Source organism: Haliotis rufescens, unplaced genomic scaffold (assembly GCF_023055435.1).
Source record: "Haliotis rufescens isolate VD_foot unplaced genomic scaffold, xgHalRufe1.0.p SCAF_4, whole genome shotgun sequence".
Classification (NCBI taxonomy): domain Eukaryota; kingdom Metazoa; phylum Mollusca; class Gastropoda; order Lepetellida; family Haliotidae; genus Haliotis; species Haliotis rufescens.
In genome coordinates, this window is record NW_025964112.1 from 9,282,827 (window position 1) to 9,427,005 (window position 144,179).

At 39.9% G+C, this 144,179-nt stretch overlaps 4 protein-coding genes across 56 annotated transcripts; 3 read left to right on the forward strand and 1 right to left on the reverse strand.

Moving 5' to 3' along the window:
• The first annotated feature begins 6,192 nt into the window (after nucleotides 1-6,192).
• On the forward strand, nucleotides 6,193-32,171 carry LOC124135816 (collagen alpha-1(I) chain-like). Of its 50 annotated transcripts, none has more exons than XM_048382226.1 (53): nucleotides 6,193-6,455; nucleotides 8,873-9,076; nucleotides 10,246-10,268; nucleotides 11,541-12,219; nucleotides 12,337-13,104; nucleotides 13,150-13,188; nucleotides 13,309-13,365; nucleotides 13,501-13,955; nucleotides 14,985-15,047; nucleotides 15,423-15,467; nucleotides 15,682-15,735; nucleotides 16,079-16,132; nucleotides 16,422-16,475; nucleotides 16,895-16,948; nucleotides 17,125-17,178; nucleotides 17,381-17,479; nucleotides 17,634-17,732; nucleotides 17,968-18,111; nucleotides 18,302-18,400; nucleotides 18,569-18,676; nucleotides 19,299-19,352; nucleotides 19,630-19,737; nucleotides 20,332-20,376; nucleotides 20,889-20,942; nucleotides 21,216-21,314; nucleotides 21,561-21,668; nucleotides 21,845-21,997; nucleotides 22,483-22,581; nucleotides 22,993-23,046; nucleotides 23,235-23,288; nucleotides 23,507-23,722; nucleotides 24,159-24,212; nucleotides 24,410-24,463; nucleotides 24,803-24,964; nucleotides 25,146-25,253; nucleotides 25,436-25,543; nucleotides 25,705-25,812; nucleotides 26,333-26,440; nucleotides 26,597-26,650; nucleotides 26,851-26,904; nucleotides 27,254-27,307; nucleotides 27,583-27,636; nucleotides 27,900-27,953; nucleotides 28,405-28,476; nucleotides 28,753-28,788; nucleotides 28,972-29,016; nucleotides 29,538-29,597; nucleotides 29,842-29,856; nucleotides 30,155-30,293; nucleotides 30,509-30,612; nucleotides 30,800-30,877; nucleotides 31,101-31,304; nucleotides 31,564-32,171. In XM_048382226.1, the coding sequence occupies exons 1-53, from the start codon at nucleotides 6,398-6,400 to the stop codon at nucleotides 31,714-31,716; spliced, it is 6,132 nt and encodes a 2,043-aa protein (XP_048238183.1). In that variant the 5' UTR covers nucleotides 6,193-6,397; the 3' UTR covers nucleotides 31,717-32,171. The 50 variants fall into 50 exon arrangements, with proteins under 50 accessions (XP_048238183.1, XP_048238184.1, XP_048238188.1 ...); XM_048382227.1 differs by having other exon boundaries at nucleotides 12,337-13,095; nucleotides 13,132-13,188; nucleotides 13,309-13,356; XM_048382231.1 differs by having other exon boundaries at nucleotides 12,337-13,095; nucleotides 13,141-13,188; nucleotides 13,309-13,356.
• Nucleotides 32,172-39,470: 7,299 nt separating this feature from the next.
• On the forward strand, nucleotides 39,471-64,425 carry LOC124135819 (cysteine sulfinic acid decarboxylase-like). 4 transcript variants are annotated; one of them, XM_046501416.2, is made up of 16 exons: nucleotides 39,471-39,625; nucleotides 43,398-43,513; nucleotides 45,225-45,355; nucleotides 50,490-50,583; nucleotides 53,906-53,996; nucleotides 56,400-56,506; nucleotides 56,595-56,710; nucleotides 57,294-57,428; nucleotides 57,943-58,059; nucleotides 59,113-59,177; nucleotides 60,377-60,455; nucleotides 60,949-61,030; nucleotides 61,418-61,535; nucleotides 62,861-62,915; nucleotides 63,249-63,338; nucleotides 64,026-64,425. In XM_046501416.2, exons 2-16 carry the CDS (start codon nucleotides 43,399-43,401, stop codon nucleotides 64,203-64,205), a joined length of 1,575 nt encoding a protein of 524 aa, XP_046357372.2. In that variant the 5' UTR covers nucleotides 39,471-39,625; nucleotide 43,398; the 3' UTR covers nucleotides 64,206-64,425. The 4 variants fall into 4 exon arrangements, with proteins under 4 accessions (XP_046357372.2, XP_046357371.2, XP_046357373.2 ...); XM_046501415.2 differs by having other exon boundaries at nucleotides 39,508-39,710; XM_046501417.2 differs by lacking the exon at nucleotides 39,471-39,625 and adding an exon at nucleotides 40,422-40,568.
• Nucleotides 64,426-69,688: 5,263 nt separating this feature from the next.
• Nucleotides 69,689-94,629, reverse strand: LOC124135818 (fibril-forming collagen alpha chain-like). The gene is made up of 52 exons (XM_046501414.2): nucleotides 94,240-94,629; nucleotides 90,312-90,443; nucleotides 89,651-89,673; nucleotides 89,376-89,405; nucleotides 89,139-89,192; nucleotides 88,691-88,759; nucleotides 88,073-88,171; nucleotides 87,560-87,604; nucleotides 87,049-87,102; nucleotides 86,582-86,635; nucleotides 86,380-86,433; nucleotides 86,050-86,103; nucleotides 85,568-85,621; nucleotides 84,929-85,126; nucleotides 84,399-84,542; nucleotides 84,035-84,133; nucleotides 83,748-83,855; nucleotides 83,486-83,539; nucleotides 82,162-82,269; nucleotides 81,511-81,555; nucleotides 81,224-81,277; nucleotides 80,922-81,020; nucleotides 80,490-80,597; nucleotides 80,077-80,130; nucleotides 79,571-79,669; nucleotides 79,205-79,303; nucleotides 78,909-78,962; nucleotides 78,688-78,741; nucleotides 78,286-78,501; nucleotides 77,983-78,036; nucleotides 77,741-77,794; nucleotides 77,420-77,581; nucleotides 77,095-77,202; nucleotides 76,775-76,882; nucleotides 76,479-76,586; nucleotides 76,250-76,357; nucleotides 75,900-75,953; nucleotides 75,514-75,567; nucleotides 75,148-75,201; nucleotides 74,790-74,843; nucleotides 74,541-74,594; nucleotides 74,143-74,214; nucleotides 73,682-73,717; nucleotides 73,331-73,366; nucleotides 73,004-73,078; nucleotides 72,555-72,572; nucleotides 72,311-72,328; nucleotides 71,977-72,109; nucleotides 71,518-71,627; nucleotides 71,251-71,334; nucleotides 70,542-70,763; nucleotides 69,689-70,268 (listed from the first exon to the last, which is right to left on the reverse strand). The coding sequence occupies exons 1-52, from the start codon at nucleotides 94,313-94,315 to the stop codon at nucleotides 70,116-70,118; spliced, it is 4,320 nt and encodes a 1,439-aa protein (XP_046357370.1). The 5' UTR covers nucleotides 94,316-94,629; the 3' UTR covers nucleotides 69,689-70,115.
• A 17,584-nt stretch (nucleotides 94,630-112,213) lies between these two features.
• On the forward strand, nucleotides 112,214-118,534 carry LOC124135820 (echinoidin-like). Its single transcript, XM_046501420.2, has 5 exons — nucleotides 112,214-112,298; nucleotides 113,948-114,036; nucleotides 117,077-117,167; nucleotides 117,915-118,137; nucleotides 118,440-118,534. Exons 1-5 carry the CDS (start codon nucleotides 112,235-112,237, stop codon nucleotides 118,474-118,476), a joined length of 504 nt encoding a protein of 167 aa, XP_046357376.1. The 5' UTR covers nucleotides 112,214-112,234; the 3' UTR covers nucleotides 118,477-118,534.
• Nucleotides 118,535-144,179: the final 25,645 nt, after the last annotated feature.

Sequence of the window (144,179 nt, forward strand, 5' to 3'; positions counted from 1 at the left end):
ATGAGGAGGTAACAACGTGTTACCCGGGTGATCATGTGTCACCTTTCCCACACTGAGTGGTTCATTGCTCGTGCTGTCGATCACTGGTTTGTGTGGCCAAGTTTCAATCTTTTACCGGCATTACCATTCGCGGCGTAGCCGTTATTTCTCATAAACTGTCTCTTTATAATATCATTTTAAATATGAAAAAAGCGCAACTAATAAGAACTTGTTTCTACGCATTAAGGACATTATCGAAATCATTTTCGGCATCCATGACCATAACCATTATATTAGAAGTGTGAACCTTCCCATCACTGTCTGGCATTCAAGTAACGTTAAGGTTTCACAGATGCATTTGTGTACTCGTTGGTATTTGTAAATGTTAAACAACGACGTTTTCCCTGTCACGTTGAAGGCGGTAAGTCCTTCTCAGAAGCTGTACAAGTGTGAAAAGGTGTGAATTGGTGGGATATTCTCTTTGTGGATTATTCCATGTAGTTTTTCACCCTGGGTCCCTAATGCAGATATTCTGATAACATATTTGAAAGGCGATCGACCATTCAAATAGGCAGTTATTGATAATAGAAGAGAAATTTGAAACACGAAGGTTACGAAGACACAGTACAGTTCCCACGATGCTCTGTCAGTTTTTGGAAATGCGTGCCCTCTCTGTACGTCATGGAATAACTTCGTGACTCGTTCATTGGGGTTTCCTGCGGTCTCAGCCTGCTCCACGACATGCAGAAACTTTTTATGGGGTTCTGGAACTGAAACTTCGGCATTGTTTGACAGTTACACTCCAGTCAAAACAGTCGTGTGATGCCACACAAAAGTTTAATTACCCAATGGAACGACAGATTCTTTTCAAGGTCTCCAAAAAGGCATGATGGAGCGACATTTTCATTTTTTGGGTAGCAGTTTTATTCAATACTTTTATTTTTACATTTACATGCATATTGGTGTTTGATGAACATTTGTGCTGCCAGCTGGAAAAATATTCATAATATAAAATTATACGTGCTTTGGTTAAATATTATTCCGTTTACGATCTGCTTTGTTTATTGATGGAATGCAATTCCTCGGAGAAATACTTTATTGGATGTTTTGTTCTTTAACGCCGTAGCTATATGACGGCGGTCTGTAAATAATCGAGTATGGACCAGACAATCCAGTGATTGACATGAGCACCAATCCTAGCAATTGGGATGCGCTGACATGCATCAACCAAGTCAGCGAGCCTGACCACCCGGAATTACTTTATTAAATCCATATGACATTTCAAGGTCCCTTCTTGTACAATTAATCAAAGACGTATATAGACACATATACATTATCAGTATAATTCATTCTGATATTTTAACACACCACAATAGCTGTATCACAGCAGCTGGTTCATTGGTCTAGGTTTGTCAGCATGTTACCCATAACTAGTAAACGGATGTGACCTGCATCACTTTTTGCTTTCCTCCCACATCAAGCTAGCCCGCCGTGATAACTAGTGAGTGAGTTAAGTTTTAAGTCACATCGGCAATATTTCAGCCATATCGTCACTATCAATGGGTAAATATATGATACATATATTGAAGCTTATATAAAAACCTGCCAACGAGGGACAGTAAAATAACTAGACTTATCACAGAAATAAATTTAAAACTAGTATTTAATCATAAAATCAATAGCACTATACATAACATTACATTATAAAAACAGGCTATAGATCGCCAGCAACTGAAGGTAGACCACCATACTGGGGACCATGGGGACTTACAGTACCTTTGCTACCTGCATGGACCCCAGCAGGATTTACATCATCCCTTCAGCAACTGGCGACTGTATGCAAAGTTAGCCACAAGTAAAAATACAAATATTCTACGTTTAAAAGAGTAGTAGGCAGACATATTCGATATAACTAAAGTTCTGTTCAAAGCGGCGTTAAATCAGACTGGCTTACTCACTATTTCGATAATAGGCAACATCAGTTCACTGAAATCTGACTACATGTGGATAAGATAGTGTTGATACGGACATGATAGTTGTGTTTACATCCTTGCACAAAGCACTATGCAGCATTTGATCAAGGTTATGATATTATCAGTGAATATAAAATAACTGATAGGAATATGTATCTAATCTGCACGCAAATGGTGGTCCGCCACCAACATCCGGTTGGGAGACTGTAAATGGTGAACTCAGATGTCTGGTATACTTGTGGTCAAGTGTTTATTGCTGGGGCGAAATCATGTTTACACTGACTAATCGCCTGACCATTGCCATGGATGCGGAACCGTTCTCTGGTCAAAGTTCAGAGGGGCATGTATAATTAACCTTGCTGACTCATCACAGCAGCTGCTTCCATCAATGCTCCTCACAGTAATCTTTCTTTGGCAAAACTCCACAAAAGTGGAACAATTGGAATTGGTAAAAAGTAGCCACCGTCCATCAAGCTGAATATTTACTGCAGGGGATGAACATAATTGAATAGACGTTCATGCTGTGTTATTCATTGTTTATGTTATGTCTCTCGGGTCAGGCGGTCGCCATTGAACTAAATGCCTCTGCCTCGTGTATAAATAAATAACCAACAGTTACAGGAGAAACCTAGGGTAAGGGGCATTTACGCTAGAAATACGTTTACTGAAACCTACGTTATCAACACACCACAAAACTAAAATAGTTATAGCCTTTATTCCCGTAATACAACGTCACCAGAAAGTCTATAAACTATACACTATATAATCAAAAGAAATAGAAGAAAATGCACCAACAGGAAGTGACGTCAGTAGAAGAAACGTATTTCTTCTGCTGATAATTATTATTTTGTGGTGTGTACTAATTACTGCTTTATATTGACTTCATGAACAAACATGTCAACAGATCTATATGAATAACCTTTTAATATTAACTACTATTTAGTCATGCCGGCACAATAACTGTCTAGGTGAGTGTGTGAGTGAGTGAGTTGGGTTTACCACCGCTTTCAACAGTATTCCACTGATATCACGGCGTGGTTTGAGTTCTGTTACTCTTCTTCAGCATACCTGATTTCTTATGATTATGGAAATTGTTTGTCGCTTGTATTTGTCGCTTTGCCATTTCTGTATGTATGGTATGTACTATTGTTTTCCTTTCATACATGTCGCATCTGTACTAATGTTAATGCAATAAGCACGCCAGTAGAATACATCTTTCCCTATCAAATACCTTGATTAACGACATTTGTCCAGTCACCGAGCTTCCTATCATGAATGTTTTTATTTTTTTTAGAGTAAGAAAACACGCGCATAATCTAAACTTTTCACTTGAAAATTGGATTTGACCAAAACCTTACGAACGTCATCAAAACATTTCCAGTCTGAGAGGAGTATTGTAAACTAACATCACCATCGTATAACTATTTTTTGTTTGTTTCAGTTTTAGCCACTATCAAACATAAGTGCATACTTTCATTTCCCCGCACTTTATGCTAAAGTAAATAAGTAGATAAACGTTTGCTATATATATCCTTGATATAATTATTCAGAAACGAAAATACTTTTTATGTTTTTAAATAACTCATCTGACTTTAACACTGTCCCTGTCGGACAGATAGAGAAGATTGATGGAATGGTCCTATCAAAGACCGATTATACTTGGTCACTGGGTCAGGCGAGGTACCTGACCAGTTGTACCCACTATCATGGGTCTTTGTTCCTCTGACTGTGCTAGAATTCCTCAAGTGATTTGTGTCTTGAACACGATAACAAGTGTCGCTGCAGGGCCTTCGAAACGTCCATCTTGGCACCGTCCCGCGCCTGGGAACAGCTCGCTAAAACATATTGGATCCAGCTGCCGACTTTCTACGGCAGACCAACTGGGCCATATTCGCTCCTCCGTAGCGGGTCCCGCGACGGCAGATCTTACTTTCAGAAGTTTTAGGAAAGTTTGAAATTGATAGAGGATTGTATTTTAAGCAACCAAAATAGAACAATGAATATGATTATGTCCTCTAATAATCACTTTAAGTACAAACGTGATGTGTTGCAAGTGTGACGTGTGATGTAATTTACATATTTCCCTCCAATTCAAATAAACATAACACATTAAATATAATAAAACTCACACATGCAATATATTCCACATATACGTATATTATAAATATCTATCTATTTCCACTCGCCCCCCCCCCCCCCTCTCTCTCTCTCTCTCTCTCTCTCTCTCTCTCTCTCTCTCTCTATATATATATATATATATGTGTCTTGTATGTATGTATGTTTGTATGTATGTATGTATGTATGTATGTATGTATGTATGTATGTATGTATGTATGTATGTATGTATGTATGTATGTATGTATGTATGTATGTAACTTGGATGGATTTTTTTTATTTAGCATCACACATGTCATGCTTGCAACACACCCACTTTGTACTGACATATTACAAGACATAACACACCATTAAACAAAGTATGTAAATACAATACTGATGTAAATACTATCCTAAAGTAAACTGCTTTCAAACTGTGAATAATGTCCGCTTCAAATACATCTGACATTATATGTCATGTTTTATGCAAACTATAAAATAATACATTAAACTTTTAATGATAAACGTTATCTGCTGACATTGTTTCTCTATATCTGGGGCAGTTGGGTCAAGTAATTAGCCTAAGATGACCTAATTAGCTGTAACCTAAGCTTGGAAGGAGAACAGGCCATATAGAATATGCAGGTCTTGCAGTTTCTACAAGTCTTGCAAAAATCACTTCAAGGCACAAATTGTGTTATCAGCCAGACAGTCATTGACTGTCGGGTCACTGACCGGAATTTTTAAAATAAAAAAATAATCAATTTGCAAAATTTCAACCATTATGACTGCTCTCCCACATAATTATCAGTAGGTCCCATTGTGCAGCAACATAGTGCCAAAACGTGTGTTCGTATATAACACACAATTATTAAACCCTCTTGAACAATTAGGTTCAAATGATTCAATGAGTTGACGGCCATGACTCGAATGTTGCGCTCTTGTGTGTGATTTTATATTCACTTGTAGCCTCACACTTTCTGTTTCATTAACCTAATCCTTGTTTGCAAACATTTAATTATGCAATGTTTGATGGTTATTAGCGTCAATGAACATTTAGTAAACAGCCAAGTATAAAGCATGCTTCACAACTATTGTTTTTTCTTCCCATAAAAGTTACATGAGACTAATACGTGCATATTTTTTGTTACTTGGTGTTCAAGTTAATGCACTTTTGGAAATCACATATCAAATTTACATAAAAAAGTATTTGAAAAACAACAACATTCTGTCACAATTAGCATTACACGACACAGAATTGAATGTGTATTGCTTACTCAGCGAAAATTAAATGGAATTGTTTGTCAGGAGATACAAATGTTAACGTGCTGGAATTAAGTCCTTCGATGACAAGATGGTGTGATAGTAGGACCGTGTCATGTGTCGTATTACGGATAATTATAGAAACACTTTATGGTCGCAGGGGAGGGCTGTAGGCTTCTCAGGTCACCGCGATAGATTTTCGTGATCTTAACATACGTGACCCAGATTTTGTTTCAGGTCAAAGCAAGACATTACTACTCGATAAAAGTTAAACACTTCAGAAAACTCGTTTATGCCACTTTAATAATGAAATGAATGAAATTTTAAGAGTGTAATTAAAACTATCTTAACATATCGAATACATTAGTTATTGTTATTCTGTTTAATAAATATATTTTCTCTATTTTCACGTTGGTATTGAGGTTTTTGGAGCATTTGTAGAGTAAAGCTCAAATAGTTATGTGAATAAGGGTGATTCTGGCAATACCAAATGAATTAAATATTGGACACGATGTTGCAGTTACAAAATTTATAAATAACTAAGAAGTATATTTAATATTTTAATAAAGAACACCTAAATCATATACTACTAAATATATATAAAGTAGCAATTCGTATCAGAAGTTTTCATGTTTCAAACAGATTGTGCAACCATTCTTATTCTTATTCTTATTATTCTGTTATTAAAAGTAAATTATCGTCAAAAGTTGAAAGATGCTGAGGCGAGAACAATCCATTGTTTAGGTATCGGGTTACATTTAGGCAGAGCTGCGGAGTGTGGAGCTGTGTGGAGGTTGGAGTTTCCAGGCTCGCACAGAGAGAGGGTCATATCTCGCCTTCCCGATTGGTCCATTTTTTATGCACGCCATATAAAATCCCTGGTCTAGCAGACCGGGTTTGTTGGCAGCTTTCACAAGCCTGCCAGACAATATTGTACCCAAACTTCCTAGGAATCCGTTGTTGAGCTCTCAGGAGTTCAGGCTCGGCTCTTCCTAGTAGTAGAAGCCATTTTCTGGCTTCTAAAACAATCTTGTAATTTTAAAGTTTGTCTGTGAATGTCTTGACGTTTTGTCGGACTACACATCAGGATGTGGAGAGAGGCTTTGATAGCCCTTTTGGCTCTTGCAGCCGTGATACACGCTCAAGGTGGGTTAATTTCAATTTCTGCACGTTTTAACAAGTTTTATTCATAGACAGGTCTTTAAAGTAACTGTACACATAGCATAGTGACACATACGGCAAACGTGTTTTGTCTGCGTGTCAGTTTTCATTCAAAAGTTTAATGTACATAAATGTAGTCGTTGAAAAACGTCACCTCTTCGGGTAGATATTGTTATTTATTATTTTTGCATTGCTTTTTATATTCTAAATCATTTAGCAGCTTGTAAAATTATTCTGTGTTAATTATTCAATTGTTGCTTAATAACATCAAAGAAACTTTTGGACAGAATAATTAATAGATTGACAAAAATTGTAGGTATACATTTTTTCATATGTATGTTGGCATGGCTTAGTTATTTTATTGAATCGCGCTGTTACTCCTTAAGGAAACCGAAGCGCGTTTTTTAACGTAACACGTTTAAATCAGGATATGTGATTACACACTTGCCTTTTGTGTATGTACTTTCTTAACTGATGGAAAGAAGCTGCGGATGCTTCTATGCATATATGAATATTCATTTCACAGAAATATCCTTGGTTAAGCGAACGGTTTCAATGCAACAAGTTGTCAGTTTGAAATATTGACAATAGTTCACGCAAGGCAGATCACACTGGACTGCAGTAGACCAATGAGATTTCCTGACCTAGAAAATTAGCATAATGCTGAGCTGAAGGTCATGACACGTTGCAGAACGACACGTTCACTGTATGAGATTTCTTACTGCTAAGCTGTCCTTGCTTGCAAGGAAAGGTGGTCGGTAGTTTTGTATTTTGTGATCGGTCGTTACAAATGATTAAATGACGCCGCACTCCTACTTTGATTTATTGTACTTTAATTGACTTAGAGCTTGGAATGAAAGCTAGTTTTAACATTAAAACAAAAGAACTGCTCAGTCAACAACACCTCATTGAAATTTAATTTCAACATAAGGCACACTGTACCTTAAAGTTAGACCCGCCTTAAGTCGGCATCGTTAGTGAACGTTCATCACCCCGATGAAGCATGTAATGAAGTATCTTTAAGTTACAGACTATGCCAGTTAGCATAGGAGTCGGGTAATCATTTAAGACAAACAATTACATAAAGTTACTGGTATTCAGAGAATTTGTAGAAAATGTTATTATTGACTCTTATTCTTAACCTGTCGCATATAATACATACTACGTGCAAATATCTTACCTTAATTACACACTTTGTTTAAATCAATACTCAAACTTGTTCACATTTCTATTTATTCGATTCGATTACTGAATGTATGTATGTTGTATTGTTGAACGGGTTCTGTCTTTGCAATTGCTTCATCTGATCAACCATCTCTATTATTGATAATACTTGTATAGCATTTGCGAGGTTCCTAACGAAACACAAGCTACCATGTGAAGCAATTATGGTTTCACGTTTAAGGGGAAGTGTTTCAAAAACACCGTTCACCTGACTTTCAATGAAATATCGGAGGTAAATGGAACTGTCCGAACTTTCAAAAAGTGTAGAGTCATTTTAATAATGTTTGCCTGCCACCAGAGTACATGAAACAGGCACATGTGAAATGTCTGATCAGCGAACGTTGTATCCAACAATGGATTTGTTATCCTTTGTTCTTCTCTTGTTAAATAGGGTGATGGTGCTCTTATTGCGTTACCTGTTTCAATACCCTTGAACAGCAGCAACTGATACGCTTATGCAACAAGATGTCCCACTGCAAACTGCATTCATTCGCCAATTTCATATTGTTGTTTCAATATAACCTTCATACTTTGCAACGGACTTGGACACCCTGCGTCTAAGAAAGTCTTTGTATTATTTCATTTGTGAAAAAATATAATGACCATCGTATTAAAGAAAGCCCTTTACAGGAAAACAATTACATTTTATATACACTCCCTTTTCGGCATGCGAATGGTTGAGTTCTGTTGGCATGATCCGGTATGACATATTACAACGCTGCGGATATAAACTTATTTGAGATATTGTTACCTAAACTATTACTCGTATGGCTTTGTCTGAAACTTTTTGAAGCTGTCAACTCGAAAGTCGAATACTATATAAACCAGCGCTAATTAGAATTATAACATAAGTTCAAAACAGGTCATATTTTCACAAAGCAGTGGTATGTGTTGATGTTTAATGCTCAGTACATAACCGGAATTAGAGCCCTTTCTTGGTTCAACGTTAAACGGTAGCCTAGTGGTTAAAGCGTTCGCTCGTGACGCCGTTCACACAGGTTCGATTCCCCACATGGGTCCAATGTGTCAAGCCCATTTTCCGGTGCCACCCCATCGTGATATTGCTGGAATATTTCTTAAGGCGGCGTAAAACCATACTCACTCACTCACTCACTCACTCAAACTGCCTACTCCGTTCCTTTGTAAAACATATTTCTGAGATTATGTATTTATTCCAGTTGAGAGCGAATGCTATAATGAAGATGGTGACGAAGTTGCCGACGGCGATAGTTGGATTCCGGACAGAACTGACCCATGCTATGTTTGCACGTGCAGGCGCACAAAAGCTATCTGCAAGGACACCGCGTCCTCCTGTCAGTCTATCGACTGTGGTGATGATGAGCCTGTGAAGCCAGTTGGTGTATGCTGTGCCTCGTGTCCAGGTGAGCGAACATTAGACATTGATACAAACACAAAGTGTTAAGAAGCCTGCACCTCCATCACAAATATGTAGAGAGTATATGTGGTTACATTTTCTAAACAAAAACACTCCAGCTGGCTTGGTCGAATTGTTAACGTGTTCTTCAACTCTCGTATGAAGACACATTTGTTCTTTCCGAAACCAGAAACAAATAAAAGTGATGTTTTCGGAACAAATTATGTTATACATAATTTGTTGAAAACAATAAATGATCATCTATTCGGTAAAACGATATTAATTCATCCATTGCACGTTGTATATAACCTGTTCCATGCTCCGTTTGACCTGATATCATTGAACCCTTATGGACATCATCAGATCATAAGACCACGTATAAGTATCACAGGATGTTATATCAGACACAGTGTCACCATGGGCGGTCACCATGGGCGGTCACCATGGAGATACGATGTAAAAAAGTATAATGCGTGGAGGGGGTAACGACTTGTCGGGACTCATTCACGTTGTCCAGACTTATTTAAGTCTCCTCCAGAACATGCACATCACCGTTTGACCGACGGAGCTATTTGCTATTCGACCTAGCAGTGGTATTTGAAATGTCTACCAAATGCTGATGGCGACACAATACTGCGTTCTAAGACGGGACACATTTGTAAGCTGGGCGGTATCCTGTAGGCAGCTGTTCCGTGTTGAAAACATATGGCATGTCGTTAACTCGGCCAAATAGTGCCTAGCCAGTAAACTAAATTCGGCCAAATACATCTCAGCAAGTAAAGTCTTAAGTGTGGCTACATGTGGAATGATGTAAAGTTACTTTTTCTGCTCTTAAAAATGTGGATGAAGTTATCGCTGTTATTCTTTATTTATTATGTCATGCCTAGCTTAAAATCAGGCCTAGTCCAGACTACATGCCTTTCTAAGCTTGATTCATAGTATGCGGGAAATTGTGATGACAATTGGAAAAAAACAGCAATTTAGACAACATAAATGCTGAATCTTTTACGTCTAGTCCCGGAAAGCAATAGATTGTTGGAATGTGATTCAGTTGGCTACCCACTCGCCGTCTGTGGAGCATAGAGACCTAAGATATAACATGATATATCACATATCCACCCACTGCAACTATCAATCTAATTCCATATTTAATCTTCAAATATATTTCCATTTCAGAGAAAGCATCCAACACAGAGCAGGTAGGTGTATCCGCGTTACCTAGACGCACGTGCACCAGGCGGCGACTGTTTAGCTTAGTTCATAGTATGCACGTGCATGTTCCTTCATGTCTGTGTATTCACTCTGAGAAGGCATAGAGTTCAACATCAAGGTGTTACACAGGTCGATGATAGCATACACAATATTGACTTCGAGACTTTAAACCTTGGCCCAAACACACTGGCGTGCATATATCTCATCCAGTAAATTCTGTATCGTGTTCGAAAATGGAAGTGCAATGGCCATGTCTATATACATATATATTTATTATTCAGTGAACAAATATTTTTTGAATATTTCAACTGTCTGCTTTGTCTATTTGAAGCATGGGACGATCGGTGTTATAGAGAAAGAACGTAACATGTACAAAAAACGGTACATGATGCCCTTTTAGCAAGGTTGCAGGCACAAATATGGTCACTTTTGTTTGAAAAGAAGAGGTAGCTGTTCTTAGTTACAGAAACTCGGGGATTATATGCTTCAGCTTTGTAGCAAATTGCTCATTGAATATACATATGCAGTGGATTGCAAGTATGTTTCGATTTTTCAGAGCTTTCGAGACCCTTACTGATTAGCGCACGCGAGAATGGGAGTGACATGTGATGGCATACGAAGATTACGCCTCTATGTCAATTTCATCTCTGCGCATGTGCATCAGGGACTTGAACGCTGAAAAATCCAAATTTCCCGTGATCCACTGTATGTAAATGATTTATTTCTTTATACCTAGTATACGTCTCAAAATTGAATTGCACCCTTGTGTGCTCAGACACATGATGGCACATTATTATAAATGATGGCCCATTGACGATGTTTTGAAATGTATTTAAAAATTCAAATTATATGAATGGATATTCATGCTTTCTTTAATAAATATTACATCATTAACGTCGGCATGATGATATAAGTTCGATATTTTATTATGGCCATATTAAACATGCACCACATAAATAGGGGGGATAACTCCTGCATTAGTCCCCATGTGTCTTGTTTTGGTTTGACATTTCAAGACAAGACGATCTTTGAAATTGATGCGAGCAAAGTTTAAAGTCTCTCTCAGAAACTCTGACAAACGACAACCCATCTTTTGAACTCTCAGCCGCTCAGAAAGTTCCAACCGTCAGAGCTTACGTCACTTCCTTTCAGAGATAACCCTCGTCATTTAACTCTTCGATGCACGAGTTATCTCCCCTAACATATGCACATAGTATGTATTTATACTTACTTGGTATTTGTTGATATCTTGTCTGCAGGAAATGCTCAGTGATGAAGCATCAGAGGGGGGATCTGATATAGCTAAGTCACGTAAGCGTAGACAGGTCGGAGGCACTCGACGTCGTACTAGTACCAGAAGACCTGCCAGTAGACGTACTGGTAACTTTAGAACTAGAGGCGGAAGTAGCACTGGTGGCGCTGGTGGTAAACCTGGCAGTAGCTTCAGTTTTAGTTCAGGTGGTGGTGCCGGTGGTGGTGCCGGTGGTGGTGCCGGTGGTGGTGCCGGAGGTAAACGAAGGGGTGGTGGGACAGGAAGTAGTTTTAGTTCAGGTGGTGGTGCCGGTGGTGGTGCCGGTGGTGGTGCCGGTGGTGGTGCCGGTGGTAAACGTAGAGGTGGTGGGACAGGAAGTAGTTTTAGTTTCGGAACTGGTGGCGGTGCTGGTGGCGGTGCTGGTGGCGGTGCTGGTGGCGGTGCTGGTGCCGGTGCTGGTGCCGGTGGTAAACGTAGAGGTGGTGGGACAGGAAGTAGTTTCAGTTTCGGAACTGGTGGCGGTGCTGGTGGCGGTGCTGGTGGCGGTGGCGGTGCCGGTGGCGGTGCCGGTGGTAAACGTAGAGGTGGTGGGACAGGAAGTAGTTTTAGTTTCGGAACTGGTGGCGGTGCTGGTGGCGGTGCTGGTGGCGGTGGCGGTGCCGGTGGTGGTGCCGGTGGTGGTGCCGGTGGCGGTGCCGGTGCCGGTGGTAAACGTAGAGGTGGTGGGACAGGAAGTAGTTTTAGTTTCGGAACTGGTGGCGGTGCTGGTGGCGGTGCTGGTGGCGGTGCTGGTGGCGGTGCTGGTGGCGGTGCCGGTGGTGGTGCCGGTGGTGGTGCCGGTGGTAAACGTAGAGGTGGTGGGACAGGAAGTAGTTTTAGTTTCGGAACTGGTGGCGGTGCTGGTGGCGGTGCTGGTGGCGGTGCTGGTGGCGGTGCTGGTGGCGGTGGCGGTGCCGGTGGTGGTGCCGGTGGTAAACGTAGAGGTGGTGGGACAGGAAGTAGTTTTAGTTTCGGAACTGGTGGCGGTGCTGGTGGCGGTGCTGGTGGCGGTGGCGGTGCCGGTGGTGGTGCTGGAGGGAAACGTACTGGTGGTACAGGCGGTACAGGCGGTACAAGAGGGACCGGGGGCAAAACAGGAAGCAGTTTCAGTTTTGGTACAGGGGGTGGAACCGGTGGTACACGTGGTACAGGTGGTACAGGTGGTACAGGTGGAACAGGTGGAAAAACAGGAAGCAGTTTCAGTTTTGGTACAGGGGGTGGAACCGGAGGTACACGTGGTACAGGTGGAACAGGTGGTACAGGTGGTACAGGCGGAAAAACAGGAAGCAGTTTCAGTTTTGGTACAGGGGGTGGAACCGGTGGTACAGGTGGTACAGGTGGTACAGGTGGTACAGGCGGAAAAACAGGAAGCAGTTTCAGTTTTGGTACAGGGGGTGGAACCGGTGGTACAGGTGGAACAGGTGGAACAGGTGGTACAGGTGGTACAGGTGGAAAAACAGGAAGCAGTTTCAGTTTTGGTACAGGGGGTGGAACCGGTGGTACACGTGGTACAGGTGGAACAGGTGGTACACGTGGTACAGGTGGAACAGGTGGAACAGGTGGAACAGGTGGTACAGGTGGAAAAACAGGAAGCAGTTTCAGTTTTGGTACAGGGGGTGGAACCGGTGGTACACGTGGAACAGGTGGTACAGGTGGTACAGGTGGTACAGGTGGAAAAACAGGAAGCAGTTTCAGTTTTGGTACAGGGGGTGGAACCGGTGGTACACGTGGTACAGGTGGAACCGGTGGTACACGTGGTACAGGTGGAACAGGTGGTACAGGTGGTACAGGTGGTACACGTGGTACAGGTGGCACTGGTGGTACAAGTGGTACACGTGGTACAGGTGGTACAGGTGGCACTGGTGGTTCTAGTTTCAGTTTTGGGTCAGGCAGTGGTAGCGGAACAGGTGGAACGGGTAGTACAGGAGGAAAAACAGGAGGGGGCTTCACATTTGGTTCTGGGAGTGGGACAGGTGGCTCTAGTGGAACAAGAACTGGTGGCTCAAGAACTAGTGGCTCAAGCTCAGGTTCTAGTGTTTCCGATAAAGCTTTGAATATTGGTTCAAGATCCGGCACGGGAGGTACAGGTAGTAGTTCAAGGGGTGGCTCTTCTGGCAGGCGTGGTTCATCAGGGTCTGGCGGTAGTGGGGCTAGTGGTACAGGTGGTGGCGCTAGTGGTACTAGAGGTACAGCAGGCTCGTCCGGTAGCAGGTCTAGTGGATCTAGTGGATCACGGTCATATAGCACATCTGGAGCGTCAGGTAGTCGGACTCGTTCCAGTTCCAGTTCCAGTAGGTCGTCTTCCTCTAGAGGCAGCAGCCGCTCCTACAGTACTTCCAGTGGTCGTTCTAGAAGTAGTGGTGGTGGCGGCAGACGCCGCACTGTGAGTTCTACTCCACACTCTTTCATCCGTGTCACTAGAACAGTCAACATCGAAACGTGGCCCAAAGAGCCATGGTCAGACGTGGTCACTCGCATCTTACTTGACCAATATGCCCACCACATGCCTGCTTTTTCTGTTTAGTTTAGTTGTGGTAGACGCATTGATCCGGCAAGAAAACAGTTACCATTAACCCGCTCCTTGGATCACGTTTTGTGAACATTATTTCTCTGACTGTAACGCACGGTATTTGTACACATAAGTTCTAGTGACACGAATTACCTTTAAAGAAACCTACGTGTCTCTTCTATGAATAAAAAGATGTTCAGTGGTTTGCATATTTCCAAAGTCCTGTAATGCTATCTTTTATCCAAGAACAAACACGTAGGTATCATAACTGCACATGCATCCATCACACATTGTATGTCAGTAAATCATATTGATGTAGATAAAACTACACATCTATCCATCCCATTGTATGTCAGTTCAACATAACGATGTAGATTATGTAATGTATTCGTAATGTACTGCACATTCGTAATGTCTTTGCTTTTGTGTTGTTCTCCCGCAAACGAAACCCTGTAAATCATAATCTGTTATCTGCTTATTTGTATTGCTTCATGAATGATCGTGAGTTCCTTAGAACTCTGTTGAGTTCTGTAGATGCCGTATTAACTTGGTGAACAAAACACCGAGTGACATAATGAGTAAAACTGATATAGTGTAGATATAGCTCAACGTAACGGCGATGTTTTAACGTTACCACTAATGCATGATGTCGTCAGACGATAGTATTCATTAGGAAGCTAATTTAGTAGGATTGATAAACGAACGTTGATACTTTGAGATAATAAGATGGAATAAGATGTTCTTTAGCTGATATTTGATTGATATGGACACAATCCATAAATATGTGCAAAACGAAATTTTAACAATGTAACATAGTTTACTGTTTCTTACAGTGTTACCGCCGTTAGAGGCTGATGTGATACAATTGTTATCAACGTGTTTATTTTCACTACAATATTACAGGCCCAGAACACACAAGGCAATGTCAAGGCCGGACCCGCCTACTCTCCACAGTACTACTCACCAGTAAGTGAAGCATGCTAGAAATCATTACACGGAAGCCCTTTCAACTGACGAAGCCATTTCCATACTCATAAGCAATTTCCATTGTCCAAGAGTCCATTGTACGACTCAGCCTGACAAACATGTGTTTCTGTGTATTAAATAGTAATGAAACCGGGTGTCTTAATGATGTCGTACGTTAAGAATACGATATTACTGCATCAGCGATATTAGTACGAAGACAGATAGAAGCGAGGCTGTGTTTGAAATACACAAAATCTACAATAAGCATGTTTCTATTTTGTACGAGAATGAGGTTGGTTGTTATGGCTTCGTTGTCCTATTTGTAAACTAGCATTTGGTGTTCATGAACATAACTGTGGTAACTCTCCATTTCAGGGTGCTCCAGGCCCACGGGGACCCCCCGGACCCCCCGGTCAATCTGTAAGCAGCTTTAGATGACTCGTCACTTCAGTCTATATACATTCTCACACTTCACACATGAAAAGAGGATCAAGCTTTTATGTAGAATTTGCAATAAATTATGTCAATATAAAATGACTAAAAGTCTGTAAAAGACTATAATAAATCATTCTGAATAAATACTTATTGTTTGTGATGAAAGTAAAGATAGTGACTGCTCTGTTTTCTGCTTCAGGGACCCCAGGGATTCCAAGGAATGCGCGGAGAGTCTGGCGACCCAGGCCCACCCGTAAGTAGTCTAGTGATGCTGATGCAACTTTTATTTAACACGCGAATCCTGGATCAATGTAGGTCTCGAATACTACAAGTCTGTTCTAAAATGAAGATCAGGTGGCCACAGTAGGACCTGTCTGATTGGATGTCACCGTAGTCCAGCGGCACAGATCAACTGTCATATAACATCTCCATGCAATTCATACCCACCGTTAAAGCAACTATGTATATCATATATGTAGTAGCTATTAAATCATAAGGTCAAATAACACAAGGATTTCATGATCTATCAGTTAAACTATCCTGTGTGATGTCTGAGTACGACAATTGTTTATTGATTACGATTTGTCACATTTCAGGGTTCCACTGGTCAACGTGGTTTCGCTGGACCCCCCGGCTCCGCTGGTCTTGATGTGAGTGGCTTCCCGACATGTCACCCTCTCATAACTGGAGATAACCAGAACCACCATGATAACGACGCGAACGAAACCGTGACGTTATAACAGATAATAAACCAAATGTTTATACCTCACTCAACACAAGTTTTAACATTATATGATCTATCTCAAACACTGTTAATATGAATGTCAAATCATATATTTCGTACATTTGTGTCTATCTACTCGTTTGTGATACGTACTCGTTGTTGCGTTTTCCTGTATTTCATGCTGCCAATTTATACATTGTTTCTCTCTGAATCAGGGCGAGGAGGGTATGCCTGGAGACCCAGGTCCCTCAGGACCCCTTGGATCACCTGTAAGTGTTGATTGATGAAACTAATATAGGATTTTTCTGTAAGCTTGACGACTTTACCTTACGAACACATGATTAACTGAACTATTATGCGAGCTACCCGACCCCCATTTATACTAGATGACAACTAATAGCTTTCTTATATAAAAAAGCGCATATGATCATTGCAACGTATTTATATAATTTACCTGATACCAATTTGCGTTAGATTTTACCAAGTACAACAAAATCTTTTCTTTTATAAGAGAAGCACATATGATCATTGCAACGTATTAATATGATTTACATTATACCAAATTACGCTAGATTTACCCAGTAAACAAACCCATTTTGTTGTTCATGACACAAAGTAATCCAATATGGTTGATATTAAAGATGTTATTTTCATTTCATGACCTTCTCATGCATCCTCTCTACTGTAGGGATCATCTGGACGCCCAGGAATGCCAGGAATGCCTGGGCCCAAAGGACACAGGGTGGGTTGATATATGGATGTGATGTAACATCAACTACAGCTATTGTACACTTGACAGTAATTACAATACTCTTTTTGAAGATGATTAGAAAATGTATGTGTTTCTACTTCAGTTATTAACGCCGCCGTGCAAAGTATCACTAATACATTTACTAACTTGTGTGGTGTGTGTTTCAGGGACCTTCTGGTCGCCCCGGTCGTGACGGAGAGGCTGGAAAGCAAGGAGACAAAGTACGTATTCAACTTCATTGTTCATGTGTAGATATGTAGACATGTAGATATTCCTGGTCTATTCCGTTTAAGTCCAAAGAAACATTATCACATATGTATGACATACAGTGTACCGTTTGCTGTGCCACGTAAATTGAAATGAATAGAGAAGATCATTTTATTGTTTTTTCCATACACTAACGTTTGTATTTCTTGTTATCAGGGTATAACCGGTGCAGGTGGACCCCCAGGATCTTCTGGACCCCAGGGACCCCGTGGTTCCCCCGGAGAGAGAGGTCGTGATGGAAGCCCCGGATCCCCCGTAAGTACCTTCTCGTTTTATAAACATCATAATTTTAGTATAAAAACTCTAATCAGCATGATTAGCCTTTGAATATTTTATGGTGTTTTCCCGTTTTTGGCCATGATTGATACAAGAATACCAAATGGCTGACGACTGCGTATTTGTTCTGCAGGGTATCCGTGGAGAGGACGGTATGGCTGGTAACTCTGGATCTGCAGGACCTATTGGACCCCCCGGACCTCCTGGATTCCCTGGATCATCTGGAGCTAAGGTAAAATATATTTCCTGAAAAAATAAGTTTAAGGCAGACATAAGGATCAATTCGGTCGTTCCGTTGAAATTTTGTGAAGGTTTTTCAAAATTAACTTGAATAACGGAATAACGTGTATTGAGAGCTGTATACATTAACGTTATTGGTATAAGGTAAGGGGCCTATGAGACAGACATCTTGTCATGACAATGTGACGATGCATCCAACAAAATAACTGACGTGCTGTGCTTTGTAGGGAGATGCTGGTCAGTCTGGAGATCGTGGCCCAATGGGATCATCCGGTGCCCCAGGAAACAATGGCGCCGCCGGTCAACCTGGTCAGCCTGGAAGGCCTGGCTCTTCTGGTGATGACGGCAACCCTGGTACTAAGGGTGAGATGGTGAGTTGGGAAAATCACTTATGATATGTCTTTTTAGAAAGGGAAAATGTTCAATAGTTTTCTCTTTGCTTGTAAACTGACAATTACACTGAAGATTGTGACTCGAATTTGTTTTACAAATCTTTGTTATTTTGAATATTTTTTTCTGGTCGGATCAGCCTATCGTACATACATTTTTTATTACCTGCAGGGACCCGCTGGTGGCCCCGGTTCTCCTGGCTTCCCTGGCCCCCAGGGACCCCCCGGAGCCGCTGGAGCCCAAGGAGCTGCTGGAAACAAAGGAGATCAGGTCTGTGTTTTGAGTTCTTCGTTACAATCTCAACACCAGTTAATTCGATGTGTACAATATGCATTTAAACAACCGTGGATTGATTTATTGTCAAACTTATTTGGTGTTCAACTGAATACCCTGTCGTTTTACAACCATCATGTACATCTTTGGTATCTATCTCAATAGGGACGTGACGGAAGCCCCGGTAGCCAGGGAGAGGTTGGAGCTGCTGGTCAATCCGGTGCACAAGGAGAGAGAGGTCTGCCTGGACTTCCTGGTCAGGAGGGAAAGAGGGTAAGAAGTCCAAGCCAAACACAATTTACTTGTGTGAAGGCCTTTTGTCCATACACAAGTTATACAATGCCAATAATACAAATCATTTAAGTGGAGTTTACAACGTCATGTTTTTTGTATGCATAGTATACAGAATGTTGCAGGCGTTTTATAAATCATCCTCAGTTTTTCACAACAAAAGTTTGAATTTATAAAAAAGTTGGGAATTTCAAATGCAATTCAGGTAAAAAAACTTTAGAAACCCTCACCTACCGCCACAGACAGTATATATCACTTTCATCTGAGCAGTCACTGACAAAGGGGTGAAACCTAAGGTGAATAATGCAGTCTTGGTCGTCTGTCTTTTAATTACGTCACTACATAGTAATGTACTTAAATTATAGTTTGCACATAAGGGAACAATGTGAGACAGATAATTGGTTGGTATGTTTATATGTCATGTATTACTATATACTGAAAGGAATTTAAAAAATAGAGCTTGAGAGGAGTGAAACCTACAGTTGAATAATGCAGTCTTGGTCGTCTGTCTTTTAATTACGTCACTTAATGACATAAAGCCACGCATTTCCTTAATACATTATTCCGTGCTTTTAACAATTTATGACATGTTTCTCTCCTGCAGGGACCCCTAGGAGCAGGAGGACCACCCGGACCACCCGGACCTAACGGTGAAAGGGTGAGCACTTGTTCCATTACACCTGCTCAGGGTTTACTATTGTAATTTGTAATATCGTTATGTTATTGATGTCCGTAATTGGTATTTTTACCCTTCACTTCACCATTGTCACCTGGTGTTCATAATTATCTATTGATTATTATGATTATCACGCTTTAAATATATATACATGATTAAAACCTCCTCAAATAGTTGTTACAATGTAAGTGGTTTTGCTAAAAGTCAAATTTATTTTGAGGATTTTCAGCTCATAAATGTTGATTGGTGACCTTTTTAGGGACTTCCCGGAACTCCCGGAATGTCTGGACGCCCCGGTTCTGCAGGAGTAGCTGGAAAGGATGGAGCACGTGGTCTTCAGGGAGAACGCGGAGAGGCTGGACAACAAGTAAGTATTACATAATATACCATCTTGTATCCCATAACATGGTACACTCTACAGCCACATATAAACTATCATAGACACCCTTTGACACTAATCACAGAAACTCATTGACATTATCATAGAGGTGGGCACGGGTGGCCCAGTCGTCCAAGGCGCCGCAATTCGCTCTGCCGTGTTGCGTCCCTTGAGCACGAAAGAAACCCATGATTGTGGGTTCGAATCCCGGTTCACCCCGATTATGTTTCTAGGTTTGACAGCACCATTACCGTGGTCGTGGGTCTGACCGAAGTGGTAAACGTCTAAGACCTGCATCACATCGGGCTTTCCTTCCACACACGCCTTGATAACTGGATGCTGTTAAAAGCTGGATTAAACCCAACTCACTCCCTTATTATCATAGACACTTCCTTTCTCGATGGTATGTCCACTGCAATGTTTTTGTCATAGCTACAGCTACAGTTTCGAATTACATTACATATAATGTAATAGTTACCAAACCCTCTAATTGATCCCTGAAACATAGCATGTTGTGGTATGAACAGCTACACAAGGGACCACGTGTTTGTAAGAATGTGACGATGTTTCTGCCTATTGCAGGGTGTCGCTGGAGCCCCCGGAAGCGCTGGACAGACCGGAGCTCGTGTGAGTAACATTCCGTTTAAACAACTTTTCCTATGAGGGTAACGCTGCATGGTATCACGCCATTATGACAAGAGATAAAAGTTTAGTGAAAGATCACGGATCATTTAGGGTATGTATTTCCTATAGTAAATCGTACTGAATACTGAAGACTTACGTATTCACTAGACTGTTTCCTTTAAGGAGTAATGCATCCTAGACTAAAATTTAATTCCAGAAATAAAGTTATTTTGTTAAAAATACATAACTTCAAATTGTAAAATTAAATCCAAATGGAGCTCAGAACAATGCTTAATTCCTAGAGCTGAGACAATCTAGATTTGCCAAATCATTCCAGACTTGAGTTGAATTCATTTCTTAATTTATTCTCCAGTATCTTGGAGATCGACTACCGCTACGGGTACGCGCCATTTACGCTGTGCAGCGCGTACCAAAGTTAGCTACTGATTAAAACATATAAAGGATCACATTCTTGCATTATCTTGTATTGATTTACGATGTTATCTTCCATACAGGGTGCCCCAGGATTCCCTGGTGCCGACGGTGCCCCTGGTGAGCGTGGACCCGCTGTGAGTACAACTGTCATTGGCTACATGGGTCAAAACGCTCAAAATAAACGCCATTGGAATTTGGAAATAACATTTATCACCGCAAAAAAGCTCAACTACCGTAATGATAGGAGTAACGTTAAGTCTGTGTAGATGGTAAATGTTCAATAATGCTGTCTACTATTTTTATTACTATTTTGTCTTCATTACATTAAAAATGACAGTTGACTTTTCTCAATCAGTGCCATTAAAATATCTGAAAGAGTGATTTGCATATGAACTTACTTGCTTCAGGGCAACCCCGGAGTTGATGGTAACCCAGGAGAACAGGGACCCCAGGGCATCCAGGGACCACCAGGTCTTCAGGGCCCATCTGGAAATAAGGGAGATACTGTACGTATTCTTTACAAGTTGACGTACGTCCTTAAGATGATGTAAATGCATTATTTATCTGATGGAACTGACAGTTTTGCTCTCATTATAAACTGAGGGAAGTAATATTGTGTTTGAATCCGAATGGTAGTACTGAGCTCGCTGCCTTAGGGTTGAAACAAGTACTATGAGTTTGATGAGTCAAGCTGATGTTGTACGATTTATCCATGGTGACAGTGTAGTTTACGTTATTTTCATGCTTACCAGGGTCCTTCAGGAAAGGATGGCGATGTTGGCCGACCCGGAGCAGTAGGACCCCGTGGAGAGAGAGGACCCGCCGGAGAAGCTGGCCTTGAGGGACCCCCAGGATCACCCGTACGTTCTTCCTCGAACTGATTTCGTTGATTGTTGTTAAATACAAATAATCTTATGAAGATGTATATGCGCAATTATTAGTAATCAGTTATCACATACAAAAGTTGTATTTATATGTACGAATGGTGTGATATTCCACAATGGATCATTTCACAATGCGTGAATATATATGCCAGGGCGCTGAAGGAGAGATTGGAGCAGCCGGTCGTCCTGGTGAGCAAGGATTCCAGGGTCTCCCCGGCCCCGCCGGACCCCCCGGTGAAGCTGGACGCCCAGGACCTATTGGTGAGAGTGGAATCCCCGGAGAGCCTGGCGCAAGCGGAGAGAGAGTAAGCAACATTCTCAACTGTATACCATGAGGGGAAAGCATGATATGATACGGCACCATTCTTGAGAGAACATCAGGATAATGCAATGATGTGTGGAGCCTTATGAACACTCGGACAGAAAATGATACGACGTAACAGTAAATCTCTTGAGAAGGTTCATCTGAAGTCCTGTTCAATTTTATTGATTCGTGATATTTTTATAGAGAGTGACAAAATACCAGGACATACATTTACATATCATTGTCACTTCACACAAGCGATTATTAATACATATACAGTAAACTACGGTTATAACGAACACGCTTATAACGAACTGACGGATATAACGAACTTACTTTTTGGCCCCGACTACTTGCTGTAGTCATGCTGTATATTTACTTATAACTAACTACGGTTATAACGAACTAAAATTAGTAGTCCCTTTGAGTTCGTTATAACCGTAATTTACTGTACACATATTTGAGGTCGCTGTTTCTTTTTCCCAGGGTGAGCGCGGTGCCCCCGGAGAGGTTGGCGTTTCTGGATCACGTGGTGCCCCAGGAGAGAGAGGACCAGGTGGACCATCTGGAGAAGTCGGACAAGCTGTAAGTAATCCACAGTGAATGACGTTTTTCACCCTTTTAAAACCATTTCAATTATGGATACGTGAACAATGTATATATATAGTTCTTGCTGTTCGTTGCAATTTTCATTTGAATAATATATCACGATACAGTGTGTGCTGAGACTATGTTGTCATAATCAGTGATAATTGTATGGCGCTTAATCCGCACAACACATGCCCATAGCACGAAGACGGGTTCGAATTCCATCATGGATACAATGTGTGAAGTCGGTCCTGATATGGCTGGGATATTCCTAAAAGCAGGATAGAACCCTACTCACGAACTTACCCACTCTTCTATCTCGATCGCCTATGGCTGACATGAAATAACATTATAGAATTATAATTGTATGTAAGTCATGTAGGCTAATTCCGATTGCTTTTGTTTCAGGGACCACCCGGACCCGCCGGAGCAAGAGGAGATGCTGGCGCACAGGGACTTATCGTGAGTGGACTTTGTTTTTTCAAAATTGCATCCATGTGTTTTCTCATTATGAAACCAAATATCAGACACCATCCTTTCACTCTTTCTCTTAAGAAAAGATTGATATAGAGGTGACCTTATTGTAAGTTTAACGTTGATGATCGTACTGCTGGTGGCTATGAATCTCATCATCTCGTGGTCTGTTTCAGGGTATGCCTGGCGAGAGAGGCCCACTAGGACGCCCCGGAGCTCAAGGAAACAGGGTTTGTTTTTAACACATCCAAGTTAAGAGTGTGTGAATTATATCATATTTAACGTCACATTGACAATCATATGGCAACGAAAATAATTTATAACATTTGTGTACCAAACATCAATAATTAGAAGACATAGAAATAATGTACTATGATGCTACAAGAAGATGTCAGAATTGATCTCCCTAATAGAGTCCAGGAGTTACATTGATTTCTTCCCTGGGTAGGGTCTGACTGGTGAGCGTGGACAGGATGGAGAGGCTGGACGCCCCGGCGAGGCTGGAGCCCCAGGATCCCCCGGTCAACCCGGACCTTCAGGACTTGTCTCTGCCAAGGGAGACCGCGGAGAATCTGGACCCGCTGGTGAGCCCGGTCCACCAGGTTCATCTGGACAGAGAGGACCCTCAGGAGCCCAGGGACCACAGGGACCAACTGGTCTTTCAGTGAGTGATGATCTAGTGGACCCTCCTTAAACCACCGTATCTGTAATGTGTTATCTACATTTGAATTAAATCTAATTATCTTCAGAATGTTTCATTTCGTCAGATTGTTTGCTATCATTTGTTTATAAAGATTGAATGCACCATATCTGTAGTATGTAATTAATAGTCATATAACTCTTCAGTATCATTATGCATTTTTGATATCGTTGATTTAAATATCTGATGTTGATTTTGTTTATCTAGGAATTAAACCATAATCGATGTGATATGTAATTTATGCTTGATGAATTCGTAGTACAAATAATAGCATTAATGTTATCATTGAGTACTCTGACCTAGTATTTAGTAATTATGGCATTATTTGGTATGTTTGTGACAGTACAGCTAGATCCAGTTACATACACATAAATATCACGATTCACTTATTCTTATTCAGGGACCTACAGGAGAGATGGGTCAAACAGGATCCGATGGAAATGATGGTGCTAAGGTGAGAGGTCAAAAAATATCTACATGCATATTATAAGGACAATATTGCATAGTGGTCACACAGCTTACAGGTGTTTTTTCACTCATTTGCACAGATGTTTGTTTGGTTATTGATAGAGTAATCTGGAAAGGGGAATAACAATAAAACCACTATCTATTTCAGTAAAACTAAACCGTAATACATGTTCTTGATTTAAGGGCGACACCGGAGCACGTGGATATCCAGGCGAGGCTGGACCAATCGGAGCACCAGTACGTTCACTTGTGTTTATTTTTATTGAGATTCTCCGTTCGATGTTGGTAAAAGTAGCTGTTACTGTTGCTCATGATTTATTAACTAAACCTGCTGAGTAGGTTTACACATGTACCACATCGTGGTGCCTTTCCAGCTGCTAAACATCTCATAAGTTGATTTGGAAAAAAAGTATTATAGATAAAGGTACTAACTTCACAATGCAAAAGTGCATATTTCTAAATGTTCGGACATCTGACCTAGCTCATGTGGCAGGACTTCGAAGCTACATCCTTCTCGTTGCATCGGAATTTTCAGCCTAGGAATTGTAACTTTACAATGATGTTCATAATTTCCAGGGAAACGAAGGACGCGAGGGCAGGAAGGGCGGCCGTGGATCTGGTGGTATTCCCGGCAACTCTGGTACCCCAGGAGACCCAGGACGTGCTGGACCCCCTGGCTCCCCTGGCGCTCAAGGACCCCCCGGACCCTCAGGAGCTACTGGACTGTCCGGAGACGGAGTATGTGTTTTCCTTTGGAAATGAATCGTGTTTGATACTTGTTTCCACAATGCTGAAATTTAATAAGACCACTATTGAAATCGCAAAAGCTGAAACTAGCTGAAAGCTGAAAATGTTTGCATTAAAAATTACCTTATGGTGAGATGTATTTTGTTCACTGGAACCGTTCTCTACTATCCAGGGAGAGCGTGGTGAGACTGGACCCCCCGGACGTTCCGGTGAGCCTGGCGCTCCTGGAATGCCTGGTCTGGATGGTGCCCAAGGAGAGAGAGGATCTTCAGGACTCAACGTAAGAATACTACCTTCGATGTTCGATAACCACATGTCAGGGCGATGGGCCTCATATATTTGTACATTAATTGTCCAATTGTACCATATGACAAATTTCTTTGTTGAAATTGAACAGCTTTAAACAAAAGTTTTGATTGACTGGTATGCCATATATTGAATGGGCGTATTGATTTGATACAGGGTCCATCTGGACCTCCCGGACCAGTAGGACCCCAAGGAGAACGCGGTGCCAACGGATTCCCAGGTTCTCAGGGAGAGGCTGGTGCTGCTGGACCCCCAGGATCTGCTGTGAGTTCTTTGTCATTTAATCTACAATGTACAGTAATATGGTATTTACTTAATGACCTTTTAATTGTCATTATCATGAATGTTTTACCCAAAGTGAACTTAATTACAAGACATCATAAATATATTTCGCATTCACAAGGACTCACTAAAACCTTTTGCAGGGAGAGCCCGGACTTCGTGGAGACAATGGAAATGACGGTGCCCCAGGACAAGCCGGACCTCCAGGACCTACCGGACCTGCTGGCTACCCAGGAGAGACTGGACAACCCGTAAGGATTATATCATTGTACCCTGATATTTACCTTCAATACATAAAGTGACATATCAAATTGGTTTTAATGCTAAAATATCTCCTGAATATATGGACCACCTCGGTAGTCTAGTGGTAGAGCGTCCGCCCGGAGAGCAGAAAGTCGGGGGTTCGATCCCCGGCCCCGTTATACCAAAAGGCATTAAAATATTGTATTTCTTGTTACTCTGCCTGAAGCACGGCATTTTGGGGCTCAAACAAGAACTGGTCACCTCGGAGAGAGTATACTGTGTCTGAGTGGGGTATTCATGCGTCATGGTATCTCAGTTGGCTAGCACTATTTCACCTCACCTCACCTGAATATAGTGTTACGTTTTAAACAGGGAATACGGTACCTACATCATGCTTGTTTCCATACAGTTGACACCAATTGTTCATCTTCATTCTGATCGGTATTGTGAATCTAATTATTATCATGTAATAAAAGTCTTTGTAATTTAAACAACCTGCCCTAAATGAATCACGATCCTCTATCGCAGGGATCCCCAGGCAAGGATGGACCACTTGGACCTGTTGGACGCTCAGGATCAAAGGGAGGTCGTGGACCTGCTGGAGCCAGTGGACCACCAGGCCTCAATGGACCCGTTGTGAGTTGCAGCAATATGCCACGTGTGATCTTGTATTGACAAAACAATTATCCTGTCTCAAAAGCGAAAGGTTAAAAAATAATACATTAATTTGTCAAATGATGATGTGTTTCAAATATTTGATGACCCTATTATATTAGACTGTTTGAATTCTAGGGCGCACCAGGAAACTCAGGACCCCCCGGACCTTCTGGAGAACGCGGCGAGAGGGTGAGTTTTATATGCTGAATGTTTGTACCTTCTAAAGTACATAAAATCCTGATGTACAAAATCCCTCATGGTTTTGTTTCGAGACATATAGTTTCACTGATCGTTTTGCATAGTTTAACACATATAACTGATCAAATCCGTCCTTTTCAAGAGTAGACATAAAATATACAATCCATTTTATGCATAATATTTGTTTTCAGGGAGAGCTTGGCCCCAGTGGACCTTCTGGTTTAACCGGACAACGTGGACCTGCTGTAAGTATCTGGCATATGCATGCTATCGCATCCTTTCAAAAGAACTCTTAAATAACATGGCAATGAGGTGTGTTAATCAGTTCAAATAGCACACTACTGATAATACATATTTTTTTATACTGCATATATTTATATTATCATTTGGTTGTGTTCATATATTTTGATACACAGAATTGCATATGGAACATAATGGAATTTGTGGCTAATCCAAATTGTTTTACCGATTTGCCGTGTAATTCCGGCACATATTTTAATCAACATGATGTTTGTCGGTGTGTTAAAGTGAATTACTGTATTTAACTATTTGCCATTCTTCAATACTCTGCAATGGCCTATTACATCCTTACAGGGTGCCCGTGGTGCTGCTGGAGATAAGGGAGAGTCTGGATGGGATGGAGCTAAGGTAATGTGATGGCATTTATGGCAGGGAATCATGTAAAGTAATGTAAAGTAATGTAAAGTAATGTAAAGTAATGTCAGGGAATCATGAGCCTGATATTTTGTCACACACGTTGTACCACAAAGTGATTCTTTCTGCATTTCCAAAAATGTTCATATATTGTCACATGATTTTAATATGTTAATTTATATTAGCCACTGCAGTGTATCCTCATGCACTATTAATAATGTCGAATGTCGACAAGAATGTTACGCTCAAACTTCCATTGTACCTTACAGGGAGACAAGGGCTGGCCAGGTATGCCTGGACCCCAAGGACCTCCCGGACCTCTTGTGAGTAGACACTACTGTTGAAAGTAAAGGCTAATCAGCTGATTATGATATGTAATCATAAGTCACAAAACCATTTCCACAATCAATGCTTTACCAAGTATAACTTTGAATTAATTCTAACGTTTTTCAACATCAGCCAAATTACATGTTATTAATGCATGATCTCTTTGGGATACACATATCATTTTTTTCATTGTTTTATGTTTGCATAAAAACTCATAATTTTAACTTTATATTTTGATGCTTTAAATGTCTTATTTTAGGGAAGCAATGGAGACCCCGGCCCACCCGGACCTCCCGGAGTTGCTGGTCAAAATGTAAGTAACATGCCTCGTGTACCGCACGGCGTATACATTACACTGTGAATACGTCTTCCCTCTAAAACAGCAACCATTACTGAAGGAAAGATATTTTACAGTGATAGATCTTTGAATTGGTAAGCATAAAACATACAGCATTCGCCACGTATAGTCAATGCAGATTGAGTGAAACACAAGGAATAAAAAAGAAATGTATGTTATGAGATTCATATGGAATATTTAGAAAATCGTTTCATTTGTCTTATCGCTGGTCACTGATTTTCAGTCATCCATTTTTTAATTTTTCATCACTTTTTTTACTTTAACGCCCAGTGGGGTCGGTTTCGTCAGATATCGCGACGTTTTAAGTTATTATCTAACAGCTGTTACAGTGGAAAGAAGATGGATATTGTAAGTTCTGTCTGTTATTCTCGATTACAAGATGTTGATGATGTTGATGCTGTTTCAGGGAAAGTCTGGAAGCCGCGGACGTCCAGGACGTAGTGGAAGCCCAGGACAACAAGGACCTGCCGGACCTTCTGTGAGTACAATACGTACCAACCCGGAAATTCATGACAACATGGCTTTTTTCATCACTAGACTCTTTGTGACTGCCAGCGTTTATCCCGAACACCTTCCCACGTTATGGTTCTGTCACAGGATTGGAGTTTCAGATGAATCATTCTGAAACTATAGAACCTTTAAAATAATGATTTTGATAGAAAACGTAAATCCATTTCCTAATGTTATGAAACTAAATGGTGTCCAACCTTTTCTTCTACATTGTTCTTTATATGTGTCCTTCGTCTGATTTCAGGGTGCCCGTGGACCTTCTGGTGATGACGGACTCAGTGTAAGTTGACAACGCGTTAACGAGATGAGACTCATGCGATCATATTCAACTATAAGCATGTACCCTGTAGTAGAAAACTAAGTACAAGATTTAATCTATTGATATAACTGAAATGCTAATGTTATGCATTGGAACTAATGATAATTGGATTTAGTATTTTCAACGTAAACTGTAATATTACAGGGACCATCCGGACCTTCTGGACCCCCTGGACCTCCTGGACCCCCCGTGAGTACACATATAATGTAGATTTACATTCTGTAAGAAGCTACGACGGGTAGCCTATTGGTTAAAGCTAACGCTCGTACCGCCTAATACCCGGTCGGGTTCGATTCCCTCGTGTATAAAATGTGTTAACGTGATATGCTTACGCTTTTCGTGAACACCTTGAGTCATCACTGATTTTCAGTGATCAATTCATATATTAACGCAAAGTGGAATCTGTTTCTCGGATAACCGTGACTGATTATTCTCTTGAGTTTACATATTATATATTCATTGTAGGAATATTGTAAAAAGGTAGCTTAAGGTAGCTAACCCAATATTACTCTAGTAACCCGTGAAACTTGTCTTAAACGAGACAAACGTTTTGCTTTCTTGTTGCATATAGTATTATAATGAATTTGATTTGTAATTGGAATAGTTTTCTTTCGAATGTGTACTCTTAAGCGTTAAATCTTTTTCCCCACCCCCATATTACGTATCCTGACAGAGCGAATCATAACTGTTACATACTTGCATAATTCCAGGGCTACGGACCAGTATATTCACCTCAGCCAAGCTGGAACAAGGGACCAGACCCATACCAAGTGAGTCATCGTTAGCGCTGTTACAATAGAGATCGGTGCGATTAAAGGGTAGTTTTTAATAAGATCTCCGTAAACAAATTATGATCTTTATAATTATTAGCACATTGATTTCACTATGATGCGTTTCAGCCATGTGGCGTTGGAAGGAGATAATTCCAAAAGCTGTGTAAAACCGTTATAAGTATTTATAAAAATAAATATGATGAATGTCAATATCTAATACAATCCTGTCTTTTCTTTTCAGTATGATGAGCCAGAGGTAAGTTTTTCACAATAAGTGATGAATATACTACAGCCTCCAGAACATATAATAACTGAACAAACGCGTTATCGAAACCTTGACAGGGAAAGTAAACCAAACGGCTTTACAAATAACTCATTTATGTAAATAAAACGATGCTTAAAAAACACCGTGGTTTAAATGGATCTATACTGACTGCAGTTTAAAAGACTCTCTCACTAAACTATGTACATGTTATACCTGAAATGTTGTTGCGACCTACATCATGACAATATGAAGTTTCCCGGTTCCATCACTGTCACTGTGTGTCCTGCAGGGCGGTATGGCCGTGTACGAGAACCTCAACAGAGTCAGGGAGGCCATCGTCCGTGTAGGACACTCCAGACTCGGCAGCCGTACTTCACCAGGCAAGAACTGCAGGGACATCAAGCTCAGCAACCCCGACTTCAAGGATGGTCAGTTAAATACATTGCAGTCATGTGTAAAGTTTAGTTGTGGAGACGAGATTTCTTTGTTTACTTGTATCATTCCAACATTCAAATATCGAGTGCATTTATTTTGACATAAACATAATTAATTAAGTTAAGAAAATACTGACTGTTGCTGTTAGTAGTTTTAGCAACATGACAAGATGTCAACGTACTTTTAATCAGTGTATTTCTTCATGTAGGCGAGTACTGGATCGATCCTAATGGCGACTCTGCTCTTGACGCCCTGAGGGTATTCTGTAGAATGGAGACCCTTGAGACTTGCATCAAGCCCAAGATAACTGAGGTAGGTAAAGGCCACAAGAACTTGTCAGTTCAAATTTCGCAAAACCATTTGAAGGTATTTTCTGAAATAGCTTGATGTGTAAGTTTAGTAGTCATGAGTACAATGTGTTACTGCCCTAAATTTAGAAGACGCTATACCAGACATTGAAATCTGTTCTTGAGAGTCATTTGTTATGTTCCTATTTCAGTACCGTCGTGATCGCTGGACAAAGGACAGCACCAGTGGCCAATACTTCATGTCCGATGTCTTCGGCAAGATGAAGGAGGTACGTCGCACCTGCTTCTAATCTATAACAGAGAAACAGTTAATGTACTCTCAAAGTAGTCTTCTTTGTTCAGTTGTACCATCGTATCCCTATAGCGTGGACCCTGTTGTCGATATGTCTTCCTTTTTTCCTATGACATGTTGTATTGCTTATAATGAATCTGGTCGGAAACTACAAATGTATTGATCATTGGCTACAGTGTTAAATCCTTATTCGCCCACAGTTCAAGTACGACATCGACGTCAAGCAGATGAAGGTTCTCCAGTTCGACTCCCAGAGCGCCCGCCAGGGAGTAACATACCACTGCCTCAACTCCCACAGCTACGGCACCCGCTTCATCACCGATGCCGGCGACGAGCTTGACTCAGCTGAGGGTAGATTCAAGAGGACAACATACATCGACATCGTAGAGGGAGACTGTGAAACTGTAAGTTGACATTTTAAGATTAAAATCAGTAATTCATTAACGAGGGGAACCGCAGATTGACGGTCGCAATGTTTAAAATAATAATTACATGGGTGTGGCCTTTTAAAGAAAGAGGCCTCGTGCATTCTGCTCTCGATAGATACGTGGGGCTTTGTAACAAGTGTAATCTCTTTACAATAAAGAAAGATGTTATATTGGTGCAAGTAATACTGTACTCTTTGACTACACGTTTATTAACACTCACCTTTTTTTCTTTCAGGTATCATCTAAAGATAACCAATGGCATAGAAACAGATATGAAGTTAGGACCAACAAATCAGAACTATTGCCTTTAGTCGATGTCTTGCTATTCGATATTGGTGGAGAAAACCAACAATTTGGCATCGACGTAGGAGAGGTGTGCTTCAGCTAAACCGACAAGATACATAGCTAATTTGCATAATTTAATTTTTTTGGTGCTATGGGGCCAAACGTTTTCAAGGAGAATCATCCATGTTAGTGGTCTGTATTTTCTATGCCCAAATCAAATTCCGTCCACATGTTGTATGCTAGTATTATTAAAGATCACGTGAATGTAGGACCTCGTTCTGACTTTGATGACCTCATTGTTACCAAGGCAACTGTGATGCAATCCACCAATGACATTTGGCGGGGAAACAACACTCAACTGTGATGTAAATATTGTGATACAACAACTCTAACACTGCCACGATTGACTCACACCTCGCCAAAAATCTGGGATGAACCTCAAGGAAAACTTATCATTTTATCCAAGAAATATTATCATTCGATTACTCCATGTCCATTTACAATAACATCTTTCATTGTCGGTGCGAAGCTGAAAGGGGAAATAAAATTAAAAAATTATTTTTTATAATGTTGTTTTGTTTCTTTTGAATAATTCAATCAAGTTGGCAAACAAGGAAACGTTCTATGCACAGCTTGGTCACAGGTTCGAATATCAGATTCGTCCAGATTATGGTCCCTTTGGGCGCACACCTACACAAGCACACGCACACGCCGTGATAATATACCTGGTTTGGTTTGGTTTGGTTTGGTTTGGTTTGGTGTTTTACGCCGCACCCAGCAATATTCCAGCCACATGACGGCGGTCTGTAAATAATCGAGTCTGGACCAGACAATCCAGTGAGCTACATCATGAACATCGATCCACGCAATTGGGATCGATGACATGCATCAACCAAGTCAGCGAGCCTGACCACCCGATCCCGTTAGTCGCCTTTTACGACAAGCATAGGAATACTGGTTAAAGCGGCGTTTAACTCGAGCATAACTCAACGCGGGGTCTGAAACGTGATGGTCTCATCATACATATTGTATTTGTCCCTGCCAGTGGGGCAGTGGAACAGTACCGGTACATCGAGTCATTTTGTTCAACTGTTGCATTAGCTGTCTCATTTCAAACACAAATCCGTGAAAGACACCTACCAGAAGGCATTTTGCTTGCTCTTGCTCAAAATATAAAAATGTATTCCGTATCCCGCTTGCTCCGTCAACTGGATGAAAATGTATTCTCTTGTCACTAAGTGATGTGTTATACAACAATATCTGTCTCGTACACAAGTTGTAATTTTGACTGGTCATTCTCTGGTGTTGACGTTATATATATGTGAGTGAGTGAGTTTGGTTTAACGCCGCTTTTAACAGCATTCCAGTTATATCGCGGTGTGCCTGCTTAATGTGGGAGCAAAGTCCGAAGTGATGCAGGTCTCGGAAGTTTACCACCTCGGTGAAACCCGAGAGCACGGATATGGTGCTGACAAACCTAGAAACATAATCGGGGCAAACCGGGATTCGAACTCACGATTATAGGTTTTTGGCGTGCCCAAAGGACGCAACTCTGCACAGCAAATTGCGGCGCCTTACACAACTGGGCCACCCGTGCCCCCGTTTTATATTTGTTATGGATTGGAGATGATTAGAAAAAATGGGGTGTGCTGCAAAGTTACCTCCTCCGCAGTTTTATTTTAGGTCAGCAATAGTCAAAGGCTCAGATGCTTAGACTGTAAACGCGAAAGCGTCGACTCGTTATTTTTCCGGATATAGTTTTTGGACAAAAAACCGACAGAAATTTACTTAAATTGGATAAATTGGTGCTCGCCTAAAAGCGTCGTTATTTTTAAGGATATAGTTTTTGGACGAAAAACCGACTTAAATTTGATAAATTGGCGCTCGCCTAAAAGCGTCGTTATTTTTCCGGATATAGTTTTTGGACGAAAATCCGACAGAAATGTACTTAAATTGGATAAATTGGTGCTCGCCTAAAGAGCGTCGAAAAATCGTCGTTGATTTCAAGTCCTTATGTCCAGCTGTCCTTAACTGTATCAATTAGAAGTATAGCCTTACGATAAAAGCACGAGGAGCAAGTCACTCAAGTAAATGAAGCCAACATCCCAGCGATGCCATCGTTTCAGAGCGTGAAAAGTGCACTTTACAGGTAAAAATCATACCGTATTTTTGACTTGGTTAGAATTTACTTCTTCTTTTTTTTAGGTCCCACATAACTTGTTTCGCTCTTAAACATTTCAAGTTAATGAAATCATTATCAATATTTCATGTAACATATGTGTAACTGTTCCTTTGCTCTTGTTCAGGCGTTACATTCCAGCGTTACCCAGGTCGCGGTCAACAGTAGACATTGAAGACAAATGGTCAGAGACAACAGATTGACGTCCCTTTCTACGGCGCCGATGACAAGATCCTGGCTTTCTCCACTGCAGAACAGATACAAGCCCTCCAGGAAGCTGACACCCTTTACATGGATGGTACCTTCACAGCATGTCCAGGTTTATGGGATCAAGTATACATCATTCATGCCAGAGTTGGTCCCAACACCTTTCCTCTATAGTTCGCCCTTTTGCCAGATCGCCAAGCAACAACCTATGGCTGGCTTTTTCGACAACTGAAGACAGAAGTTCAAGAGCGACTCAACAGACCTCTGTCACCTAGCACACTTGCTTCGTCTGGGATAAATAAACTGTAAAAGTTATTAAATGTAAAGTGTACATTACGAAAAACTGTCACAAAGTGTTGTTACAAACTGTATAAAATTTATCAAATGTAAAGTGTCATTAAATGTTAAGTATAATATTAAAGTATCTATTTAAAGCTGCTTTGCTTTGTTTGTCAGATCTTATCTGGACTATTCCATTTTAAAGTCTGAGGTAACAAGCATAAGGATTAGTGTGCACTCAACCGTTTAAAGTGTTGTTATAAGCTGTCTAACTATTGGGACGTCTAACTAATGGGAGGACACCAGTTGATAGCCATGGACAACTGAAAGATAGGACTATCACTGGTTGGTAATAGACAATGGACAATGGGCAAACGGGGTAATTAACACTGATAGGTGATAGAGTGGAAATGGCAATGGACAAATGGAAGCCAGCTAGATAATTGGCACCGACAATGAGACTTGAAACATTGTAATAAGTCTTTGAATGGCATTTAGAAGTGATACACATAAGAAAGAGAATTTATGGACTGGGACTTATTGCTTTGATTATTGTCTGTGCTAATTATCCAGCAGGATTCTATTTGTCCATTGCCATTTCACACACACACGCACGCATGCACGCACGCACGCACGCACACACATAAACACACATATATTATGAGGGACACAACGTTTCGGAGTATATACTTACTCATTCATCAGGTGAATAAATGATATGAAGCCGAGAACATATATATCGTTGTGTTCCTCATAAAGATTTTTACATCCATAACTTCCCTTCCCTAATATTGTAATAGGGGACTAATATAGTGTTATCAGTGTTGCAAAATTGCTCTTACATGTTACCAGATTCTCTCAGGCGATTTATAAAATGTGTCATTTTGACTGAAAAATCTGTCCATTTCTTTAACAGATTGACCAAAATTGATTAAGACGATCAATAGGGCCTAAAAACATCACAACAGATTATTATGTAGGATTAGAAGCCAAACAATATAGAAATGTACTTTTCATCGTAACATTTTCAGTCTCTTGGTGATGATATTAAACATAAAAATGTTTGGAATTCGTTGTCATAATAATACAGATGGACATATTTGTCAGTCAATTTGTAAAATAACTGAATATTCAGGCGTTTAATAAATTTCCTAATTTCCTAATATAAACACGATAAAATAAGCAATGCTCAGGAGAAATATTTACTTTGTGTTGCAAGTCAAAATAGTGTAAACGAAAACCGCAGAATTACCAAGCAAGTGACTTATCAAAACTTCGTCACCATTACCGATGTTCTCACAAACTGTTTTTCATTTTGTTGATCAATGTGACCATATACCCTATTACTATCAATAAAAGTGACAAATGCGCTTACGAATTGCGCAGCACAGGTTGCGAACTAGTCTAGGTTTATGCTTTATCATCCAGGTACTCACGGGAAAAAAACAATAACAAAGGTAACAACCAGTCCCGGGGAATTGCCTTAAATCATTGATAGTGTCTTAGCTGAAGTTGACCGTCACTGATACAGCCTGATTGCTATGACCAATTTCTTGACGTGCCAAAATCTTGCGACCAATGGTTTATCGGAAATCGAACTGAGAAAGTCAAAAGATCCACTGTCCTGAAAAGTACGTAAAGCAGTGCAACTCTAGACAAATAACTTTACGGGATACACACCTTGTCCACAAGTTGAATGACAACAATGTTCCACCAAATTATGTGAATACTTTCTGTCACATAAATCCTGATCAGCACAAACAAATATTATAAAAAAAATAATTTCAGGGAGCATTCGATGAAACACATTGAACACGGTAACATCCCACGTTGATTTGTTCCAGTGTCGTGGTCCATGCATGCGTGATGTTCCAATCACCAGGTGGCAACTGTCAGCAATCTCAAATTATCCATTTTTCGGTCATATCCCATTTGTCAGACATCTGTTAGACAGTGGAATGGAGATGGCTTGTCAAAACATATGAGATTTGCCAGTTGTTAAAATGGACCAGTCCTAATAGTGAATGAAGTCCTTTGGAGTTTATGTTTATAATTGATCTACTCAGATACAATAGGATGATACACCGTATTATTTTCTACCGGTATAGTTTTAACTAAAGAACAATTTGATCATGAAACCAAATATTCCAGCTATATGACGGCGGTCTGTAAATAATCGATTCTGGACCAGACAATCCAGTGATATCATGAGCATCGATTCACGCAATTAGGATCAATGACATGCATCAACCAAGTCAGAGAGCCTGACCACCCGATCCCGTTAGTCGCCTCTTACGACAAGCATAGTCGCCATTAACGGCAAGCGTGGGTTGCTGAAGACCTATTCTACTCCGGATTGATAATACAATAAGAACACTCAACGTTCTATAATATCAATACATATTAAAAATAGTGGTTACAAATATTTGCAGATACAAACATATCACAAACATATCACATATCACAGCAACCTTATTAATTCAATTCAACTAAGGAACTAATGAGAGGGATAACATTTCCTCCTCTTTAACATAGCGTTCACCACATCGGCAAGGACTAACAATGACTCACCACACTGCATTAAAAGGGCGAATTGATCAACTGGAGCCATGTCAACCACAATGAATTAACTAGAGAGGCTTGATGAAATAAATCCGATCTTACATCAGAATAGAATTGAAAGGTAGCTAAAATGAGATTCATCTTCAACACTGCGGAGGCTACAGAATATACAAATACGTTCAGAAAGAAGGGTTTTAAGAACCCCAGCTACAGTTCAAAAGGAAGCCTACCAATACACATCTACACTTCCTACAGTATGACACGTTTTTTTAATCGCATTGTTCCTTGCTTCGCAATTGGTTTGGATCGCAGCCTATATCTACAAAGAATACGGACATTCAGTTCTGACTAAGTACTCTGAAACATAGATTATGGGTGCCACCCTACACCTCCTCCTGATCCCGAATTCCATCTATTTTTCACTCTGGGTCTCATTTGCTCAGCCCTGAATCCTAAATACTACTTACCACAAATCTCAAAAGCATATTTGAGAATTCTCTCTACAAAGACAGAATATCCATACTCGGCAGCAATGGTTTTCTTGAGATGGGAGAGAAGGGTATTCATTGAGTAGACTGAAAACAAGGCTTCTCTGCTTTGGTCCTCATATGGAAGGAATGGCGTAACCCTGAAATGTTTAGTTGTGGACATTAGAAGATGTCATAGAGGTATAGCCACAAAAAAAATCGTAAGTTGATCAAATTGTATCGTTGTGACAAGTCTGTAAAATTAGCAATGGTCTGTGACCTTTGGAAAATGGACAATCTTGAGGAACGCGCAGTGATCAAGTAGATTAATATTTGGACTTGACTGGAACTTATCGGTCAATCCTCGAATATACGGAGACAATCCACTTTTCTATAAATTGTTCTTTAACAATGATGCTTAACTATAGCTTTATTAGCATATTAATGGGTGACTTTGTGTGGATGGATTCTTAGTATTACGATGAGGACAATGTTATGTAAAATCTATTAAAAATATTTACTTGCTATTATATATTCGGGAGTTTATCTGGTTCTATAAGTTACCCTACAAATTTTAAAACAGACACCTCTGTGTTGTGGCAGATCCGTCACATACCTTTAGTATACCAACACAAGCTATTTGAAAAACATGATTCCTCAATAAACATTCACAACTATATAACGGTTGGTATACCACAAGACATAAAAGCACAGATATTCAAACAATTATGTAAAATTTGTGAAAGACACCTCTCGCTCTAACATACATTACAATGAAAGGATGCTGTCGCATAAATATCAGTATTAAATATATACTTACAGAAAGTGTTAATGCAAAAAAAATATGTAAAAAATATTAGAGGTTTTAAACAACTTAATGGGTCACGTACATATATTCTGGCTTATTTAACCTGTAGTTCAGGGACTATGTTATTCCTGCACTATTTATTGAGTGAAATAGCAACTATACCAAAGCTGTTGTATTTGATATTCAGTATATAGTTTGTATTCAGCTGCATGTCTTTACTTGAGTACATAATAGAAAGGGGGCACGGGTGGCCAAGTCGTCTAAGGCGCCTCGATTCGCTGTGCAGAGTTGCGTCCCTTTGGCACGCCAGAAACCTGTGATTGTGGGTTCGAATCCCGGTTCGCCCCGATTATGTTTCTAGGTTTGTCAGCACCATACCCGTGGGTTTCACAGAAGTGGTAAACGTCTGAGACCTGCATCATTTCAGGCTTTCCTCCCACATTAAGCTGACACGTCGTGATATAACTGGAATAATGTTAAAAGCGGCGTTAAACCAAACTCACTCTCACATAATAGAATCCCATTTTCAGTTGCGATGTGTTAGATCCAAAACGGGCTAGAATTAATCCGTGCATGCGTAGAAAGACAAAAATTGAAGAAAGAAAACGAGTTTTGACAAATTTCACTGCACTAACTCATGGTAACTCGGCCGACCAGCAGCTTTTGTAGTGTGCAGTGATCAGTGTAGAGTAACATTTAATCCAAGAAATATAAGGGATCATATTTAATTATATATATCTACAAAAAATAAAATAATATCCAAATGGAACCCAAAACTATGCTGAATGAGAGCTAGCTGAGGCAATCGTGCTTTGCAAATGTTATGAGTGTTTATATATTTGCATCCGACCAAACCGTAGCTTTATCAATGATGAGACTCAAGCGGTTTATTCCTTTTAATATACCTTTTGCTGTGCAGTCGTTTATGGCTGCCTTAGTTGAATTTAAGTATCATCCTACGCACCTACCGTTAACTTTTACAAGTGCACATAATCTGCGGAAATAATCTCCAGTTACGCGTATATATTTCTTATACATCCTTACGAAGGGATAATGAGATTTCACTGTATGACATAAACGCTTGCCACCAGGAACCCATGCTTGTGGAGTGGTCAGGCTAGCTGACTCGGTTGATGCATGCCATTATATCTCAACTGCGTAGATGGATGCTCCTGATGTTAATCATAAGATTGCCTAGTCCAGACTCGATTATTTACAGACCAGAAGTGTGAAAACCGACAATTACAGCGGGGTAGTAAGGTTCACGTTACGTGGTGAGGAGATAAATCTGATATGTCATAGTGTGGGGATTATTTTGCGCGGTTCTGTATTCACATATCGTTTTTGATAAGACTGTATTTGCACAAGTTTGTAGACAACCCGCCTGCTTATCCTGACCCAGTTTCCCTGTTTTAAAGGCCATCCATACATAATCAAAGCGGAATATCACTGTCCTGTACCTGGCTCAAAGTTCACGCTAGCGTTATTCAGCAGGAGTGACTTATTCCAGGTAAGAACGCGACTGTCACGTAAACACACGTAGCCTACAGTCACATACTACCTGGCGCTGCATGAGGAACAACACACTGGTGTCGGTAAGCATATGCTACACAAATATTTTCTGTACTACAGCTTGTTCTTGGTCGTTAGTTTCCCGATAGAATTCCCGGTCATGTAACAATTCATTCACTTTAGTTTCATGGAGAATCCCAAGACAACAGCTCCACCTTTATCAGCCACTTTGATTACATTAGAATGATCATTTTATAAACATCTAATGTTCTCCAGTCATCATATAATTTTATTGTATAGTTTCAATGTATTGTAGAATGTACTGTATGATTTCACCGAAGACCGCACCAATCCGATCGCGAGTGCATGCGCACTCGGTTTGTCGCTTTCTGCGTGACTCACTGTGTTTAGTTCCATTGTAATCAATACGATACAAACTTTTGGGGGATTGCGTCTTGTTTGTAATTTGTGTGACTATTTCTATTTAAAGCGTTTACATAGTCCATAGTTTGGTTGTTCTCTGCTGGCTTTCTTTGGTAGGCATGTCATTGTAAAAACGTAGTAATGTATTTCTAAATTTGTCTTAAACACACGATTATCCAAATAATGGATTCATAGTTACGTAAGCATTTGAATTGATGAGACGACGCGTGTTGATGAACTGCGGATAACCGCGGCGTTAAACAAACATGATATGCCTATCTTTACAGTGAACAGTGTACGTTTCTGAAACGTTATCGCTTCACTAGTTGACGTTATAAAGCTTACTCTCGTCTCCTTTACAATCTGGTTCACAGATAGCTTATCTAATCGTTATAGTAAGTAGGCGTGTGAGACTGTGAATTGTGTAAAAGCTTAAGCTTGTCCTTGGGATATTATCCATAGCGTTGGACATTTATTAGCATGCGGACGGTAGTGGATGCCACATGGCTGAAAGGATGGTAGGTGGTTTTATATCGATACACGACTTTTTTCCACACAGTGCAATCCTAAATAGTTCTCCGTTCATATAGGACTCATATACACATTATTTAGCTTCGCGGGCATATGATCGTTTGACTTTATGCGACTTTATTTGCAACATAACTGCTTGCCTTGCGAGGTCAACCCGTGTGGATGTAGGTCACGCGACCACATCTGTTGTGTAACGAGTCTCTAACATAGGAGATAAATCTCTAACACATCGACGATATGCTGAGGTTTTGGTTTAGTTAACTCAATTATAATGCAGTTGATGCCGTGTTTAATGCATTAATGTGTGAAGTTCACCAACCAGTGTGGTGTGCATAAACACTCTCAGTCTCGCTCTTGAATTGAAAGGCTGTCATTGTCTGTCTCGAGTTTCAACATACCGTACACACTAACCTCTCACTAGGCTGTTGGGGGAGAGGTTCGATTCGGGGGAGGGGTTGTTTGTTGTGCATATGTGCGTGTGTGTGTGTGTGTGTGTGTGTGTGTGTGTGTGTGTGTGTGTGTGTGTGTGTGCGTGTGTGTGTGTGTGTGTGTGTGTGTGTGTGTGTGTGTGTGCGTGTGCGCGTATGTGTGTGTGTGCGTGTGTGTGTTGTAAAAGGAACATATTTCTCAACATTTTACTTTACTAATAGTGAGTGAGTGAGTATGGTTTTAAGCCGCTTTTAGCAATATTCCATCATTATCACGGCGGGGGACACCAGAAATGGTCTTCACACATTGTACCCATGTCGGGAATTGAACCCGGGTCTTCGGCGTGGCGAGCGAACGCTTTAACCACTAGGCTACCCGACCGCCCCTACTTTACTAATAAGCGTCAGAATCACTGCACTTTCACAAAGCTGATGTAATTCAAATTTTAAATATAACCCCCATGACGATTCCTGGATAGAATTGATCTTCAGCAACCCTTGTCGTAAGAGTGTGGTCAGGCTCGCTGACTTGGTTGATGCACGTCATCGTATCCCACTTGCGTAGACCAATGCTCATGATCTCAATCACTGGATTATTTTAACCATTTACAGATCGCCGTCACGTGGCTTGTATATTGCTTCGTGCGGCGTCAAACAACAAACAAACAAAACATGCCGCCGTCGCATGACAGAAGTACTGATGCTATGTGGTTTCAGGCAACAAACGCATACTTATGCATGTTCACCGTGAGAGTGGCGGCTGCTTCCGGTAGAGTGAGTGAGTTATGGTTTCACGCCGCTTTTAGCAATATTCCAGCAATATCACGGCGGGGGACACCAGAAATGGGCTTCACACATTGTACCCATGTCGGGAATCGAACCCGGGTCTTCGACGTAACAAGCGAACGCTGCAACCACTAGGCTACCCGACCGCCCCCTGCTACCTGTAGAGTAGGACATACATACCCTTTTCACGACACCTTGTGTCATCACTGATTTTTATAGTGATCCATTCGTGTTATTTTCACCACGGTTTTGCCTTTTACACCAAACTGAATCTGTTTCGTCGGATAATCGAGACTGGTTATTCAATGGCGTTGGCGTTTTACTTATTATGAAATATAATACATATAGAATTAATCTTGAATGTGTTGTTTTTTTAAATATGGAAAATGAAACCGAGCCTTCGTTAAACGGTAATTGTTGAGGCTTCGGTAACGCAACGGGACGAAATTATGAAGGCCCTATTGTTTCATATATTGCAAAGCTCAATTCGTAATTGAGCTTGGTGCACGCGCGTCATGATCAGAGAACCCATTTCACATTCATCTCACAAAGGTGACTCAGAAAGTACTTATGCAGACAGCAAAGAGTACAGGTTTATGTTACAAATATTTACCGGAAGGATGTCATGTCAGAGTGTGAGGGGAAATGGATCTGTGACAAAATTAAAATATGCCACATTCTTCTTTTATACTTCAAAACTGCAGTTTGCAGTATGTAGACTGCTTTTATGCAATATGGTATATTACATATGTCATTGACCTACATTCGAAACAAACCCATGCTTGCCGTAAAAAGGCGACTACACTTGTCGTAAGAGGCCACAAACGGGATCGGGTGGTCAGGCTCGCTGACTTGGTTGTTGTTTAACGCCGCAATATTCCAGCTATATGACGGCGGTCTGTAAATAATCGATTCTGGACCAGACAATCCGGTGATTGACACCATGAGCATCTATCCACGCAATTGGGATCGATGACATGCATCAACTAAGTCAGCGAGCCTGACCACCCGACCCCTTTAGTCGCCTCTTACAAGCAAAGTCGCCTTTTACGGCAAGCATGGGTTGCTGAAGATCTATTCTACCCCAAATCTTCACGTGTCACACCCATATGTCGATTGTATATCACTTGCTTGGTCAATGTCAGTTTAGGAAAATCCTCCTGGCTATTATTGCCTTTGGGTGACGAGTGTCAACATACAAGTATGCCGCTGTACAATACGACTACGAGAACAACCATTGCATAAGTAGGACAAAGAATGTGGCATATCCCCGTACCTATGTCATCTGGCCCTCGTCTCCCGCTCCCTGTCGTCTGTTGATCTGCTGATGTTCCACTTATCAGTTGCCGTCACTGGCCATGGAGCAACACATGTCAAGTAAACAGCCTATCTAAGATAATATGATGTGTTAAATAACATTGTTACCTGCCCGTTTGGACAATCAAGGTGAGTATCCTATATCCTTAGTCCAGCAATCTCGCCTTGGTATATGTGATGTTGTTACGGGAGATGTGTTATTGACTGAACGGCCATGTTAAACATGAAACTAAATGTATACGGTACAAAAAATACATGTATGTTCAGTATTATGTTTCTTTACAGAATGTATAGTCAGTTTGTGCGGTCTTGTCGTGGAGTCAGTGCAGTGATAGAGAACACCGGTCACCGTGCCTTTGTGCTTAAGAGATTAAAGGCAACAGCAGCTACAAGCATGTCAGGTAGATGGAGTTGCAGTAATCATCGTCTTTATCTACAAAATGTCATTTCTTCGTGACATGATATAATTGAAATATTTATTCAAAGTGACGTCAAATCCAACCAACCCACCTACTCACCGCCTTAGATGTTAATGAACACGTTTTGAGTTTGTAAAGGCAGACCTGGAATTATCCACCCTCGAGATATATGTAATGTTATTGCAAAGAATTATGGTATGTTGTTTGTAGAGCTGTTATTATGCAATCCCCATCCCTTCAGAGAAATGTTCTAAAGGAAATGGGATTTTATTTACAAATACCAATACATTTTCCTGCATAAAAGCCTACAAAATAAGAAATATATGTGTTAATATATTTGTGGTAGCAATGTGTTCGCACAATAGTATTTTGATTTAACTTATTAATCTTTAATATGTATGTATATATGCTTTTGCTGTGTTCGTAATTTACAATGTATTGATAAATAATGAACGTATCGCCGTAGAGAGATATGTTCTTTAATATTTGGTATATATATAGATATACTAGTAGATGATTGCTTTTAATATTTATTATATTCGATTTTATCAACGAGTATCATTAAAAACCAGTGGTGTGGGTTCTAACAGTTGCGCAAATGCCGATGTGTTGATCTGTGTAGATACTAGGCCTATAAACCGCAAACATATATATATGGTAAATGTTTCATTATTTACACGATATATCGTGCATATTATGGTTAAAGTTCTGTTATTTACACGATGTCGTGCATATTGTGATAAATTGTCTGCTATTTACACGATATCGCGCATATTGTGATAAATTGTCTGTTATTTACACGATATCGTGTACATTGAGGAATATGTACTCTTTATGTACACGATATCGTGCGAGTAGACACAGCCATAAACCGAGAAGCGAGCTGGGAGAGGATGCAAGGCGGTTGTTCATTGGACAGTTTCGCGACCTCGTCCCATCCCTGGATCTGCCAGTGATGAAGTATTTCCAGGTCTGGGTGTTCCGATAAGCAATGTCGATGTTCAGTGCAATCTTTGTTGGAGTGCCCACTTCCGTTTCCATACGATTGTGTGACTCGAAAGTATTGCCTAATAAGGTTGCCATTACTACTATATAAGAGTAATAGACCTTCCCGTGACCTTGTATTTGATACTTAACAATGGCAGACGTCTTTTGCACGTTTATCTTATCTCTATGTGACGTCACCGAATCTCACCGAAAAGAAGGAAGAAAGGACTCTTACCATGCTCACAGCTCAAATATGTCATGGCTATATTCAGCAAATTATTTCAAGCGTCATCTCGCTATTACGCGGACTCAACATGCTTGCATAGAACATGATAATATCTTAGAATTATCGTACAATATTGAATTATTCTAATCTTCCAAGTATATAAATCTCAGGTTCGGTCCGATTACGTAGCTCGGTCTGCCATCACCGTGTGAACTGAAGTACTGATCAAAAGAGCACTTTACCCATCTAACTCATTCCCTCAACTCCATTCTCATTCAAAAGTGAGAAGTAACATCCACTCCACAAAATCGACATCCTGTTAATCGTCAATATATACAACAACAAAAATTAAAAGTTTACAGTAGTATAAGCTTCAGGTAGGGTGCATGTGCCTTGTCAAAAGAATTCAAAGTATACAATGTAAACATGTAGTGCACAGATAAGCATGCCATCTTCACCTTCCTGTTCTCCTTCTTTCAGTCAACCCTTACTCCGATCCTGAGATAAAAGATTTTTTATCCAAAGTGCAAGAAATCATTGTGAATGATGTCCTCAGAGATGGCATCGATGGCGATAAAGTAATCGACTTCCAGCAACCTGCTAAACTTCAGGTAAGAGCAATCTAGCCCATAAGTCAGGCCTAGTAATCGTCATATCTTATACCTAGTGAGTAGGTGAGCGAGTATGGTTTTACGCCGCTTTTAGCAATATTCCACCAATATCACGGCGGGGGACACCAGAAATTGGCTTCACACATTGTACCCATGTCGGGAATCGAACCCGGGTCTTCGGCGTGACGAGCGAACGCTTTAACCACTAGGCTACCCCACCGCCCCCTTATACCTAGTGAGTGGGGGATCAAACCTTTCGCGAAGACCTGGTATCATCACTACTTGACACTGATTCAAAGACACACACTCATACACATGTAGTCGGAATCATACAATCGACTCTGCTTTATGCAGAGATTTCTATTGGATATGGAAAGGGCTTATCGCTCTTTGTTATGCGCCGAGACAGTAACTGGCCTGTTGTGTGATCGAACCCCGACGAAATCGATGGCTGTTCTTGCTAGTAACAACCGGTCACATTCGACTTCTTTACAAGACGCACTTATACATTAGAAATAATGCTTTCTGCAAGTCTTTGATAGGCATTTAGAAGTTGAGAGAACATGAATACATCACTTTTTATTGATAGCAACTTCTTTTATTCTTTGTCACGACGTTTCAAACCTACTTCTTGCTCCTTCATCGGATCATTCAAAAAGTAGCTCTGAAAAGTTGTGACAATAAATAAAAGAAGTTGCTATCCATAAAAAACGTCTTGTATTCGCTTTCTACAAGGTAAGGAACTTTCTAACAATCAGACAGTATATGTATGTCATAGCTTGAATTCAGCAACCTATAGATTCATCAAATATATATGGTATCAATAGTTAATGGTCAGCTATGTCATGTCAGTTAAATATAGTGTCTAGGTTAACGTCCGTTATATAATGTAGCGATGCAGCCTGTTCGAATACAGTATGTAATTGAACAGATAATTACTTAAATATTCCAGGCGGGAAAGTGGGTTGTCGACTCATTCTTCACGAACGAGAATAACCTGGGCGCAACATTTGAAAGCACAGACCATATTTCAACCAGACGCACCAGCAAGGCGTCATTTGCAAAAATATCAGTTGCGCCGTGCATGTCACCTAAAAGTCATTGCACCTGGGGAGTAGGACCAAACACGTCATTCTGGGCTGCGTTCGGACGACTCGTATATGTGTTGGCGGTAGTGTGTTCATGTGCTAAGAGTGAGTGAGTGAGTGAGTGAGTATGGTTTTACGCCGCTTTTAGCAATATTCCAGCAATATCACGGCGGGGGACACCAGAAATGGGCTTCACACATTGAACCCATGTCGGGAATCGAACCCGGGTCTTCGGCGTGACGAGCGAACGCTTTGACCTTTAGCCTACCCGACCGCCCCTCATGTGCTAAGAACTTATGACTGTTTTCAATTTGAAAACCGACTTATCACAATATTCCTTTTACGAAAAAATCATCTTGTACCAGTGACCTGCAGACTATTCACATTCATCAGGACCAGCCACAAGCAGCCATCTTTCGTTTGTATCAGGATATGTTATATAATATTCCGATCATACAAGGCCTAACACCCCACTCGCGCGAAACCTCCGTCCTGTTTCCCAATGATACCAGTAACGATATTTATAGAGTCGAATGAAGAACATTGAAAAAATGAAAACGTTCCAACTAAAACACGCCTTTCGAACATGATCTAAACACCAAAATGAAGGAAATAGTTGTGGAAATGCCTCCAATCCTCTGTCGCATGCTAATGTCCTTAGAGAAAAACACCGTTTCCGGTCTCCAGGCCACTTTGTTTTTATTGACAACATGTGTGGAGCTAACGTGTCTTTGTAGTGAGACAGTCTGACTGCTGTAACCGCCAATCTTAGTGTGATAAGGACAGGAACAGACCGATTACGTAAGGTATAATTACTTGCGTCCTGTGTCGGTGTATCAAGTTAAAAGCCGAATGAACACTCAGCATTATTCTGAAGTTTGGAGGCAGGTTTCAAGGCGTCCTGCATACACTTGTAAATTACCACCGTAGACTACGTACTATAGACTGATTGAGGATTTCTGCGATTGTTGTATGTCAGATGAGCTCTAGGACATTAAAAGAATCCTAACGTGGCGACAGTGTTCCTATGTTAACCGTTAGTGTAACAGACTGAGCATTTAACATTGGGTGGGTGTTTATGATGAATGGTCGTGTGGGGCAATATTAATTCGCCTCGCAACCAGGTGGTCAAAGACGTTTACTTGTACAACATACTGAACTTGTCTTACATCTGAGATGTGAGGTGAAATTGGGTTTAACGTCGCGTCCAAGGTTATTGCATTTTTATAGCGACGTGCATGCATTTGTGTGTGTGGCTGCTTGTACTAGTCCGGACTGATGCCGATTTATAGTGCTAGCACACTGAGATACCATGCCGCAGTTTAACATGAATACTCACCCAGACACAGTATACTGACTCTGAGCCGACCAGTCCTTGTTTGAGCCCCTTTATGCCGAGCGCCAGACAGGGTAACAACAAATACCATCTTTTTACGTCTTTTGGTATGACGCGGCCGGGGATCGAACCCAGGACCTTCCGCTCTCCGGGCGGACGCTCTACCTATAGACCACGGAGGCGGTCCTACATCTGAGAAGAAACCACAACTAGAAAACATAACAGATATATCCCACTGAATCAAAGTTCAGATATGTACATGCAGATATACACTGACATTTAAAGCAGCAATCATGAAAAGGGCCTATTAATGGGGAATGAATTAAACAAGGAGTCCAAGTCAAGTCTAGAAAGATTTGGCAAGTCTTGCCTGCCTCAACCCTAGGCATTAGCTCTGAAATTAGGTATTTTTTTGGGCTCAATTTGGATTTTTGTGCGTAGAGTTTTCGAGATAGCTTATTTCTGGGACTAAATGTCAGTCTAATAAGAATGATCGCGAAAAGTGCAGAATAGCTATCACCGTCATTGTAGCCAGACCTAGCGGTGCTATTGTCATCAAACAGCAAGACATTAAAAACTGGTATGTATTTTAGCTGTTGCAGCCATGATGAAATACAATTGGTGATGCATGTTGGGTAAAAGGTCGAATGGAGCTATTGCCACATGCAGGTATGCTCATTACGTTATATTTCCTCCATATATCCAAGCCAGGTTAGGATGGCTGTTCGGCAAATCCTAGAGTATAAATGCAAATTAATGAACTTTACATCTGTGTTAAAACGTGCCTTATACAAACTATTGCCAGACACAATATAATCCCTGGTACCTCTGTCATTTATACAGCCAATCTGATGCGGTAGTTTCACTGTTTCTGTATTTCTAAAGTGTAGTAACTCATATGTAGGCACAGGTAGTATATATGTGTTATTACAAAAAACGTTGTGTGATGTCCGATGCCCAACGTTCTCACAACGTTATTACGATGTGAAATAACGTTACACAGCGACGTAATAATAACGTTGTGAAAACGTATGTTAGGTACCATTCCACAACCTGACCACAACGTTGTAAAATCGTACTGTTTTAGTACTGATGACTGTTCCCAAAGCATTAAACTAACATCTAGTCTCTGAAATGAACATATCGTTCAGAAAAAAATGGTTATTAAATTATCTTAATAAAAAAAAATATAAAAAGAACCCCGAGACTCTCTTCATATTCAGATACTGCAGAAATCTAGACTTGCCAAACATTATCGATTTGCCTGGGCTGTATTTGGTATATTTGTATCAGGGTCTGTAAGACAGACTACGAAAGCATGCATAGTTCAGTTACCGTCGCAGACAGAAAGACCTCTATCAGGGATGCATGCTCTCTGAAATATGCCCTACAGCTTTTCCAACAAGGGAACCTTATTTCACCGAACGGACTATAAAGAGTGTTTATCTTCAGATTGTAAATCACGTGTCTTAGATCCCACGTGTCAAGAGAAACCTTGCACAAACATAACAAGGCATTTGGCGCGGTGGGCAGTCAATCAGTCAGGCAGCCAGGGACACAGTGGGTCAGGGGAACACGTGTGGCAATCCGGACCAGCTGAATGTCTGAAGCACATGGGGATCATTCCCACTGGAGCAGACCGAAATGCCGACAATGCAAAACACAATGGAAGGATGTGGGCGGGGTGGTGGTGGTACAATCACAATACACAAAAAGAATAAGTACACTCAGAGTTGTGGGATTCACTATTTATCAACTGTAGTAGAAGTCCCCAGGGATACATATGTGCACCGTTTGCACTGGCGTTGATTACATGGGAGTAAGACCTAATGCCTCTGATATGAATATGAAAATGAAAATAAAAGAAGAACATCCTGTGTAGCCGTTCGTGCGAATATTATTGCTTGGTAAGCCTATCCTGCATATTTAAGACATCATTCAGGAACACGGTGTTCATGGTCTCCAGAACTCCCTCGAAGAGAACAAATCATCATTTAAAGTGGTTATATTTTACACTAGTTGACCAATAGAGGATGACAAAATGGGAAATTATTTCATGGTTCGATCATGCAACTGATATCACATAATTAATGCATTGTTAGGATGTGTGAATTTCGTTAATGCGAAAGTGTCGAATTCCGATGACACTATAGCGGGGACACGTGCAACCGAGTAGTGTAAGGCGCTGCAATTCACTGTGCAGAGTTGCGTCCCTTGAGCACACCAGAAACATGTTCGTGCAAAAACTATATCCGGCAAATAACGACGCTTTCGTGTTTACAGTCTAAGCATCTGCCACTTTTGACTATTGCTGACCTAAAATAAAACTGCGGATGAGGGAAGTTTGCAGCACACCCCATTGTTCTTATCATCTCCCATCCATAACATATATAAAACGGGGGCACGGGTGGCAAAGTCGTCTAAGGCGCCGCGATTCGCTGTGCAGAGGTGCGTTCCTTGAACACACCAGAAACCTATAATTGTAGTTTCGAATCCCGGTTCGCTCCGATTATGATTTTAGGTTTGTCTACGCCATACGTGCTCTTGCGTTTCACCAAAGGGTAAAAGTCTGAGACCCCCATCACTTCGGACTCTCCTCCCAAATGAAGCTGACACGCCGTGATATAACTGGAATACTGTTCAAAGCGGCGTTAAACCAATCTTACTCAACCGGCTCTTCACAGCTTTATTAATCATTTCTCATTTTTAGGAGCTGATGCAACTCCCAATTGGGCGAGACCCTGAACCAACGCAGGAGCTTCTTGACCATTGTCGCCGAGTTGTCAAATACAGTGTGAAAACAGGTACGTATCCATTCGCAGGAATCATAGATAATTGCGATGTACGCATTCGGTTAATCATGCTTGACATTATATCATTCATTCGGCCTCTGTATTGCTGGCATTAGACACAACTGTGAAGATGATTTTATCAATTTTTCCTTTCGGTTAAAATTGATTAATAAACACGTTACTTTTCCTGTTTAAAAATGGATTCAGGTGTTATGTTGGCAAACAACACATAATGTTCATACATGAAGTTTAGTATGAGGTGAATAGGGAGATGTGGGTGTTAAATGTCAGTGATTAACGCCATCTACATTTTATGGTATTTGTTATGAGATATTTAAGAATAATATTAAAAGAAAGCTTCGTAATGTTACATGTTAGAAAAAGTTAAAGTTGCTTCCTGTCTGAATCACGGAATTTCCTGTATAAAGACACCTGTGCTGTTCTGTGACATTTGAAAACACACGATACATCAAGTTTTTATTTCCCTCCGGATAATGTGTCTGTCGTGATATTTGCAAAACTTTCTCCAGCTCCACACAACAGGGAAGGTATCTTCTCTCTTCTAACCGTCACATCTACCTTCAATGTTTTCCTGTTAGTAATGATATTTTATTACTACGTGTTCTGTGTGAAGCATTATTTTCATATTTTTTATTTAATATTTTTATATATTTGTTTATTGACCATTTGTCCATATCCGGTTTCCTAGTCTTGTATACGTAGTAAGCGCTGCGGCCGCCTATTTGTCTGTCTTATTGTCATTTGCAAGTTAGAATGCTACATGAATGCTTTCTATGAATATTATTTCTGATATCAACATTTATGAATGAATATTTTGCAATTTGATTCATATATCCTAGATTCATTAACGTTAATTATTAAATTAGTATTTCTATGTGTGGTACTACAAGAGAAATTGCGTGTGGTACTACAAGAGTAATTATGTGTGGCACTACAAGAGTAATTATGTGTTGTACTACAAGAGTAATTATGTGTTGTACTTCAAGAGTAATTATGTATGGTACTACAAGAGTAACTATGTGTGGTACTGCAAGAGTAACTATGTGTGGTACTACAAGAGTAATTATGTGTTGTACTACAAGAGTAATTATGTGTTGTACTTCAAGAGTAATTATGTATGGTACTACAAGAGTAACTATGTGTGCTACTACAAGAGTAACTATGTGTGGTACTACAAGAGTAATTATGTGAGGTACTACAAGAGTAACTATGTGTGGTACTACAAGAGTAATTATGTGTGGTACTACAAGTATAATTATGTATGGTAGTGCAAGAGTAACTATGTGTGGTACTGCAGGAATAATTATGTATGGTACTGCAAGAGTTATTATGTGTGGTACTGCAAGAGTAATTATGTGTGGTACTGCAGGAATAATTATGTATGGTACTGCAAGAGTTATTATGTGTGGTACTACAAGAGTAACTATGTGTGGTACTACAAGAGTAATTATGTGTGGTACTACAAGAGTAATTATGTGTGGTACTACAAGAGTAACTATGTGTGGTACTACAAGAGTAACTATGTGTGGTACTACAAGAGTAACTATGTGTGGTACTACAAGAGTAATTATGTGTGGTACTACAAGAGTAATTGTGTGTGGCACTACAAGAGTAACTATGTGTGGTACTACAAGTATAATTATGTGTGGTACTGCAAGAGTAATTATGTATGGTACTACAAGAGTAATTATGTGTGGTACTACAAGAGTAATTATGTGTGGTACTACAAGTATAATTATGTGTGGTACTACAAGAGTAATTATGTGTGGTACTACAAGTATAATTATGTATGGTACTGCAAGAATAACTATGTGTGGTACTGCAGGAATAATTATGTATTGTACTGCAAGAGTAATTATGTGTGGTACTACAAGAGTAATTATGTGTGGTACTGCAGGAATAATTATGTATGGTACTGCAAGAGTTATTATGTGTGGTACTACAAGAGTAACTATGTGTGGTACTACAAGAGTAATTATGTGTGGTACTACAAGAGTTATTATGTGTCGTACTACAAGAGTAACTATGTATGGTACTACAAGAGTAACTATGTGTGGTACTACAAGTGTAATTATGTGTGGTACTACAAGAGTAATTATGTGTCGTACTACAATAGTAACTATGTGTGGTACTACAAGAGTAATTGTGTGTGGTACTACAAGAGTAATTATGTGTGGTACTACAAGAGTAATTGTGTGTGGTACTACAAGAGTAATTATGTGTGGTACTACAAGAGTAATTATGTGTGGTACTACAAGAGTAACTATGTATGGTACTACAAGAGTAATTATGTGTGGTACTACAAGAGTAACTATTTGTGGTACTAAAAGAGTAATTATGTGTGGTACTACAAGAGTAATTATGTGTGGTACTACAAGAGTAATTATGTGTGGTACTACAAGAGTAATTATGTGTGGTACTACAAGAGTAATTATGTGTGGTACTACAAGAGTAATTATGTGTGGTACTACAAGAGTAATTGTGTGTGGTACTACAAGAGTAACTATGTGTGGTACTACAAGAGTAATTATGTGTGGTACTACAAGAGTAATAATGTGTGGTACTACAAGTATAATTATGTATGGTACTGCAAGAGTAACTATGTGTGGTACTGCAGGAATAATTATGTATGGTACTGCAAGAGTTATTATGTGTGGTACTGCAAGAGTAATTATGTGTGGTACTGCAAGAGTAATTATGTATGGTACTGCAAGAGTAACTATGTGTGGTACTGCAGGAATAATTATGTATGGTACTGCAAGAGTTATTATGTGTGGTACTGCAAGAGTAATTATGTGTGATACTGCAAGAGTAATTATGTATGGTACTGCAAGAGTAATTATGTGTGATACTGCAAGAGTAATTATGTGTGGTACTACAAGAGTAATTATGTGTGGTACTGCAGGAATAATTATGCATGGTACTGCTAGAGTTATTATGTGTGGTACTGCAAGAGTAATTATGTGTGGTACTACAAGAGTAATTATGTGTGGTACTACAAGAGTTATTACGTGTGGTACTGCAAGAGTAATTATGTTTGGTACTGCACGTATAATTATGTGTGGTACTGCAAGAGTAATTATGTGTGGTACTACAAGAGTTATTATGTGTGGTACTACAAGAGTAATTATGTATGGTACTGCAAGAGTAATTATGTGTGGTACTACAAGAGTTATTATGTGTGGTACTACAAGAGTAATTATGTATGGTACTGCAAGAGTAATTATGTATGGTACTGCAAGAGTAATTATGTATGGTACTGCAAGAGTAATTATGTATGGTACTGCAAGAGTAATTTATCCCCTGACTGTAGCCAACCCTCGATTCTACAACCAGCTGTACAGCGGCGTGGACCCTTACAGTCTTGCCGGGGCTTGGATGACTGATGCCCTCAACACAAACATGTGAGTCTCAGGTGAAGGTTGTGGAAGGCACTTACAATGCTGGCTACCTTTTCAACGACATATACTCATATTAAACTCATATTTCAAAACTATTGCATTTATGTAGTGACGTGCATGCCCATGTGTGTATGACTGCTTGAACTGGTCAAGACTGCAGGTTTTATAATGCTGGCCCACTGAGGCACCATATGCTGCAGTTTAACATGGATACCCCACTACGACACATTATGCTGACTCTATGAACCGACCACTACTTATCTTATAACCAAATACGTTACATATCCTAAGGTCAAGTATTCATGCACGAGATAAAAATGTTGATGTAAAAGTACTCGGTTACACCATTCAAAGCCTTAGTGAGGCCTTCAATTTGTTTTATGGTAGACATGTGGAGGACATTTCCAAATTTGACGCATCAGAGACCAGATTGATTTCCAGTGCAATTATGACTTGATACCGTGATTGTTCAGGCGAACACTTGACTTGGATTTGCATGTGTTTGCGACGATTGCCTCCGGTTGCGCAGGATACGCTCACCCCTGGCATTATCACTAATTATAGTGGTTCGTGAATATCAGACGTCAATCCCAGAGAATAAGCAGTCTCGAAGCTGTACATAAATCAAATTGAAATATTTTTAAAGGAAACGTATAGAATTATAGAATTCACACGTCTATTCCCAGTTTGTGTTAATGTATAATAATCGACATTTGGCTTTACATATAATCGCCACCTCCATATCTGGCATTCCTTAATTCTTGGGGGATGTGGTTCGCTCATTCCGGACCCCTGGCTGTTTATGTGTTTATCACCGTTTATTATAAATCTCAAAACGATATCAGGGCATCGGTATACCTAGGATTGTAATGGTTAACACTGCCAATCTTGAGTATGTCTCCGTGCCTTTTTAACAATAAACATGTATCGTGTCACATTGAATGGCGGTGAGTCATCGTTTAGAATGTAGACCGGTAACATAATGTCATGTCAGACATACACAGACATTCCATTCAGGACGTTCCGGGGTTTGTGCAAATAATATGCATATGGCGGCTGGGTTTCCTTAAAATATACTCGATTATAGATGCAATGGTCAAAGGTATTTCTATTCTACTTAACGTTTAGGCACTGGCACGTGGTCAAGCCGTCTTGGGCGCCGCATCCATCACTTCTCGTTTTCTTCTCACATCAAGCTGACACGGTGTGATACTATAACTGTAATGCTGTTCCAAACGGCGTTAAAGCAAACTCGCACACTCACGCACATCCGATTCCTATGATACCCCCCCCCCCCCCCAACCCCAACCCCATCCCACCCGCGATGATTCATATGCAGGGTAGGGCATTAGGCTTTTTGTATGGTCCGATTGATATGTTAAAAAGGGAGCGGATAGTTTTACATGATTGCGTGTAATAGCATCTCTAACAGACACAGCTTCTGGGCTCGGGGATTTAATGACCGCCGCAATAAAGACATTGCGACATTGTTTGCTACAGCCTTAAACAACATTCACTCAATAACACCTTCTATTTTACCATAAAGATTCACAGTTTGGCCAAGTGCACCCTACATATGGAATATTATATTAATTATTTGTTTAGCAAAGAAACTTTACAAATGTTGTAAAACCACCTTATATACTATCAGTATGGGAAACTTAAACCATTAAAAGATTGACACGAAAGCCTTCTTAGGCGCAATAAATCAGGACAGAAACATTGACACGCATGAATGTGTGGGATATGCAGATGGTGTATAATTGGTTAACACTGACAACTAATGTGCTGAACTTTTGATAAGATCACCCATAGTACAATTACAACTTTCCCACGTGGGGCGGTCGGGTAGCCTAGTGGTTAAAGCCTTCGCACGTCACGCCGAAGACCCGGGTTTGATTCCCGACTTGCGTACAATGTGTGAAGTCCATTTCTCGTGTCCCCAGCAGTGATATTGCTGAAATATTGCTAAAAGCGGCGTAAAACCAAACTCAGGCACTCACTCACTTTCCCACGTAAAAAAATAGTCTTAAGTAATAACGTAACCGCAAATATATTTTAATTGATAAAAGCGATAAAACAAGATATTTCTGCAAACTTGTCAGATTCCGCCTAAATCATGAACCACTATCACATAGTGATGATGTCAGGTGTTCGCGACAGATGTGAGAATTTCCTGCCCAACATGCAGAGGCAAGTCAATTTATCATCGGAATAAAACATCGAACACATGATACAATTCAAAATAAGCAATCGTATCAGACATAATTGTTGTAATTGATGCGCCAAATTTGGGAATGTCATCTACATGTCTTTAACATAATTTAATACCGTAATGGTAGTTGAGGGTTTACAGTAACTTTAAATTTTAGACCAGGATATTATATGTTCCCGTTTTATTTACAGACACACATACGAAGTGTGCCCGGTGTTCGTTGTAATGGAGAAATACCTCATGCAGAAAATATGTGGAATAATTGGATATCCAAATGGCGACGGGGTGATGTGTCCGGGTGAGTTGATCATGCAGATGACAATAAACAAGTATCATCACATTAGGCATACCGCAACAATTATATCATTCTTATTTTCCATTTATAGGAGGATCATATTCAAATATATTAGCCAATCATCTTGCACGATACAAACGTTGTCCAGAAGTGAAGACGAAAGGGATGACGGGTGTGCCGAAGATGAAAATCTTCACGTCCAACGAGGTAAGTTATGACCAAGGTCAAGGTAATCAAGTATTTGTACCACATAATTAATATTTGTTTTCCCCAGCATTGTCGAAATATTTTATATTGACTTGCTGATACCATTTTCACAATCACTACTTTTCTCTTGCATTTCCCCTTAGGATGATCAAAGTCAATAGCAATGACTGATATTAATATAACGGATAGAGAGGGAGAGTTTAGTATCTATGAATACAAGATACTTATGTTTTTCTCTCTAGTGATACGTTCTTAACATTATATAGCAGAGTGAGTGAGTGAGTTGGGTTTAATGCCGCTTTTAACAGCATTCCAGTTATATCACGGCGGGTAAGCTTAATGTTATGCAGGTCTCAGACGTTTACCACTTCGGTGAAACCCACGAGCATGGGTATGGTGCTGACAAACCTTGAAACATAATCGGGGCGAACCGGGATTCGAACCCACAATCATAGGTTTCTGGCGTGTTTAAGGGACGCAGCTCTGCACAGCGAATCACGGCGCCTGAGACGACTGATCCACCTGTGCCCCCCATATATAGCTGAACAAATTCCTGAAATGGAATGTCCTTTCCTTTTTGTAGGCCCATTACTCACTACAGAAATCGGCCAGCTTTCTAGGCTTTGGGACAGACAGTCTTGTCTCAGTGGAGACAGACGAAAAGGGTAAAATGAGAGTTGATGACCTTGAAAACAAAATCAAGGCTGTAGAGGAAGAGGTTAGTGACATTACAACATACCCTTGAGATACAAGAATGTATTAATACATGATTATACATCCATCATAACAACCATCCTAAGACAGCATTTTGACATCCAGCTTACCTGAAATACGAAATTATACCAAATACTTACATTTATGTTAAAGTGCTCAATTTGTTGTGAATAAATGTTTCATCAGATATGTGTTTGCTGTGAATGCAATCTTTATGCACTATTTAAAATGCCAAACATTCGTTCGAAAATATTGAAACAATATGATCAACACGACTTTCTTAAAGCCTAATAAACTACTTGATCTATCCGCTAGAAGAGTGCTACCGGAGTGACCCTCTTAAATATAACGGCTTCCGTCATAATCTGATAGCTCCCTTCTGTGTTGATACATGCATATAGCTAGCTATAAGGCTGGTCATGCTTTTACGGTTAAATGTCGGCCTCCATCGTTGTAATTGCTTCATGTAGCTCTACAATATAGGCATGTGCATTTACGTCCATCCACTTTTATTCCAGGGAAGTATTCCTCTGTTTGTGATGGCGACTTCAGGGACCACAGTGCTCGGTGCTTATGACGATCTACCCGCAATAGCTGATGTTTGTGAAAAGCATGGCGTCTGGATGCACGTTGACGTATGAAGCTGTTGCTCTTGTTTGGCCATATTGGTAGAACTGCGATTCTTTGGAATCGTTAACGCTTTGTAAAATCTTCCCCGAGCAATTACCAGCTACATTTGAGTCAGCACAAGTTGTCGGCCTCGTTGACAGCAAGTGTTTGATCATGTTAGTGTAGACACTCTTAATTCAGTGCACAACCCGAAAAATATAAATTCTTTTTCGGAAATGAGAACCTATAATTTACCTATCATTATTTCGTATCATTAATCGTAAAAAATATCTATTGCCAAGACCAGAGAACTACCAGTCTCGATTATCTGCCGACACAGAATCTATTTGGCGTATTTGGCAAAAACCGTAGTGAAAATCACACAAGTACACAGAAATGACACAATGTGTTCGCGAAAAGGGTAAGCCTTTGCATATAAATGTTTGTTTGTTGCCTAAAGCCTCACAGCTGCCTGTAAACAATCGCGTCATGACCAGACAATCATGTGAAAAGAGGAATTGGATTATCATTTACGGATTTTGTTGAATCTAAAAACGATATGATTAAATTACGTCCGCTGCGTGCAAGTGCAGTGATTCTGCTATCTTCGAGTAAAGAGAAACACTTCAGATATATGTTCGTTTTGCAACACAGTCTCTACTCACAGTCTCGCTCTGCTTGATTCCATGTCTTAGGCAACCAGATGGTCTCTACCTAAATACAGACAAAAAAATCTAAAATACATAAAGTTGTAAATATACAGCAAGCAAAATTTCATGTATCAAATTTCAATAGCAATTTTTTATCAGCCGCAAATTGTCAAAAGGGCGCGTAAGATACAACGACAGCAGTCATATACTTCATTTGGAATATCAAATTTACCTTCTGGCAGCCGATTACCCATACCGATTCTGAAAACCAACAGGTCCCGGAAATCATTTATACCAGTTAGTATTAGTCTTTCAAATGATCACCTGTTTAATATTTTTAACAGTTATATTATCTTACTGTGGTTAATATATCAACTTGCATCATGAATCACGAGTATCACTTTAAACTTGGTGTTTATCTGAACCTAGGGCGCATGGGGAGGCGGGGTGCTGCTCACTGAACAGTACAAGCATCTGATGGCAGGAGTTGAAAGGTGAGGTACATTGTCGGCGGTCTAACCTGCTTATTACTCAGATTGAAGTACACGTGGGTGACCGCTGTAATCTCAAATTCGAAATAGTGGACGCCCCTCCATTACTTTGTCCGTTTGACACGTTACTCTGAGATACCAGTTTACCCTGGTGCTGAGACAACCATCAAACTGTTTACTTTATGTTATTCGGACCGTTATAATACTAACAAACATTTTATTGCTCACTGCATGGGTGGTTAATGAACTTTTTGTGAAAAAAACCCGGAGGAGGGCGTGGATGATTGGTGTTTCATGCAACCACGCTACAGACTGTATAAATTCAACTATAGGAACAGTCTACAGATTGTGTTAACATCGAAATGTGTTGATTGCACACAATCACAAAAGTCATTATTCGCACTCATTATTATGGTACTCAGGTTTGATATGTTAACACTAAGGGATAGACGGCGCGGAGTCAGTATGATGTGACACACACACACACACACACACACACACACACACACACACACACACACACTCTTGAACTCGTATTGTATTATAAATTGACGGATTTTCCGCTTTGTTTTGACACTCAAACATGTGATTGTCGGACATCCTTGATATATATTCACCCTTGCCTACTGCGAGACATTACAGAGTGGTGTGAAATGTGCCATTGAATATTGTCAAATATTTGAAATAATGTTCATAAAGTTGTGTTACATGCCACCTTTAACGATGGTCATGCCAGTATAATGCTTTGAAGAGGTAATACAAATATCTTTGTTCACGGCTCTATTTTTGCCACAATCTCCATCTGCTAGCGATTGAAACATACATTGTATGTGTTTAGGACCCAAAGAAATTACATAGAACCTATTACAATAAAGATCAACTTGCAAAGGTGCATCATCGGCAGAGAAAATATCACACGAGGGCGACTCCCACTGTAAAAATACAGACTACATACGGTCCTGGTTTAAGGTTCAAATATTTCCAACAGAAGATTATTTTGTCACAGTCTAAAAGAAGGGATATATTTTTAGTAAGATATAATGTGGTCACTATCGGCTCATGAAAGAGCTTTCGGGGCTCGACGATTCTTCTTAACAAACTGAGAGTTTCTCACGTGTACGGCTTAAATGAAACAGGAAGGAGAAGAAAACAATACCTTCCACGAAGACACATTCAATGACATCGATAACTGTACATTTCAGATCACATTCTGTTGCATGGAACTTTCACAAAATGAGTGGTATACAGCTCCAGTGTTCTGTGCTCGTGGTCCAGGAAAAGGTAAACAGTGCAGTCAAAATATACCAGCTTATATCAAATTTTTATTACCAATCAAATTCAAATCCATGAGATTTATTTTGTAAATTTATTTGTCACTTCATTTGGACGGGGGCGGTCGGGTAGCCTAGTGCTTAAAGCGTTCGCTCGTCACGCCGAAGACCCGGGTTCGATTCCCGACATGGGTACAATGTGTGAAGCCCATTTCTGGTGTCCCCCGCCGTGATATTGCTGGAATATTGCTAAAAGCGGCGTAAAACCATACTCACTCACTCACTCAATTGGACGATGTACGTACGATTAGCTCCTAGCACTGCCGTTTTAATGTCATAGAAGAGTATTATATGTAACATTGTAGAAAGGCATTCATGTATGTCAAATGACAATTGAAGTGAACTTTCTTGTCAGTGTTCTGATTTTTTAAAAGTGACTGTTCAGTAATACTTAACATGGGGTCTTTAAAGTGGTGAGACATGTTTCCTTTATCCACCCACAGGGTCTACTTGAGAAGTGCAATCGAGGTAACGCTGAATACCTCTTCCAGCAGGACAAGAATTACGACCCTACATTTGATATTGGTACGTTATCATTAAAAATTACATGGTACAGATGACCATACTACTAACCGATATAAATGTGATTATACTTACACACATTCAAAATGATACACAATGTTGTCTATGCTTCGTTCTAATGTGAACAGAATATTTTACGATCAAGATTTAATTTGCTATATCGTAAACGACAGATTACAGTAACATCTGAATATCAAGAAAGTCTGACAATCACTTTGATACTTATGAAATGAATTTTTTTATCCAATTTACTGTTTGTATGAAGTATTGGAACAGAACATTGTATGGCCTTTACATGCATATCAACAATATATAAGCGTATTACTGACGCCTATTGCTTTGTCCATACTAGTATACATTTTCTATAGCCCTGTGTATTTCTCATCATAGGTGATAAGACCATTCAATGCGGGCGTAAGGTAGACGCGATGAAGCTTTGGCTGGCATGGAAGGCGATGGGCGATAAAGGCATGGCGGACAGGGTAATCCGGGCTTTTGATAACTCTAGGTATGTACTTCAGTCGTTTAGTAAATGCAAAGTACAACGTTCATGGTTTCAATTAACTTAAATGTGCGTGTGCAAAGCCTAGTTACATAAGGGATTCCATGTCAGTGTCCATACCATGTGATGATGCTGACGTTCGGGTTACATACCTGTGATTATGGCATGGAACAGCATCCATACCTTGTAATGATGCTACGTTCGATGTACATACCTTGTGATTGTGGCAGGGAACAGCATCCATACAATGTGATGATGCTACGATCGGTTTACATACTATTGTGATTATGGCAGGGAACAGCATCCATACCTTGTAATGATGCTACGTTCGATTTACATACCTTGTGATTGTGGCAGGGAACAGCATCCATACAATGTTATGATGCAACGATCGGTTTACATACCTTGTGATTATGGCAGGGAACAGTATCCATACCTTGTAATGAAGCTGCGTTCGATTTACATACCTTGTGATTGTGGCAGGGAACACCATCCATACAATGTGATGATGCTACGATCGGTTTACATACCTTGTGATTATGGAAGGGAACAGTATCCATACCTTGTAATGCTGCTACGTTCGATTTACATACCTTGTGATTATGACAGGGTACAGCATCCATACAATGTGATGATGCTATAATCGGTTTACATACCTTGTGAGTATGGCAGGGAATAACATCTATACCTTGTAGTGATGCAGGGGAAGGTTTGCATACCTTATGATGTTGACAAAGGCGATCTACATACCTTGTGGCATTGGATGCATGGGACAGCCTTGGTATTTAGTAAGGAGACCAGGAAAGGCCATACGTTGTGTTGATGCCTGGGTCGGTTCACTGATAAAGCCGTTGACTTGTGATAATGTCAGGTGATGATGTCCATATATTATGATGACGGTGCCAGTATGGTGTCAACGCCTTGTGGTGATGCAGTGAACTGTGTCACCTTGTGATAATGTTTGGGACGATCAATTCATGATCTTCGAAACGTTGCCCATATCTTTGGATGATGCAAGGGATGGTGTTCATATATTTAATGATATCAAATAATAGCGACACAAACCTTTCTTTAAAGTAATCCAGAGCCCATTGTACGATTCCGGCTTTATCATAAGCATGTTTTATGAATCACTGTCAAGTAGTGATGACACCAGGTTTTCGCAGAAATACTAGGATTTTCTACCCCAGCCATGGCACACATCGTTGCTTGGATAAAGAACTATATAAATGTATTTTTCTATTAGAAGAAATAAAACTAGAAACTCATAAAAAAAGACACAAGTGTTTGTTTTATATTAGATATAAATTTGTGACTTTCGTTTTAAACAGGTATCTTGCCCAACGACTCAGAGAAACAGAAGGATTTAGACTTATCATGCCCGAGGTTTGTCTATAAATACACAATGTCAGATTTGACCTCATCCTTGGTTTGTCGGCACAACAACCGTGATCGTTGGTTTCAATAAAGGGATGCATGTATGACATCTGGTTTACTGTTGGCTTTTCTCCAACATTAATCTGAAACTCCCTGATATAATCGAAATGCTGTTCAAATGCTGTTAAACCTACTCTCTCAGATTCTTGAAAGAAATTCTAATAATCCGAGTCATATGGAATAAAGGATTATTTAGTGTTAAATACCAGTGTCATAGCCTTCAGGGCGGAGATTGCACGATGTTGATATACATTGTCATCGCTTTGGTTGTTGTCGCTTCAGTTCGAGTGCACCAACGTTGGGTTCTGGTACATCCCGCCCAGTCTGCGCGGTCAGGAGGAAACTCCGGAATGGTGGCAGAAGGTTGGGAAGGTAAGTGGTGTATCATCGTCATGAGAAGTTACAATCGAACACTTGACGCCCACCAGAGTAGCTGAACTATTGCATTTACTAAAGTACATAATGAATTCAACACGATCATAATTTGAGAGAAACACGTCAAGCATGTCCTTAGGTAGGAATATAGACTAAAATCTAGTCTCTGAAATGAACATATCGTACATAAAAAAACAGTTGTTCAGTTATCTTAATAAAAATATAATAAAAAGGAGCCCAGTGACTCTCTTCCTGATACTGCAGTGATCTAGACTGGCCAAACATTATAGGCTTGCATGGGCTGTATTTGATATATATTTGTATCAGGGTCTGTAAGACAGACTAGTAGGAATACAGACTACCCACCTTTGTGCGAAACTGTGCTTCTGACCTTATATCGAAATGGCTACATAATATTGATAGTCGTGACATTTTTATGCTGGTTAAGGTAGTGCAAACAGCTCACTTTAACCTGTGTCGACACATCGTCGGGAGATCATAGACAGCTTAATCCGTTTGTATTGAGGTTACATGACGCTGAATCTATAAATTCTGGATACCTGTCCATAAAACACATTCAGTAAACACATTCTGCTATTCCCTGCAAATTACTGAATAGATTATATACATACATACATACAGGCTCTGAAACCGATATTATATGTAGTCTCTTGTTTCCACCAGGTGGCGCCCAAAATCAAACAGCGGATGATGGAAAATGGGAGCATGATGATCGGTTACACGCCTCTTTCAGTGAAGGGATTTGTCAACTTCTTCCGCATCATCATTACCAACTCCCTCCAGGACAGTGCCGAGATGGATAGGGTTCTAGAGGAGATAGAGAAACTGGGGAAAGACCTCTAGAACTGGACAACCATGAGAACAAGAATGAAGTAACAGAGATTACAGAGACACACGAATACGAAATTGTAGATCAAGTGTCTCTCTCTGTGGGTGTCTTAATGCTGAATCAGAGACTCGGCCTGCAGGTTGTATGGTGGAGATATTCCTTTCATGAGACATTAGTTCAAATGTTCACATTCTTAATGTTCGTGCTTATTGTGAAATAAACAGGTAAATTATATTCCGTGTTTTATGCGATATGCGTTGATATGATGCATCATATGATTCCGCTTGCAGGACAAATGCGCCAACACCTAATATCATGATTCGACCAAGATTATTGCACTTATATAGCGACGTGCATGCACGTGTCTGTGTGTGTGTGGCTGCTTGTACTAGTCCAGACTGATGCCGACTTATAGTGCTAGCCCACTGAGATACCATGCCGCAGTTTAATATGAATACCCCACTCAGACACAGTATACTGACTCCGAGCGGACCAGTCCTTGTTTTAGCACCTTAATGCCGAGCGACAGACAGGGTAACAACAAGTACAATCGTTAAGAACGTCTTTTTGTATGACGCGGCCGGGGAACAAAAGGAGGAGAATGATCAAATTTGACGTTGCCGAAAACTGTGAAGTATTGGAATAAAAGCAACAAAACATTTTCTATATTCTATATTAAGTCGATGATATGATTCCGACCATATCATGAGTTTATGAATCAGTAGTATCAAATTGTGATAATGCCAGGCGTTCGCGAAAAGGAAAGGTGTGATATGAGCGTATCCTGCCCCACCGGTGGCACTCGTCACATACAAAAACAAGTCAATTGTCCACCTGACAAAACCCTTTCCATATTCACAAGCAATCCCCGCCAAAATCCGAGAGGATTGTACGATAACGACTATATCATGAGTATGTGTTTTAGACAAATGTTCCTTAACCTCTGTAGATAGATCTGTCACTATGTCTGTGGTCTTCACGTTTAGTCACAAATGCCATATGGATCATAGAAAAATCAAATATTTTGACAAAATGTTTATTGCAAAAGCATCCTCGAGAATCAACATGGTATTAATTCCACTTGTGACTATAAATGAAGTTCATGCTTGGTAGTAATAAGGATTATGGTTAATCGTTGAAACAGGGATTTGGAGGTACTTGGCTGGACCCAGCAATATATTTCTTTATATGTTCTTTTACAAGACATCTTAAAATGACTTTTTCTTTTTCTTTCTTACACTTGCAATGTGCGGCCTTTTAACATGGTAAAATATCCAAACATGGCTAAATTAAGTGAAAAAGGCTGATTTGTAGGACTTCAAATGAAGTTATTAGTTTGATCAGGTCCGAGGACCAAGTTGATTTACTTTGTTTACCATAGACCATTTAATATGTGCATCTCCGATGTCAAACAGCTTGGGCCAAATGTTTGCTAATATTCAAATATTAGAAAAAACATGAATGAAAACATCTGTAATCAACCTTTTAAAACATATTGTCCTGACTTATGTATTCGGTGGTGTCATAAGTTCTAAACATGCATATTCTCACAACTATAAAACGGTAAAGCCAGAGAAAAGTCTCTGGTCAGACTTAATTATCAGTTGTAATAGATTCCATTGGCAAAATATTAATGACAATTATATGAATAGATTACTGAAAATCAGTAATGGCACACAAATGGAAGCATGATAATTTACTGCAAACAAGTAAAGTGAAACACTTGTGAAACAGTGTGTGTGTGTGTGTGTGTGTGTGTGTGTGTGTGTGTGTGTGTGCGTGTGCGTGTGTGTGTGTGTGTGTGGATGTATAAGTGTTCTCATAAACATGAACATTCTTGAAGACATCCCCCACAGTTTTCTATTCCTAAATTATGCAGATCTTGTGGGCCAAAACGTTCCCTTACCAGCCCTTACCCTTTACCGATGTTATTGAATAAGAACCTACTGTGCACTTTTGACGCTTCGATGACATTGTTCATTCTTCAAAGTGGCATTACGAAGGTGTTCAATAAATTGCCTTTCTTTATACATCTATGTCTGTCTAGTCTGTATGTTTTAAAGGAAATCTATTTTTCGTCTTTCTGTCGTTCTGAAATAGTTTTGCAAAATTACACGTTCACTGCACTTTTCGCGAACACTTTGTATCATCGCTTTTTGATAGTGATTCATAAACATATGCTCATGATATACCAGCAGTCGGGATCGTACAATCGACTCTGGTTTTGGGACTGCTTTCTTATGAATATGGAAAGGGTTGGTCGTTTTTATTGTATTAACTTGGTTTCATTCAATCTCATACAATTGCTCTTGAACTAGTAATGGTGAACAAGTTCAACTCTAAATTTAAGTTAAAATATCGACAACATGTTTTGACAATAGAATTATAATGCGCTAGTGATGATCAAACCACTTCACACTGTATATATCAATCCTTGAATACGACACGGTGCCGAAACACGTACTAATCGAAGTGGGGTGTTTTTTGTATGCATAGATGTATGGACGACCCCTCAGTACTATCAGAGTAGATATACATGTCAAGAAATATTTATCATATTGTGACAGTGTAGAGATTGTGACAGTGCAGAGTGTGCATAGTTCTCACTTTGATCAGACATGTCTGTTCGCGTCGTTTCAATTTTAACTGGCTGCAGTATTGTTGCGTCATTAAACACCATTCAATCGATTGCTACTGGTTCTTTTTGGATGAGTGACATGTACATGCTCAAATGTGGGGAAAGTTGCCACGAGTTTGACTTGGAAGGACACGTCTTTTCTGTACCCGTGAAGATCCGGGGTAGAAGAGGTCTTCAGCACCCCATGCTTGCCGTAAAAGGCGACTATTCTTGTCGTAAGGGGCGACAAACAGGATCGGGTGGTCGGGCTCGCTGACTTGATTGATGCATGTCATCGTATCCCAATTGCTTGGATCGATGCCAATGATGTCATTCACTGGATTTTCTGGTCCAAACTCGATTATTTGCAGACTGCCGTCATACAGCTAGAATATTGCTGAGTGCGGCGTTGGACACCAAACAAACAAACGTCTGTTTCTGCTCGTGGGTGTTAAGATGTTCTCCAGTGAGCAAGTCTGTCTGTTTATTTCAATTTGTGAGGTACATCATTCAGCCTTCGAAAGATATTGGTTCAATATAGATTTGCTACTTACTAAAGGTCAAAGGAAAATGGTCTTGTGGTAGAGCGTCCGCCCGAAGAGCGGAAGGTCCAGGGTTCGATCCCGGGCCGCGTCATACAAAAAGACGTTAAAAGATTGTACTTGTTGTTACCCTGTCTGGCGCTCGGCATTAAGGGGCTAAAACAAGGACTGGTCGGCTCGGAGTCAGTATACTGTGTCTGAGTGGGGTATTCATGTTAAACTGCGGCATGGTATCTCAGTGAGCTAGCACTATAAATCGGCATCAGTCCGGACTAGTACAAGCAGCCACACACACACATACACGTGCATGCACGTCGCTATATAAGTGCAATAATCTTGGACGCGACGTTAAACCCAATTTCACCTCACCTCACCTCAAAGGAAAAAATGTCACGCTTTAATTGTTTGAGCCGCACACTCCGGGGATAAGACATCAGCCTCCGCATACCCTTGATAAGCGAAATAATGTTCTGTTCTGACTATTGGGATTTTATTGTGGTTGGTAGGCATGATTTAAGTTCGAATTTGTAAAATCTTGATTGTATATGGTGTGGTGCTAAACAAATACACGTGTGATTCCCCCATTAAAGATGAACATCCTCTTTCCATACCATATTGAATATGGTGTCCATGGGTGAATCAGTCTTGCAAAGGCGCAGCAGTTCTCTGAGTTGTGCCAGAAATCTTTGATAGTGGGTTCGAATCCCAGATTCACCCTTATTGTTTAACCGATTGTCAGCATCATATTCGTGCTCGTCGGTTTCATTAAAATGGTAGTCGTCTAGAGCCTGCCTCACTTCGGCTTTCCTCCCACGCCCTCATGTTTGTGTTTGTTTGTTTGTTGTTTAACGCAGCACTCAGCTATATGACGGTGGTCTGTAAATAATCGAGTCTGGACCCGACAATCCAGTGATTGTTATCACGAGCATCGATCCAAGCAATTGGGATACGATTACATGTATCAACCAAGTCAGTGAACCTGACCACCCGATCCCGTTAGTTGCCTCTTACAAGCATTGTCTCCTTTTACGGCAAACATCGGTTGCTGAAGACTATTCTAACTCGGATCTTCACGGGTCCGAGCGCAATTATTCTAAGAGATAAGTATATACAAGTGACGTAACTTAATGTACACAAGAATATCATGTATGCATACTGTCAGATAATGATCTGCTCGACTTTATTTTAATACTCTATTTTCTGTTGATTCCATTCTGGTAGACTATTTTATCAAATAATCTACCACAATCGTATTCTGTCAAGTTGTACTTCGTGCTCATCATTGGCCACAATATATGATAACATAATATTTGTCGAATTTCTAGTGGGCATAGAGACTAGTTGTCCGTTGATCGGTATCAGGCCATGGAATAAAGTTGTTACAAGAACTGACTTCAATAGTTATGTCGTTTTTTGTCGTGCATATTGTGAGAATTCGCGTCACACTTCGGTTTTTACGTTTATGACTCCATAAACGTAAATGGTTTTGAAGTCAATTCTTATGAATAAATACGTCAACATTAATAATTTCACAGAAGGATTATCTAACCATTAACTTAGTCACATCTTGCAGTGTACAGTGAAAGCGAGGCTTGGTTTTCATCTATAAGCGGTAACATAGGCTGAGCTCCCACACTGGAAGTCATGCGCCTCATTCTGTTATCCACTAATCAGGAAACTAACATTCTTCTAATGGGCGTGGCTTAATTGCTTTCGGTTTATGGATACATAAACGCAAAAAATGCCAATTAAATGCCATGGAATCTTTGGCTATTTATTTATTTCGACTTGAACTATATAACGAGCGACTGGAGTTCGAGTGTAGAAACAAGGTTAGACTTGTTGAAAAAATTGTGAAATATGGCATTCAACGACTGGTTGAGTATTTTCCACAGCAGTCAGAAAATAATCTTATCTGAGCGAAACAAACCAGTGACTGGACATGCGACCACTCACGTCCAATTATGTCGCATCCAGTTTTGGGGTCCTATTTTAACCCGGGTCCCCAAGGGGTTGACGTTGAGTTGACTGAACCAGCTCAACACGCCATCCTTGCACAGTCAGTCCGTATAAAGTAACTGGAGAAACATATCCACATTCCATTTAATAATGGGTAGATGAGAAAAGGCTGATGTTACCGCAACGACTGTCGTAAACCTTAGATATTGAGAAAATATCAATGGTACGATCGCCTTGTAAAGACGGCCCTTGACTGCATTGTGCAACAGTGTAAGATATAGACCGAGGCAAACATGCATCCACATACGTTACACTTAACAAATAAACAGTCATTGTCTTTTTTCTTTTTTTATTTAAAAATAAATCACAAAAAATGTTCTTATTTTTATCTTTTTATTTCCCACTTCAGCTGAATGCCGACATTTTTGGACGGATTTATTAGACAGAGGTAGTAAACAGGCCGCGTTGAAACAACATGCATTCAGCATAGGTTGTGTCCCCTGACTTGATCCCTTGAACACTAGATGTAGGTAATGGCAGTTATGTAGCGTTGATCACATATGCTTTTTTAGTAAATCACAGTTTCTTAACATCCGCCTACTATTCTCCTCCGCCGCGGCACCGATGTTCCCTTCTCAAATGTCGAAAACAAATAATAACAAAATTGGTCCATGAGGTTAACAGAATGATATCTGGAAGGAACTTGAGTTTTATTAGATGAATGTTGAAATTATTTCTATAATTGTCTATATCTGTCATGAAATATGAGAAGACGTGTGCGGATGAATATAGAACTAGTCATCGGCTCAGCTGAAGCAAGCGGGCCCTATTTGAATACCAAATTCTTGATCTTCTCCACCGACATCATAAAGTCCTACATCGATAATTGGCATTCTTTCTACGCGTTGTCCACGGCCGCGGACTTCTATTATTGTTTCTCCAAATTTCCCGTTGCTTGTCTGAAAGAAATTATTATATATTGATAAAACTAGTACAAACATACCATATGTTCATGTGATTTGAAACATAACAGAAGTCCAGGTTTTATGATGATAGAATAAATGTATAATTTTGTAAGTGAACACTGGAAGAAGATTCTTCAGGTTCATAAAACCTCTTTGGATACCACAAAACGTAAACTTGGACCAACATGAGATCAAGAAGAGGACCAAAGTTGACAAATGCTTTTAACAACCAAATTGCTTTAAGTTTTAAGTTATGAACAAACGTACCATGCATGTATCTGACTTTACTCTAAATCTGTATGGTTTCTTGGCAACTGGTCCCATGATTTCCTCGTCGAAGCTGCCGAGCCTTATAGCCTTCCTGATGTTGCCTGGGGTTTGGTCGGCGATGATGACGGTGTTCTTACAGCTGAATACGATATCCTGGCGAGCACGGCTGCTCATTTGGTGGAGGTACTTAACTTGAGACTGGTGGACGCCATAGTTGAACTACAAGAGAAATCCAGTAATCATTTGTTGCATCACAAGATGCACACAACAATACGTAGGCTGTGAACATCATGACATATGTCCTTGTCTGCTTTAGAAAAAGGATGCGTAGGCTCAAAATGATTATCAGCTAGTTAACCATGCATTATCATGAACTTACTACAAGGGACAACAGATCATCAGTTCGAGATGAGGATGTGTCTGAAATTTTATAAGTCTATCCTTCAAATGTACTTTCAGGAGGAAAGGTCTGCATGTTTTATGTCAAACTGCCACGCACACGCCAAGCCGGACCATAATCCAGATTGTTGCAGATGTTATTCAGAGGGGTTGTATTTGAAGGATATACCAGAATACGAATGCTGTTCTGGGGGAATCATTAGATCACGAAAACATGTAATCGATAAAGATGAATTGAATACTACAAATCATATAACTCTTAGAAGTTGTTGACGAAAGTGACCTTGTGTATTATGCGAGTACTTACAAAGCCACTTTCATCGAAAGTCTCTGCGAACCACACGTGGGCTTCTGGGTTCTCCTTCCTGGTGAACCATTGTTGGCTCTCATACTGCAAAAAGAAATAAGAATAAAGAAACGACAATACGCATACATTTATTGTTGAATACAACTTAACAGGTAGTGAAGGAGTACAAATACACGCTAGTAAAATTTCATCTTGGGCCTTATAAAACATGACGAGCATAATGATCTTAAAGAGTGTAAGCGTTGATTCATTGATAAAATCTCTTACCCCAGTTTGGATTGGGTGTAAGCAAGTCTCGGTCCTTTTTCCGTTGAAGAGACATTCAGCTTCAAAGGAATCACTGATACCACCACCATTAGGATCAATGAAGTACCAACCTGAATAAAGAGCAAAGTGTGAGATTGCCAGATTAAACATATTCCCAACATTGGTATTGCAGATCGATTACATGGAAACCATCCGAAATATATCGCTTTTAGAACCTTGTGCCGGTATTGTATACTTACATTTCATATTCTTATACTCTTAAAAACAAACTACCGCGTCCCCTAAATCCAGGTCACAGGTTACGTCAAAGGTCATGCCTATTTATCGGTCTCGGCCAGTTTTGTGATACATTATCCTCTGATTCACCTTCAGATTATTGTATAATGGTAGTGACAAAACAGAGTACTTCGTATCTACATGCATTAAAATAGAAGACCCTCGATTGTCATGAACACGCACCATCAGTGATCTCGGGGTTGTTCTTGAACAGGTCATGGCAGGTACGACCAGGGGCGTCCTTGGTTCCAGTGGGGTCCCTCAGCTTCTTGATCTCCTCCTCAACATCCTTCAGGGCCTTGATGGCGTTACGTGCCTGCACGAAAACAGTACACAATGAGAAGTGCACTCTACTATTTAACACCCACTTGATATCATATTGAATTGAATACTGAAGTTTTCGAATCGTAAAGATCTTTTTAACAATGGCACTTCATTCTGCAGTTTAAGTCTTTTTAAATGTTTTCTTTAAAATATCAAGCAATGCCTGAAACAACAAAATAAAAGAACAACCTACCTCCTCAGTTTCACCCTCCTAAAAATAAAGAAAACTAAATGACAATTCAAGTCATATAGGAAAATAATTTTCTTTAGACTATCATTTGTTAAACGAAACCTTTAAAATGAGTGTTCTATTATATTGCTACAGCATCAAGTGATGGAACAGGTTTATCAAACATAATACTTGGATGCAATTTTTTAATGTATATATTGTCTCAAAATCTCAACGGATCTAGAATTGTTATTACACATCAACTTACCGCAGATGGTACGTCACCCTGGAAACAGAAAGGATAATACGATAAAAAAAGTTTGATGAATTACACAATTCTTTGCTGTTATTCCTACTGTCATTTATCATTTTAAACCCCTGCGTGCACATTCAGTGAATCTAACTTATAGCACTAAAACGTCATATCCGTTTAATGTTTTTGTATCCTCTGACACAATCTTCTACAACCGCCGTGATATTGCTAAAAGCGGCGTAAAACCCTACTCACTCACTCAGAGTCAGCATGTGTCATTATGGATATCTATAAACAAAATGATAATCATGGTAATGGTCATGTTTAAACGGGAAGGTGAAATAGATCTCTTCCTTCTGGATATGATAATATAACCATGTACCATTGTGTAAACTTGGATTCAGGGATAAATTAGAGTTGTCAGGAAACAGATCTGGAACTAAGTGACGATATCAAATACCCACCATGTAGCCAGGTCCCTTGGATCCAGTGGCCCAGCCGGTCATAGCACGGCCGTACACGCTCTCTCCTGGGGGTCCCTATAACAGACAGGCGTTAGCTTGTAAATGTAACTACGTCTAAACGACACAGTCATTAGCCTTTGATCAAGTTAGTACTTAGTCATTATTCTTTGATTTGAGATTTTAAACGTTGGGGATAGCATCTAAACATATGCGTCTTGTGGATATAAGGATGTTCTATTTTTTATATATGTAACAATACAGAAAACGTTACCATATATATATTTATGTATGTTCTATTATATTATATATATGTATTTTGTAACTTACGGGGGGTCCTGGATTTCCGGGAAGACCGGCGGATCCCTGTGATGAGAAGAAAGGACGTCAGTATTAACACACAAATGTATAACACAGAGATAGAAGCTTGTTACAGAAAGAACCTTAGCTTTGACACACAAATATATAACACGATTATGGAAGCTTGTGACAAAGAGAACCCTTGCATTAACATCATAAGCACGAATCGATGACACCTATATTTGTACTCTTCCTATACAATTCGATCTACTTGTGAAGTGTTAATAACAAAATATCACGGGATAGAATTGTTTGAAATCAGTCCAATCTGCCGATGATCAACGCAGAATAAAACTCATGTAGTTTCACAAACATACATACCCTTCTTCCATCTTCTCCAGCGGGTCCACGGGGGCCCTGTCGTACGGAATATATAATAGATTAGCAAGCAAACATAAAACAAAATTGTTTACAAATTACAAGTTCACGGAAAATGCACACATTAACATAAACAAATAAGATTTAAGCATAAAGATAAACAGAATTCCTTCTTCGTGAACTTTCATGATGCTGTGCGCTATTACAATGAATGTTACAATGGATATGTATGCCAATCCAATAATTAATTTTTCATCATTTCTTCAGAGTGTACTCAATTTACAAAGCAAGCAGTTGGGTAATTGAAATACTTTGGAAACAGAATATTTAATTTAGGGAACGCTTGTCTTCGGACGACTTCGGGCGAGGATATCTAATAAGTGTTTGAGAAAAGTGGTTGAGTGAAATATAGGCAGGTAACACAACTTGAAATCAATATATTTGATCTTGTATGGGGTACTTACGGGGGCACCACGTGGGCCACCGGGTCCGTCCTCTCCTGCTGGTCCTGGTTGTCCACGGGTACCGTCGTTACCCTACAAAACAAAGGAAAGATAAAATAGAACCAATTCTTTACGACTACAAACATATACATGACACCCGTGAAGATCCGAGTTGGGATTGATCTTCAGCAACCAATGCTACTCGTAAGAGGCGAATAACGGGATCGTGTTGGTTTCATATAAATCGTGTCCCGATTGCGTGGATCTATGTTCACGATGTCAATCACTCAATTGTCTGTTTGTGACTTGATTATTTACAGACAGCCGTCATATAGCTAGAATATTTCTGTGTGCAGCTTTAAAGAATAAACGAACAAACAAAAAAACTCAGTCGTATGAATTTAATAAATAATACATACCCTCTCTCCAGCTGGTCCACGAGGTCCTAATGCACCATTCTCTCCAATTGGACCCTGTAAACGACAAATGATAATATGTAAAAAGCATTCGAGTTACTTGAAAGTACTTCACTATTAGATGTTTTTCAATACAAATAGAAGTAGACAAACATATATACACTGTTACATTGTATTCATGTTCATTGGTGGATTATAGCAGGCAGGGTGTTGCCATTTAATGAATGATGATAATCACATAGTTCTACAAACCTCGGGTCCGGGTAATCCAGGAAGTCCCATGTAGCCTGGGTCTCCCTTGTCTCCCTACAACATTATAAGAGAAAGACAGTTTGATATCTACCCTCACTATTTATCTTAGTGAAATAAAATTACATTAGTTGATACTAAATGATTTATAATATAAAAGTTCGTAAATCAGGGTAGATTTTACATTAATTTGTAAGTATAAGTATGTAAATACATTAGAACATTTACTTAATTGTTGTAATTTAATTAAATTAAATAAAAATAATAAAAATTAAATTTATTTAAATAAAAATTAAATTTGTATTATTTGTAACTTTTAAACGTCTGTTATCCTTCCCGATGTTTTTCTTGTGCCACTTACATTTTTGCCAGCATCTCCCTCCTCTCCATCAACTCCTTGCTCTCCTTGAACTCCCTGAAACACATGGGCTTATACTGACTCCATGGTAGTCATTATTTGTCAGGGTTTCTTTTACACTTCTCATGTTTAAATAAATATCAGATCGGTGATAACATGTTAGCAAAATTCAGCGACACCCGCTTGTGCGGAACGATTGGGACGTCTTCATACATATGATTTGTAAATGCGTAAAAACTGGGATATATTATTTACATCTATACATTCTGGATGATTAACATTAAACGGCAATGTGAAACAGACAATAACAAGTATGTTTAAATTTTATCGTCCACACCAAACCAATTAAAACATAGTATCATTACTTACGGGAGAACCTCTCAATCCCTGTGGTCCACGGGGTCCAAGTGGTCCAATTGCTCCCTGCGTAAAGAATCATACATGTTAAAATGTCGCGTGTATTTACCACAAAGATACAATATATGACCAGACGGGATATTTCGTCAAGAGCAAATCAAATCAGTGAAGGTCTTTTCGATTTTTGACAAACAATGATATGTTATTGATATGAATTAATAACATTTTCGACGCTTAACAGAGGAAATCTATGTACAGGCACGTGATATTAAAGATAATAAGATACATATCTCCGTTTGACACTTGTGTCCATTTCCAAGTAATGTTGATTCTGTAATATATTTATCAATATTTTCACTGCCTATTCTGTAAAATTTAAAGGTATAAAACGGCCTTACCCTTTCTCCTCGTACACCGGCCTCGCCTACTGGTCCACTAGGTCCGGCTGGACCCTGTAACGGATTGTTATGAATGTTAAAAATAGCCATAGAATAACCAAAATTACATGTGAATATTAAGTCATTTAGTTCCGCGAATAATTTTATTATTTATAACAAACCATCTGATGCATGCATCGCCAATGTTCGGATAATTCCTCTTTCATATTTGGTGATGTGATCGGATTTGACAAACACAATAGAAAAATTACCTCTTCCTATCAACGGGTTACTGCGGGCATTGTTGATGGTTTCATAAACCAAATGCGACCATACCGTGCGCCAGAAGTGGACGAATTAAAATTACTCACCTGAAGTCCTGGTAGGCCTGAGGGTCCAACTCGTCCGGCATCTCCAATAATTCCAGCCTCGCCTTGACGCCCTGGAAGACCAGCGGCACCATCAGCTCCGGGAGCTCCCTGATCAAGATTAACACTAACTTATTAACGATCATATATGCTTGGTCAAGACGAATAACGCAAATGGAAGTTACTAAATTTATCAAGGCTTTACATTTGAGGGTCATTAACTGCTACATACAGAGGGTCCTGTTGGTCCGTTGGAGCCGGGACCTCCAACTGGTCCAGGTGGTCCAGGTTTTCCTGGAAGTCCATCGCTTCCACGACGTCCATTGGCTCCACGAGCTCCCTGTGGATGAAGTGAATGGTTTTATTTTGTGATGTTATACGGGAATAGTATGAAATGCTTTCCACTTCAGGCAAAAATATACATTCGCAATAGACAGAAAAAGCCTTTACGGTATGCATAACGGACCCTCACATAGGTCTTATTGATTTATATGGTTTTAATAGGTTTCGACTGGTGATACTACTTACATTAGGTCCTTGGGGTCCTCCGGGTCCAGTCTCACCAGGTGGTCCAGGCATACCTGGCTCACCGCGCTCTCCTGAGGCACCTTGAGGACCAGTTGGTCCAGATGATCCCTGTTATGTGTAAGTAGCATAAGTTTATTTAGGTATTTCCTTGAGAATTAGTGACGCGCTGTCTTCTAAAAGACTAATTGTGCCCCCGTGGGAAATCCGGGGTAGAATAGTGTTATTTAAAGCAAACGTTTGCGGATAGGGAAACCAAAAGAGGATTTTTTAAAAGCCAACTGAATTTGAAAAATAAAACATGATTGTTTATGTCTACTCACAGGTGAACCATCCTCTCCACGGTTACCCTTCTGTCCTGGGTTTCCAGACTGTCCGGGAGCACCATTTTTGCCAGCCTGTCCCATGTTGCCAGTGGATCCACGTGCTCCCTGTAAGACAAGTACGTCTCAGATTAGTGTTCCTAATTGTGAAATAGAGGGCGTAATTATTCTTAAGTTGTTTGTTTACAGCACCAGTGCATGACAAACGTGCGTTGGTTTTCGTTTCAGTTGAATGAACCAACCTGTTCTTTGTGTATTCAGATTGATCTTTTTCACAAGCAGTGAACACAATAAGTACACGTGTATGTTACCCCTTCACACTGACCTTGATACCAGGAGTGCCAGCAGGTCCAGCGGGTCCGGGGAGACCTTGTTGACCTGAGAGACCCTGGGATCCTGGGGCTCCGGGGGCACCTGGCTCACCGGGGATTCCAGCCACTCCCTGTTCTCCTCGGGGACCCTTGCGGCCTTGAATACCAGGAACACCCTAGTGGAATGTACATGGGAACTGTGAAATAGTTGGCACAGACAAATACATTTTAAGGGCAAACTCTCGATTTTTCTAAGATATCGTACACGAAAAGGACTATATTACAAGGTTATAACGCGGATATATGGTGGAAAAGTAGTATATCCGGGTACTCACAGATGGCCCTTGACTTCCGGGTTCACCAGCAGCGCCACCGTCACCTTGCTCTCCCTAAAATGTAATGAATGATGTTTTAGTCAACATGAACCTATATACTGACACATTTAGAGTGCTGTGGATGCAGTAGAATTCACATTACAATTGCTGCTTCACACAACGGGAATTGTACGACAAACAAATTTATTAAATTTGCTGAACAGATCTTATGATGAAGTTTAGGGTTAGAAAAACAACAGTACCTTAGATCCAGGCAGACCTGCCTCTCCCTTATTACCTGCACCTCCGGAGGCACCCTGGAGAAGATTGACAAGAATAATATTATCAAATAGGAATAATAATATTGACAAGAATAATATTATCAAATTTATGCACATAATAATTCCACAAATCACTGCTCATGCCGAGTGCCATAATTACTCCTTTCAACGGTGAAGAATTGCCCCAAACAATTAAATTGTCAAATGATTGATAACCCACATCAAAATCATGTTTTTCTTTTGGAAATGTATACTTGAATAACCATGGGAAAGGTTTTGACTCACAGGAAGACCTGGGTATCCGGGCTCTCCATCGGGACCACCATTTCCGCGTTCTCCAGAGGCACCAGGGGGTCCGGACTGTCCACGGAAGCCAGGGTCACCGGGTTGTCCCTTCTCAGCAGGGGGACCGGCAAGACCAGGGGGGCCAGGCTCTCCAGGAGGACCTGAAAGACCGGGGCGGCCAGTATTTCCATCAGGGCCTGGGGGTCCTGCGTCACCCTAAAGAACAAAAACAGTTCTATGGGTAAAATCGAGGTAACGTTTTATATTCATTGAGCTAAAGTTATAGACTCATCATCAATGTACACATATTAGCCACACTTAAGCCTATAACAGTCAATATTAGGGTTTAAGAAAAGGATGGACAAGTTAGCAAGTATCAATCAAGAGATAGAAGCTACTTACATCATCTCCCTTTCCTCCCATCTCTCCAGCGGGACCGCGCTCTCCTGGCATACCCTGAAAACATCGGTATATGTATAATGAAACACTCAGTTTCGTTTAATGATTCATATCATTTGAAAATACACATTGTCCATCATATCAACGACATGAAGGATTTACCAACAAGACTGGAAAACGTAACCTTCGGATCGACTTTGAATCCAAGAACTCGCTGTACTCACCATGGGTCCCTGAGGACCTAGGTCACCCTGGATACCAATCTCTCCGGGAATACCCTGAAAAGGAAATATTTGAATAAAGATTCTGCATCTGTGAGATTTTAAAGCACAACCTTATCGCCAACTACCCCTTCTCTAGAAAACGGTTATACTAAATCCCCAGTAAACGGCCCGAAGGTATAAATAAAATATTCCCCAAATTGCAACTGTCTTACCTAGAAAACGTAATTATTTTTAGCACCGTATTTGTAACTTTAATATATATACTGCCACTTAAGGCACTTGGGGCAGCAACCTACTCTCTCGCCATCATTTCCAGCGGGTCCAACTTGACCGGGTGATCCGGGCTCGCCAACAGGTCCCATGGGTCCGCGTTCACCGGGGAAACCACGCTCTCCCTATGACACACAGGAAAAAGAGATGTGTTCAGAAGTACAGATCAATCTGTGTGAAACTAATAGCATTAACACTCAAGGCAATGACAAATTCCAGTACAAATTCCTTTATTCAATTTATTGTTCAGTATCGTCCGACACCCTGGAATACAAACACGATTCGCTCATTCGATGGATAAAAACAATGGAAGTAGGATTGTTTTAAAATGAAATTTGTGCACAGTTTCTTTTTATATATTTCTTCTTACAATCATTTTGTGCTATAATCACCCTGTTTCCAGTGCGTCCGGCTTGTCCGGGTCCTCCGGGTGTACCGGGCTCTCCCTCTGTTCCAGCCTCTCCGGGGGGTCCGGGAAGACCTGGGGCACCCTGAAGTGATCAAATGTTTCAATGTGCATATCTTACTTCACAAATGTACGTCTAAGGCGCCGCGATTCGCTGTGCAGAGTTGCGTCCCTTGGGCACGCCAGAAACCTATGATTGTGGGTTCGAATCCCGGTTCGCCCCGATTATGTTTCTAGGTTTGTCAGCACCATACCCGTGCTCGTGGGTTTCACCGAAGTGGTAAACGTCTGAGACCTGCATCACTTCGGGCTTTCCTCCCACATTAAGCTGACACGCCGCGATATAACTGGAATAATGTTAAAAGCGACGTTAAAACCTAACTCACTCACTCACAAATGTATGATAAAGTATACACGATTATCAAAGCGATAAACTGTCCGTTTAAAAATCCCCTCATCGATATAAAGCGATACATCATGCTATGTACCAACCTGGAATCCAGGTCCTCCGGGGGGTCCCTCAGCGCCTCTGGGGCCGGGCTCTCCCTAAAAAAGCAAAAGAAATATGATTCATAATCACAATATTGAAAACCACGTTCAGATTTTTACGACAATAACATTGAAATAGTAACCTGTCAAAGTAAATGAATTAGCATTGTGTCTTATATTGACAACATGTACATATGTATTCTCATTTATAAATACGCCTGTGAGATAGAAGATGATAGATATGGTCCTGCAAGTATTAAATGAACATCTGTTAGTTGTAGAACTTATATACGTGTATGGGCAAATAGTAGTTTGCGTATCTGTGTACAACATCTGTTTAATTTCGAAGCTGTATCGATGCAGGTATGATTCCCTCAGCAATTACATTAAGCCAGACAATCACTCCTCAGTCGTACCTCGGGTCCAGGAGCTCCCTGGGGTCCCATTTCACCAGTTGGTCCGTTATCTCCGGGGGGTCCACGAGGTCCTTGTTGTCCAGGGTTACCAGACTTGCCGTTGTTTCCCTGAAGTATACAGAAAGTAATCAGCATCACAATAACGTTGCGGAAATCTTCATTTGAAAATCTAAAAAAATAAGCTTGGATTGTACCATTTTTGACTACACAACATACAACACTTTATTTTGAGGAACAAATGCGGTTAAAATACTTTTTTGCTGCAGAAAAAAACAGATTTATGATATTTACAAAAGTGAAACCATTAAATTGCGCTGAGGTTAAAAAATCCCACTTTGCTGGAAAGCTTGGAAATAGAAATGCAAGAGTCCATCGATATCACTGGCATTGGCAGATTCGCATATCTATAGTAGTTGCATAGAGGACACTAACTCTCTCTCCAGTTGGGCCTTGAGCGCCCTGCTGTCCTGGGGAACCGGAGGGGCCAGGGGCACCCATCTCCCCGGGGCGTCCATCATTACCAGATGGACCCTGAAATAGGATAATACATATTACTATTTAGGATAATAAATGATTATTCATAATATTATTAACTATCGTTTTAACAGTAATTGAGTTTTATATGTAATAAAAGTGTATAGAATAACAATAATAGACATATCAAAACCATCCTCATAAGAGGTCCTGTATGGTATTTAATTAAAGTGTATTATATTTTATCTCTCATTACTTACAGAAGGTCCAGGTGGTCCAGATTTTCCATCAGGTCCAGCTGGTCCCACTGCACCCTGAAAAAGGAAAAAAATAATACATGAATTACTGCTAGATACATGATTCCTAAATTATGTGATGCGGTTACCTTTCGTTAATATATATTCCTAATTATTGTATAGTCGTTACATTTGGTGGGTTCCCGAGGAAAACATATTGTGTGAGATACTTTTACAGTTAACACTTTGCCACCAGAATATGTGTGATCAACAATGAAGGTATAGGTGAAGTTGTATACAAATGTTCGTACCGCCTCACCAGGGGGTCCGGGGGGACCTGGGCGTCCAGCCTCTCCCTAGAAGTAGATAAAACATACTCTGCAGATGTCATATATTAGACGATAACATAAAAACAACACATATCTTGAACATATACATGTATTATGAAACCCTTCATTGCAATGGTGATTACTTTCTATAAACATAGGTAAAACGTTTGCTACGATGGTGCGAGATAAGGGCTTTTGACTACATGTACGTATTTGGCAAGATACATGTGTCAGGGAATTGTCAAAAGACATGGCTATAATTAAAAAATCTATAATTATGGATTTAGTTGGTTGGTTGGTTTGTTGTTTTACGCCGCACTCAGCATAATTCCAACTATATGACCGCAGTATGGACCAGATAATCCAGTGATTGACATCATGAGTATCGATCCACGCAATTGGTTACCGGGGTCAGAGTAAGAATAAGGATAAGGTTAAGGGTCAACTAATGATAACACATATACTACCTTTACATCAATGAAATACTACGTTTTACGTAAGAACCAAATAGTTAAAACACATGGGAGATACGAGGAGATGCAATTCAATGACTTGTGTGATGGTCCATTTGGTTTCGCGGATAGTATGATAATACATCATAGTGTAGTTAACTACATGTGTATAGACAGTTACCATAGAGCCTGTCTGTCCCCTCTCTCCACGGGCACCGGAATCTCCATCTTCTCCCTTGGGTCCGGCGTTACCTGGACTTCCAGGACTTCCACGTGCACCGGGAAGACCCTAGGTTCAACACAGATAATGAAACAATGCACCTTGAAGGACAGACATGGTATTACATCTCATTTACCTTAATCAGTATTGGAGATTATATTTAACTGATACTATCGCTCGATTATTCATAGATACTACTGCCTAAATATATTGATTTTATAAAACTACGGTATCTACTTCAACGTTTGTCGTTTTGGTCACTTATGAAGTGATCTCGTTTCTCTGTAAGGTAGTTTATATATGTCTCACATGAAAAGGTATCGCTAATAAAAACATCTTCTTGTGTAAACGTTCTTTCTTAATGTGCACATTACAACAGTAGCTTCTCCCCTGACTTACCCTCTCTCCACTTTCTAAATGTGCACATTACAACAGTAGCTTCTCCCTCCGACCTACCCTCTCTCCACTTTCTAAATGTGCACATTACAACAATAGCTTCTCCCCGACTTACCCTCTCTCCACTTTCTTAATGTGCACATTACAATAGGAGCTTCTCCCCGACCAACCCTCTCCTCACTTTCTAAATGTGCACATTACAACAATTGCTTCTCCCCGACCTACCCTCTCTCCACTTTCTAAATGTGCACATTACAACAGTAGCTTCTCCCCGACTTACCCTCTCTCCACTTTCTAAATGTGCATATTACAACAATAGCTTCTCCCCGACCTACCCTCACTCCACTTTCTCAATGTGCACATTACAACAATAGCTTCTCCCCGACCTACCCTCTCTCCACTTTCTCAATGTGCACATTACAACAATAGCTTCTCCCCCGACCTACCCTCTCTCCACTTTCAAATGTGCACAATACAACAATAGCTTCTCCCCCGACTTACCCTCTCTCCACTTTCTAAGTGTGCACATTACAACAGTAGCTTCTCCCCCAACTTACCCTCTCTCCACTTTCTAAATGTGCACACTACAACAATAGCTTCTCCCCGACCTACCCTCACTCCACTTTCTAAATGTGCACATTACAACAATAGCTTCTCCCCAACTTACCGTCTCTCCACTTTCTAAATGTACACATTACAACAATAGCTTCTCCCCCAACTTACCCTCTCTCCACTTTCTAAATGTGCACACTACAACAATAGCTTCTCCCCGACCTACCCTCACTCCACTTTCTAAATGTGCACATTACAACAATAGCTTCTCCCCAACTTACCGTCTCTCCACTTTCTAAATGTACACATTACAACAATAGCTTCTCCCCCAACTTACCCTCTCTCCACTGAGTCCCTGGGGTCCGGCGGCACCAGCACCACCACGGCCACCCTGCAGCACAACAACATGGTAAGATTAAACTAAACGGAATCATTATGCAAAAGGGTTTTTCATGACCTTAACCATACTTTCAGTCAGAATGTACTGAGGATATTATAAACAAAACTTGGATATTTTGAGGGAAGCATAAGCAGAACACTTTTTCTGTCTCGTGCATATTCGATTATAAACCTGATAAAACAGTGATCCATGTACATACCCGTCTTCCCTGGGTTCCAGGGGGTCCGGGTTGTCCTCTGTCGCCAGGGGTACCTGGGGAACCCTTCAGACCTTGTTCGCCTTTGTATCCACCTTGACCGGGGGATCCCTGTACAAATGGTTAAGAAAAGGTTATATTCACCTTTTCAAGTTATGAGGTATCTGACTACTTTAATTTAAAAAATAATCGCTTTATTTACAAGTGTCCCTCATTGCATCCAACTCAAAATGAAAATGACATATGCAAGTTTCAGCTAATGTCTAATTTGATGGATAGTGAAAACATACAGCAGCGCCCTTAAGACCAGGCAATCCGGGGCTTCCCAAGAGTCCGGGGGGTCCACGGGGTCCAGGGAATCCTGGAGATCCGGCTGCTCCTGGATCACCCTGGAGTGAAAATAGAAATATGATCGCACATGTTTAAAAATATTATTGGCGATTACATAAATTTCTCTCGGGTCGATTCGGGTTGACACATAAAACTGAATGGTTGCAATGCAAAATAATTTAAGTCATATTTGGGTTTCTGCTTAAGATCGATGGCATGATAGTACATATCTACTTCAGAACATGTGGTTACTTTCATACATACGTTACAAAATATATTTATTCACAAAAGATTAGATGTTTCTTCGATCCCAAAGATACTCACACCAGTACCCTTCTCGCCATCGCTTCCTGATTGTCCTGGAGGTCCGTTCAGTCCATCCTCTCCGTCAGCTCCAGGCATACCGTTCTCTCCACGAGGACCCTGGGGTCCAACTCCTCCCTTGGGTCCCTTAGCACCAGCGTCACCCTGAGAAATGAACGTTCTGTGTTAGTATAATCAAATAACATGATGTTATTTCAAAGAAGTAATATATATGAATAATTATTTTCGTATTAACATTGAAAATATTTGTTCAACTGGAGTGGGGATTGCGCCCTTGATTGCGATTCCTTCTCCGTATTGTGAATACATTTTGGTCTGTCATTTCTAAATTTAGCCAGCTCCTATGTTAACTAAGGAATGAAAACTTAGGTTATAGCTGCCCAGTCATTAAATGCACATTGTTCAGGAAGAAATAATGAATCTTTTCCCTTATAGATATGCCTGTATATATATGTACCTTATTGTTTATATTTGCTGAACAGCAAAATAAAAAAAGTGTAAAGAGGTTATAGAAAGAAACTGTTTCTTACCTTAGCTCCAATCATTCCTGGAGATCCGGGAGGTCCGGATCCTCCCATAGCTCCTGGGGATCCAGGTTGTCCAGGCAGGCCATCAACACCACGAAGACCTGAAGGTCCAGAAGAACCATCCTGACCCCTCTCGCCAGACTGACCACGGGGGCCAACTGGACCAGGAGCTCCGGATGGACCTGGGGCACCGACGGCACCCTGAAGAAGAAACAAAGATCATGATTGACCTCAAGTTTCTTTCACTTGCAGATACAATGCTACAGACAAGCTGCTTTCTTGTAGGCTATACAGAGTTTTATCTGGTTTCGTCATGAAAATATTTAGAAGTTTTGTGATGTAGTCTTTGAAAGGCATTTAGAAGTGATACACATGAGGAAGAGAATATGTAGATGTCAACTTCTTTATTTTGAGGAACACAACGTTTCGGAGTGTATCCTTACTCCTTCATCAGTTGACATTCATAAATTCTCATCCTGATATACATGTATATCTATGACTTGATATATATATTTTTATGGCAAAGTTGTTGGCATGGTATGCAAGTCTCCTCACAGTTTTAGCAAAAGAAGAGATGATTGAAGCCTAAATTGTGTGCTTGAAGTAAATTGTATAAATGTATTTATGCAACGAAGTACTTACAGTCTCTCCTGAAATACCCTGCTCTCCGCGTTTTCCAGGGAAGCCAGAGAAACCCTGGAACGGACAGAGAAACACATATTATCTTAAACATGTCAAATACGTATTATCAGTAGGGAAACTGATAAGGAGGTATTAATTTCCAGAAAATACCTCCGACAAACGTTTGGAGGAAAATTCACGCATACTATTCAATCATGTACTTTGTTTATCACCATTACATCTTATCGGTGTGCTATGGCGAATAACTGAAGATGACATCATCAAATGTTCACGGCTCCACTGACTATTTTAAATTATGGCTTTAACACAATAGCAAGGTTGAACATGTGGCTGACAAATATTCGCCATGTTCAGGAATAATAGGAATAATAATAATAATAATAATAATAATAATAATAATAATAATAATAACAACAATAACAACTATCATTTATGCATTGATTCACATTGTGCGAATTTAGAAGTGTGTTCACAAGACTTACTCTGTGTCCCTTTCCACCAGGAAGTCCAGGCATGCCAGATGGTCCAGGTGGTCCCTGAAGAAGTAATCAGATGACCTATATATATATGTGACCTTTGTGCCATATATAATGTCATAGCACGGCTATCATCTCAACAAAGGCCTAAATGCAAGGTCTTCGAAAAATAAAACCAAATTTTTGTTTCAATTTAATCTTATGTCATGTCATATTTGATGCTAAAACTGTAGCAAACACCTACAACAGCCATAAATGTAATTATGCATGATATCAGTTGTTTTTTGTTTTTTTTTAAAAGAAATGTACAATACAAATTCCAAGTTTCTACTTTACCCTAGCGCCAGGGACACCAGGAGCTCCTGCTTCACCATTACGTCCACTGTCACCCTGAAATCACGACAATAAACTATAGTTGTTCGTCCAAGTGAAACTGGTGACAACAAAGGAAACATCAGTAACTTGCTTTACGGGCCTCTATTGCAAATGAATGTCAAACGAAATGTGCATGTAACATTGTATTTGGGTGTGCTCTCACCTCAGGTCCGCTTGGTCCAGGTGGTCCAGGCTGTCCACGACTTCCGGGGGCTCCCTATAACAAGTAGAGAACAATTTCCAACATACGAGTTTGTCTGGACAGACATACCTATATATTTTCCATATTAAACCAAAATTTGCTCTTCATATGAACTGTGCATGATCGTTTAAAAACACATCCATGTTAAATCTGAGGATAGTCAAATCACTCGGTTCATAGATTGGAATTAATTCTGAATATTCCATTATGAATTTAAACCTTAAAACCTAATATGTATTAGTTTGTAGTTTATTTATATAGCTTTGATTTGATTTATTTACTATCAGTTAAAATCAGTTGATTTATTACTTATTCACAACTAGGCAACAAATGGAATTAATAACAGATGCGTATATGAATAAACCCAAGACTTCTCGGGAACTTCAAGTGTAAAGTACGTTAACTAGGTTGTGACCGTAGGTACTTACTTGTGGTCCGCTGTCTCCAGATTCACCTCTGATTCCACGGCCTCCTTGGGGTCCCTGAAATTCAGGTGAGACGTTCATGATTTTTGCACTTACATAGCGATGTGCATGCACGTGTATGTGTGAATGTGTGTGTGTGTGTGTGACTGCTTGTACCAGTCCGGACTATTGCCGATTTCATAGTGCCAGTCCACTGAGATACCATGCCGCAGTTTTACATGAAAACCCTACCCAAACACAGTACACTGACTCCGAGCCGACCAGCCAGGCAGGGTAACAACAAGTACCATCTTTGTTAACGTCTTTTGGTATGACACGGCCGGGGATCGAATCCCCGACCTTCTCCTGTGAGACGCTCCAACACTAGACCACGGAAACAGTACTTAAATTCAGCACAATTAAAGTAATATAGTAAGTAACCGCAATGTAAAAGTTTTCGAGCAGTTTTGTACAACTGGAAATGAACTACACATTCTACTGTTGTAACAGCTGTTAATTTTATACCAGAACTTACGGGTGGTCCTGGAGATCCACTCAATCCACGTGGTCCAATGGGTCCCTGAAGTCAAAAGTATCAAAGTAATAAAATAGTTATCTGAAATATAATAATTTTTCCAAGATGCAGTTGTTATTATTTGATTTATTATAGGTATGTCCATAGAAGTAAACAGAAGATTACACAAGACAAAGAACAGAAAACAGGTATTTAAATCTCCTTATAGTTCTTATACTGGCATACTTTCTGGGAAGAGATCACCTCAGCAGTACCAACAGGTGGGTATCACAAGGGAATGAAAGATACCCTTTTAAACTTTCTCTTGAACTTTGAGGTGTGTAATTTTAACACTAGATACACCTGATTTGCAACATTTTAAAACGATTATTCAGTCGATACGTATGTCAACATTGATGTGTAAAAGAATACTAACCAAAATCACGAAGTGAAAAGAGTATCTCTAATCTACATTCCACAGAATATTTTTCAAGTTGTTTATTGCTATTTACTCTGGTGTAGTTTCCTACTTACAACTTGAGCTTGAAGATACTGAGGTCCGTAGGCAGCTCCCCCACCAGCTTTGTTGGAGAACCTGCTGGCGTAGTAACGGCGGTAAGCCTGGTCAGCTGACTGAGGGAAAACGATAGGGGGTCACATGAAACGTCCATCGTACACGTACAGTTTTAAATGTTGCACACGTAAGTTAACGCATTCTGTTGCATTAAATGGCTACTCGCTACCTCGTTTTATACTATAGTTCATTTAGTATGTCGAGTGTCTTTTCAAAGCGGGTCATATTATATCATTTGGAATCGGGTCATATCATATCATTTGGAATCGGGTCATATCATATCATTTGGTATCGGGTCATATCATATCTTTGGTGTCGGGTCATATCATATCATTTGGTGTCGGGTCATATCATATCATTTGGTATCGGGTCATATCATATCATTTGGTATCGGGTCATATCATATCATTTGGTATCGGGTCATATCATATCATTTGGTATCGGGTCATATCATATCATCTGGTGACGGGTCATATCATATCATTTGGTACAAGGTAGTGTTGTGTCTCCACAATACCCGATTCATCACAGTAGAATAGAGAATCTAGACGTAGTTAGAGAGAGAGAGAGAGACTTACCATCTCGCTCTGTCCTGGGGAGCCAGGGGGTCCGGGGACACCATTAGTTCCATCAGGACCGGAATCTCCCTGGGGGTAAGATTAATAGCTACTTGAAGCTGGGATATAGTCTAGCTGTCAATTTACCACCGAAAGACGGAAAAGACTATAAAAAGAAAAATTGAGGTTCTTTGAACGAAGAGCAAGTATTTTGTTCGGAATTCATGACGGTAGGGCAAAGCACGTTCACCAATTTTGTAAACAACTAGTGTCCTCATTTAAACTTTTCGTGAGTTTATTGGAATTTATTGATCCTATTGTGTGTACTATAGTTCTTTTTTCACCACTGACGCATTATTTTTTCAAATGTATTTCACGTTTGTTTGTAGGAAATATTCCTGCCATGTCTAAAGAAAACAGTCAGATTAAGGTTTGCATTTTCAGAAAGGAGTTTCCAACTAATACTCACAGCCTCTCCCTTTGGACCTTGTGGGCCTCGTTCTCCATCCTCACCAGGCAGGCCCTGAAATAGCAATGACAAATATCTAATCCATGCATACAACAAACAAACACAACAACTACTTACATTATTGTTACTTAACATTGAAAGTGCCTTAAAGTTTTGAATTTATCACTAAAACTGAACGCAGAGAATAAGGACCACGAGTCATCTTTTCGGTTATAATTAGAGGTGATGATGACTTACGGTGACGGCAGCCATTACCCTCATCTTTTTCTGCAAAGGAAAAAAAACCACCATAAAATATCAACGCTATCACGGAAACAAACGTGACAAGTGAAATCTTCAAAGTGAAAAAACCCACCAGATAATATTTAGATAAGATTGAATTATTATTTTGCTGCTTGAAGCATGTTTACATATAGGTGAATAAACGTCCTTATAACGTTAGTCTGTCACAACGTATTTATTTTGACGTTATATGTTGTGAAGCCTAAGTTTAGTGTTTTATATAAACCTACCTCCTCTGCGGTGAGGGCGGAGGCTGAAAGAGTGAAAACATTAAACATTAAAACACATTTTATACGTGCACCATCCCAAACATATACATCGCATTTTATACGTACACCATCCCTATGTAGCCCTACCGAGGATTTTAAACTGAGCTTAGAAAAATAAACTAGATCATAGTATTACTAACTTAAAAAACTGCATGAGCAACGACTTCATATTCAATAATTGAATGTATAGCGGTATCTGTAACTATGATATACTGTTTGGAAGGGTACACTCGTTTTAATACATTTAAGTTTAAGTTTCAGTTGATTGTATGAAAGAACTACGGGGACATGTTGATGAATTTACAGAAACAAATACATAGTTATTGTTAGGACTAATATATATGTTGCAATGTAAACCAGGAACTCCACACAATATCTGAGAGTTATTTTTTCAACATAGTTATATCAATAACGTCAGTATACATCGTCACGGAAACACATTCTTAAAAGATTATTCTCAGCACAAGAACTTCACACATGCGCAGGACACAAGATTTTAGCATCGGCACCTGATTTTAACCAGTCTTAAACTCTTCTAATGTGTCATTGACCATCACATCTGTATGTGAAATAATGGTATAGGGGACAAAATATACCATCAGCTGAAGTTCGTTGTACTTACCGTAACCGTCACAGTCGGCAAGGAAGGAACAGAGAGCCTCGCCATTGTCGCAAAGACATTCAAAACATTTGTCCTCATTATTTGGCAGCCATACTGCTCCGTTCTCGTACTGAATTCCTAGATATGTGCACCCTGCAAATAAATGGATGTACGTTAGTTGCAAATATAAGAGATAACCGAGTGCTGTGGGAGAGAATCAAGAGCAAGTTGAACTGGGTAAATTATTTCTTGAACAAAGCGACATTTGACCAAAACTATTGTTATACTTCCTACGGGATTCTGCGAATGTATTACACTGGCAGTGTCAAGGTCAGGTAAAAATGGCAAAAGGTTCCAGAAAGCAATATATTATATTGGAGTTTGTTAAGTCTTGTAATGTAGGAGCTACGGCAGTACGACGTTGGGGTTAATATTGCTTCGAGGAAAGGACCTCAGTCCAGGCTTCACAAACTTTATGTGAATTTTGTAAATAAAAAAAAAAGTGTTTCTATTGTTTTGAACACTTAGTTATTAGCAGTATTTTTTCTTCAACAAAATAAACGTTAACAGTTAACCGCCTGGTCCCATCACAGCGCGTCACAACTTTAGTGGGACGGCCTCAGTTAAGAAAGTTATCAAGCAAGGTATCAGGTTTGCTGAGATTCTTGTAAGAGGCAGTAGGGTCGGTCGGGTAGCCTAGTGGTTATAGCGTTCGCTCGTCACGCTAAAGACCCGGGTTCGATTCCCGACATGGGTACAATGTGTGAATCCCATTTCTTGTGTCCCCGCCGTGATATTGCTGGAATATTGCTAAAAGCGGCGTAAAACTATACTCACGATCTCTGTGTGTAAGAGGCAGTGGCATTACACACAATGAGACTCTTGTGTTCCCTAACCTTGCAGAAACTCCACCAAAATAAGAGAATATTGCCGAAAATGACAATACAATTCATTTTTAGAATGATTGTTTGAAAAGAGGGCATGTTGTGAAGTAGGTTTCGACACCGATGAATGCATGCTTCAATACGATAATAAATGTAAGCCATTTCTGTCATTATGGTCAATACCAATCACTATTTATCACCCGTTATCGTTAGTATGGCTATGGAGGGGTCATTTAACTGCAAATGATCAAGGAATGTTTGATTATCACGAAAGTGTTCAAGAGAGACACCAACAATTCAGACGTTGCATCGTGTTTTAATATAAATCTTAATTACAGATATTGACACCTATAACCCTAAATGTTGATATAGCAAATGGAATATCGAAAGCTGAAAACCAATCGACAAATCTATTTTTAAGATTTAGTCTTGTTGAATTCGTAATTCTCTTTGGCCTCAACAAGTGAACTTTGCTTTGCATGTCCCACATATTTGTACAAGGTGACTTGTATGTGCGATTGTTCAGCCAATGTTAAACGAAATGCATCCCATGTGAATGGAATTGTATTGTTGTATACAGAAGCATGTGTGATTGCAACCACATGTGGAGCTCTGACTTCAATTTGCATGTCTGGCCAGGAGTTAGGGAGTGGCAGGAATGTGGGTGGTGATAGAATTCTGGTTAAGTGTCTTAATGAGGGGTTAATATTCAAATAAGATTTTACTTTCTGCATACAGATGCGTATGTTCAAAATCTTATTCGTATGCTTAAATGTACTAGTATTACTCACAGTTTAATTCACTGACGAAGGTATCTCATGTTAAACTAAAATACGCGCATAATGAAATCTGAGACCATATTCCATTGAATGTATTTGTGATCAGGTACTTGTTACTTAATATGTTTTTACTACGAAAAGCTTTGTAATGCATGGGAGATAATGGTCAACGCAGGAGAAGCTGAACTTGTATGGCAAATTAAAAGAATGAACATAATGAATAAGTAAGTATGGTTTCACACCCCTGTCAATATTCCAGCAATAGTATGGCTGGGGACGCCACACATATTGCATGGGGGAATCGAACCCGGGTCTTTTGTGTTACGAGCGAATGTTTTAACCTCTTGGCTATCCGATCACCGGAATGTAGGTAGCCTATAATAGGCGGTTTGTAAGTGAGTGACTGGTGTTCTTTGACGTAAGTGAGTTAACCCCTCCATCACTGCACATGGATCAGACAAACCATTGGCTGATGGTGTGAGCAATGATCTACGTCGATTGTTTAACGATGCCAAATGCCAGACAATGGTTTGGAGATTGTCTTCTTTTGCACCAAACAAAGTCACCAGATTCTCAATTAGCTCGTTTCTTGGGGCAAGGGGGATGTTTCAGCTCTTGAATCAGAACGAGATCCATAGTCATCTTTTTTATGACATTTTGCTTTCTAAATATGAATATCGATTGATATGAATATACATAGATGAAAATCAGTTGACGATGACAGGCAAATCTAGCTATCCCAATTCAGATAGCATGTGGTGCAGAATGATGATACCAAATACCATTCTACCCAAATACCCTAGCAAATGACTAACATGACATGTTTATTGCAAAACACGAAGTCACATAAACATATCGTACCCACAAAGGTTATCAAAGCATACCTGTTTGGCATTAAAAACAGATGACCATTGTTGTATAGCAAAACAAACATCTTCCCTGAACACAAATCACGAAACAATTCGTAGGTATTTGTTTCACAGAGGGAATTGCTCTATGCTAACTTCTCAGTCATTTCTTTCGGCATGAACAGCAAAATGTGACAAAAGCGGTGAAAGATTGAATAAAAAGTAATCCACGGTTGAAATTTCGTTATATCAGAAAAAGGTTCACATAAGCGATGACGTTGATAATATATAACCTTTTGTTGGATATTGGTAATGCGTTGGGTTGGTGTTCAACCAGGGTTGACTTGGACGGGTTGACAGAGTTGACCTAGTTGATGGAGTTGCATATTTAGACAGTAGAATATGACTTTTACAAGACGTAGGCTATATAAATTTACATATATATTAAGTACACATTTGTTTTCAAATTAATCCAGCAGTGAAGAAACATTTTAGAGCTGTATGATCACAATTTGGTTCCGCAGTTAAGAAAGTGATATTCAATACCATATACCCCCAACCCTTACCGCGAGGAAAGCTCAGTAGCTAGCTTCAGAGCAAGAGGTAATTTGTATGAACACTCTATTTTAAAATAATGTCAAAAGAAATTAAAGCGATTGATGTCGTTATTTATTGGTAAACTGTCTTGTATAATATATCTGAGATATAATATCTGTTGTTGATATATAAATTGTAAATTATGATTACATATACATAAAAAGTAATGCTGTAATCAAGATAATATGTAATGCATATAAGTGCTGAGATGACGAAACAGGTGTAGAGGTTATCAATACCAATGCAACTGAGAACAGACTCATCAACTTCCAAGTTGAGATTCGCTGACAAAGAATTCCACGTTTACAATTGCTGACGTGGTGATACGTGGCAGCCATGTTGCTGACCCAGGCTGACCTAGATTTGGTGCCAAATGTCACGTGACATAATAATCTGTCATTGGTCGCCGTTCAGCCATGCATGTCCGATCAACAGGTGGACATTACCGTCACGAAAAAAATACAAAGATATAACAATAATTATTTCACCAAAATGTATCTCAGCGTAAAGGAAAGTGTGAATACATTTAGACACATTTCTTAATAACATCACACTTTCCATATCGCAGTCGCCATGCATGCACCATGGAACAAAGTAATAAAGGCATCAAACTGACAAATACGACAATACGCATGTTATATATATCATGTATATTATCATTTTGGATATGGAAAATGATGTGAAAATTCATCGGCATTGTACATGTGAATGTCATAATGTTTCAATCACATAAACACTGTCGCATTGTCACATACACAAATACACAGAGAATCAGAAACATATGTTAGCATCAAACTCAAAAACATGATACAATGTCAAATGAATGATATAATGCTCCTACCTCGATCTTTCTCCGGGGCGGCTGCGACTGTAACAACCAGAAGTACCACTACACAGACACACTCCTGAAGGCGCATGGTTACGCCAATCTATAGTCCCTTCCCACACGTAAAACTGTTAAACCATCCAAACTAATAAATAGGTGGAATTGGTTGCTTTCTTTGGGTAAGAAGCCGAAACGGCTTCTTTTTAACTAGGAAGAGCCGAGCTAGCAAGCGTTACCGCCTGCAACAACGGGTTCCTAGGACAATTTATAATTTCTGGCGTGCAGCCTTCCAGGACTGCGACCAGAGTCTTTTGAATATGCTCGAGTTTTAATATACCCTAAGAAAAAAGTTAACCAATCAGGACTCCAGGATACGTCGAGCTCTGACCCCCAAACTGACTATGAGCCAGGCCTGCCTCCCTTTTTGAAAGCTCCGTGCAGTGTACCTCTCAGCGTTGTAACCCTACCCCCCTCGTTAAGTGCCCGGTTCCAAATGCTTGTACAGTCAGCTGGCGAGCTCATCAATTTCAACCATTGGAGCCTTTGACCTCTCTCTGACCACCATTTTAACACAAAACCAAGAGCAAAAGATGGATGCATTTCATTTTCGTACTTTTAACTCTTTGCGAAATATCAGTGCAACAAATTGTGATGTTTTTAAATACATTACTTGCATGCTAATTTAATCAAGTATTTTATCTAGGCGTTCATTGTTGAGTAAGCAACGCATATTAAAAGACATTATCATATTATTGTCCATATTAAGCTCGGTTTTGAAAACAAAAACTACCATATCGGAATCAGATAAATATATTTACATGATATACTGTAAATTGTGTAAGTATCGTGTGAGGTTTTAATGAAAATATGTGCCAAAGTGATGCAAAAGAACGTGGTTTGTTGACCTAATAAAATGTACTAACATCAAACAAAATCGTGAGGGTACAAAAAAGTATGTCACGTTTTGACTGACAGGTAAGCAAATGTTCGGCCATTAACCCCTGCGCGTTATTTTCCCTTACAGATGTGTTGGATCTGCTGAGTCGTCAATTTTTCACCATTTGTGATAATTTGACACCACTACAAGAATCTCAGTTATCACTGTCAGCATTGCAGATAAAGTTAGTGTAAACGGAGAACACATGATCCCCGGTCTTAGAACTGTCTGACCTTCAGATTCTAAATTTTAAACATTTCTGCATACTTGACAATTAAAAGCGCATAAACAAACTTCACCTTACAATGCCACCTACTACAGTAAAATATTATTTCTCTCTAATTTGGCAAAATAGGCTTTATTTGAGAGATTAGAAACATTATCGACTAGTATGAACTGCACGAAATATGCCCCTCCCCCTTGTCCCAGATCGAAAGAATACATATACATACGACATATGAGAACTTGAGTCTTTAATTAGAAGCACGTGTATGTCTATTCATAGAAAAAAAACTGCAAATTAGGTTTCTAACCTTGTTGATAACGAAAGCAAAATGTTTGTCTAATACGAAAGCAATGCTCTTTTCTTTAATCTGCTGAATGTGGTGTCTTTCAGAAGTGTGTAACCCTCTAAAATGATACAATGGTTGCAACTTTTCCCTGACGAAGAAAAAATAACAGAGGATAAAGTCTAGACAGATGCTTACGCGACAACATTGTTATCGCAAAGTACTAATTAAACAAAATGCAAGTTCTTGTGAATATGGAAAGTGTTTTGTGGTTATTATGTAGGTGAAGTGTTCAAAACTACCTTCATTGTGTTATTATCAATGTTCATAACAGTTCAGAAACAGAGAGAGAGAGAGAGAGAGAGAGAGAGAGAGAGAGAGAGAGAGAGAGAGAGAGAGAGAGAGAGAGAGAGAGAGAGAGAGAGTTTTAGGTTAACTTTATTTTGCAAATACAAATGAATTGTCTCGAGATACAACAGAGAGTCAATTATTGTCTCGTTCTTACCACAGGATAATTGTAAATTATATGCATGCACAGCACAAGATTTTATATTATAAGCAGTCATATGTACATAACATGTGTTAATTAACAACTTTATCTAAATTATGATACTGAACACAGAATTACAGTCGGCGCTATAAATGTGCATGTTTAAGGTAATTAGAGAAATACACCGGAAAATGAATTCAAGAAATATTTTTTCGCGAAGATTAACTGTTTCAAGGCAACAAATACAAAAACAAATCGCTAAAATATCAAATTTATGAAATGCAATCATTAAAGTATAAAAAAATCAAAATTATAATTTGACACTGTTTTCGCAGTCAAGTGGTCACGAACTCGAAATCCCAACGCCATAACAAGAAATTCGCGAAACGGCGTGGCCCATACAGGCACCGTAGACACTTTGTCACAGCGCGTTGAAATCCTCGACCCCAAGAACGAAGAACCACAGTCTCACGATAAGCGAATGCCGGGAAGCCTGTTGATGTTGTTATCGGCGGTCATCTTTCTAAGACAGAGGGTCAGCGTTTATCGGGGGGAAAAGAAACTCAGGGTGCCATTGTTTGCACGTGTCACGCTCAAAAGCCAATTATACGCATAAACACTAGGTCTGTTCCCCACGTTTTGTTCAAACTTAAGATACCTACTTTGAACTTCTTATTTTTCTGAGTTTGTTTTCTTTCCGTGCTTTACAATATGCAGAAGAAAGGCAAGACGTTTTGGTTTCCATGTAATAAATAGTGAGAGTTTACGATGACCTTGTCCAAGCCATGGTAATAATGTCAAGGTTGTGGTGTTGGCTTCATTTGTTTAGTAGCCCAGTCACAATGAAACAGCATTATTGTTGAAACGCCAGACAGTTCAGAAACATAATATAATAATGCGATATTATTAGAAACCCAGAATAAATACACTACCAATGTAGCTGATATTAATGTTTATCAATTAAATTGAAAGTTCCGTGGAGAATCCTGGGTACATATATGCTTTCAGTACATGCTAATCTGGAAAAGAACTTTGGCCACTACAGCCATCACACATTGGATAGTTACCAGGGCAATTCCTCAGATGAATATTGCAAAGTTGCAGAATATATTATTCCACGAAATACTCCATTGAATACTCAAGGTCTCTCACAATGTCAGGAACAGGTGACCACAATGATTCCCGTGGAATGATTCAATGTTATCAAATTTGAAAATCATTTTCCGATCTATAACTAAATGCAAATTCCCATTCCCTGATCGTAATTGAACGAGTGACTACAATCAGATGTCCGCAGTAGGAAATTACTTATAAAGAATAAATAATGAACAAAAGAAAACCTCACTTAAATATATTTCTCAGAGGTGGTCTGGCCCGACGTTATAAAAACAATTTCATGCTCAACTCAGTTTCATCCTCAAATTCAATATGTTATACAACATGTGTTCATATTCCTCATTAACAGTATTTGCAATTACGGAAGTCAATCTCTGTGGTGGATGCCCCAAAGGACGTACATGTGCGGCATCTGTGGAGATTTTATGAAGGGTCATATATGTTTTGCATTATCTGAAGAAGGAACTTATGGAGGGAGCCTGCTGTTTGATATATTCACCCTAAGATGGTAATAAATGAGATACAAAGTGCCACCAAAATCCCAACAAGTTCCGGTATAAATGTACCTCCTACTGACATGATATATGTATGATAACCCATGGATAGTTTTCTTTCTACTCAAAATGGAAGCGTTGACCTTGCCCGTTTATGTATTGGCCGATTGCGACAAAGAAGTGCAAAGTAATTCTTGTTTATTTCTCTACTAATGTTATTGGCATACAGTAAGTCACTCCAAAATTCTTGATTATGAGAAATGTATGATTCGTCTTAAATTTCGAAGATGTGTCAAGTTATTCTATCCAGGACATTCTTGAAAATGTTCTACTTGTAATTCGTTCTACATTTGCAAAATGTTCATGGGAATACAATCTGCATCTCCTCTCAAGATCTTAAAATTGAAATATTTCTGTTACATCGTGTTCATCAAAGTTTATAAATTTTCTTTTCAGCAAGTCATGCTCATGCTTTGTACCCTGCCCCCGTTGGAGGTTTATGTTCATTAAACCTTCTTCTTCAAGGTCCTAACTATTTTTATAAGGATTTATGAAAACGTGTTAATAATGCGGTCTGGCTCGTACAATCGTCTCTGCCAAAAGCAGAGATTTCTTGTGAATATTGAAAGCGTTTTGTCGCTTGGATTATCAGTTTGATCGTCAAAGGTAAAAGAAAAATGCATCAATTAGCACGGCGAGGTGTGAGGTTGTGTTAAGTGTGCCACGCCTGTTGCTGATGAGACTATTTGCAAGAGAACCAGTAGGAGATGGTGACGATGCAATTTGACGGTGCCCTCCACGTGGTGTCATCATAGGCCAGCAGTACCACCTCACGATTCTCAGTGCAGCGACAAAAATAGATTTCAAATATTGCTGAGGGTTGCTATTCTCTTTAAAATGTGCTCTAAATAGTCATAAATCACCCTCCTCGTCTTGGGCTATCACGCTGGCTGTAATCGCTACGCCAGGGCTGCCCTGGAGAACATGGCGACACGAGTCGACATATTGCGACGCAAGTGTAAATATGTGCATAAGCAAAACTACTTGGTGTACACATGTACAAACACCCTGACATTTTAACTATTTATCGGGTTGTATTTTTAAACTTTCAAGACAGTTAATTACTGCTTCAAATGAAGTTATTAATTTTCTTTCATCGAGCTGGTGAAATAATAGGTTTTCACTCTTTTTAGGTACAATCGAGCATCGTCTCTCTACCAAGATGTTCAAAGAGCGTCATAAGACTCTTGCTCTGAAGTTGTTTGATCAAGGTTACAAAAATCAGTGCCTCAGTAAAGCTTTCAAAAAGTGTTATGGTAGACACGTGGAGGACATTTCCAACTTTGACGCATCAGTGACAAAAATGATGTCCGATGCAATAACATTCCCTAATTTGACTTGTACCTTATTTTCCCGTGTTGTTTTTCCGGTGAAGTTGACTTGCCTTTTCATGTGTTTGTGACGTGTACCACCGGTGAGGCAGGATACGCCCACCTTTTCCCGAACACTGGTATCATTACTATTTGATAGTGATTCATAAACACACTCTTTTGCCTGTTTATTGAATTGGTCAACGAACTAAATCAAACTGACTGTCGTGGAATATTTATCTCAGAAGAAGCACTAAATATTTGTTATTTATTATACGCCGATGATGTTGCCAACACTGCGGATACCACTGGAAGATTACAACAACTGATCAACTGTATAAGTGAATTTTGTAAAAAATGGGGACTGTCTCTAAATATGAACAAATCAAAGATAATCGTTTTTAGAAATGGTGGACGTTTAAGGAACTATGAAAATTGGACTTACAGAGAAGAAAAGATAGAGACTGTGTCATCTTATAAATATTTGGGACTATTTTAAACCCCTAAATTGCTATGGACAAAAGCAACGGCAACATTTGCACAACAAGCAGAAAAAGTATGTCATCTTTTTGGAGGATTACCAATCACTACTGCAATCAAGATGTTCGAATCCATGGTTTTACCAATATAAACATATGGCTCTGAAGTTTTGGGGTTCCAATACTACGAAACTATAGAGATGGTACAGACTACATATTACAAACGGATTCTTAACCTACCAAATAATTGCAAGCAATGACGCTGTTCTTGGTGAAACTGGAAGACAACGATTATATGTGTATTATATTAGTAAATGTATTAAATACTGGACAAAATTAATCTCTATGAACACCGAAGCAAACTCTACCGAAGCAAACTTTAATGATGTACAAATTAGATGAAGCTGGCCGTATATCCTGGGCAACATATATAAAAAACATTCTTTTCAAGTATGGATTTGGCTACGCCTGGATAATTCAAGATGTTGGAGATCCGCAAATATTCATTTCACAATTCAAACAACGTATCGTGGACTGTGGTCATTAACATTGGATTGAAAACCTATCTTAAAAATCAAAACTTAAAAGATATTTAACTTTCAAATCGGTATTAACAATAGAAATGTACCTTCAGGAAGTAAACAAGAAGATCTATCAAGAAACCCTAACAAGATTCCGATGCAGCTGCCATAAGCTTATGATCGAAACACTGGACGTCATACCAATACAGAAGAAAACAAAATATTTTGCCCACAATGTCAAAAATAGGACTTCAACTACATTGAAAATGAATAGCATTTCCTTCTTATTTGTACTTCATATTCAACATTACGTTTACATTTTATTGATACATATTTTCACACTAAGCCATCATATGAAAAATTGTAAATCTTATGTCTTCTAAATGTAAATACACTATTATACAACTTGCTAAATATATCTACCACGCTTTTAGATTACGCGAGTCACTCACAATTCACTGATGTATTATTTATGTATTATATTCTTTTCATGTATTTATGCATACACTTTATTGATATCATGTATGTTCTATGGGCCTATGGCCTGAAACTTGGAGGAAATAAACTCTATATATACATACATCATAAACACATGCTCATGATGTAGTCGGAATCGTACAATCGACTCTGCTTTATGCAGAGATTTCTATTGGATATGGAAAGAGTTTTAAAGCTTTTATATTTCCTAGTGAGCTGTCATAAAACCAACATATGTAAATACACTTGTGACATAGCCTACTCACACACAAAGTATACTTCCAGTACCTATGTGTCATGACACTGTGGAATGAAGATGATATTTGCGTTTGCCTGTAAATCGGTTACACAAATGTATCGTTTATTTCAAACACCACATAATGGGGGGACAGAATGTCGGTTATGTCAGAAGGGTTGGAGATTTTCGTAGTAGTCAGCAATATTGACAGCTGTATCACACCAGTTCGTAGTGGACGTTATGTGTATGTTCAGCTATTTCATTGTGGCCTGTAGTCAGCAGTTTCTTTAGCTTAATCGTGTCGATGTTTAGTCAGCAAAAGCAGTGTAATATCCACACTGAGCCATTGCAATCGGCCGATACCTATCGGTTCTTTCGAAACATTGAATGTTCACTCATGGTCTCTTGAATATGGCAAGAGTTCCCGAGAAAAGTTTATTATCTGAGAAAACAACTTAAACAATAATGACACCTTTCTTGGCAATGACATAACTATCTCGCCAAAGGACAACTCAACATATATTTCGGAAAGCTCGCAGAATATACCAGCAAATAATATATTCCTTGTTCCTGTTTTTGTGAACTTGAAACGCTTAAACACTATTTGTGTCCTGCTGAGGACGCTATGCATGTGTAGATGACATTTTCGATCGGACTATTAAGAATGTGAGATATTTCCGCAACGTCTTTATTTTCACCCACGCAGTCTCTGAATTTATTTTGCCTTTGAAATACCATTTCCTTTTTCCCGAGCTTGAATTTCTTTATATCATGCATTGTGGGTGCAACAAATACACGATGCCGAAAGAACGAAGACAATGGTTCCAAAGGTAGTTTAAACTCTTCCAAACTTTGTCTGGTTTCATGTGCAAATATTTCAGGGGTTAATAATCGAAAAGGATAACAGAGTAGAGTGACATTATATGAACCCTCAAAGCATACACTGGTTCTTGTAGTTATTCGGGAAGGGGGAACCTACATGCATACAGAAGAGATGAAGGTTGGCTGACCGGCTCCTCCCCGAGAGCATCCCTCATATATTAAGGATCGGACGTAAATGTATTCAGCACAGATGGTGGACTGAATAACAGTATTTTCTGAAGGCTAAAATGTCGATGTAGTTAGATTAAACAATTTCAAGTCAACAATATATTTTCTGAAAAGGTGCAAGATTAAAAATTAGGCCTCCGAATAGGGGACATATGCAACGCCGATGTATTTCAAACTAGGTGATGGTTGGAAGGGGAGAGTGTTAAAAACAGTTGCAGAGTAAACTGCAAGACAAAGAAGGTATACACTTGAACATTGGATTTGACAAAATCATTGCAAACGTTAAAAACAGTCGCCTGTTGAGAGGTACTGATTAATATGATGTCACGTGTGTGAAAGATTTCCGGGATGATAGATGCTAAATATACGTGACAAAACTTTTCCCATATTCATAGGATATCTCAGCCGAATTTGTACAATTCCGACTATATCAAGAGCATGTGTTTATGAATAATTATCAAATAGTTATAATACCAGGTGTTCGGGAAAAGGTGAGCATATCCTACCCCACCTGTGGCACCCGACAAAAACACACGCAAAGGCAGTTCAATTGTTCAACTGAAAAAAACACGGGAACATATGGTCCAAGTCAAAATAGGGTATTGCATCGGACATCAATCAATTTTGTCACTGATGCACAAATTTGGAAATGTCCTCAACATGTCTTCCATGTCTACAAAGCCTTACTTGGACCTCGAATGTTGTAGCCTTGATCAAGCAACTTTTGAGCAACAGTCGCATGATGCATTTCGATGTCTTTGCAGGCTCGATTGTACCTCAAACGCTGTGAAATGTGGACACCAAAAGCTGGAGCTGCTGTATTATTGCTTGAAGGTTCATGTGCCTGTAATAGGTGAAGGAAGGAGAGATTCAGAATACTTACCCAACAACGTTTTAAGTACTAAAACCTCGATTAAATTGACTGTTACTATGTACCTAGGCGTTCACACACACACACACACACACACACACACACACACACACACACACACACACACACACACACACACACACACACACGCACATACGCACGCACGCACGCAGGCTCGCTCATACGCATATTAGGATGATACCACCATTCGCACTTGTCCGGATAAGCGAGGTTCAACTGTACACATATACTTCGGCGTCACCGAGGTGTGCAGGGTATCAAACATGAACATATGCCAACAAGCTGAGAATGCTGACATAGTGATTAGTAGCTGAAGAACATGTTGTGTATGCCTGTGTCACACTGATTGGATGCTTTAATGACACTGGAAAAATGGACAACGACTATTAAAGACAATGAAAAGTGCAAGATTGAAGATGTTGGAAAAAGCTACCCAAAAGACACGCCTGAACAGTGATCAGTGATTTAGCCCATGCACATACAATACAATGAGGGTATAAATTGATTCCCAAACGTTACTCCACTTAAATCATTCAGAGGGGTATGGGGGTGGCGGATGGGAGTAAACATTCTGGACCATCCCTGCGAGATACGAACTTCCACAGGGCCACGGATAGCCATACTATACTGACTGTTCTGATTACATCTTTGTTTAATGTAATCAGTACAGTCAGTATAGTATGGCTATTCGTGGCCCTGTGCGAACCTTTCCAATTCAACACTCGGTGCGGTGCGGTGCGGTGCGGTACGGTGCGGTGCTTCGATTCCCCATATGGGTGCTCAAGTGATGCGCATTTCTGGTGGGGTGCGGTGCGGTGCGGTGCGGTGCGGTTCGGTGCGTCGATTCCCCATATGGGTGCTCAAGTGATGCCCATTTCTGGTGGGGTGCGGTGCGGTGCGGTGCGGTGCGGTGCGGTGCGGTGCGGTGCGGTGCGGTGCGGTGCGGTGCGTCGATTCCCCATATGGGTGCTCAAGTGATGCCCATTTCTGGTGCCCCCTGCCGTGAGACGACTGGAATACTGCAAAAAGCTGCGCACAACTATACTCCTTCACTCACTCACACGCTCAGCATGACATAAGCGCATGGGACATATCACGAATTAAACCGAAGGGAGCAATCGGGCTGTATGTACACATGCCCAAACAAACACAGTGACACGGTGTAGGCGCTCCCAGCTGGATCGACCGGTGTAGGAAAACAAATATACACGAATATGGCACAGGGGGTGAGACCTTGCTGTCGTGGGGCTGAGACCCTTGTGTCACCCTACTGATCGGGGTAACGTGTTTTAATGATGAAGCAGGAAGTTCACAAACTGCCTTACACACCAATACTACATAGACAGAGCAATAGAACAAGCCTTACAAGATCTAAGGTTACATATCATATTATTCTCAGTGTTAACACATGAGAAAAAGGTCCTTCAGAAATTCGTTCAGTAAGGTCAGACATTGTCAGAGAAACGGAATGTACACAATATGTGATTACTAAAACACAAAATCCTAACAATAGAAGCATACGTACACTGCCATTATTGTTATTGAATCTTAAACAGCCTGCAGTTGGATTTTAACTCTGTCAACTTTATATTTTATAAGGCTGAACGAGATGCAATGCAACATATTTAAGGCCTCCCAGAACATATCACTTAGTTGTCGTCAGGCGGTTCGTATGGTCACTTTGACCTTGTCTGCCGTTTCAAGACACTCCCAAACACCCAGACTCTTTATAACGTACAATCTATTGCATATGGACGCGATGACTTCTGGTTTATTAATACAGGTTTGTTTACTGTGAGGTGAAATCTGAAACAAGAAACCACGCAATTCGACAATGTCCATTCACTCTAAATATGACGACATATCTGTTCGACAAAGAAATAGACACATACATAACACAACTATCAGACGCCTTGTAATGAGTACGAAATTGTAATAAAGGTAAGGTCATAGCAGACTGGACTGTTGGCAGTAGGCTAGACTGACATTTAGTCCAAGAAATAAAGTTATTTTTTTTCAAAATACAGCATATATCTACAACATAAAACCGAATAAAATCCAAATGGAGCCCAGAGGCATCCTCAGGGCTGAGGCAATGTAGACTAGCCAAATTATTCCAGACTTGAGTTGAACTTCGGAGTTTAGTAATTTATTCTGTAGGGTCTGGTAGACAGTCAGCATTATGTGTGTTATAATATCATTGGTGACGCAGAGCGAAGATCAGACGTGGCTTGATGGCTGTTGTGGTGTGTCATGGGTACCGAGCGGGTTGGTTCTAACTATGGCTATGGTTTTCTCCTTCTGTGCCCATAGAAGAGACGTAGATTGTGAACAATGAAGGGAAACTGACAACGCCGTCATGTAGCTGGAATATTGCGGCGTTAAACAACAAACAAGCAAAAAACATGCGTGTTAATAAGATCAGATCAGATAACGTTGCAGGTGAATATTGGAATATTGATGACAAATGATGAAATCAAACTTCAATTTTCTTGCATTTATGTGTTATCTGTTTAGTAGATAGAATCGAATCGAAAGTGTGTGTTTGTGTGTGTTTGTGTTTGTGTTTGTGTGTGTTTTTGTGTGTGTATGGGGGTGGGGGTGGGGGGTGGGGGGTGGGGGGGGGGGGGGGGGGGTATATGGGTGCGGGTATTAACGTGGGTTAGCTTTGTGCAGAGTTGGCACCAAGTGTGAAAGCTAACTCAACTTGGATGAACATGTCAACATTAACAGTGTTCCCGTCAAATGTGTGAAAGTATTAAAATGAAAAGGAAAATTCAAGGATCAAGTATTTGGGTGCAGTTCCGTCTGAACTCAACAATCTCGCCTTAGATACAACTCAGTCACGTTGTGTAATGGGAAAGTAATTGGAGGAAATTAGTTTCATATGTTTCTTCCAGTTAAATAATAGGGTGATATTTCGGCTAAACTGTTCAATATGCCAGCGCGCCAAGCACTGGGGCCAGATTATGTTAAATGTTGTCTGGCATCATTACGTTCATTTGTCCTCAAATAAACAATTTTTATCGTCTCAAACTCAATGGCCAACGCGGAATGAAAGTTACTCGAGAAATCATTAAACATGTTAAATTGACCCTCCATCCCAAGTTCACAACTAATGCTCCGAAGTAAGAATAAGCTTTCTTTTAACCCATTTAGACATATTTCAATCTTCTCCGATTGTGTTTTAAAGTGAATATTTGATAATGATTCATAAACACACGCGCATGATATAGTCGGAATCGCACAATCGACTCTTTTTCCTATAAATATGGAAAAGGTTTTGTCACTTTTATTTAGCATCTACCACCCCAATTCGAAAATCTTTCACACTCACACACACGCACTCGCAAACGCACACACACACGCACGCACGCACGCACACACACACGCACGCACGTACACACACAAAGCCTTCCCGTTCGATGATCAATATCGGTCGGTTTGGGGATCAAACTATAGTGAAACCTTACTGACCCGGACACATCGAAGTAACATCATGGTCCCGAGATCGATAATCCTGACCCGCAATATGGCAAATGATCGAGTCTGGACCAGACAATCCAGTGATTAATATCATGAGCATCGATCCACGCAATTGGGATCGATGACATTCATCAACCAAGTCAGCGAGCCTGACCACCCTATCCCGTAAGTCGCCTTTGACGACAAGCATAGTCGCCTTTCACGGCAAGCATGGGTTGCTGAAGACCTATTCTACCCCGGAGCTTCACGGGTCGGAACTTAGGGGTAACATGGTTACACTCTATTTGCAAACAGAAGTGATGTCCCGGTGCCTAACTAACGATTCACTTTCTATATATTACAACAATCCCAGCCCATGGCGCCTACGTTTCACAACTTTTGAGGTACAATCGAGCATGATCTTTGTACCCCAAGATTTCATAGAGCGTCATACGACTCTTGTTCAAAAGTTGTTTGATCAAGGTTATAACATTCAAGGCCTCATTAAAGCTTTCAAAAGTGACATTTCGAAATATGACACATCAGTGACAAAAATAATGTCTAATGCAATTCCCTATTTTGACTTGTTCCTTATGTTCCAGTGATGTTTGTTATGTGAACAATTGACTTCCCTTTGCATGTGTTTGTGACGTGTGCCACCGGTGGGGAAGGATACGCTCACATTTGCACGAAAACCTGGTATCACGACTATTTGATAGTGATTCACATGATTATGCCATAATAGGAATCATAAAATGGATTTAGCAGATATTTCTTATGAATATGGAAAGGGTTTTGTCGTTTTTTATTTATATACAATAAAGGCCCAAGTGGTTTATTAGTTGCGGCCTAAAAGGTAACTAAATACCTGAGGGAAATTAAATTTAATATACAAGCAATTAAATTAAAAGGGATCGTCCCTCAATCTGGAATCTCGTCAATAGTGGTCCGAGAAGGAATTTGTTTGTTTTTCATTAATGTGAAGTACCATCGGTCAAGCCTTCAAGAGTGCACAGCTGGTCTTCATTGACCTTTGTTGGTGGGCACACGCTAAGTTGACCAATCGAAAACCAACAACAGCGTGTTTTCTTGAGTTATTCCGTTCCAATTCCGTACATTTCCAACCGAAATACCCAAGACGTACCATGTCTATTTCTGAGGAGTGGATGGTTGCAGATTTGGAAACAATATGCCCGTTAATGAGTATAAAGGTTAACGCCCCTTTGAACAGTAGTTCAGTTATGCCATGACATAACGTGGCACATCTTCCCGAGGCAAGGGAGTTAACTGACTTTTAAAAGTCCAGTTTCCACCCTTGCCGAACTAGGCTGGTATTATGGAGTTACATTTTGGCTGGACTAACGAGTCTATGCATAGTCCAATCAAAATCGTGCAACGGAATCGAAATCCAGTTTGTAAACTATCATGCAGATTTCGGCCGATTGCAGGATTTGCAAAACGTGTGCACCGCCAACTCGTTGTCAACAGATATTTTCCTAATCTTTTCATGTTTTTAATCAAGTTGCTCACGTGATTTGATGTACTTCACGATGTATGACCCGTTTTATCACAATATAGATCTTGATTATCGATCAGATCGTCTTGACTGGGCGCCGTCATTTTGTTTGAAGCAAATGCAAGTGACACGAGAGATGGAATCTGACTGGTCAATAGGAGAGGCATAGGAGAGCCCAGAAATTCCAGCCTAGTTCGGCAAGGGTTGATACTGGATTTTTGTAGTCAGTTAACTCTCTTGTCTCGGGAAGATGAAAGTGGGAGGAAATGTCGTGTACCACTTTGTTAAAACCTGCGAGAATTTTGCTGACAAAGGTGCTGACAAGGATCAGGATCAGGGAGAATCTTGAATTCGAACCCGCGATAAGTGGGTCCTGCTGCAGCTTAGTACACAGAATCGCGGAGCCTCAGACACGTGGACCACCCTTGCCCCCTTTGTAAATGAGTATATGTTGTTTCCGACGCTCTAATCCCCATGCCATACATCAGCCAGCAACCAAGGGACAGGAGGGCCAGTGGTTGATAGCACAAATAACTATCAGACAGACAGACAGTTTATTCAGTATTTTAGGCATCAAGACCCATAGTACAATGCAGATTGGATAATAACATTGTCACGTGATGTACATGATCAGATTTTAAATCAAGTTACACATTCCTCATTTTAAAGACATGTTTTAAGAATACAGAAACAGCATGGATCATATCAGGACTTTCAGAGTTTAGCAGATTTATCATTAATTGACGGTCTTTAAAAGTACCTTGCAACATGGGGAGAAATTTATACCTTAAATGGGAATACGTTTCACATATAAGTAAGACATGGTATTCATCCTCTACTTCTCCGGATGAACAGTTTGTACAAATAGATTTCACAATATCACCGTCTTGGGACCTGCGACATATATCTACATTAAAATTATGCAATGGAATTCTAAGTTTACAATAAGCTCTGATTAAACTTTTATCATTTAAACAAGTTAAATATCTTTCAGTTTGTAACAATGATTTTACTTTGCTGTAATTGCTGAGATAAAGTGATTCAGAAATACTTTGGTGCCATTGTTGACAAAATATATCCTTCAGTCTTTGCTTTAATGAATATAACAATAACTGTGGATCTCCCACATCTTGAGAAATCCATACACATGGAAAGCCACTAACAAATAATAGATTTCTCACATCTGAATCCCAATTATTTTTTCCATTATCATCAAATACCTTTAACATTTTGTAACACTTACATGGGTATCTATAGAATAACTATCCACTCCGTCGTAAGACACGCAATCACCTAAGTCACACATTATAACTACAATGTATAAGTCCGTTTTCACACAAACGTGGGGTAGTTGAGCCTGTTTGTCATGGATCTAAGTGGGTATTTTGTCAAACCGTCAGCAGCCTTATGCACCCTGGGTCGCTTTACGAGTTGACTTGACACCTTGACAGTAACACCGACTGCTTTAACTCAGCTCATTAAGCCACACTGTCGAATACAAACTCTTTCCACGTGAATCAGATCCGTCAAGTCTGGGGCAAGTTTCAATCTTTTACCTCCGCTTCTTCAGCTGTGTAATATTCAGTTGCAAGCACAACTTTGTTTTATAATCTTGTGGACGTTGTTGTACTATTTCCCAGCCCTACGAGTACATTTGGATGCTCACGTTAATGTTGGCAAACTGGTGTGGTAGATCACGTGTGTTGGTTATGTACATGCCAACTCGCCTTATATTAGACGTTAGTGTGAATTTTCACAGGTGTTGGCACATTCGTTCTATTTGTAAGCTACATCGAACTCAGGTTTGATGTGTGCCGTCAGTGAATTTCTTTTGAAATACATTTGCACAAGTGAAACAGACTAAGTTACTATAAACATATTCATTATTTATATACGTTGATCATAGATAAAGACGATAATAACCTCGTTAATCCGGATTGTGCCTCCCCACTGAAATCATTCGGGTTAGGTGAGGTGGGGTGGGGTGGGGTGGGGTGGGATGGGATGGGGTGGGGTGGGGTGGGGTGAGGTGAGGTGAGGTGAGGTGAGGTGAGGTGGGGTGAGGTGAGGTGGGGTGGGGTGGGGTGGGGTGGGGTGGAATGGGGTGGTGTGAGGTGAGGTAAGGTGGGATGGGGTGAGGAGAGGTACGATGAGGTGGGGAGAGGTAAGGTGAGACGAGGTGAGGTGAGTTAAGGTGAGGTGAGGTGTGATGAGGTAAGGTATTGTACTTAAATAGCGAATAAAGTCACTTTGTATTTGTTTTCGTGTTGCGAGTAGTATTGGGGTTTCCGGATTAACAGGGTCTGGAATATCGAGGTTTCAAAGTTCTGCTTTCGTGTTTTGACACAAAAGTTGTTACATAATATTTTTATATCAAATTAGAGAATAATCATAACTTGACTCTTCCCTTGACATGAATAAAATTCAATTTTCGAAGCAACACAGGTGATTAACGCATCATGTTTATCGTGCTTGAATTTGTATATCATCTTAATACATCTTCTTTCCTAGATAACATAAAAACGGCAAACTTGCAGGATTTCGACTCTGTGCAAAGTCTCAGCTTAACTGTGCGACACTTTGAGGTGCTGTTAAGAAAACATTTGCCGAACTGTGTGTCAACGCAGCACATCAGCTGAGGCAAACATTTAGTCTGGGAAGAGTTATGTCCCTTACCTGTTTTTCTTTTCTTTCTGTTCATTTTCGCATCACTGACAACATAACACCGCTTTCATCTGTTTTAATCATATGTACCTGTATACATGATACATATGTGAAGGTAATAGGAAATAATAGATCGAAGTCAACGCATCCTAACCATTTTCCTATCAGTAGAAATGTTTGACCATTAAACAAAATTGTTCCTAATCAGCCAGTTCGGGTGTTAATTAATATCCTTCTGCACAAACAGTGGGTGGAGCAAATTCAATGCGTCAAATCTCAAATATAGATTGACATCTTTTAAAAACATCTCACAAAAAACAAAAGTACCACTGCTTGTATTTCAAAACCACGGAGGAAGCCGTGTTGATCAAGGTGCATCCTAAGTAAGCCTTGGTTGACCAATGTTAGCACATATCAACTGATTTACGTCATACTTCGGTTGACCTAAGTTGCCCATATCTACTGAACCCCTGAGGGGACACTCTGGTTAGCAGCAGCCAAGTGACGTCATCGTTAAAGCTATTTGGTTTCATTTATTGACCCAATCATCATCAAAAGCATTTTAATGAATATAATTAACTAGGTATTGATAACATATGTGTGTTCTGATGTGCGTCAGGGAAATTTAACTATCGCTTCTTGATATAAATACTTTGGAATCAACAATGCAACTTTGATGATTATTTTGCATCTCTGTCTGATATTGTACAGGCTATTTTGGAAATCTTGTCGTTATTATGCATCAAATAGAAAAGATACAATGTCAGCTTTGTCAAACATTCAAATACTTGTTTACCTCTCATAGTTGTGTGTCATAGCAATACATACATCTTCCCGAGGCAAAGGAGTTAACTGACTTTTAAAGTCAGTTAACTCTCTTGCCTCGGGAGTGGGCACGGGTGGCCCAGTCGTCTAAGGCGCCGCGATTCGCTGTGCAGAGTTGCGTCCCTTGGGCACGCCAGAAACCTATGATTGTGGGTTCGAATCCCGGTTCGCCCCAGTTATGTTTCTAGGTTTGTCAGCACCATACCCGTGCTCGTGGGTTTCACCGAAGTGGTAAACGTCTGAGACCTGCATCACTTCGGGCTTTCCTCCCACATTAAGCTGACACGCCGTGATATAACTGGAATAATGTTAAAAGCGGCGTTAAACCCAACTCACTCACTCACTCACTCTTGCCTCGGGAAGTTGCAATACACATGGCTGTTATGTTTCTCCTTCTCCTGGCAGACATTTTTGTATAATATCTATGGTTGCATGTTTCGGGGACTGCCCAAAGTTATCCTTGATTAACTCAGGCTCAATTTCAGCCTTGCTCCAAGGTCGTACTGGATGAGATGTCCATGGGGGTATAATTATTCTGTCCTTATATTCGACAAACCTAGATAAGCGGACAGTGAAGGAGGCCAGTCTGTTATCGGGACGACTTGTTCTTATTTTTTTCTATAATCTAGAAATTATTATTTAAACTAATATTGCGTTAGAGACTAGTCGAACCTAGTCAACCTCGGTTGACTCAGGTCACTCAAATTTTACTAATCGAACGCACCAAAACCAAAACCAGGAATCAATCTTTCTGCACAAACATGGTTTGAAACGTTCATAAAATGCAAACATCAGCTAAAATAGTTCTACTCCGTACTGTCCACTGTATCCAGTAACGTGGGTCCACTTTTTTTCATTTTTCTCGACAAACGGTTTCAAAAACCATTCACGTCTAATTAGAGTAGAGAGTTGGACCCTCATGACCCCTGATACGACACACCTGTCGTGTTCCCATTGTACTGGCAGAATGGCGGCGACACGTCTCTCACTTCTGTACCGTATGACATGGTGCGCGGTGTTAGTCGCCACAGGTAGGTGTCAGACATCACCGTGTACGTGTGCACCGGATTCTCATTCCTCAGACAACTTATATCTTGGTATATTGTATCATATCATGCTCTCACTCTCTGGTTTGACTGACGTTAAAACAACATTCAATCGTTTTGCTGTATGGACGCTCGTGTGTCTGTTTATGTGTTTGGCCACCTCCTCTGTATGTGTGTGTGCGTGTGTGTCTGTAAGCGACGTGATCGTCCACTATCTGTTTGTGTGTGTATGTGTTTGAGTGTTTGTATACGTGCGGGCGTGCGTGCGTGTGCGTGTTTGTCTGTCCATAATGTGTTTGTGTGTGTGTGTGTGTGTGTGTGTGTGTGTGTGTGTGTGTGTGTGTGTGTGTGTGTGTGTGTGTGTGTGTGTCCGTATTACTCTTCCTAGGGATTGCGGTGAGGAACAGGTCTCCAGTGCGCGTGTGCGTGTGTGAGTTTGTATTTCTGCCTAGCTATCTATCTTTTCTGGTGACGACGGAGAAGAGTAGGCCCCCAGTATCGTCGGATCATGTATCTCTGCCTGGGGATAACGGGAAGCAATAGGTCTCCAATGTGTGTGTGTGTGCGCGCGCCCTAGTGCGTGCGTGTGCGTATCCGTGTGTGAGAGCGTATACGTGTGTGCGTGCGTGCGTGCGTGCGTGCGTGCTTGCGTTTGTGTATCTCTTCTATGGGACTACCGGGATGTATAGGTTTTCAGCGTGTGTGTGTGTATGTTTCTGTTGTGTTTGTGTTTGTGTTTGTGTTTGTACCCATGTTTGTTGCAGGATACATGAGTAACAGATGGTGACAGGGGGCACGAGTGTCGCCAAAGGCGTCGCAATTCGCTGTGCAGAGTTGCGTCCCTTGGGGACGCCAGCAGCCTATGGTCGTGGGTTCGAATTCCGGTTGTCCCCGATTATGTTTCTAGGTTTGTCAGCACCATACCGTGCTCGTGGGTTACAAAATCACTTCGGGCTTTCCTCCCACATTACGCTGACAAGCCGTGATATAACTGTTCAAAGCGGCGTTAAACTCAACTCATTCACTCGGATGTTGATATGGATGTCATAAAGTGTCTCTCTGGCTGGGATCGTTGTCCAAATGCTACCAGCAACTGGTCTGCCTTGCCAGGACACGAACATTTACAGATGTCGCGCTGGAATATTGCTGACAGCGGCGTAAACCAGTATTCTCTCGCCCCCTGCCTTCCAAGCCATAAGTCTATCACATGCCGTTTTGCATATATGTTATCAGTGTGGATGTATAAGTCACTTTATGTCTAGGTGACTCATTCTGTCTACGGTTCCAGTCACTGCCGATGTCATTTATCAGTCACCTTTACAGACTACCCTCACGTTTGCCCGCTAGTATCTGTATTACTTTCTTCTTCTTATGAGACCATCACACGATTCTATGACCATTCAACACCCATTTTACATTTGTAAAACCACCCCGTCACTCCATTCACAGGTTGTGACACATCAGTGTTTAAAATTGAAATGAGATTTTAATCAATATGTTGTTCCTTTAAGGTTCAGTCTGTTCTATTGAGGACAGATTAGCCGTCGATACTAATAGAAGGCTTTTAACTCAACCTTTTTGCGTTTCATTTCATTTGGTTTTGCTTGAATTTAGAAATGTTTTTATTACATTAGCTTCAGCTTTATGTCCCAATGGTTTTGTTCGCCATGACGATTCGTGCTACAAGGTCTTCCTGATACCTACAACGTGGCCAGAGGCGATCGTAAGTCTGCCAACAGCGATAAAACGTAGCATCAACAAATATAGAGACATTTTCCTCCGATTAAAGTTACCACGGAGGAAGCACCGCACGCAAGAAGAGTATTGGAGCAATCCTAATTGTTATATCGCTGTCACTACAATTTAGAATGTAATAATTTTACAGACCTATGTTTCCGAAGCTTATCTCTAGTAGACACCAAATAAATCTAACTTTAAATACATTCAGACAATCTTTCTGTGTGCGGTTAAGATGATTTACCTTAAGAATGTATTATTCTATTCTGATACGGTGACCATTGGCCCTATTCTGGTCAAACAGTATTGTCACAACTTGGGCAATGTGTTTATTTCAGTGTCTGTAGTCTTTTGTCAGATCATTGCAGAAATCATAGTGTTATGCACCTATTTTCCCCCTTCGTCAGTCTATCAGTATACGGTGTAACCATCTCATTGCACGTGTCTGTATGTCAGACAAGCATCAGCTTAAAATATCCTACTGATCCGGATTGAGAAAGAAGTTCTTTCTTATTGTATCTTATTTTCTGCTGTTATGCTTGAATCATTGGTGTGTTATTGTGAATTGAAACCTCTGAATGATAAAACTGAATCGAGTATTTTCATGGTAGAATGTACGATAAGGCTATTGTTGATTCCCCACTCAGTCACTACGATTTTGATTCACGTTCAACAAATCGATTGTAGGACAAGGGACGCCATGTCAATGAGTGAAACCAATGACAAAGATCACTCCGAGGATCGAGACTACTCAGTGGCGCGCAATCTCCAAATAAACCCATCTGTTTTAAGTGTATTACACGAACTATAAAAAGACAAAAAAGAAATGATTTTGTTTGTGGCCAGAAAGGAAAAATATAAGAAATGCCACTGAAAATATATGTAAGATTAATAAGTTAATTTATTCAAAGAAATAGGCGGTTGTTAAGAAAACACATAAACAGGTATTAATCGTGGGTGCAGCGCCGGATATTAGTTTTTGCAAATGGAGTTCCGCCAAATCTTTTTCATCTCTCATTTACCTGTTGGCCTGTAGGCAAACAGTTCAAATGTCATACTCTTAGACCACAGTGGGCAGATGCGAAATCCTGGACCAATTTTATCTTTGTACTTGCTGACACAGTGTGTACCAGCTGCGTAATATAACGAATAACTAGCATGTATCCTACCTGTTGACAACAGCAGATGTAATGTACAAATATATCACGGGTCCATCCTCAAACGCCCACATCTCCCCATTGCTGTTCCCGCCTACAGAGTGAAATTCATAGTTGTACATCCACGACGTCAGTGCAGATACATGTAGTTCCAGCGTAAACGTCGTGAAGTCTCTCTCTCTCCCCCACCCTCTCTCTCTCACTCCCCCCCCCCCCCTCCTCTCTCTCGTATTATTATTTTTTAGATATTGGCGTAATTTGCTCTGTGTGCAATAGTGATATTGTTTTTCTATTTCAACGTGTTTCTATTACCTTTCCCCTTAAATTTCGTCCATAAGTATTCAAAGATCATCGTTGCTCCATCTGGCAGAAATGAGACGATCACATTCACATACTTGTGCGTTTTGAGAGTGATTTCCATGTTACCAAGCCAAAACCATCTGCAATAATGGTCCCCACAATCGACATGCCTTTTAAAATAATGGTCCATCGCGGTGGATGTTATAGCTACATGTATATAAACACTACAAACAAATAATGAATTGTTATTGTAATACATGCGCCGTAAATAATATAATTACCATTAAAAGTCAGTGAGGTTTTATTGATGATAAAAAAATATAAAATACTATTCAGTGGAGATCAGTACTTACAAATTTATAATCAACAACAAATTTATAATCAAATGTATTTTGATGATTTTCCTTTGCTGTCATATTTGGAAGTCTGATTGGAAATAAAGTATCAACGAGTAAACATTTGTGTACCAGTACACATTTCAGTGACTGTGTATGTACCTGTCACAGACGTACTCAAAGTAACTGTTCAATAACCAGCAGATGTTGTCTCGCTGACGTCCACCAAAAACACAGTACCACCTCACAAGGCGGATGAAACATACTGAACTCGGCAGTTCTTCTGCTGTGAAATCCGAAGAGACATATTCATTTTTCTTTTATGTTTCGCAAATGAAGGCAACTTGTAACAAGCCAAACCAAGAGATCGACTTTTTGACTTTCAAACGAAAGGCTGGGTCATAATGATCAATATATAATTAGGTTGCCTTTGTGTTACCTGACGTACTGTAAATATCTGTCTTAAATAATCACACAATGTTTTGCCTTTGTCTTCTATAAACTTCTTCGAATTCTTCTTCTTCTACACAAATAAACGTGTACAATTTACTTTCATAATTGTTTTATTCTGCAAGTCATAAACATGCAGTGGAGGAGGAATTTGACACAATGGTAATTAATACACAGTGGAACATATCATATGAGACTGTTGACGTCCGGACTCAACACTGTCAGCATATCCACAGTGACCAGTGGGATAAAATCATTAATATATAAATACTTCATGTAAAGATGAAACCTGATATTTATGACTCATCAACAACAATATTTACCCCCAAAGAGTCGAAGGTTATTTTCCAGTGTTTATAAAAGCAGGGAGCTCAAAAAACAACAGTTACTGTAAAAGTTTCTTTTCATTTTGAAATCAACATAGCAACCCCGTAAATAGAAAAATAAAACAAATAAATTACATTGTTCCCCAGTTTCTGTATCTGTATACCTGTAGGCTGTCATGTGATCACGGAAGATCAATCAGTTACGGATGAAATGAACCATGATCTGATAATTTCTGACGCAGTGAATATTTTATATATGACAGTAGTGTAATCTTTCCCTGGTTGATGCTATATGTTCTACATCCACATGTACACTGCATCATCCACATAGTAGCTAATGACCTCAAAACTAATGGGTCTCGAGATGATCCTGATATTCGCCCAGTGAGTTGCACAGTATACACAATGTAACGTTATGCCCCTAATGGTATGAACATGATATAATTATATTTTTTCAGATATTCTGCGAAGCATTTGGAGCTAAACTTGCCGAAATCTCCACAGCATCTGAGCAACAGTTTTTGGAATCTTACCTTGCACCGTTAAAATGTAAGTCGTACAAGGAACATGTAATTTTATGATCAAAGGATATATTCATTGCTCTAACTGAAATTTCAGGTTGGCAAAGGTAATGTTAAAATAAATGATTGTGCCAAACATTTTCGTTGAGTGTAAAATTAATGTAATAAATATTGAAACTTAGGGCAGAGGTATCCAGTCAACTTAATTGAAGAGCTGATGGCTACAATGTTTGACCTGGCTGATCATGTGCCATCGCGCCCCAATGGCATGGAAATAGTCATTTACATGTGGTTCTACTGAACTATGTTTTCATTGTAAACTTATGTTTCTTATTATTGTCTTAGAAGGTGTACAATAACAAAGTATGGCATTAGTGCCTGTGTCTTTTCAATAGTCGTTACATCCGCAATAATATTCGGGATGGTACTTTGTGACAAACTGTAAATCGTGGTAATGCATGAATATGTTATTGAAGGCAATACATGCGCATAGTAGTAATTATTTCATCCCACTGTATTTAACTATGTTAAAATGTTCCCATGTGTTGATGCTATTTTCAACAGTGATTTCGCTCATTTTTTGTGTGAGTCGGACACTTTGAAAGGAAAAGAGTCAGTTCTCCAAAATTCTATTTCAAGGTTTGATTCATCTTCACCGGCTGTATATCAGAACGAAAAGACTCAAACTGATACATACAATAACTTTCTGGTGATATAATCTGCACAGTTAACACAGAAGCACAGGCTGTTTAATCTGTATCCCTGCCTCTGTCAGCCTCTGTAAACACCATGGACGTCTGGATCGGCGGAAGTGACCTCATCGTTGAAGGCAATTTCATGTGGTCTTGGTCTGGAGACCCTATTGTCTACTCACACTGGGTCCCAGGAGAACCTAATTCCTTGGGGGACGAGGATTGCATGGCTCTCTTCACATCTCGTAACTTCATGTGGAACGATGCCCCATGCGAGACTAATCAGATGTTTTTGTGCGAGATACCGTGAGTTATAGTATGGCCATGAAAACATAATTGAGGAATGATTCTTTTTCTGGAAGCATTAATACAAGAAACAGTTGAAAACATCAACATTACGCCCAGTTCACCGATGTTTACGATCAACAACGGTAATAGAAGTTGTGACGTACCAACTAATATTGTTAGTGTAGCACTGTTGTTATGACAAAAAGCTTTTCTTCTGCTGCTAAATAATAATACCAGAAAATATGCTGTTAAAATCAGGATCTGTGTGTTGGTCTATCCGGGCTATGAACGATTGGTACATGCTTTCGTTTTCTTTTTAGGGGCAGTGCTTATCAAGGATCTGCTATCATTGGTTAAACTTGGGAACTACTGAAGACAATTGCAGTAACTGTTTGAATAAACGCATTGGAACGAAGTTTTTTTTTGGTAGTCTTATATACTCAAATATTTTTTGTTCTGTCACGGTGTGTGTGTGATAGAAGTTGGGTATGATTTAATGCAATATTCAAGCCATCACACAGCATGGGGCTCCGAGACCGGGCAAGTACATAATACCAATATGGGTATTGAACCAAGGTCTCTTCGGCGGGATGGACGAACGCTTCAACCAATATGCCACGGAGCTATGGATGCATGTTCGTATTTCATTGAGATGGTGATGATTCATCACGATGAGAATTTAAACACTTTCAGGTTTGCAAATGACAACCACATCTTTGTTGTCGAGACCGCATCTTGTTCACAAGCACCAAAGATACAAAAGATGGCAATGTACCTTCAAAGAGTGTCAGATTTTTATCATCCACAAACTACTTAAACAAGTACTAGTAACTTGTTTGAAATTCACTCAAGGGTCATGTATGTTGGTATTGTAAACTCTGCTATCCTAACGACGTGTGCTTCTCTCATGGCAGAACACGACCACCGTTTAGCAAAGGCATAAAGCCATCAATGGTTCGTGAATGTAAGTGTGTGAAGTTGTCGCCTCCACTCTGATTGACGCTGTTCCTTCTTGTTGTCACAGAAATACGGATATGAATGTCTATAGGGAATTTCTTGTAATAGACAAAAGCCCGAAGGCGATGTCACCGATGATGGCCAGTGGTATATCACGGCGTTGGCGATGTGAAGTTGCAGGCATACCGGGAGTACAACAAACAACTATGAGAATAGATACTGACTTTTTGTTGCCTTTGAAGGCAGAAACATTACACTAATAAAAGCCACAGAACCCTTTACTTGTTCATAAGAAATATCTGTCAAAAGCATGTCTTCTACTTGCAAGAAGATTTCACAACACTTATTGGTACACACATACACTGAAAATAACTCATAGATAAGGATAAATATACATTTATGTACCTAAACACACTTTACTCTAATAAACAACACCATTAAAGTGTAATAATTGATGAAAAGAATATGTTGAGAAACTGGCTATATAACATACGGCGTACGTATGCATGGTGCGTGTCGTCAATATATAATCACACCGAACCGATATTATAGCATTTTGCGTCATTTTAGTGGTCTATTTACGGTGTGGATCAGGAGTTTATAACCCCAGGGTAACTAGCCGGCCCCCTTTGATCGATGGTATATGTGGCAATGTAAGGTGTCCACATTACAACTGTCTAGCTAGCTCCAAGACCTTTATTGTAGTCGTTATGTGGAGACTTATGGACATCGGGGAAATCTTTACTACTGTGGTAGGGTTGTATGGGGACCTGGCCTTTTAAATGTGGAGCTATACGCAAATGTGCAGTAAATGTATGCCAGAATGTTCAGTTGTGAAAAAAAGTTATCAAGGCAGTGATCATGAAAATCTATGTACCATGTATTAATGTTAATAAGGTTTGTCAGGAGTTGATTGAATATTCACTACACCCACAACATCCCACCACCCCGAACTGCGTTGGATGGTGATTGCGAGGGAGTGGGTACATGGTAGTTAGAATGGTGGTCAAAGTGGTGGTGAGAACGATGATGATGGTTTGATGGTGGTGATGTCTAATGCGGTGGTGAATGGTAGTCGGTGTGATGTTGTTTGTGATGGTGGTTCGAAGTATGGTGTAGTGGTAGTGTTTATGTATATTATTTAATTGCACTTGTAGTCAATATATCAGCGTTACGTTTTAAACATGAAGTGAACACTTACAGAAGTGTATCACTATGCAAACGTTAGCCAGAAATATGAGTAAAGATGGATGTGAATCAATCACTTCTACTTGGTTATTACAGCACGATTGTCAAAACATCGACAAAGCAATATCAAGTTATTTTATATATATATACACACTTTGATTTGTATTCCATTACCATAAACCATCGTATCAAATAAAACTGAAGAAAATGACTTATTGTGACGCCGTTTCAAACCATTTATTGCGTAAAGTATGCCTGATGCAAACTCGATTATTTACAGACAGCCGCCATACAATCATACTGTCTACATGTAGTGCGGCGCTTACCAGCAAACCAACGGACAGATATACATACATGTATGTACATAGATTGTGCTATATGAGTCTCATGATAATGTACATTGATGGCTTGGGACTATGCTACATCATATTACCTTATTCTTGGTACAGTCAAATATATGTTAAATGTTTAGTCTGACATTGATATTGGGCCAACATAGAAACCATTAGGAAAGTTGCCAAACAAAACATTTTAAAATGTTTTAAAACGCCCTGGCGTCATGTTTTGTTTCGGTTTATATGATATTTTGTGGAAGATATGATCAGTTTAACTGTTACAGTGGCTAAACACGATAACAAATCACAAATGCATCAAAGCTTAATCTTGGTAAAATAATTTTATTACTGGAACGAAGCCTGGTGGTATTTGGACTTTAATATTGTAAGCGATGCCAAGCATAGGCAGCATAATAGATCTGTTCCGACCAGATGGTTACGTTCATGTTTAATCATCAGATAAACCTGACATGATATAGAGCTGCACGATAAAAGTGTCACTTACTGAAATGATAAATTATGCCACACTAAAAAACTTGCCCATAAATATACTTTTTTGATTAACTCAAAGTGCCGATATCTACGCAAAGCTTTTTGCGAATGCTATATTTCAACAGCTGACAAATCAGCACCATTGTTTTACGCGTTGGTTTAAATGTCGTGTTCACTTCCAAGTAGAGATGCAAACGACTGCAACACACTACAGGTGACTATCATCAACTCTGCATATTCAACTTCGTGATTATTTTGCATTTATGTCACTTTCTAAACCCATTCAATACCAATTAGTTGTTGTCTGTTTTCGTGATGTTTTTTTTTAATATACAAGTGCGTGAATCGATAATCTGATATCGTTCAATAATGGTCAAATAGCCAATTGTCGCCCACTAATTTAACCATCTGACCTAGAAATAAAAGAAACCAGTGAAAGTGTCTCATCGGTTTCATATTTAGATCTATGCATAAAGATTCAGAGTGATAAATAGTATCCACAAGATTGTACGACAGGGATGATTTTAACTTTCCAACAGTCAACTTTCCCTTCATGTCGAACAATATTTCAGCAGCTTCAGTCTTTAGAGTCTACATTTCACAACTTTTGAGGTACAAGCATGCTCTTTTTACGAAGATGTCAACGAGCGTCATGCGACTTTTGCTCAGTTGTTTGAACGGGCTTTGTAACGTCAAGGCCTAAGTAATTTAAAGCTTTCAGTTAAGGGTAGACACGTGGAGTATATTTCCAAATTTGATGCATCAGTTACACAAATGATGTCCGATGCAACTGACTAATTTGACTTGTAACATGAGTGAACAACTGACTTGTCACTGCGTGTGTTTGTAACGGATGTCACCCTGGGGGTTTACCTTTTCGCCAACACTTTATATCACTGTTTGATAGTGCTTCATAAACACATCCTTCTGACAGTACAACGGGTTGTGCTTTTAGCGGATTTTTCTTATACTTATGAAATTTTGTTGCTTTTATCTCATTCGCTTTTAGCAATAACAATGCCGTTTTACGCTGGATGACACATTATACCCATGACGAGTTTTCATTTATGCCACTGGGTTGCCCTTAAATATGAAATCGGAAATAAAATAAGATCAAGATGAGTATTTACTATTTCAGTTTTTTTCATTTTTATTATCTCCCATGATGAAACTACGATTCATGTTGTGTATTAAACGGTTAAGGTAATATGTTGTCTGCATACAAACGATTTTCAAAAATATGATTTTTATCAGGTTGGTCTTCAATATTCCAGATACAATCCCATCGGTTTATAAGTTATCGAACAGTTAAACCAGTGAGGGATAACATGATCAACGTCCCACGCCGCTGGGGTACGATGACAAACAAGTCAAGTCATGTTCTTTCACTGAACACGGCCAGATACAATACAGTGAGTGAGTGAGTTTGGTTTTACTTTGCGTTTGGTATTATGCCAGCAATATCACGACAGGGAACTTCCCACATTGTTCCCATGAGGGGAATCAAACCCGGACCTTCGACGTGACGAGCGAACGATTTAACCACTAGGCTATCCCATGCGCCAGATGCAGTACAGAGAATACAATCACATAATACAACATTAAGAGTAAACGAGTAGGGTTTTCAGCCGTCTTGATCAATAAACCACACTGCGACACACGAGAAACGGGCTTCACGCATTCTGCCCATTCGGGATAACGAACCCTTCCGTTTGACCAGTGGACACATCAACCACTAGGTTACCCCACCGCCCCCGCAAAATCTGCAGAAGGAACATTGATTCCTTCTGTGGTGAAGCTGATGGGCATCAGATAAAGGACTTGCTTAATGTTGAAAATCATTTGATCAAATTAAAGGGGTTCGTCTCAGACAACCACCGCCCACATCCACTTAAGATAAAGAACGTACTCTGCACACAATCACGCATCGCTGGATATGCCGAGATAATTAGGTCTACAACTAGCATGCAGCAAACTGATTTCTTTCAACTGTTCACGCCAGATTTTCCATGTCCATTCGATCCATCTGACAGTGGAAACATCAGTATGTCTACAGTGCTGGTACGAGGTATTGTTCTTTCTTCTGAATGACACTTGAGTATAATGGTGAAGATGACACGTCAGAATGCATCTTTATTGTATTTGTTGTAATACGTGCACTGCATCTTCCCCATAATGCATGGCGTCAAGCAGCTGCAGCAGCTGCTCCATCAGTGCTAGTGAGGAGTTTTGATAGTCCTAGAATACGATTTAGAAGTGAACCGAGTGGTGAACCGAAGTGATTAATATGTATATGCTATCATGAAAAACGAATAAGTCAACTGATAAAGCAACAGAAACAGTGAATGAAAACGGCAAAGCCCTTTTCATAGCCTTAAGAAATCTCCGCTAAAAGCAGAGTCTATAAGTGTATGATTGTATGATTGTATCATGAGCATGTGTATATGAATAACTATCAAATAGTGGTACCAGGTCTTCGCGAAAATGTGAGCGTATCCTGTCCCACTGGTGGAACCCCGTCACAAACACACGCAAAGGCATGATTTCACTCGTCTCTGAGAAATTTTAAATATTTTGTCTTATTTGTTGTTTTACGCTACAGTCAGTATTGTCATACCTCCATGTCAGAATGACGAGCTCGGAATAGTTCACGTGACCTTGATAAAATTCTATGTATCCCGCCTCGGAGGGAAGTATATTTCTCAGCGGGCGAATAAATCCCTTATACCCCGCCACGAGCAAATAAGGCTGTACGTGGCGTTCTGAGAGGCAGAATATATCCCTCATACCCCGCTTCCAAGCAAAAGGCCGCACGCTCCCCCCGTTCCGAGTTTTAGGGTAATGTTTTCCTTGTTTTTTCAACTAATGCTTTTTGGATAATCGTGTCTATATATAGGTGTTAAGAGAAACCGTAAGTGTGTTACATGTGTCAGTACCATTTACCCTTTACTAAAGACAAACTACGTATGCAGAATCAATTTTCGCCCCTATTTTGCCTTTTAGGTCAAATAGAATCTGCTTCGGAGACTGGCGTTGACCCTTTCCTGTATTTAGTGTGTGGAAAAAGGACCATGCAATGTACAAAGAAAAAAACCATATAGAGATGACAAGGTAAAAGAAGCACATTGATAAAGACACATTCTAGCTGTATAAAACGTAAAAAAATGTGCGCGTTTGTGGGTTTCTTTGAAACATATCAGTTCGAAATTTGAAAGATGTGCTGTGAACAAACAGACAATATTGAGTGGGTTCACATAGAGAAAGAAAAACATAAAAACATTTTAAAAAATCGCGTCCCGAGGTCGAGCAGCTGCTTTGCAAAGAAACAACTACTAAGTTGTATTAGAAATGTAAAAACAATTGGTCTAGACTGAAACATTCTTGATGTGATTTTTGTCCAAAGGAAAGAAATTGTTTTCACAAAGATGCAGATTTAAGAAGAAACGTTAACATACACACATATTTTTTTTTTCTTTCAATGTTAAGTATGTTAATGTAGCGATGACATAAGAGCAGCTATCTGTTGGTAAGTTAACGGGAAAATCCACAGATGGAGAGTCGACAAATAAATGCGTGTGCTTGGAAATTTATTTTATTGTACGCAGTCATAAAATTTCCTTAAGATACTGTTAATTAAAAGCATTACCTATTTCACATATATTCTTAATGTGTAGGCTGATCGGATATTCTGAAGCAGACTAGTATATAATTATTTTTGTCGCAAGAGTCATCTAAATCTTGGAACGGAAGATCAAACTTAATGCTGATTGTGATATGTAGTTTACTAATAACCACTGTTATTTCTGGTTTAAGCTCATTTTCTTTCAGACCGCCGTAATATTTCGGGATGCACTGTTAACACCATTCGCTCTTTTACTGATGAAACTATTTTCGCCTCTTACTGCAGATAATAAACAGGTGCAAGCTAGTTGCATCTCAAGTAAGACAAGGTGTTCTCAAGGTAAATAAAAGCGAAAAATCTCTACTACAAGCAGAGTTCATTGTACATTCCGTGTTTATAAAGCACTATTCGCGAAAAGGTGAGCGTATCCTGTCCCACCGGTGGCACCCATCACAAACACATGCAACGGCAAAACACATGCAAACGTAGGAGGGTTGTTCACCTAAAAGAAACACACACGGGAACATATGGTGAAGTCAAAATAGGGAATTGCATCGGACAGCAACATCGTTTGTGTCTTTTAAATAAATGAGTATCTTTCCGTTTATGGCGAGTAGTACTTATAAACATATGCACTAAGTGAGCGAGTGGTTGAGTGAGTGTGATGTAACGCCATTTTGAATAATACTTCATTGACATCAGGGCGTGGTCGCGTGAAGATTCCGGGTTAGAATAGGTCTGCAGTAACCCATGCTTGTCATCAGAGGCGACTTACGGGATCGGGTGGCAAAGTTCGCTGACTTGGTTGATGCACTTGCGTAGATCGATGCGCATGATATCAATCACTGGATTGTCTGTTCCAGACTTGATTATTAACAGACTGCTATCATATAGTGGGAATATTGCTGATGCGGGGTTAAACAAACAAACAAACAAAAAAGGGCGTGGGAGGAAATCCGAAGTGACGCAGGCTCTAGACGACTACAATTATAATGAAACCGACGGGCATGAATGTGATGCTGTCAATCAGGGTGAATCTGGGATTCGAACCCACTATCAAAGATTTCTGGCACGCCTAAAGGACACAATCCAGCGAATTGCTGCGCCTATAGACGATTGATTCACCCATGGACACAATATTCAATATGGTATAGAAAGGGGATATTCATCTTTAATGGGGTAATCACACGTGCATTTGTTTAACATTTCAACAAATACAATCAATATTTTACAACTTTGAACATTAAGGAAGCCTACCGACCGCAATAAAACCACAATAGTCAGAACAGGAACATTAACTCCCTTATCAAGGGTATGTGGAGGCTGAGGTCTCGTCCCCGGAGTGTGCGGCTCAACGGTCCAAAGAAAAGCGATCGCAAAAATATGGCGTTTGTGGCAACTCTGATAATAAACGGGTTATTACGAGATGTAAGAACCAGTCCAATATTCGTTTTATTATCAATGTTGCCCTCTAGTGACGGATGCCGGATAATTTAGTTTCAAATCATGAAATAATGCCATTAACCTTCTCACCGTCAGGTACCTTTAGGAGTTATTACGATGTGGATTTTTTAAATAATTTCATTTTTCATTAGTTTATTAAAAACTGTGAGTAGCACTTCTATTGCGAAGGTATTTGAGTGTAGCTAAAGCTTTAATGATTTGAGACGTTACTTGAAATGGGAACATACAGGAAGAGAAACAGATTGACGTGTAAACATTGATACATGCTGGTCAAACGCCGACGACATGAAAAGAACAGGACAGTTAAGTGGCATTGATGCCTTGACAAATATTGTCACAAACATGCAGTCACACATTAAACACTCAGTGCGACAGCACGTAAGAAAACAGACAGGAAGATAGATTCTAGGGATACGGCAAGATTTAAAAAGCCTACGAATACGGGGAGTCAGACATTCATCGAAACAGGGAACACACCTACCGATAGAGGCAATCAGGAAGACGAATATTATGAAGACAGAAGCCATGAACCATAAGATATAGGAACACAAGAAATAATACAGCTATAGATACACCGCATGGGATCAAGTCACCAGTGGATACAGGGAGTCAGACACCCAGGAGATCACAGGAAATGACACACCAATGGTTAAGGAAATGCACCTGTGGATGTAGTGTGTCAGATACAGGGAGTCAGACACCCAGGAGATCACAGGAAATGACACACCAATGGTTAAGGAAATGCACCTGTGGATGTAGTGTGTCAGATACAGGGAGTCAGACACCCAGGAGATCACAGGAAATGACACACCAATGATTAAGGAAATACACCTGTGGATGTAGTGTGTCAGATACAGGATAACAGGGAGTCAGACACCCAGGAGATCACAGAAAATGACACAACAATGGTTAAGGAAATGCACCTGTGGATGTAGTGTGTCAGATACAGGGAGTCAGACACCCAGGAGATAACAGGAAATGACACACCAATGATTAAGGAAATACACCTGTGGATGTAGTGTGTCAGATACAGGATAACAGGGAGTCAGACACCCAGGAGATCACAGAAAATGACACAACAATGGTTAAGGAAATGCACCTGTGGATGTAGTGTGTCAGATACAGGATAACAGGGAGTCAGACACCCAGGAGATCACAGGAAATGACACACCAATGGTTATGGAAATGCACCTGTGGATGTAGTGTGTCAGATACAGGGAGTCAGACACCCAGGAGATCACAGGAAATGACACAACAATGGTTAAGGAAATGCACCTGTGGATGTAGGGTGTCAGATACAGGATAACAGGGAGTCAGACACCCAGGAGATCACAGGAAATGACACACCAATGATTAAGGAAATGCACCTGTGGATGTAGGGTGTCAGATACAGGATAACAGGGAGTCAGACACCCAGGAGATCACAGGAAATGACACACCAATGGTTAAGGAAATGCACCTGTGGATGTAGTGTGTCAGATACAGGGAGTCAGACACCCAGGAGATCACAGGAAATGACACACCAATGATTAAGGAAATGCACCTGTGGATGTAGTGTGTCAGATACAGGATAACAGGGAGTCAGACACCCAGGAGATCACAGGAAATGACACACCAATGATTAAGGAAATGCACCTGTGGATGTAGTGTGTCAGATACAGGATAACAGGGAGTCAGACACCCGGGAGATCACAGAAAATGACACAACAATGGTTAAGGAAATGCACCTGTGGATGTAGTGTGTCAGATACAGGGAGTCAGACACCCAGGAGATCACAGGAAATGACACACCAATGGTTACAGGAAATGCACCTGTGGATGTAGTGTGTCAGATACAGGATAACAGGGAGTCAGACACCCAGGAGATCACAGGAAATGACACAACAATGGTTACAGGAAATGCACCTGTGGATGTAGTGTGTCAGATACAGGAAGACAGGGAGTCAGACACCAACGAATATGTGGGATCAGATAGTCGTCAGACAACATAAACAGGAACTATACAGTCACGGGGGAGACAGGAAGTCAGACACAAGGATATCAGATCATCGATATATCTGAAGCTTAAGTTAAACATCTTGGCCAAATTCCATTGTTTTGATTTTGTCAATCTGAGAAGACATTCTGGCGAGCACTTGAAGATGAAGGCATACACAGACTAGGGTGTATAGACAGTTTGACAAAGTAAGATACGAACAGGCAGACATATAATACATCATATATAGACAGTTGGCTGACATAAACGGTAGTTTTACAGTTCAGGGTTACCCCAAAGTAGTCGTCAAACATTGATCCATGTGCGATAACACTAATTTAGTTCCTGAAATGCAAAATACCCTAGTTTTAAAAAAACCCTTCCACTGTGTTTTAGAATGGATTTTTCTATGAAAACGTTGGGATGAATTATTCCACAGTTAGAGTAAAACCATGTTCTCAGTATTCAATAGCCATTAAAGCTAAATATTCAAGAATACTATTCAGCCTTGTACTAGTAGAATGCAGATAGCACAATACATCATAACTTACACTGCTGTGTTCCGCGAAATAAGATTAATCGCAATTATTCATAACTAGATAGAAGTAAAACCTAGATCAATAACAATGATAAATTAATATAAAATCTTTATGTGCACGCCCTAACAAATAACCACAATGTTCTGAAGCACTCCCTTCTCCACTATTGATTTCTGTATAGTGCTAAAGGGGAATCGGTTACTGCCACTAAACATCTAAAATCCAATTCCCTCCAACACAAGCGTACAAAAACTACTCCCTCCCCTCACTGCGAGTCTGAAAACATGCGACTCCATTGCTAAAAAAACTATAAACGTCTTTGTGATATACTGACAATGGTGACCAAAGGGTTCCAACGCAGGGAGGCATTTGTCCGCCAAACATGAGCTAATCAATTTGTCATATTGTTCTCTATGGGGAAATAGAGAGAATTGATAAGCGAATTTCCTCTCTACTTATTAAATATTAAACTTTGAGGCAGCGCTACAAGTCGTTATTGTGGAAATTAATCTGATATGTTTTCTACTTTAATTACAATTTCATCTCTTTCTGAATCATTTCAGAGAGCCGTGCCTTTTATCAAGACGAAAAATCTATCCAATCTGTGAATATGAAAATTAACATTTGATCTGTATTGTCTACTGATCGGTGAAAGTCACGCAATTATCAAAAACAAAAACTCCCACGTGTGTTCAGTGCATCTTGTTTAGTCGGTTTTTAGAATCCTGATTATATTGAAATAATATGATTGTTTTACTGAGGACAAGGACAGAATAATTTAAGTTTCTAACCTTATTACATCATTAAACTAAACCCATGACCATATATAGTGTTACCTAAGTTGGAAAAGTATTGGACTTTACTACCAAACATCAGATATACAATTTTTATCTTTTGTCAACATCATAGAGCCAACTTGAACTTGACTGATGTAATTCACGGGTCGCCCTTCCTACATATCGTGCTCTATTGCACTCGTTGTCATTTACAACTGGTAATTGCTTCCCTTCTTCTGAAATTCTTGTCAGGTGAAGTCAGTGTCCAACGCTGCCTAAAATGTAGCTTCCTTCCTTTTCCAACATTGAAAGTTATCCAAAAGTTCGACTTGGTGCAAAACTCACTTTATACGTAGTATCTGGAAAAGGGAGATATGATCGTATTTAACTGTTAAACTGTTCAAATGTTTACATTTTTCTTATCTATTGTATCATTTACATTTTTCTCATCTTTGTATCAGCCAGAAATGCATAAAACTCATTTCAGCATTGCACAGCGCTTTCTTCAGTTCCATTTATTCAAGTTAAATAAGAATAGTTTGTAGCCAAATGAATGTATTTTTGCTGGTGGTTGTTGCTTTAATGTTCGCACATGCTCTGTGAACGAGGAGTAATATTGTAGCTTCAGAATAGTTGTAGTTAGCAAGCAGTGCATGAATTAAACTAGGTAATACTTCACGTTTTACACACAGTCATGACTGCTTGTATCCGAACTTTATTATAAACATGCAGACAATGTGGCACCGACTGCGAAATAATCCGTACTCTCTACAATCCGCTGGTCTTTTCCAAACATGGTTTCTTTAGGACTGATTAGTGTTCAAGTTAAAACATGTATTGCATGCAGCTGAGTGTGCATAAAATGAAACCCTCATTACACCCAAGGCAGATAATACTATTACCTCTTCGAAACATTTAGTTAACGAGTAAACAAGCTATAAATGTTCCCTGGGAATTATCGAAGGGAACTATGCATTTTGCTACTATTGAATTACTCTCGTACGTTTTTATTCAAAGCTATGCTTAGATATGTTGTTCGTGTAGGTATACACGCGCAACATTCTTTCTTATGAAACTAAATGAAACAAAAGGGATCATAATGATAAAATGTACTATGCAAATTGTTCCCTTGGGTCGGGTAATACAGTGTACAACAATCTGTACATTTTCACTTCGTTTTTTAGATACTGTTTATCCGTACAAATATACCGAACAAAGTTTTAGGGATCATGAATACTTCTGGGGATAATTTATGAAATTGTTTGTTCAGTCTCATTGCTCACTATAAAAATATACCCCTACATATTCATGATTCCTTACCTTTTCAGCTTATTTTGACTCGAAGTTGATCAACATCAAGGCAAATCGATGCTGATCGGCACACGCTGGAATTTAAATTAGCCATTACACATGGTATATAAGTGTATATTTATTGGATACTTTAGGATGAGCCGCTGCCTGTCGTGGGAGATCCTAAATAGGAAATTTTAAACAATAATTTCTGCGGGCACATGCATTTAATTTCTATTTTGTGTGGTTTATATTAGCTCGAGATAAACATTAATAAGCTAGTTGTAATTGTTTTATTGAATCTTTCATGAACGTATTTGTTATGATAACATGTAGGCCGAATGGGAAAATGCTATTTTCAGAAAACGTACTTGTCAGCCTACATAGACATAAACTAATGAAATAGAAATAGCAAACGCCATGAAATAGATTGCCATTATGCTATATATATTGTTCGGCTCTGTTTTAACAAAAGACTTAAGTTATGGTTGGAAGGCAGAATAATTATTGATGTTCATGTTTCTCACTACAAGTATTTTCTTTTCCTCATATATCACAGCCAAATCCGAGACAAGTGATAATTATTATTCTACTCCCACACCAACCTATCAACACACATGGGACATGCATGCATATACCTCTAACCTACACAGGGTGTCTTAAGCATCTATAATACCAGTACGCCCATTTATCATAATCTCGAAAACTCTTTTTGAATTCCAATATATATATTTTTTCATGCCTGTGATCTTTGTTTGTATTCAATCTGAGAACCACCTTTGCAGATTATAAGTGACAGAAATAACCAACTGCATTCTGCGTATACAATTCTAGGTTGTGGATTATCAAGAAACTACAAACACGGTATTTCTATTCGCGGCGTATTTGCCATGGTTTGTAACTTAAGGTCTTTTGAAAGGATGTCGAGTGTATTAAAAGGTAAGCAGATATATCGATATTACGATTTGGCGGTGTTGACAATAATGTTCCATCTTCCTACTTTTAGTTAAACCAACACTGAGAGGGCGAGGGGAAGAAATCAAATTCAACGGGGCGTATCTGTTGATATTGAGTAGTAGGATAGAGGGGGCATATCCTTCTGAGCGACTTTCGTTACACAGTATTAGATGTAAATGCTTCTTGTGGTCTACCGATGTCCGACTGAGATAAAAAAAACTCTCTGCTAGATAAAAATCGCGATTTTTTACGTCACCAACGGATTACCTTCAATCATTAAGAAGAATTTAGAAGGGCAGCTATAATGTTACAGACGCATAAAAATGGAAGCAGACATGTAGAAATAAGTTTCTAGATAGACTAGGTGCCCGAGGGAATGGCGCGGGGACATTATGAGCAAACATTTCATCAGATTGCAACTGAAATGTATATACTTCACTTCCCTGCTGAATTCACTGTATTGGAGTAGAAATACTTTTAGACTTAAAAGGCGAGCGAAAAATGATTTCAATATACAAAGCGGTAACTTTACAAACGCTTTGAAGAAAGAGCGCGCGATAAGATAAGAAATAAAATATAATTATTTTCAGTGCATGTAATCTTGCTTTGGAATCCCTCAGAGGACCTGACAGGTCTATTTTATAGGTTGGCATCCTGTATCAAAGATTCATGTTCAGTTTAAGCTGCATTACACTTCGCTTGTTTGTTGTTTAACGCCGCACTCACCAATATTCCAGCTATATGACGGCGGTCTGTAAATAATCGAGTCTGGACCAGACAATCCAGTGATTGACATCATGAGCATCGATCCACGCAATTTGGATCGATGACATGCATCAACCAAGTCAGCGAGCCTGACCACCCGATCCCGCTAGTCGCCTCTTACGAGAAGCATAGTCGCCTTTTACGGCAAACATGGGTTGCTGAAGACCTATTCTACCCCGGATCTTCACTTGTCAGCTACATTACAATGCTATAGTTAATAACGAGTCATGTTTTCACATCACACCGCATTTAACTGACATTGAAATAAACATGTTCAGAATGATATGCATTTTTACAAAAATATATGTCAAGGACAATTCTCATATAGCACATCACAGATTAAACGTAGTACGTTAAATGAGTCAACCTCTTCAGTAAGTTGCACACGTACATACCGAATTTACACGATCACGCCCAGCATCAATCAGTGTCCATGTCGATATAATATTATTTCAGTGTGTTTTAACAGATACATTACTAATAGAGGCGGTCGGGTAGCCTAGTGATTAAAGCGTTCGCTTGTCACGCCGAAGATCCGGGTTCGATTCCCAACATGGGTACAATAGGTGAAGCGGCGATGTCCCCCTCGGTGATATTGCTGGAATATTGCTAAAAACGGCGTAAAGCCTTAGTCACACACTCACATTACAAACAGGGTTGAACACATAACTCTAAAAAGGTATTTTAGTGACTGAAAATGATTAATTTACCTGTATTTTACCCATATCAAGAATAAGCCTCGTGCATTGTACTATCTAGAGAATGGAACCCGGTGTGCAAACGTTTTAACCATAAGACAACCCACCGCCCCTAATCTATAGAAATCTGAAGCATACACAACACCATGTGAATGCAGTGACATTGGTAGACACAGCCGCCGACACGGCTTCTCGACAGACATCTGCTACAAGAATAACACCAGTATCCATTCTGAGTTTCACAGCATGTGGCCAGCATTTGATTATCAAACTGGTTGTTCACTATAAAAAAACATTCTTAAGTACCACAATACATAATCGTCGCTATTGCGAAATCTATCGAGCAATGAAATCATTACACATACCTTCAAGGTACAAGAAAGACAACAGTAACAACCTTTGTAAGCTCGTGTCATATAGATTAATTTCAACAGTCGGAAATGGACGATTGAATAGAAATAGAGTAGCAAACAGTCCGCACTTCACGAACGTATTCGGAATATCCTCTAAAAGCACAACTTATGATTTCTTCAGAACCTCAAAGGAACATTTACCAATAAACCACTTGAGAACACAGTACACGTATCGAACGGCTAGGGATGTTCTCACACGCCATGTGAGCCTTGTCAGAGAGCGAGAGGAACAAACGCAACAGATATCATCGAAACGAAAACGTCTAAAATCTTTAATCTAGAACGGAGGCAATTACAGCAAACAGCTTCAGTTATGTGTGGTATCCCTGTTTTCGCCCGAGGCGAGTTAACTCTATGTCGTCATGTCCGCAAAGATGCTTATTTAAAAGAAAAATGGCGGTTTTAAAAGCGCCCCCTGGCGGAGGCATTCGTCTTCACCCATGTGCAAAATGTACCTAAGTTTGACAAAAGTATAAAGAGGGCGTTGCTCCTCAGGGAATGAACATGTTTGCCCGTATCTCGGCCCCGTCAATATTCTTGTTTAAACTATCGTACATTACTTGCAGTGTGCGTGTGTAAAAGACCCTCATGTGCATTATGGTGTAAGCATTATCAAATGATCGCAGAAGAGGTAGTCACTGTCGATTAAGAGGACGAAGACCTGTTTGAAACTGGATATGGTTAACAGCGGTAGTACTGAGGTTAGGGTCACTTAACACTAAAACCGCATACACGCATTAAGCAATTTCAGTATTGACTTGTGTGCTTCCGGCTTGATTTGTTCGGACATTCTTGGAAATATTAGAAATAGAACAATTTGGCAGATTCGACATCGCGTATAAAAAGGTATCAACACATGTCGGTATCAGTGAGTGAGTGAGTGAGTGAGTGAGTGAGTGAGTGAGTGAGTCAGTGAGTCAGTCAGTCAGTCAGTCAGTCAGTCAGTCAGTTGGGTTTAACGCCGCTTTTGACATTATTCCAGTTATATCACGGCGTGTCAGCTAAATGTGGGAGGAAAGCCCGAAGTGATGCAGGTCTCAGACGTTTACCACTTCGGTGAAACCCATGAGCACGGGTATGGTGCTGACAAACCTAGAAACATAATCGGAGCGAACCGGGATTCGAACCCACAATCATAGGTTTCTGGCGTGCCCAAGGGACGCAACTCTGCACAGCGAATCGCGGCGCCTTAGACGACTGGGCCACCCGTGCCCCCACATGTCGGTATCAACATGTAGACATTTAAAATAATTTTTTGTTACATGTTCTCTCAACCAATTTCTTGTTGAGAGTATCTCAAACTAATAACACAAAGCCTGTTTTGAGGGGCTGTCTTATTTCACCTACACGATATTTACCTTAATATTAACCTCATATTATGTCATTAGTTTTTGTAAACAAATATCAAGGTCTTAATTCCGGGGTCCTTTACACACTGTAAACCGTATAATCACCACGCGTCCTTGTAGGTTAAGGGTTTAATAATGTTATGGTCTCAGATGTGACCATTATACAGACAAATGTAATATCAGGTATTTTGGGCCGCTGATGTGAGTAGATATAGTTAATTACTTACTGGAATAACTCCGGGCTTGTGCATATGCCGCTATTATTGAACAACATGTTATTACACAACTTTATTGAGCTAGCAAGAAACAACTGTCATCGTTAATGACGAAATCTATAGCCTCTGGGAGGTAGAATTTGTAAGAATTTGCTAAATCTGTAACGTGTATTGCTAGTACCTTATTTCAAGGTGGAATCAATGTCCCTTACCACGCTGTTACCGTAGTCCCTTGTGTCACGTCTAGCTGGAATGTATTTTACAGAGCCGTGCTTATTTCTTCCGATGTTTCTGCTGGTGGACGGAAGTCCCCGAGATTCATCATCAGCTCAGTAGCCAGTGTCTTTGCTGAGTCAACTGCAAAATAAATGTTCAGGCCAATGTGTTGCAAAACGACTATATTTCTTGAACGTTTTTCTTAACTTTTGGGCAGCAAAATTTCTACACTAGTACACAGTAGACGTAATTCGAAATTAACGCATCGTCTTTATCAGTTTCAACAAAATCAGTAAATGCACTATTGTGTCACTGGATTTTCTGGTACATCGATCACTTGATTGTCTGGTTTGATTAAAGACCGCCGTCCCATATCAGGAGTCCTGCTGTGCGGCGTCAGGCAATTAACGTTTACTTTGTTATGCACATTGTGTGAATGGCGGCTGTTTCCGGTGCGGAAGGTCATGCTCACTCTTTTTGGCGATTCATCACTGATATTCTGGTGTCCATTCATATAATTTTCACAGCTAATATTGCCCTTTACACCAAATGGAATCTATTTCGGCGGATAATCTAGACTGGTTATTCTCTTTTATTGACAATATATATCTACAACATTAGCAACATAAATAACTTTCTTTTCTGGAGGTAGACTGTCTTTTTACAGATAAATGTGTCCAATTTAACTGGTAGAAGTGTCAATCGATTCTTTTATGTGGGCCATTTAATGCTTAAACCACACATGTTTGGGTATATATGCTAGTATATGGAGATATTGTGCCGTCAAAAACGCTTCCGTTTACTAGCCCCTTTAAACAAATTTGTTTCTTAATGTCACAATGGGACCTTATTCCACAATTGGGCTACATGAAACCCAAGTAATGGGACAGAAGCCTGCCATGTTGGTGTGCTTCAGCACCAGATGGTTGTGATTTTGCTATTTTTCCACCTTTCAACCAAATTTCTGCAGTACTTCATTCTTTCCACACAAAGCAATCGCAATCCATAAAGAAATATACCAGTTCATTTTTGGTATTAATTTTATATGGATGTCGGCAACACTCAGATATTACGATTTTATTACTTCTGCGTTTCTATTTTTGCAGAGTATATATACACAAAAACCCTTCGTGTTGCCACCCCCGAACAAAAGCACATGTTTTTGCATCTGACAATTTACGTGGACAATGTGTACCATAAGGACATAATGGATAAAAAATGTTCAAGGGTGCATCAAAAACAACATTTGCTATGAGGCAAGTTCCGGGGATTGTAAGTGAAGTCATTGATTTCCTTCTGTCTGACGTCGGAGTAGTACCCAGTGGTATATTTGCCGCCTATTTTAATCTCTACTCTTTCATTGTTTGTTCATAACTTATTGAAGACTTAATTAGATCGACACACATGATTATCTGTCACAGAAGAGACACATCATCCTCTTCTTCAAACCATATGATAAATATTTCAAGACGTATCTGCATTTGCTGTGAATTCCTGTCTCATGAACGCAAGCTTCTAACATTGTTATTAAAAGATTTCAGGATTATTTATCTTTGTTTGTGGTTGGTAAAGAACATCAACACGTAGTACCGAACTATTGAACCCGGCAGTGTTTGACAAATCATCAAGACACACATATCCATTAACTCTGCAGTTGCAATTATATCCCGGGGTACTGGTGGCCGTTTGGGTTTGGGTTGTTTGGGCCTTTTATGGGAATAAAAGCTACAAACCCCTTTCCATATCCATGAGAAAACTTTGCTAAATTCGCAAATATTTCAGAGATTAATAATCGAAAAGGAGCGCATGGTAGAGTGACATGATATGAACTTCTTTATTGTAAGGTAATCCTCAAAACATGCACTGGTTCCGGTAGTTATTCGGGAAGGGGGAACCTACATGCATACAGAAGAGATGATAGATGCCTTACCAAGGGCATTCCTGATACAATAAGGATGGGACGTAATTAAATTCAACAGTATTTTCTGAAGCATAAAATGTCAATGCATTTAGATTAAACAATAACAAGTCAGTATTTTCTGAATAGGTGCAAGACTGAAGGTGAAGGCTCAGAATTGGGAACATATGCAACGCTGATGTATTTCAAAATAGGTGATGGTTGGAAGGGTAGAGTATTAATAACAGTTGCAAAGTAAACTGCCAGACAAAGAAAGTATAGTCTTGAACATTGGATTTGACCAATGCAACTATTGCAAACGTCCAGGTTGAAAACAGTCGGCTGTTGTAAGATACTGATTAATATGGTGTCTAATATCGTCTATGGTGCCTGTATCAAATACATCACCTTCGAATTACCATTTCTTGTTTGTTCCATTTTTCGCCACCATAAAAAAAACTAAAAATCTTTAGATCGGCAGCGATGAAACCCTTTCCATATTCTGTAAAACTCCGACTATATCATGAGCATATGTTTATGAATGTGAACCGCTATAAAATAGTGATGACACCAGGTGTCCGCGAAAAGGTGGGCGTAGCCAGCCCAACCTGTGGCACCCGTCACAAAAACCTGCAAAGGCATGATTTGAAATGCGTACGTCATCTTAAAGATATACTTTCGATTCCCCATATATGACGTCCATTTATATTGTATGTAATGTACAGAAATTAACATCCTATTCTAAATTTGCAATTCTTCAGCAGACTTCCAAATACTCTTTCTCTTCATCGTTCTTCATATTTTTGCGAAGGCGGTTTCACAGCAGTAGTCTATTTGTATCTCTCTAGAATTAAGTCGACAGTGTTTGTAGTTCCTTGATATCCCAATTCTATCCTTGTCCCTCCAGTAATTATCAAGAGAGGAGGTTAAATTCTAAAACAAATACGAACGATGTCTGTGCGTGGTATGAACCCACACTATCTATATTGAGTGATGGATATGTCTTGCATCTTTGTATTTGCCCCATCAGTTTTCAAGAATACATTTGTTCGTCAAACACACTAGAAAATGAAAGACTCCCGTATGGCAATGTTCTTGAGTGATAGATTATAGTCAAAATGTTGAGCCCAGACAGATCCATTTCATAATTAGCCCTAAATGACAAGTCTGAGCTCCGGTGAACTGGAAACGACATACTTTAAACCAGCTTATGTGTAATGTTGTGATATCAAAGGACACATTAGTAGGAGTGCCAGTGCCATTTGAGGAATGTATAACCTACAGAGGAATCAAAATTTAACAAAGAGCATCGAGGCTCATACTGCTTAAAGTCAGCTATTATTGCATATCTGTGAATAAGTATGAAAACGTATGTCTATCTGCTACTTCTAAAACCAATATTTATTTTGCTGAATTGTGTACTCATTTAGACCAATGCTACTCATTCACAACCTACCTTCCACTAACTTTAATACCTTTCTATATTCTCCACGATTTTGACCCTTGGTTTGTCAGCACCAAACGGCGATAAACTCTCAGACCAGTGTCATTTTAGTTTTCCTCCCACACGCATTGATTTGACTTAAGTATTGTTCAAAGTAGTATGTTACCAAAGAAACTCACTCACTTTTATAACGTTGATAACATTTACTAATCGCGGCTTAAACGAAAACCAAAAGATGACGCCAAGCAAAGCATCTCATCAGGCGGTCAAACAAAAGCTGGATGATAGAGGCGCTATTCCAATAGACTTTGATGTCGACAGTATGGTATTACAACCGGCCGTGCGAGCTGGAAACATAAGGCTTATTTCTTATGTTAGAACGATATCACTCACAAAATTGAACTGGAGAGACATTTAAAATTCATATTTTGACATATCACCAAAGAAATGGAATATTTTACATCAAAGAAACACGAAAAACATTTTATGATTGATGTACCATGCTTCTCGGATCACATTTGGCATATACGAATGCATACTAATAGAATGAATGGAGATGTAAAATACAATATGCTGTTTGTTTTTAAGCTATATTACGCATGTCTTGTACGTACGTTCATGGTGTACATTACGGGATTGGTAATTATATAAAAAATACATTTTATAAAATATAACTAAATATAACACACTTTTAATTCATTTTGCCAGGTAATATTTATATCAGAAGTGACAGGCGTCATTCATACACGTGCACAGGATTGATACCGATTTGATGGATTGTTAAATAAATTCCTCCTTTGGGTATTCCGAGTTAGCTGTGGTGGTCGTAAGATGTGATTTTATAGATCGGGTAGTCAGGTTCGGTGACTTGGTTGATTGGGTATCACCGTAGATCGACCACGTGGGTTGTTGATCATGATATCAACCACTGGATATCCTGGTCTAAACTTGATTAATAGCTAGACTATTTGAGTTACACGACAAAAAAATTATATAAGTTCAAACCCGCATATCATGTGTGTCACTGAAAATGATCTCAATACTAGATATTGTGACAATTGTTTGTGTCATCAGGAAATACAATAATCTCTCCACAACATATAACATCCATTGTTCGTGCTGCCAGAAAATATATGTGTTGGATTTGTTCCGCGAAACGTACAAAAGCATATGCAAACAACAGCGGTCGTTTTCAGTTGAATCTGTTTTAAAGTTGATGAACTATTATTTCATTATTGTATGTTCGTTACTTTTATCCCAAGTATCACATTTGATACTTCTGACCACTTTCTAAAAGGCATTGTGTATTCAGATATTTTAGTTTCTCATTCTGACCCACTTTGGTGTTTCTATACGGCTCCTGTAATGTAGTTATGACGCGCTCAAAGGCACACACACACACGCACACACACGCGCACACACACACACACACACACACACACACACGCACGCACGCACGCACGCACGCACGCGCGCAGACACACGCACACACACCTACTGACTCCGTGGTTAAGAAGCTAACGATTTTTTTTAAAGAACATAGTATATTCTACACAGGTTAATACCAGTTTGAAATAAGAAAACTGATACATTCTGTGCGTGCGTGCGTGCGTGTGTGTGCGTGCCTTCGTGTACGCGTGCGTGTTTGCGTTCCTTGTGTACCTGACATACCTACAAATGTCTTCATGGCATACAATTTATAGAGAGTTTTCACGAAGACCTTAAACCTGACTAATCTTAATTACTTGGTACCTCTGAGTCGATGAAACTAACTTACTGCTTCAAGCCTAGCGGACATGTAAGAGAATACATTTGAAGACCAGTTGTAGCTGAACTCCAAAACTGAGACTAGTTTAAGACAATCTTGTCTTTTTTCTGTCAATTAATTCCACGTAGATGAACTATTTTAATGACGAATATGCGATCGATTTTGGGGATTAATGCAGTTTCATTTCATATTTGCAGTTTTGCTGGAAGGACAAAACGTGATGTTTTTATCGACGTTTATTGCTTTTTCTTCATTGTAGCTGGAGTGGTATGGATATACGTGCTTTGACAAGAAACAACAGTCCTTTTCAGTGAGCACTTTAGATCATTCTTCCTCATAGCTCTATCGACAGGAAGCTTGTCTATTCAGTCTGTTCTTGGTTGTCCCTTAATCAATGGTGTGCTGTGGTATTGTTCAAAGCGGCGTTAAACTCAACTCACCCACTGATTTAATCAATTGTCGATGTATGCAAAAACGCGGGTGGTATCGCTTACTAATATATTCTATGTAATGAATTATATCAGAAGTACAAGACTGTGAAGTCTTCCAAATTTTGATTTCGACATTTCTGTAAGTTACATTCATAACGATAAATGATTATTATTCATTGATTATTTAAAACGGGTTGACAATGTTATGATAAACATGGACCTATTAGTTGATTAATTGATTGTTATTGATCCTGGCTGTCAGAAATGGACTGACACTAGTCACAGAGAGTTATCCTTTTTATGGAACAGTATTCAATGACAGAGATGTAATGTAACGTGGGGCGCAAATCTCACAAGAGACCCATCACAAAACCTATCCCGACACCCTCAAGCCATTCGCTCCATCATCGGCACATTCGTGTTTACATCTTCTTTTTGTAAAAAAATGGTGCATCGACAAAATTCTAATACTCATAAAAACTAAGTAGGTTTGTGGAGAAGGAATCTGGCTCTCTGCAACAACAAAATCACACAGTTCTTTTTCAGAGACGTTACTGTGGCCAATCCAGCGCCCATTAATTATATATGACTGTGGTCAGTGATTCCATTGATTTATAAATTACTGTTAATATTTGCCTGGCTCTGCAAGTATATATAGTACACACCATGTAAAAAATGTATGTTTAACAATGTTAAAACTTCTTTATACACCGTTTCTTTCGTCGAAGTTATCCACCCGAACCCAACCAAATGAGACCAGTGAGACCGCCTCGTCTGTTTCAAATATACAGTAAACTACGGTTATAACGAACATGCTTATAACGAACTAACGGATATAACGAATTAACTTTTTAGTCCCGACCATATGCTGTAGTTATGCTGTATATATGCTCATAACGAATTACGGTTATAACGAACTAAAATTAACAGTCCCTTTGAGTTCGTTATAACCGTAGTTTACTGTATAGTTATATGCATAAAGATTCAGAAGGACAAAAAAATTTCCACAAGACTGTTTGACAAGAGGGATGACTTCACCTTTCCAATAGTCTACTTTCTCTTTACTTCAAGCAATATTCCAGCAGCTCAAGCCTTTGGTGTCTACGTTAAACATTTTTTCAGGTACAACCAAGCATGCTCTTTCTACCAAGTTTTCAAAGAACGTCATACGAATCTTGCACAAAAGCACACTTTCTTAAGGTTACAACACACAAGGCCTCAGTAAAGCTTTCAACAGGGTTTATGGTACACACGGAACACATTTCGTGACAAAAATTATGTCCTATTCCCGTGTTTTAGGTGAACAATTGACTTGCAGTGCGTGTGTTTGTGACGGGTTGGGCACCTGGTGTCATCACATGCTCGTGATGTGGTCGGAGTCGTACAATGGATTCTGCTTTTATGAATGTGAAAAGGATTTTGCCTCATATAATTCACTATCAATTTCAATTAGGATGTTACATGTAACTGTAAGTAGACGCTGAATTCCTGCCATTGCGTTCAGGAAAAGTCATTTAGGAATGATGTCATAACTCACGTTTTCACTCATTCGGTATGGCACGTGCACACACTGTTAAATTGATAAAAGCGGATAACTGGTTGTTCCAGTTGTCATAGTCTCTCTTCACACGAAGGAGATATACTTTTCAGTTGTGAAGAAATAGATATTATATTATATAGAGCTATAACCTACCCATAATATGATAGAAGCCAAATATGCTCTCTTTTCCCGACATTCATCACATAAGTGCTCTGGGGACACGCGTGGCCCAGTCGTCCAAGGCGCCGCGATTCGCTGTGCAGAGTTGCGTCCCTTGGGCACGCCAGAAACCTATGATTGTGTGTTCGAATCCCGGTTCGCGCCGATTATGTTTCCAGGTTTGTCATCACCGTACCCGTGCTCGTGGGTTTCACCGAAGTGGTAAACGTCTGAGACCTGCATCACTTCGGGCTTTCCTCCCACATTAAGCTGCCGCGTCGTGATATAACTGGAATAATTTTAAAAGCGGCGTTAAACCCAACTCACTCACTCACTCACTCACTCACTCATAAGGGCTCACTTAGGGTAGTGTTTACTTCACATAATTTGAATCACATGAACTGGCCTGACGCTGACTGATCCGAAATAAGGACTTAATTTAACGATGGGTTTTTAATTTGCATGCCATCATAGTCTTACAGCAAGTGAAACGAAAACATGCCACGACTGACGGAAGCCTAATGCAACAACGCCATCGGCCGACTGCAAACAGGAGAATCATCTTCATCTGTAGCCAGATTTTTCCACGTAGCAACAAGCACCGTTACAAGACTGCGCATTCAGACACATAGGACAACTTCCCAGATCCGGTCGACCACGCATGACTACAAAAGCATGTATTCAGTACTAGATTTTTACGGCTACGTCACTTTACGGCCACCACTACAACTTACGGCAATACCAGGATTGTGTAGCATATCAACCCAGAAAGTGAGGATCCGTTTATACGCTAAGGTATTTGCGCAAGACGACCAGTTCGAATTGTCATTTTGACGGACCTGCACCGTCGGTTGCGACGTCAATGGTGTCTAGGTTACAGAGAATAACCACAACTACGATGGAGACAAGTTTGTTTTATTGACGAGTCACGTTTTATGCTTCGCCGTGCGGGTAGTAGACGTCGTGTTTTCAGGCGTCGCGGGAAACGTTATGAACAAAATTGCATACAGAAAGTAGACAGATTTGGTGGTGTTAGTGTGATGATGTGGCAGCATTCGCCTACACTGGTAGAACAGACTTGGTGCAAGTTCTGGGGAATTGAACGGCACAACGTTATACGGATGAGATTCTTCGGCCACACGTCCTTCCCATGATGCAACAAGCGAACGTTATTTTCCAACAAGACAACGCCCGACCTCACATGACAAGACTGACAACAGGCTTTTTCAGGAATCACAACCGCAGAACCTCCCACAGTTGGCAGGCAGAGTGGGTGAACGTTCCCCAGGGACTTCCAAGGGACGACGACGCCAGTCAATTTTGGACTCTAATGGTGGTCATTCAGGTATTGAGAGAACCTTTACCTTGAAAATCTACTGTTCGATGTGTGCCATATGGAACCTGGGTCAGTGACAATGATATGTGCCATTTTTTATATTATATATATATATATATATATATATATATATATATATATATATATATATATATATATATATATATATATATATATATATATATATAAAATCACTTTTGTGTTTCTTTTCTTTCTAGAGTATATAATGCCGCA

Excerpts from the sequence above, each read along its gene's own strand:
- LOC124135820 (XM_046501420.2), top strand. The coding sequence starts at position 112,235 with ATGGCGGCGACACGTCTCTCACTTCTGTACCGTATGACATGGTGCGCG. Across the intron at positions 114,037-117,076 it reads CAACGTGGCCAGAGGCGATC|ATATTCTGCGAAGCATTTGG; the intron begins GTAAGTCTGCCA and ends ATATTTTTTCAG. Across the intron at positions 118,138-118,439 it reads ATGTTTTTGTGCGAGATACC|GGGCAGTGCTTATCAAGGAT; the intron begins GTGAGTTATAGT and ends TTTTCTTTTTAG.
- LOC124135818 (XM_046501414.2), bottom strand. The coding sequence starts at position 94,315 with ATGCGCCTTCAGGAGTGTGTCTGTGTAGTGGTACTTCTGGTTGTTACA. Across the intron at positions 89,674-90,311 it reads TGCCGACTGTGACGGTTACG|CCTCCGCCCTCACCGCAGAG; the intron begins GTAAGTACAACG and ends TCACTCTTTCAG. Across the intron at positions 73,718-74,142 it reads GTGGCCCACGTGGTGCCCCC|GGCCCCCGTGGACCCGCTGG; the intron begins GTAAGTACCCCA and ends TCCGTACGACAG.
- LOC124135819 (XM_046501416.2), top strand. The coding sequence starts at position 43,399 with ATGTATAGTCAGTTTGTGCGGTCTTGTCGTGGAGTCAGTGCAGTGATA. Across the intron at positions 43,514-45,224 it reads AGCAGCTACAAGCATGTCAG|TCAACCCTTACTCCGATCCT; the intron begins GTAGATGGAGTT and ends TCCTTCTTTCAG. Across the intron at positions 50,584-53,905 it reads CAAATACAGTGTGAAAACAG|CCAACCCTCGATTCTACAAC; the intron begins GTACGTATCCAT and ends CCCTGACTGTAG.
- LOC124135816 (XM_048382187.1), top strand. The coding sequence starts at position 6,398 with ATGTGGAGAGAGGCTTTGATAGCCCTTTTGGCTCTTGCAGCCGTGATA. Across the intron at positions 19,353-19,629 it reads CCGGACCTAACGGTGAAAGG|GGACTTCCCGGAACTCCCGG; the intron begins GTGAGCACTTGT and ends TGACCTTTTTAG. Across the intron at positions 27,637-27,899 it reads AAGGACCTCCCGGACCTCTT|GGAAGCAATGGAGACCCCGG; the intron begins GTGAGTAGACAC and ends GTCTTATTTTAG.